The following is a 134,724-nucleotide window of genomic DNA, read 5'->3' on the forward strand; positions in this document are numbered from 1 at the left end:
TGTATTGCATCATCACACAGTTGAATTTGTTTGTTTCCTAAGAAGCGAAAAGAGCGTTCTCATAATTTTAGAAGCCTTGTTATAATCGTTCCAAGGACGTCTGGCTTGCAACCTTGAGACTAAAGCGTTTCGAGGCAGAACGAACAGGATGTGCAGTCGATTGGATGGGGAGACGGCGGGAGACAAGGTAAGGAACGGAGGATGACGCTGCATGGTTGGCTTAAGACTCCAGAGCCCTGAGCCCGGGGGGCCCTGGCGGGTGGGCCTGCGTGGGTTCCGGTCCGGACCTCGTGCATCCGGGCTTGCTGTGGGACAGCACGTGCCGTGGTCGCTGCGCAGTCGGAGAGCGGACTCTGCAGCTGTGCGCGCTGCCGGGTCCCCCCACCCTGCAAAAGCTCGTGGCCTTTCGCCTTGTATTCAGCAACACGTGCTGGGCGTGTGTCTCCCCCTCCCTCCAGGCAGTTTTTTGATCACTTATTTTGTTTCTACCATTTTATTATGAAACATTTCAAGCGTACAGAAAATGGAAAGACTTTTACAGGGGAGAACGGTAGAATGGGAGAGAAGAGACAAATCTATGTAGAAAAATTCCAAATAACAACATAGGTAGGTACTCTCTCTCAAGGAGGCGGAGCCTATCCCGCCCCCTGACTCCTTGAGGGTCGGCTGCACAGAGCGACTCCCTCCTGAGAGGACAGAATTGGAAGAGGGAGATGAAACAGCAGCTTTACAGTGGAGGAACCTGCCAAGACGACCTCAGCCAGGTGCCCAAGGTCCACAGCAACAGGGATCAGTTGCCAAGATACTGTTTGTCCTTGATAGGATGCGGTGACAATGGCATCCTATTATCTGTATGGTCTTCCTCCCTCAGACCCACAATCTCATTCTAATCATGAGAGAAACAACCAACCCCGGCTGCGGGAGCTTCTACAACACGCCTGACCAGAACTCCTCAAAACTGTCCTCCTCAACGGGGGAAGTCTGAGACCCCACAGCCAAGGGGTGCCAAGGAGGGGTGATGACGAAATGTCATTTGGGATCCTAGAGCAGAAAAAGGGCGTGAGGGGAAAGATGAGGAGATGTGAATAAAGTGTGGACATTAGTTGACAGTAATGCATATTGGCCTATTAACCGTGACAAATGTACAGTACTAATTTACGACGTTAATAACAGAAGAAACTGGCTGGGGGCGTGTATATGGGAACTCTGAAATTCCGTAAATCTAAAACTCTTCTAAAAAATAAAGTTTCTTAAAAAACAAAACAAAATAATCCTATATCCACCACCTAAATTCTACCCTTCACGCTTTACTCTTTATCACAAATTTATCTATCCCTCTGTCTCTTGTTTTATCATCTCTCCTGACCACTCCCTCCCTTTTGCTCAGGGAGCCCAGGTAGCCCGCACTCAGCACCCAGGGTGTCCGGGTCCTTCCATTTTTGTCCCGCTGGCTTTGCTCTTGAAATGTCCCAGTCCCGAGGCCCAGCTGCAGCTAAAATGGAGGAGCTCTCCTGCCCCCTAGTGGACCTTTTTTTTTTTAATTAAAGAGTTGCCTGCGGTCCAAGCTGGAGGCTGGGAGGTCTCTGAGCTCAGGACGTGACCGGAGCCCCTTCTCCGCTGATCCCCATCCCACTTCTCACGGAGACCTCGACGCTTCCTAACTCTGGCCCCAAATCCCAACTGTGCAATCACTTTGTAGGGTTATACTATACTTCTCAAAAAAGTCTCTTTTGGAAGGGGGCAGAACCTGAGGGCGTTGGGCGTGTTCCAGTGTTGCTAACATTTTTGGTGACCATCAGGAACAGTTTTGGAGCAGTGGGCGTGGCCTGCTGAGATGCCTGTGAAGGATGCGTCTGGAAGCTCCAGCTGACCTCAGGGGTCTGGGGCCTCAGGCGGCGGCAGCTGTGGTCACCAGCGGCCATGTTGTGCGGGCCACACGGCACCTGGTGTCAGGCTTTGACACACACACCGCGGCACCGTCTCTCCTACCCAGCGAGGCGAGAGGGACAGAAGGGTGCTTCCCGGAGGGCGGGCGGCACTGCTCCGCCGTCCCGCGGCCTCCTGCTCTCAGGGAGGCCCCGCGTGTGGCTGAGCCAGGTGTGGCCGGTCACGCGTCTGCGCCAGAAGAAACATGACAGGCGCGTCTTAGTTTGGGTCTCCCCGGAAGCAGAGCCTGGGGCCAGGGTTCGAACGCTGGTCTTTCATTCGGGACTTCATCCCAGGAAGCCCTGGCACAGAGTGGGACGTGAGCGGGGGGACGGGAGGAATCCGATAAGTGATTGTCATCGAACCATTCGTGGGGTGGCTTCGGAGCTCAGTCGTGCTGGGGAGCGCCTATCCCAGCCGAGGGGCCGGGACGCGGGGGCGAGGATGCTTCTGGGGACATTAACTGACGCGCTTCCGGAGCGGCTTCAGGAGAGCAGAAGCGGGGGCAAGGGGCCGGGTGGGGCACTGCCGGGTCCTCTTAGCGTCGGCACCCACCCCACCCCACCCCACCCCCGTCCTCCGCAGCGGAGGGGCGCACGGCGGGACAGCCCGACGCTGCAGGGAGCACAAGAGCGGCGGAGACGCAGCGGAGCAGGCGGCGCTGTTTGCCCAAGGCGGCGGGGTAGGGGTGGGGGCCGCCGTGACGGGACCCTCGCTGCGTTCCCCACACGGGTGACTCTGTAAGGGGGAGACACCCAAGGTCTCCAGAGTGTGCAGGGAGGGCGTGGGCAGCGCACCGCGGAGGGCGGAGGGCGCGCAGCCGAGGGGCAGCCCTGTCTGGAAGCTTCCACGGCCGACCACCGCGCAGCAGCGCCCGGACCTCCACCCACGGAGGACCCGGCTGCCGGCCACCGCGGCGGGGCCACGTTACTGCCCCGGAACACCAAGTGTTTAGGCGGTAAAAATTTATTAGCAAGGAACGGGCATTCTGATGAGCTAAGCTCATCTTGTGGAGGATGTTGAAAAACATAAATTCCCCGCAAACCTCTGGCGTCTGTCTTCCTGAAGTGCCACCTGGAGAAGCCCATTCCACCAAGCGCGGAGCACGTCAGCCGCTCGGAGACCTGGGTCGCGGCCCTCGGAGGCCTCGACCCCGGGGACGCGCCGGGCACTTGCCCTCCGGTGCGTGTGCTCCGTCGTCCAGCCGCGGCGGGGGCGGGCACGGACGCCCCTGGCTCTCGGCGGACCCCCCGGGTGAGCAAGCGTTAGCAAGGCCTTGGAGGCCCCGTGGGCAGCCTCATCCGGACGCCGCGCACGCTGTGAAGCGCAGGCCGCGTGCACCATGGGCGCTGCCCGGCCAGGGGACCTCCGGGAGGCGGAGTCCCTGCGAGGAGGATCAGGGCTTTGTCCCTGTGAACTGTGTCTGGGGTGCTCAGTGCCGGGCGGAGGAACCCCGCTTGTGGGGACTGAGATGCTGGCGGCCCCCTCCCGGCAGAGGTGAAGGGGGTGCTCAGACTGCCCCTGAGGGCGTCTTTTGCTGGGGTCGGTTTCGGGAAGCCACCAGAGGCTTTGACGTTGCAGTGTGGGGAGTCCTACCTTGTCCTTCGCACCTTCTGGAAACCAGACGGTCAGCGGGTTGGCAGGCTCTGAAGGATGCGGTGAGGACACGGAAGTGGCCGCGGAGAACAGCCCCGGCAGACCCAGGAGGAGATGAGGGGCTGGCGGCCCGTTCCTCTGAGGGGCACTCTTGGCGAATCCTCAGGTGGGAGTGCTCACTGCCTCCGAGTGCTCCGCCCTCCAGAACCAGCCGTCGAACGCTGCCGCCCTCCACGGGCTGTCGCAGCCATCACCCCGTCTCAGGCTTCGAGCAGCCCTAGACTCAAAGTTTTGGGAGTTTCTGGCGGAGCGAGGGGACACCCACTGGTGACCGGGAGGAAGCGGAAGTTGTACTAAAGCATGAATCTGGGCCTCAGTGCGGCCGCTGCTTCCTGTCTGATGTGACTACTGTGTTCACCCTCAGAGGGGCAGTCACGAGTTCTGACCTTAGGGGGCCCGTCCTCTCTGGAGAACCACAACACACAAGCAGACTGAACTACCTAGAAGAGATGATAACAAGATGTTTATTCTTCAGACGAACATTCAGATGTAGCGTTTTTTGTCAAGAGCATGTCCCTTGCCATCACCCCAGAGAACGGAGATCCCATTTACCGACAAGGATTAAAATAAAAATCGACGTCAGGGTTTGTACTACGTGTTCCAAGATGGCCTGCAGGACAGACCTTCTCCGGATGCGGTCTAACATGGTGCTTCCAAATTCTTTCACCTTCATCATAATTTCATTCTAGTAACTGACGAATACTCCTGCCAAGTGCTTAGTTTATCTTAGACTGTTGATAATAAAGGGTCAAAGAACCAAAGAGAAAGGACGTACTCCCCAAATGTTATGGCCTAAAAAGTGATGCTGTTAAAAGGCATACTACTACTTAGCTGTGAAACAAGGCAGGGTGAGGGAGCTATGAGTCCCATAAGCTAAGTGAAAATTGCACGTTTTTTTTTGGTGAGGAAGATTGGCCCTGAGCTACATCTGTTGCCAATCTGCCTCTTTTTTTCCTCCCCAAAGCCCCAGCAGATAGTTGTATATACTAGTTGTAGGTCATTCTAGTTCTGCTATGTGGGATACCACCACAGCATGGCTTGATGAGCGATGTGTAGGTCCACGCCCAGGATCAAAACCAGCAAACTCTGGGCCGCCAAAGCAGAGGGAAATTGCACTTTTGACACCAAGAAAAAAAATCTGAACAGGAAAAAAGACTTAAGAGAGGCATGTATGTTAACTGTCTCCAGTTACAGTTTGTGACAAAATTTGTGCTGGTGTATCTCCTGATGGCGCTGTTCATAGTGACAGAAATGCAACTAGCCATAAGACGTCATAAAAATGGACCATGCTGTTTCTCCAAAGTTTTATTTTAATTTAAATTACAGGGCCAGCCAGATATTCTGATAAGAAATTTACTTTTCCTCGGGAGAAAGGAAATGCTTTCATGGCATTGTTAACAAGTGTATACATCTCATTTTTTTTTTTAAGGGTTAAAAATCACATTGAGTAACTGACTTATGTAAAATTAAACCTTTATAACACAAAAAGAAACCACTTCCAGTATAATAGTTTTGGTAATATGAATATATTAAATGATCATAACTTCAAATGCAACTTTTCAACTTTGAATGTTTTCACATTTTTGTTTAAAAACAAAGTAACCAAAAAAAAGTCTTAACTTTCTCCAGATTCCAATGCGCTAGTAACACACCGATGTTTTCTTTGACACGCTGCACCCCTGAGTGTTCCCCACACAAAGGCCTCTAGTGCTGATGGCACTGCCAGCATGGAAGCTGTTCTGTTGTTTCAAGTTCTAAGACCCAGCTTGGCACGGAAACCTCTCTTCCGCTCGGTGTAACTGATGTGCTCACACCACATCCAGATCACAGCGCTAGACCGCCAGACCCAGAGCGTTTCATCACGGCCACGTCTGCCTTCCTAAACACTGGATGTTTGCATTTCAAAGGAGCTTGGATCACTTTCCCTACTTCCAATAGAAAAACATGAATTATTTTACTCAGATTTTGGTAAAGACAGCCTCAGGAAAACCAATGATAATGTAGACTGTCATCTTAATTAAAGAGAATGAAATACATCTAGATGTTCGGGAGCTATTTTCTAACTGGTGTTCCTAGAAGGAGGTCTTAAAACCTCCTGAAACCTTACTTGGGAGTCTCGTTTTGCTGGCTGATGCATAATTCAGTTAGTAAGAGAGGCTAGCAAAGGATAATTATATAAATTTCTTAATCAGCTACAGCCATGCTGAACTCGAACTGGCAAACTTGGATTTGTAAGTTGTTAGTTGTGATCTTCGCATCACTAAGATGAACAGACACCATTCTAAGAACTTGACACATAGATTCTAGGAGACGTTGTTCTGCTGTGGTCACAGTAACAAAAGAGTGGTGCAAAATCAGTTACTTTATAAATACTGATAATTTGCAGCATTATGGAACAGGACATTAAAAAAAATAAATTTCCCCATAGGACACCTATGACTAGAAACTCTTCTTTTCCTAAGAGAAGCCAAAGTTTTAATTATTCAGTCTCACAACTATTGTACTGGGTTACTTACTCTAAGAAAGAAAAGGTGCTCTACAGAGGTTCCCACACACACAAAGAATCAGCATTAATTTAGCATAATCGGTATCATCCATAGAGCTGGCGAACTCCTGACTCATTTTAAAGGAATAAGGCCAATATTACGCAGGAGAGTGTAGCTGATTGAATTCCAGGTCTGTATCTTAGCCTATTGATGGCACCCCAGCAGATAACTGAATACAAAGGATTGGTTTACTTTTTTTTCTTTTAATGCTGTGATACTTAAACGTTAAATCAGCATTTTCATGTGATCTGAAGTATTTCAATTACATATGAGCATTCATTTTTTGCAAAAACTCAATATTAGGTAATAGTTACATACTAATACAATAACATTCCTCTGCTGTACAAATTAAATCATTTAAAAGAAATGAGCACTCTAAGAATTATATACAAAAGAAACCTGTAAGCATCGTTGAAATGAAATGCGAGGTGTCGCTGCTAGCTCTACTGTTTTAAAATACCTTCAAAAAGTAAAATTAACAAATACCCTTTGACATATCCAGGTTTACAAGTCTCAAGAAAATCAAATGTCAAAAAATTCTAGAAAGCCGTGAAAAGCATATATACATTTTCCTTATGACCTTATGAAGCTTCACACTTTTGAGAAGTTGCTAAGTTTCAGTATCGATTTATTCGCATGTCAACTTTATCCGCCCCAAAAGCTCACATCTTGGATACAGTTCCCCTCGGATTTCAAACAAAGCTCTGCACAATCTTCCTTTAGTGAAGGCAATCATCTTACCAAGGATCTTCGCTCAGACCTTTAACAGAGATAAACGCAAACACGTGGGTGTCATCTGACAACACCAAGGCCCTCCTTCCCTAAACCACTGCCATCCTTGCGTTTGCCTTCATGAACCCAGCCGTGCTCAGAACTCCTACGGCCAACGGAGTCTTTGAATTCTGAAATGACACAAAGATCAAGAGAAAGTCCACGTGTGCTCTAGTGTGCAAGAAAGCAGCAGCTAAGTTCTCCAACTTGGACTAAAATAAACAAAAAAGGTAAAATGAAAAACCGTTCACTTAACAGCAGATTAGCAGTAATGTTCCTCATGAATCGATAAGAGTGCCTGATGCTGAATAGCTAACAGCAAATGCTGAATTTGGATTTAATATTTTAGATGTTTATTGGAAATTAGGCTTCTTGCTGAGCTGGTCTCTTCAAATCCCTGATCTGTTTAACTAAATAGGTCTTCTCATCGTTAAACTGTTCGTCCTCGGTCCTGTCATTCTGAAACTTGCTGAGGAACTCTATGAGTTTGGTCTGGTTCTTGAGGAGGATGTCGAGGATGGGCTGCGTCTTGTTGGGATTGGCCACAAACACCTGCACGGAGAGAAATCAACATCAGTCACAGGGAAGACCGACACCAAGCCACATGCGCTGCAGCGAGCAGGGCATGTGCAGTGCACAATCCGTGCCCCCGGGCCTGTGGTGAGGCCAGGACAATTACTCCAGAGGTTTTTGCTTTAGAAGACCTTATTTTACAATTTGGAAAAAAAAAAAAAAAGAATTGCATATTTTAGCACAAAGAGGATTGACACATTCATTCATGCTCTGAAACTTAGTAGTCGGTCTTATACGTACATATAGACTTTGATTTTAGGATAAAAATGGGCAGAAATTATTTCTGGGTGCAGAAGGTCAGAATGCATTTTAAGAATAAAAACCTCCATGGAAAGCATTAAGAAATGAATTACCCTTTACTTTGTGATTAATAATCTTCCACACCAAAGATAAATAACACTCCTCTATAAACAAACGTTTCTTGTTCCCAAATCCAAGTGGTACACACTGTTTCTGGGTCTATTTTTCTGTTTAAATGTTGTACCACACAAATATGAAAATTAACTGAACTGTATCACTTAGATTACCAAAATGAGGCTAGTAATATTTCAGTAATTTGTAAATGAAATGAGACTAACAACTCCAGAGGGAAATACTGTCTATGATTTTAGTACTATACCTTAAAAACATGAAAGGCCTCAAACTGGATGTTACGACTTTTGTCTCGCAGAAGGTTCATCATTAATTTGAGGTTCTCAGGTTTACTGATGTATTTTGTCATAATTGTGAAGTTGTGTCTGTCTAATAGTAGTTCACCGAGAAGCTGAGAAGACATTTAAACAATTACTCTTAAACTATCATTAAGATTTGAAGTAAAAACCAAGATTTACAAAATAATTCATTTCATAATTATCATTATTAAGCACAGAATACTGGTAGGCACTCAAAAGACAGGTGGACTAAACTGAATTATGACCTAAAGACTACTGAGTGCCCACTCTCTGCCACTTGAACACCCACCTTCCCTTTGGGGTTTAAGCCGATGGTGAGTCGGCACTGCTCTCTGAAGAGGACATTCAAAGCACACCTGGCCCAGAATCTGAGACTGTCAGAGCCTACTTTTGGTGTGTGTGTGAGGAAGATTCACCCTGAGCTAACATCTGAGCCAATCTTCCTCCACTCTGTGTGTGGGATGCCTCCACAGCATGGCTGATGAGTGGACTAGGTCCATGCCCAGGATCTGAACCTGGGCCACCGAAGCTGAGCGTGTGGAACTATAACCACACAGCCACAGGGCCAGCCCCTGTCAGAGCCTACTCTTAACATATGCATTTATGTTATCTCACTAAAAAGAAACTATCCAAGAAAATAGTCAGAAGTCATTGATATTTCTTGTTTAACTAACTACAAACTTTAGCTTAAGTAAAAAGTGTTAATATTTTTTTGATTTATCTGAACTTCACAGGACAAAGGGTTTCATGTCCAAAGTTTTCTATACACTTACCCCTGAACATGCCAAACTTATCATTTTATTATATTTGATTCAGAAAGGTTTATAAAAACAAATACTTTTCTGTTCCTTCTTAAGCAAAGTATCCTGAAGATACTCCAAGTTTTTCTTAGTGACTCCTCCTCGTTAATGATGTTAATTAAAAAAAATGTCTGTGCCTTCAGGGCTTACTGAGTTCTACAAGAGCTGATTATGCCATATCAGCCCTTAATTTTTAAACCGCCACTGCTTGTTCTAGATTTTTCTTTTTCTGAAACCAGCAGTCCCCTCTTCCTGTTGCCAGTGTGCCAGCTTCGAGTGGAGGTTGAGCATGCAGGCGGTGTAACATGCAGCGGGGAGGAGCCAGGCTGTGGTCCTTGTGAACGGAGGCAGCAGCACAGTGGGGCAGAGCCTGGCCTGGCACCCCCTGCCGGGCTTTGAATGCTGGCTCTCCACTCCTTGTGAGCTATGTAACCTTGAGCACATTATTGAACTTCTCTGTGCTTCAGGTTCATCGTCCGTACAATGGGAGTGTATAAACAGTACCTACCTCTCATGAGAGTGTAGTGAGAAGTAAAGCGTGAATCATGTGAAGCAGGTTAGACCTGAGTCTAGAGAGGCCCGGAGTGGGCTCTAAGGGAAGGAAAATGTGCACACAGAGCTACTTTGCCACCGTTTAATTGCTTCTGTTAATTCCCTTATGGGTTCCTGGCTATGTTCTAGATCCCTGAACTTTCCAGATAACTCATCTCTAGGTAAGTAACATGTCATCAAACTAAATAAAAAACAACCGGGTGTGCAGGAAAACAAATCTATTCTAGTTAGGGTTTATAAAGAATTTATAGGAAGAACTCAAAAGCAGAGAGGCTTCACAGCAATCGGAATCACAAAATCTGTAACTTTCAAGGTAAGGACCAACCAGCATTTACTCTGTTGAAGCCTCGAAAGTTAGTATTAAGTATGTGAAGTTTTATGGGTTTATTTGTGTTCATTTTCTGTCACAGAAACCAAAGAAATACTGAAAACGGCTCATTTCAATTTGGTTGTCTGGAGGAGGATGACTGATAATTCTTTACATTTCTTTTGACGTAAAAATAAAAAATTGGAAGTCTTGCACAGGGAATACAAATTTGTCAGTAAAATAAATATAGGAATAAATAAATGCCCACACAGCTGCGGAAAAGAAAGTACTAACTAAAATCCATTTTAAAGCACCACGGGGCCTCCCAGCCGCTCCATGTGCTCCCCAGGTGTTAGGAGCTACAGGGAGCGGCGTGAGTGGGCGACGTGCTCATGCCCCCCACCAAGGTCTCACACATGGCCGCCTCAAGCTTCCTTCTCAGGCTGGTGATTCTGAAGTGGCAGAAAGGTCTCGAAAGCCTTTCTCCTTATCTAAACAGCCCAAGAATTCAGAATATGGTCAAAGTCTACTGATTTGCCAATAAAAAAACATTTTCTCCCCTGTGAGGCGGTCCTAGCCCTGGAAGCTACTATTGCAGGCAATCCCGTCTGGCCTCCTTGGCCTTGGAAGACAATGACTCCTCCCAGCTGCTCTGTGTGACTGCTGGGGAGCGCCGGACGTCTTGGCCCTTGGATAAAAGAAGATCCTGGCATATGTCTACTTCACTTTGAGGATCACAGGGGAGCCTACACTATATTACACTGACGTACCGAGAGGAAAAATTCCTTAAACAGCTGCCAGAAGGATTGCATCCACCCCCGAAACTGAAAAGATTGCTCTTATCAGCCATTAGACTCACCAGCGGTCATCTAGCCAGAAGACCTGGAGATGGGAAATAGATTAAGGATCCCCGACACTGGACTGGGGGTGGCTGGGAGGCTAGGCCCAAGCAATAGCAATGAGTGGAAAGCACCCCAACCTCACTGGACTATTTCAGTAATGACGCATTTCCGGTTGTGGCTATTATTAGCCCCGACTGTGGGAGTTACAGCTTTAAGAGGAAAGAAGGAAGTAACTGGCCAGAAGGAAAGGATTCTTTTGGAAATTCAGATGGTAGAGAGTGTTCTTATCAAAGGACACAAGTTAACAGATGCTGCTGATGTCCTTTAGTCAATTTCCATAGAAAGATAAGGTCTTCTAGGGTGATGGCCCCAGGTAGGAGGGAAGTAGGAATGGAGTCTTGATCCAAATGGATTCAGACACCTCTGAGGGGAAGAACCCTGGGCAGAATAGAATTTAAAGTGGACCTGGCAAAAAATATAAATGGAATTATGATTTTTTTTCAAAATCCTTTCTGATTCCATCTATAATTCCCGTCAGGACCACTTACTGACACAATGAGGGGTACGCATTGATTAACTAAGAATTTTCTAGAGGAGGAGTCAGCATACTTTCTGTAAAGGGATAGAGAGTAAATATTTTAGACTTGGCAGGCCATACTGTCTCTAGGGCAACCATTCAAATCTGCTGTTGTGGCCTGAAACTGCCATAGATAATACATAAATAAATGAATATGTCTGTGTTCCAATAACACTTTATATATACAGAAAAAAAACCCAAACCCTTTATGTATAAAAATAGGCAGTGGGCTAGATTTGGCCCATGGGCTGTAGTTTGCCAACCGCTATTCTAGAGTCTTAAGTCTTAAATTTAAGTTTCCAATGGAACTGTCCATATCCTCTTGTGATACGAAGCAACCGAACCCGTCTATGGTCCCCAGTTTCATCACCCGCACCCATCCCCCACCCCCCTCCCCACGGCAAGCCTGTGCCATTCAGGCAGCATCTGGGGAGTGCACAACTGCACTGCCTTTATCTAGTTGATAGGATTCTAAGTTTAAAAATACACTTCAAAATCTAAAACACTGCACTGCTGAGAGAGAAAGTCCTCTTCAAAATGCTGTGTCCCCCATTTTGGTAACTCTAACTTACAAAGAGGTGGGTAGTGGCCCTGTGGACCACTGCTGAACCCTGTTCCTTTCCAGAGAAATCTTGACCACGGACAAATGTATTCTCCCCCAAAGGTCTAAGAACCATACCAGCATATCTCCCTTTCCCCAAACCCAAAATTCAAACATAGGGTGAAGAGAAATAAACCACATAAAATAAACGATCCATCATACCTTGAGTGACTGTCTTTTTGTCACATAATTTTCCGAATGAAGTAACTTCTCATATTCACTGAAGAACTAAGAGATAAGAAAACATGTTAGGGTTATTTTTTTTTAAAGTTTGGTAGATCACATCATAAAGGCTGAGTACAAACTTCTAACATTGCAAAGTCCAACCGGTGCCCAAGCTCACCTCCTCCCGTCTGTTTCACGCCTTCCTCCGATGTGCTCAGAGACCCCCAGGGGGATGCACGCTGACTACCTCCATGAAGACGGCTCCTGGGACCAATCCCCTCCCAGGGCTAGCCAGGCCCATAGAGAGCTTAAATCTGCTCCTCTTCCATTACCCAAACTCCATATGCACAAACTATCACTCCCCTCCCCTCACTGTTTCCTCACTGAGTCAGCTCTCATTTCTTGGTGTTAAATGAAAAAATTCGTATTTACAGACAAGAACTAAACTAGTCCAAAACACAACCACAAAGAGAAAAGTTACCTGCTCTTTCAATGCATCAAGCAAGGAGAGAAAGTAATTAAAATAGAACAGAGGCGAAATTCAGCGCTGTGTTAAATAGGCAGATGCCCTAGAGAAGGTACGACTTGGGCTCAAACTTGAGTAATGGGAGGAATACCATTTAGAAATGGGGAGGAGAAAAGAAATTCTTTGGGGATAAAAAGGGAAGAACACACAAATGAAGACCTGGAGAATGCAAAATGCTACCGATGTAAGAACTGACAAGGTGCACTAGATGTACGAAACGGTGCTCACTGCCAAGAACCCTGTCACTGGGATTTAAGGGGTAGAAGAAGCTGGATTACAGCAGTGAAGTAGGAAATGGAAATGAGGACGCACAGAGGCCAAGGTCACACTTTCGAGAAGTTAGGAGAGAAGGCTGGTCAGCTTTAAGATTTACATATATAAATACAGATAGACATATATACGTTTTGTTTTAACTCTGAACAGGTTTTGGAGTTCCCAAAGTTTGCAGTACTAGTATGACTGTGTTGGCTGTCAGTGCTTTACTGAGGCTTTCCTTGGTCGTGGTTGGTGGTAAGGAAGCCTGCTCTGCAGTCTGACACGCTGAAACTCGTAGTGCCTATGCTTTATGACGGCTCCTTATCAGGCCAGCAATCATCTGTGGTTAGGGGAGGCTATGGCTCACAGGCCAAATTCAGCCTGTTGTGTGTTTTTTATAAATAAAGTTCTACTGGAACACATGCTCATTCATTTATTGTAAACAAATTCCTTTATGAATTTTATGAAGTTTACGGCTGCTTTTGCAGTACAACAGACAGGAGAACTGACAGAGACCACACGGCCCACAAAGCGTTAAATACTTACTTTCTGGCCCTTTGTGGAAAAGGTTTTCTGACCCTTGGTTTAGAGCTAACCCAGCACTGCCTGTGCATTATTCCTTTTGCTCACCTCTAGGCAGAGGTGAGCAATTTATTTAGTATTTATTTAGTATGCAAGCAAGTTAGACTTCTCTCTTTTCAGAGAAGACTTTTAACCCTACCCTCTCCTCAAATGATCATCAAACTGATGATCAAAACAATTGGATCTGTCTTTAACCAGTAACAGAATATGTACACCCCAAGTTCTTGACAGAAAATGCAAGTTAACATTTTCTGCTCCATAAGTCTTAGTTGTAAGAAATTCTTCTCACGGAGAACTGCCCAAAGAGTATGTCCATAACATTCCTCCAGATGGGTCAGATCCTGTCCTTGACTTAGGAATAAGGATTAGGACAGAGGATGGGCACTGTTTGGGCTCCTCAAGGATTTGCTCTCAGGGAACTGCAACAGTTGAGCATTTGACTGATGGCAGAGTCACCTTGAGGACTGTGTCCACTACGTGACACCGTGATTTAATTCCCCTCTAAGAGTGCCAGTGGGACAAATTTGTTTCAGGTCCCAGGACTAGAAAAGGTGGTTTCCTTTGAGTAACGGGCATCTATTTGGCTTTACAGATACTGCAATCTTTTAATGTATACATTTCTGTTAGTTGCCTCACACGAATTTTTCTAAAATCCTATTAATCAATGTTATCCATTAATAACATGCAGGAAAATATTTTATGGCAAAATTAAACTGATGTCACTGCAGTAAATTTCTTAGAAATTTAGTTTGTATCTTTGGTAGACTTTAAATTAAGGTACTGGTATGTTAGAAAAATTTGAGACCATGTGTTAATAAAAATAATACAGCTAAGTTTACTAGATGCTTACTGTCCCAGGCCCTGGGTCATGCACTTGACACACACATTCTTATTTAATCCTCAAAACAACCCTGGAGTAAGGTACGATCATGAGCCTTCTTTTAGGGCTGAAGATCCTGAAGGCACAGAGGGTGAATGAGAGCAGCTGCCCAAGGTCTGGCAGCACACGGTGTAGGACGTGAAGCCAGACTCCAGGCAGTCTTGTGCCCAAGCCCATGTGTTTTAACTACTATAGAAAGGCACCAACAAGATGACCGTGCTGTCATTTTAAACCAACAAACACATTCACATCCAAACGCACACGGGCAGAAATAACAATAAATGGCCAGCGAGGTTGAAATTCACTTGAGGCTTTTCTGAGGGACTCACTACGCACTCAGCAGTGCGTTACAGTGCTACCGGGAGGGGAGATGGGAAAAAGGAACGCAAAGGAAGCAGAAAGCAGAGGTTTTCACTTTCATAAGATGTTTATAAGACTGAATCTTATAATTTAGTTGAAGAGCAAAGCAAACAATGAAGTATTAACATCTAGGATTTCAAAAATTCAAATCACTAGTAGAAGAATGAAAACCTAAGCCAAATCTTGTGGGAGAAATAGGAATTTTAAGTGGATTGTTCTTATCAAATCTTCTCTAAGAGCACCTCTGAGATCTTGGAAAACGTGTAAGTTAAACTAGCATGGCATTAGGACTTGCTCATGGGCATCATGGAGAGCAGAGCCGGCACGTGGTGGAAGAGAACATCTGACACTGGCCTGCAGGTTGCTTGAGGGTCCAGGGCAATCAGGTTATCAGAGCACTCAGAATCAGTTACAAACCTCTGGCCTTCTATTACCAGGAAGTCTGACATCGACTCAAGCTGGAAGGCCCTTACTGCTGGGCTAGTCCAATGTCCTCATTTTACAAATAAGGACAGACTTCTGAGTCCTCCAGCGGTAATGGCCTTGGTTGTGGCCAGAAGGAGTCGGCAGGAGAGCTGGGGCAGAACTGGGTCCTGCCTCCTCTAGGCTAGCGCTCTTCTCATCCTATCGGCTGCTGCCTCCCTTTCTTGCTATTTGTAAGCAGCAGGAATGTGAACAACTGACGGAAAGGAAGGGAGAGTTAGGAAGTCAGATAATAATTTTCCTTTTATCTTAACTGTATATTATCATTCAGCAGCAAAGTGCTTTATTTTCCTCTCCTAAAGCAAGAAAAGATGCAAAGGGCAGTGTGTCAATCAAAGAAAAAAGTCTGCTTCTGACCAAGGAACACTCTATATAGCTCATTTCAGTACAGCAATGACTTTAGCACTATCTTAAAACATTACACATGCAAAAAGATATTCTGGCACAAAATCTAATCTAAATCTTTCATTTCTGGTAACAAAAATTACAATTTTCTATTTCAGAATAATATTTCATGTACTTACTCTATCATAATGCTGTTCCAAAAATTCTGCACTGAGCAATTTATGTCTTGTAAGTAAATCCTAAAAAAAAGAAAAATATATTTTTATAGTTGTTTTGCATTCAGGTTCTTTTAGAAAAGAGAATCCTAAAACATTCCACGCCATTTTACCTGATAAAAACTGATGTTAAAAATGACTATACTTAAAAACATTTGAGCATGAATCATATTAAAAATGTTGATTCTATATCAGAATAAATACAATCAATAACTTAAAATTGTGATTTTATGATTATGATTAGTCCCATGTCTACAGTTCTTAGAAGGAAAAATTTAAAAAAACAACATATAAGGCAAGGGAAATACCAACTCAAACAAAGGGAATAAAGAATTGAAGTGAAATAAAAGTAAACAGCTGTGGTAAAATGTCAAATAGAGTACTGCTCCTGGTGGGGAAAGAGGAAATTTCCTTTATTAGAAAATGTATTGGAGGTTCCATTTTCTTCCTCCTAAATTCAACTACAGTTTCATATCTAATGCAATCTCTTACAGACATAGAATGTTTTTTAAAAGCCCCATCATATTATAAACATTAACTTCTAAGTAAGCAGAATAATGCTGCAAAAATGTAGAATCAAAAATCAGTATGCCCTAGAGTCCAATTCTGCATAACTATGAAACAGAGCTTATGCCTCACCCCATGGATTTTCCTGGAAGAACTCAAGGATCATTCATTCAGAAAATATCTACCATGTGCCAGGTAAAGTTCTAGGTGCTGGGGTTACAAAGAAAAAAGATGTGGTCCCTGCCTTTGAGGATCTGGAAGTTAGCAATGGACCAGCCTTGGTCTCACCAGGTGGGAATGAGAACGCGGACATGTGACAGCAGGGATGGCCAGTCAATATCTGGTGAATTAATGAGTAACACTTTAGAGCTGCCTACTGGACAGGTTGATGCCAATAATCTCCTTCCTCTGAAGCAACTTTTCCTGACTTGTTTTCTTAAGGTTTATATGTGAAAGTTACCCAGGGTATGGTGAACTGGTGTTTCCTGCAGTGTGTCCGAGGGTTATACTGGTCCTGAGAAGTGCTCTAAGAAATGTCCTATGGTCAAACAGACGTAGAGAGCGCTACAGCTCTGGTTCCCTCATGGGGATCCCTGAAGTCTCGAGAGATTCTGCAGGGAGCTCTTCTGTTGCCTACTTTGTTAACATCCTGCCTCGAAAGGCCTTCTCTGCACAAACTTTGCCCTCAGCCCAGTTACCTACTACCTTCAGACCTCGACTCAAGTATCACTTCGTAGGGATCCCTCCTGACAGGTCACTGGCACGAAAGCATGATCACAGTTGTGACTTCACATCTGTGGGATTATCTGATTAATGTGTCTCTCATGCCAGACTGTAAATTCTATAAATACAAGGGTTATGTCTATTTTTACTAATCTTTGAATCTCCAGCACCTATGCAGTGCCCAGCACATAGTAAGAGCATAGTCTTATTAAATGAATGAACCAACACAATCAGGGAACATGTTTGGGAAAACATCACATTAAGCAGTCCTCAAAGCATGCTTTTAAAACGGCTTCTAACTCCACCCCAAAGACTTACAGGTGTTCAAACTGCTGGGCAGGGTATGTCGTATGTCCAGGAAAGACTTGCCCAACTATTTCCCAATCTCCCTTGGGGATTAAACAGGCAAAATCAGAAATCTGGAGTCTATTTTGAGTATCCTCAAGAATGTGGAAAGAAGTGCCATGAAGCTTCTCTATATGGGGAAGGAGGAGATGGCAAGGATAGGAGATTTATATTATCTTAGTATATTGGTCCACAGGGTCAGATGTAAGGGAGAGAGAAACTTGAGAACTTTAAGGGAACACAGTAAACGTGTGTGTTAAGGAGAACTCCCCTCCTTCTAACACGCAGTGCGGTCTGTTTATGGCGGTCTCCCAGCGTAGGAGCCTCAAGGGCAGGGCTTGTCTATGGTCACTGCCGAACCTCAGCACCTAAAGAACAGTGCCCGACACAGGGCAGGCTCCTAGAGACTTGCGGAAAGAACCGAATGAACTAATGAATAAGCAGATTAAGGGATTTGTGTGTTAGGATCCATGTGAGACTAAGTATCTCTTATACTTTTTTTGTGGCTAAATCACTCTTGAGGCCAATATGAGGAAGGACAGCGAAAGGAACCCACTGCGGCACTCACCACTCTGTCATAATCTGACGGAAGAGAGTGCGAAAGGAGGGTGTCTCAGAGACACTGGCTCTCAACTGGGGTTGGATTCTTAGGAACAGGCAGGTAGAAAGTATTGCTCCAAAAAGCAAAGGTCCTAACCACGTTGTGCAACAGAATTTTACTGAAGGTTTGAGTAAGGTGACTATTTACTCTGAATGATATCTCAAGTAGGAGCAAGAGGCTCCTAGTTTGGCAACACAGGAAAAGGAAAGCCTCCAACATCTCCCCATCTATGGGAGATCCTATTTGTTATCATCTAGTTTAAAGAGACCAGGACACTCAGGAAACCACTGCCAATCTAGGAATCAAATCTTAATGGCCTTGGGGTAGGAGAGACTGAAAAGAGGTGCTCTGACAAGGCTCCAGTGCATGAGAGTATGGAAGTCGTTTGTTAAGAAGGGCCATGCCAGGGCCTGGAGGGAGAATAAAACATTGGTAGGAAACGAACAATTGTGGAGAGCCAGCACCAAGAAAAAGGCTGACACTAAGCTGGGAAAAAGGGAGGTGCGGACTTGGGCAGAGCCTCAATCTACTGAGAGATAAGAAGGAACTTTACTCCAGGGACTAGAGCCAGGAGCTTTGGAGAGCTCAAACCACGGTGTGGGGGACAGAAACCAAAAGAATGGAAGATGAAAGAAAAAGGTCATGCAGTAGCCTCTGGTCAGCCACCTGCAAAGGATACAGGGTACATGTGGTCCCAGACCAGCAGAGCTGTTAGTCTGCCAGAGGCAGGGAGAAGAACAGGACTCCTGATTTCCCGCCTGTCTAAAGTCCAGTACACCCAGGCCCTGGCATAACTTGGAGAAAGGCCAGGGATCATCTCCCAAGTCCAGCAGATTGAGCAGCCAACTTTTAGGGTGGGCTGAATTAAAAAAGATTCCTAAAAATTACGTGAGTTTGAGCCCAAAACATCACGTGACAAGATAGTCCTGGAATCCCTGAAGAAATGCTGCTAATCCAGAAGGCTTCCTTTCACATAGCCTTGGCAAGCTGATTGGCCTAATTTTCCACTTGATGCTTGACTATGTCCAAGGACAAGAAACTCAATTCTTCTAACCGTGTGGTTCACCTTCGGAGCTCTTAGACTTAGAAAGTCCTTCCTGTGCTAGAGTCAAATCCTATCCCCATGTTATTTCCAGAAGCTGTCAGAGCTGACAGAAATAGGTTTCATCCATTTTCTACAGGACCCCACTTCAAATCCAAGTAGTGTTCTCATGGCAAGTCCCTACCGAGTCTTCTCTTCTCCAGGCTAAATACGTCCAGTCCCTTTAACCACTCCTCGAATGACAGGTTCTGAGTCCCCCTCACCATCTACTGTCTTCTGAAAGTCATCTATTTGTCTATGTGCCTCTTAAAGGGTAGTGCCTGGAATGGAACACATTTATGTGTTGTTACCTGATAAGCTTATAGTGGGGTGAGACCATCAACAGCTCCTTAGGTCACACACTATGTGGTCACATGTAGCCTTGTGGCAGCATCATCATACTGTTTAATTTTACTGGATGTATTCAGAATTTTGTTTACTCAGAGTGGGCTCTGTAGTCAGACTGTCTGGGTTCAAATTCTGGATTCCCCATCTACTGTCTGACTTCACTCAACATTTCTAGGCTTCAGTGTCCTTATCTGTAAAGGAGATAATATCAGTACCTCCTTCATAGGGTTGTTTGAGTATCATAAGAAGTTACCTACATTTTAGTAATTATTATACTCAGTAATTATTACATTTAGTGTTAACTGTTATTATTATGCTTTATTCCTCCGGCCCACATTTATACAGTTGGGTCCTCTCAAGTGGAAGACCTCAGTTATCTGTAATTTCATCCTGTTATATTCTGGCCTCTCTGGATCTTTATGAAGCCTTATTGTAGGACCACTGCTATCTGCTATCTTTCCCTTCGTGGCTATCACCTACCCATTTGATAAGTATGCCTTGTCACCCTTCATCTAAGTCATTAATAAAAATGTTCAATTGGACTGAGTGGAGGCAAAGCCCAGTGGATATCCACTGGAAATTTCTCTCAGGGTGATGGCAATCTATTTTGAAGCACTTTATGCATTCAATTAGTTGTGAATCACTATGCTGAAAATTCATCTAGCTCCTCATCGTTTCATTGTTTCCATGAAATAGATCTGTACAATTATCCAACATCTGGCATACCCTCATTGTCACAAACAAATCATTCTAACAGCTACCATTTACTGCACACATACTGTGAGTGGCACAATAACCCTAACATACTAGTATTATTACCCACATTTCAGCTGGTGAAGAGTCAAGTCAAATCAGCAGCAGAGCTGGGCAGCGAACCCCGGCGGCCACGCCGCTGAGCCTCTGACCCACTGGCAGCTAAGAGATGAATGTGACTGAACTTACTCGTAGTGAATCCATGCTGGCTGTGGGTACACGGTTTCCTTTCCAAAGTGCTCAGAAATCATCTCTTTAGAAATACTTTCTAGAACCTTACTCAGGGATAACATCAAGCTCCAAGCTCCACCAGCCTCTCTGGGGAATCTACCTTCTTTTACTCTGGAAAATTGGAAATATATTTGTTGGCCTTCTGATGCCCCTGCCATCTCTGTAATTCCTCAAAAAAAAACCCAAAAAAACAAACCCAAAAAACCACACACACAAAAAACCTCACTAACAAAAGTTTCGCTACTGACGTAACTGTCTCAGTACCCATTCATTTGAGCTATGAATCTTGGACACATTTAGAGCAAGTAGTTTTCATTTCCTTTTAAGACTCAGCACCTGTTCCAGGGGCTTTAAACTCAGGGTTAGGGATGAGCTGCATCTGTTTCAGGTTTTGTGCACAGGGTGCATTTGCTGGTCACGTTCTCAGAGGAAAGCACGAACCATGGATCTGGTCTCCTTTCCCATTATGAAATATTCTCTGCAAAGAGGACAACAGCAAACCAGGAGGGGCAGCTGTCTGCGCCTCCTGGTCAGCGCCTTCAGCGTGAGGCTGTGAGACGGCTCCTGGCCATCTGTCCCCTGCGCAGTGGAGCTTCCTCTAGGGAGGGTGAGGAGGTGGCTCCGGTCTGTTTGCAAGGTCTGGGCCTCTCCATACATTATCTTCGTTTGGGTCTCTCTCTTATTTCTTGGAGAGCTCTCTGTTCAGGGGCCTCTTTAGCTCCCCTCTTTCTATGTGATCAGAAGTGGCTGAGATACAGAAGCTAAGCCAGCTTCTCAATGCTCTCTCTTCTAGAGCTCATCCTTAGAATCCTATGTTGCTTTTTAAAGTTTCCTTGCTTTAGGTAGAGACAACTTGCCTGGCTCTGCCCAGCCTTTCCCTATCTGGCTACCATGACCTGACAGGGCTGCTTAACCCAGTGACGCCATCATTACCGTTTTCTCCTGGGTGAGAAATTAATTCAGACAAGTAACCCTACTGAGAGAAATTATCAGCAAGGCCAGTGAAGACTGTCAGATTCTGCAAGTCACATTTCTGGCATGTAGTTAGCACATCTCTCTCACCTCTTTGTCCTGCCATCTGTGCCAGGAGCACGTCACCCATGTCCTCCACTGGCTGGGCGGTCTGGTGCACTGTCCCGTACACTGCTGCTCCTCTCCTCGTCCCTCACCCTCCTGCTCCAGAGTGCTGCCACTCTCAGGCCCACAGCTTTCTTCCACATGGTGCACTACACTTCCCTTCATTACAGGTCTGCTACTTCTGAGTGGGGCACACCCGTCCCCTAGGTCCTGTCCCACCAAGTGCAGTGATACCCAAGACTTCATATTTACCACTACGTTATAATCTCAAACTCATTTCATTGTGCTTTGTACATGAATACAAGTATCTGAGTTCTCACCTAAGGCTTCGGACATCTTCTTTAATGGTTTCAGGAAAATAAATCCCTGGGCACCTCTCCCACCATTACTACTTTATTCTCACTTAATGTGAAACCCTAATGGCTAGGTCCCCCAGGCTTTCATCCTATTTTAAGGGTGTTCATTTGCTCGGAGGGACACATTTTACCCAGAGACAATGGCATGTACTCATTATCTCAGGAGCTCTTTATAATCATAAAACTGAACCCTCAACAGAAAATTTGCCACTTCTCACTGTAACGGTGTTTACCGTTTCTGAACACAGTAGTCTGCAGGTTAGCATACTAACTCTGATTATTTTAAAATAGCAGTTCTAAATATTCACTTAGAAGGTCAGACATTTTATAAGGGAATGCAACATATAAAGGCTTACTCTCATTGTGAAAAACACTAATAGAGATTATTGCTTTATTTGTATACCTTAAACAGCACAGAACCTTGCAATTCAAAACACAAATGTGCATGTTGTACAGTGGTAACACAACATACGTGTATTTAATTTATACAAATACACAACAGGGAGATAAAGTGTACAGAGATGGGAGGACACATAATGCTTTGACTAGTGCAGATGATTCTGCCCCGACCTCTCACCCTGCCCCACCTATGAGATGGGAGAGGTAAGTCCATTGTTCCCCAGGGATGTCCACAATGTGGAAACCTCTGTCCTAAATGTGGTCCGAGTACTTAAAGATATATGTATTCCAAATTAACATGGTCCTAACAAGAAGCCAACTACTTCATCTGGTGCTTAACCAAAGAAACTGCAGTATGTTCCAACACAGGAGAAAAACCCGGTTGTCAGATTTACTGTATATCTATATATTGTACTTGATGGGTAACCAAAGAGAAAAGTGTATTTTTGACCACACAGGACTTTCGTTTTTTAGACAAATGTTAGAATCTAACTTCTCCACCCTGTTTAAGCTGTGACTCTTCCACACATACCTAAATCACTCACACACATATAAAATATATCTTCTCTTCCCGCTAGAGGGCAGCCGTGTATAGTCAAGGAGGGTAGAGGTGGTTTAGGAAAAACAACACACCTGTTAGTTTGACTTACAAGTATATTCACAAGTCTGTAGTTTTTATGTTACCTTGAATGTGGCAAATGCATCTGAAGCTATGTCAAATGTTGACATTTCCACATATCTGAAGAAATCATAAAACTGTTCTGACCACAAAATGATTTTTGCAAGTGGTTCATGTCTGATGCATTCTCTTAACATTATTCCACAATTTAGAGCTATTTCTGGAGATTCATATCTGCAAAAAGAAAAAACAAATACAACTGCTCTTTTAAAACTCCAACACTGAACAGTTCAAATGTTTAGAACAGGAAGTTTCAGGCATATCCTAAGTGACCAGGGCAGGTTACAAAAGGTGTCTCTCTCACAGTAGAATCTGTGCTCAGGGGGACCACTCTAGAGGACACACGCAACACACACGCAACACACACACACACACACACACACACACACACACACACACGTTGATGACTGCTTGAACCCAAAGAAAGATAGCCACGAGGATGAGCGTGTGAACATTAGTTCATTATTTAAGCTAAAAGATTTCAAGAGAAGTATTTAGGGTCACACCTCCAAATAGGGGTTAGTTTTACATGTGGTGCTTTCAACACTTCAGAAAAACCAGAAGCTGAATCAAAATAGTTTCTCAAATTCGTAGTATCTAAATAAGTCTATCAAAAACACAGCGTTTATATTTTTTTGCTTCAATTCAATACTCCAAATTAGTACTTTCAAGACTCTTGGCAACACATAAACCCTATCAAGTTGAAAGGCTGGCCTTGGGGGCTTCCCAAGCATCTTGTCAAGGAAAGCCCTAGGGGTTCTCCCGGGAGCACTGGGGACTCCTGAGCATCAGCTCTCCACACAGCCTTCCTCTGCACTCATCTCGGCATCTCTCACCTCTCCCTTCCCTGTGAGCAGAAAGAAAACCTCGTTTCTCCTCAGCCATATTCCCTTCTGATATGCACCAACCTCTCAGGGTGGACTCTGCCATTCTGCTCAAACACATCACTCTTTTCCTCCACTGCCTTTCAAGCTGCATGCACTGCTTTAATGTCTTTGCCACTCTCAGTCTCCTACAATCAAATTCCATTTCCCAACATTCTACTAGCAAAGACCTTCTCTTGGCTAAAAGGTCTCTTCTCATAACACAAATTCTACTACTTAGTGTCCCGAGAGTGCTGATCTTTGCATCTCTCTTTAAAAGAAGAAAAAATTCTCCCAGTTCTCCTTTCTACCCCTCAGACTGTGCCTAGTTCTTGCCGGGCTGAGGTCTTTCCTCCGTTGCCTCCGGCCTGCAAGTGACTGCCCACAGCATCTCCTGGTTCCCACCATGAGTCCTAAATTTCCCTCACTCATGTCTACTCCTGAACTATGTTAGGCATCTTCTGTGGCCTCCGGACAACTTCAGGTAAAGATCTACCATAAACTCTGTGTCTAAAATCAAATCTCATCTCCCCCTGCAAACTAGACCCACCCCCCCACCTTCTGCTTCCTTGTTTCTATGATTTGGCATCACTATTTTGTTAAAGATACACAACTCTAAAACAGGTCTAAGAGAACTTTCTTTGATAACGGAAATGTTCTATGTCTGTGCTGGCCATTACGGTAGCTACTAGCCACATGTGGCTACTGAGTACTTGAAATTTGGGAAGTATGACTGAGAGACTGAATTTTAAATGTTATTTAATTTGAAATGAAATAATTACATGTGGTTAGTAGGTACTGTATTGGACAGTGCAGTTCTAAACCTCCCACCTCTTTATCTACTTCCAATCTTCCCATCTTCAGTCTCGCTAGTCCTTTGTAATAGTTCTTTGAAACACCTTAATTTCCTTTCCTTTTATCCATTCCCACTGCTGGATGAACTCACACCTAGAGAACTGCAAGTGTCCCCTAACCTGCATCTTTGTTCAGGCTCTGTCTTAACAAATCTACCCAACACACAAGTGAATCAACAGCATTTCTAGTTTAGGAGCTTAAAACGATTTCTTCTTGCTAATCGAACAAAGACAAACTGCTGGGCTTCGTGTCCTGGCCCTCATCAGCTCTGCCCCTCTGCACAGCACCATCTCCCACTCTGCCATAAAATACTCCCATTATCTCCTTATTGTTGCCAATCACTGTGCTCATTCCTGTCTTGTACCTACTCTCTTTTTTCTGCCTATGCAAACTCTAAACCATCTGGAACTTCCATCCTAAGTCCATCTCTGTTAGCAAGCCTTGCCTTACGAAGCCCATATGTATCCCCTGAAATCCTACAGTACTAACTGCTACCTAGTGGAATTATCCTTTTGTGGTACCTATGCTCATCACAGATCCTCAACAAGATCAAAACGGCATTCCTTTGTATCACCTATGGTCTGGTAGCTAGAATGCTGACTGGCTGTTAGATGACCAAAACCTCTGTTCACAAAACGCCTCATGATACAATTCATTTTTGCTGATCTTTAATAGGCAGAGACTAGGAAGACAAGGATAAGACAGTTTGGTACAACAAGTTGGGCAGGTTTTGATGGCAGTTTGTCAAGTTTGTCTTAAATGATTAAACCATAAACCAATAAGTACACGGCAAACAGTTACGCTGTACAACCTGTTAGCACTAGAGTGGAGAGCACATTAACATTTAAATTGCCAGTGAAAAAATGTCTGCTTCCTGATGCAGTCTAACACTAGCAACAAGATTATTTCCAAATGCATACTAATATTGGTAGCATAACTCCCCCAAATGTCTAACATCAAAGTACTTATAGCCTGAGCAGATAAGCACATAGTATGAAAGGAGTCTAAACTAATTAATCAACAAAATACAAAAATTTTAAAAGGTAGTTCACAGGGCTCCTTGAAGAATGGCTGTTGCCAGTTTTGAGGCAGGAACCCATACAAAATGAGGAAGGGACATCTTGTACCAGAGAGGAAGGAAGCTGTCAAAGACGGATGGGGTCTTGCCAACTGGTCATAGGAGCCATCCTGAAGGAGCTCCCAATGGCCCAAATGGGGCAATTTGGAAATAAAAATTTGGACAAAACAACTGCAATGGATTGAGACACATCAAATGTTTTTTAAAACCCCAAAACTTGAGTTCATAATGATGCTTACAGAATAACACTCACTGCTCTTCTAAGGAATTGACTAGGGCACCACCTAATTATACTAAAAAATGATAAAGTGAAAGAATCAAGCATTTATTCTGTCTTTCCCAGACAGACTGTATTTTGGGATAACGAAGTCTTTGATAAGGAAAGAAACATACTGAATATACTGAGATGGAATAACAGAACTAGGAACTCTCCATTTGAATCCAGGGGATGATCCTCAACGGATACTAAACCATCAGGTGAAGGGTAGATGGAGAACTTCATGATGGACAGATTAGACTGACAACACCTGCATCCACTGATCAATCCAAACGTTACTGAAGAAAGACAACCAGTGTTGCCCAATAGGAAGTACACAGTACCATCCATGAAGAATTCCTGCCACCCAAACAGAATCTGAATCTAATCAAACCTCTAGACTTCATCACTAATTTAAAAGAAGAGAGGATAGAGGCACACATCACCTGTAAAACAAGAGGGATACAAATCCAAAGTATGTGATTCTTTCTACAAAACAAATGACGTAGTTGCTTCAACAAATAAATGGAATTGTATTAAAAGAAAAAGATACGGCAGGAACTATTACAGATTGAAAGAGAGTTAAGAATCCTAATAACCAAATTCAGTTTGTGGATCTTGCTTGGAACTGATTTAAACAAACTAACTGAAAAACGGCATTTTTGGTGAAAATCAAGGAAATCTGAACATATGTGAATTATCTATAGATAACGTTAGGTTTGTAAACGGTATTGTGATTACATTAAAAATCCTTTATGTATTATGTATTGAAGCGATGTTATATGTGAGGAGGGAAAAAAGGAGGCAAGGAACGGATGAAACGACGACAGAATGCTCACCTCTGCTAACTCTAGGGAGGGGTAGGAACGGGTTTGTGTATTATTCCCTCCAGTTTTACATACATTTTCCACAATAAAGGCTAAAAAGAGTGGGAGAGAGCGGTTCTGTTGGATCCCAACACCAAATGTGTTCTCCATGCTTCTCCTCCTAGCTGAGGTTTCTGCTCTGGCCAGATCAGATTAGAGCTTTAAATTGCTTCTTTCAATTGTATCTCAAAAGTCTTACTTTACATGACATTTAACAACGTTCTTATCATACCCCTGGCTACTCTAAAGTGAAAACACAGAGTTAACTAATTTATGAATATTAATAACCACTGCTTTCTATGGAAAAGGGAAATACTGGCTTTAAAAATACACAAAGGCATCTGGAAGCTGCTCTAAGAACGCCAAAATTTCAGACTACTCACTACATGTTTACATACACACTCTGGATTGATACAACAAAAAATCAGATGCCAAAAATTCTGTATGGCAACATCTGAAGAAGCAACATAGATAGTTAGAAATAGAAAGAAGGAAATAGAATGCTGGCATCCAACACACGCACTGACTCACGCTTTGTCTAAACAAGTCTGAACTTGGGGGAAGTGTTAAACCACAGAGATATGAATCAGAGTGAGGCAAGCTATAAAGCCAGGGGCAGGAGAGCGAGCTGATTCACGCCAACAGTCATGCCAGTAAAATGCTCGCCCGCCAATTTAAAAGAACCCCACCAATGCTGGGACAAACAGATGCTCACCATACCCAGAGGCGGCAAAGACTCTGGTGTGAAACGAGAGGAGGTGACCTTGCCAGTCAGGGAGGCTCAGTGATAAGGGAGGAGAAGATTTGTTTTTTCACTTTTTAGACTTATTTGGTTTTTTTTCCCAAACTGACAGACTACCCAAACATAAGTGCCTGCTTAGTCCAACAGTAATTCCAGGAAGATGCACTGTGAATTACTAAATTAAGTGGGTTAGTGAGTAGACACACACAGGTAAAAAGCAAAGTGTTGTACTTCATAAACGTGGACTTTGTTAACTGAAGCTACAGAGCGTCCAGGCTCCGTTTACTAGGCAGCTTTCACTGCCTTACAGTGTGCATCTTGTCCAAAGAAGATGGCTTTAAATACATGATTTAACTGCTAATTCATACAATTAAACCTTCTAAACCCTAGAAAACAGAACTAAGACCACAAAGCACTTACTTTTTTCTTTAGTCATCTGTGATTTGAGAATTTAAAGGCTCACAATTCACCTACCTTTAAACTCCCATGGGCATTTTCAAATTCAATTTAGCTCACAGGTTGAATTTTAAGGAGGGAAATGTGTTCAAGAACTACGGAAATATTAGCTGACTAAACTAGAGAAAATGCTTTCCCACAGTCACCATCCTGTTTTTGCTCAAGACCATTTTTCCTTTTTATTTTTTTAACTGAAAATATAAAGTTTAGTACATCGTACATACCCTTTCAATAACATGAACAAAATATTCTGTTGGGTGCAGATGTATTCAACAGTAGGAGTTCTTGTACCAATTTGTCTTCTGAGAATATTGTTGAAAATTTGAGCCACGTCTTTTTTGCCCTATTAGGAATACAATCATTAAAATATTTACCTGACTAAATATCAAAATTCCCATCCACCCTCCCAAATAAACTTAAATCAAGGCATTGCATATTTCTAATTATGAATGAATATTTGACTTTAAAATGTTCACAGACATCACATTTTCTTACTTTATTTATTCATTTATAATTGCAAATTCTAAGTTTTAATAGTATACTATTTTTAACATGAATAATGCATTGATGAAGTGAAATCCTACTACATATAATTTCCACTATTTCTAACTCTGAAAATCATGCTGACTCAGACATGAACAACAAATCCTTGCTATATGCTTATGATATTCAGGGATTTCATTCCCACCCAAATGAAACAAGCAGCTTCAAACAGGATGCTGTATTGTAAACAACATGTATACTTTCCTTCTACAGTGTTGGAAGGAAAAGAAACTGTACTCTTCTAGGAATATAAAAATGAAGGAATTCTGTAAGAAGCTGAGCTTTAACGGCACTACAGTAGACATACCCTCCTATTAACTAGGTCTATTCAGGAAAGACTTTGTATAGATTAATACTGAAGATACCAAATATCACATGATGCAGCGGCTTAGAGATCAGAACTTAATTATACCACTGCACTCCCCTAAACAAAACAACTGGACATCACTGTCAGACAGTGAACCTTACAATCAGAAAGTTGCACAAGAAATTAACAAATGGAGAACTGCACCCCAAGGGATGTTTCAGAATGGCTACTTGTTACAAGGCTGTCAAGCCTGCAGCAGAATGAGTAAAACACTCGCTTTCCAGCAACAGAGATCATCCTGGGGACCAGGTTAGGTCAGGAGCAGTATGGCAACCTCCAAGAACAAGTCTCAAGGGCATACACTTCTTTTAATTTATGTCTTTAAAGTCCCAAGTGAATATTCAATTCAATGTCCAGGCTGGGGAGTGGGATGGGTGGACAAAGGAGAAAGAACTAGATGTTTCAGTACATTCCCAACTTTGCAGAGGAAATAAAAATTGTTATTGTTGGAATTTGATACACTATTAAAAATACATGAAATCAGCTATATAAATGGAAATATCAGTTCTAACTGGATCTATCTAGGATAGAAATAAATTTTAGTTCTCTTTTATTATCAATATTATATTCAAGTAACATATGAACCACACCCTCCCATCCCTCTCCAAAATTGAACCTGGCTATAAGTCTGTTATTTTGTCCTGTGGTTTTTCAAGCACCTGCACAGATATCCACTCACTCAGGATGATAAACACTGGGGCTTAAAAGAAAGCACACCCATGACAAAGAGTCAAAGAAGAGACCGCTCATGACCATGCCAGAGCCCTTCATTATCAGACACACTTCTCAGACTAGTTTATTCAGTCTGGTATCAATAACCATTATTTTCACTGTTCAATTCACTAAATCTCCAACATGGCATGATCTGACTGTATAAGCTTGGCCAATAATCTCAAATACCTACCAAGGTCAGGCAGGAGATGCAAATGGGTAATGCAGGCCCTGAGACAGAAAAGCAAGCTGTGCCATCTGCAGCACACCCTCGTGGGGCGCCCTGCATCATGGGGTAGCTGCTACTCTGCTCCAGCTCAGGGGCCACAGAGGACTACAGGCCCAATGTTGCCAGAGTCGAATTTTTCAAGAGAAGCCAGAAATTCAAAATTTTGTATAAAATCTCCCACTACTTAAATGTTATCCTAATTTAAACATTTAAAAGCAGTGCCAAGCAAACAAAATACATATGACCTCTGCTATAATGAGTTCTCAACAGGTAAAAAAAAAACAAGACATAACTGGACGTTCTCTAAGATCTCATCGACCTTGAAAATTCTAACATTCTATGGTCTTTTTTAGATTGTTTATTCCTTGAGAGCCAAGGAGGAGTGAATTCTGTAAAACAGTTAACTATTCATTAAATACAACCTAAATGAAAGGGCACAATGAATACCTAAGAAACTTCATATACAATGCAGTGAAACAGGGGGAAGAAAACCTGGCCTGAGCCTGAGACACCTCTGAGTCTCTGCCCTGGCTCCACCAACTAGGCATGCAGCCTGGACATGCTTACAGGTCAGTAACCCCTGAGCCAAGCCGGGCAGGAATCTTAAGATGTTTCAAAGAAGAGAACACACGGAAAAAGACTATGAATAAGGCACTGTTTTCGAAAAACAAGAAATTCATTTCTTACCTCAAAGTCAATGAGCTGTAAGTCAGCTACCAGGGTGCTAAGGAGCCCACTGTTATAGAGTTCTTGAGCGAGTTGTGCCACTGCTTCTGTCTGTGGTTCTTTTTCATTTGTGCCATATAGAATTTCCTTCATGGCAACCAGATTTTTGGAAACTTCTTCTGTAGCCTGATTTTGGGGGAGAGGAGAAAAACAACTCATTTTAACAAACAAATATAACATACCTATATTTGTTAAACACTTTATCTAGCAGGGGTGTGTTCTCATGGGGATGGACATAACGTGCTCAACATGCAAGGCCTGCAAGTGTACGACATGTGCGCTTGAACACTGAAAACAATGTTATTATGGTAGAAACAGAACAGGGAGCAAAGGTTCAATTCCTCCTCAGGTGGGAGGGAAACAACATGGCAGAGGTACCTGAGTTGACCTTAAGAATGGAGAGACACTGATAAGCAAGTAGCAGGGAAAAGGAGATTCAGGGAAAAGGAATGGCTTGAGCGGGATATACAGGAGAGGAAGAAGCATAGGGTCTGTGAGAGAAAAGGTATGGAGGGAATGAGGAAGTGATAGCAGAAAATGAAGCTGAAAGAGGCTTTGAATGTAAAGCTAAAATGTTAGCAATAAATAAAAAGTCACTCAAGAGCTTCTGCTTCCGGCCAAGATGAAGGAACAGGGGCCAGATTTACCTTCCCCCATGAAAAAGACTAAAAATCAGGAGGAAATACATGAAACAATGAATTTTAAACTTTGAACTTCAGGCAGCACAGAAGAGTGATCTCTGAGAGAAGGGAAACGAATGACGTGAACCCCACAATTGCCCTAGCTTCCTGCCCGGAGAGAATTTCCAGGCCACATCACAGGGAGGGGAAAGCCAGGCAGAAGAGGTGGTCTCCATGAGTTGAGGAGACAGAGCTAGAGCTGGGAAGCTGCAGAGGCCAAGGAGACTAAATTCACAGGGCAGAGTACCAGAGAGGAGACAGCTGCACTAAAGAGAGTGTTAGGGATCTGCAAAGACTCACTTCACTTCTTTAGCTGAGAACCGATAAGTACATGCATGTGAGTGTGAGAAAAGAACCCAAGGCCAGGAACAGAACCACAGAGCTCAGACAAGGCTGGAAATAGTTCTTGTTCCCATCTACCTTATGGAAGACCTCCTAGTCACAGGGCATCAACAGAGCACTCAAAGGTTTTTGTCTCAGTTGTTATACAAAATTAGCCTTAGACTAAACTCTGCTTTGGTCTCGCCTCACAAAGTTTAAAAGCAAGCCTGGAAAGGATCAAAACTGGAAATCACGATCAATAACAAGGAAAAAAACCAATCAACAGAAAAAGCCCTGCAAATGACACAGATAAAAAAAATTATTAAACAAGGGCATTAAAAGTTATTATCACTATAGTCAGTACGTTCAGGAAAGAAATGAGCATGTTAAGTAAAGGTATGGAAGATATAAAAAAAGACTCATAAATCAAAAACTCAGAAACAAAAACTACAATGTCTAAAACAACAATTACATCTGATGGGATTAACAGCAGATTAGACACTGCAGAAAAAATGGTCAGTAAACATGAAGACAGAGCATTAAAAAGTATCCAAAATAAAACACACAGAGAGGGGAAAAAGACAGCATAGCAGTGAGTGACAGGATGGCTGCACTCAGACTAGTGTGTGTGACTGCAGGCCCTGCAGGAGGAGAAAGGCAGACAAAGCACTGAAGACACAGTGGCTGCAAATTTGACAAAAAGTATAATCCTATGGATCCAAGAAGTTCAAAAAGTCCTAAGCACAAGAAACAAGAAGAAAACTACACCAAGGCATGAAAGAATCAAATTGGTTAAATTCAATGAAGAGAAAATTTTAAAAGCAACCAGAGGGAAAAAACATTACAGACAAAGAATCAAAGAATGACTATAGACTTCCTGACAGAACTGATGTGAGTGAAGAAGCACGGGAGGAACATCATTAAAGTTCTGGGAAAAAACAAAACCGTCACCTTAAAATCCTATACCTGGCAAAAATGTCATTCAAAACTGAAGGAGGAATAAAGTTTTTGAGAGACAGAAAGGCTGGAAGATTTCATCACCAGCAGATCTGCATTACAGGAAATGCCTAAGGAACTCCTATAGGCAGAAGGAAAATGATTCAAGATGAACATCTGTATAGACACAAAAATCTGTACATACACTATGAGGATAAATATAAAATATTTTTCCCTCTATTATTTTAAAAAATGTTTTTAAAAGATAATTGGCTGCTTAAAGCATAAACAAAAGTATATTCTGGGGTTATGACACATGTAGAACAAAAATATGTGGTAACAATAGCTCAAAGAGGGGTAATGGAGTACAACGTTGTAAGGTTCTTATCTGTGAAGCAGTACAATATCTCTTGAAGACACACTGCAGTACATTAAAGGTATATACTCTGAGTCCTAAAGGAACCACTAAAATTCAAAACAAAGAGTTATAGCTAATTAACCAACAAAGGAGAATATTAAGTAGAATATTAAGGCTATGTGAAAAATATCAAGGCTATACAAACACAAGTATTTATGATCAGAAATATACTTCAAGGAGATTACTTAGCAGATTCATAGGACATCAGCATTTAACGGTACCTAAAGAATCATCTAATCCACAGTACTCCCTTTCACAAGCTTCTAACCTTCTCACCAAATGATCACATTGCTTCGCCTTAAATATTTCCAGTTTCCAGTCATGCAGTACTAGCAGATCTCAGAATCAGATAGCTGTTAGAAAATTTCATAACGAGACAAACAGTGCTTCACCATAGTGTCTGCTGGTCCTGGGTCTGCACTGCAGATCAGGCAGTATCCTAACTTCTCTTCCACATAAAGCTCCTCTTTCAAGGCAGCTTGCTTGTCTTCCCTAAATAGCCTTTTCCAGAAAACCTCCACTCAGCTTCTTGAACTATCCTCCTAAAAAGATAGGGCTAATGTTCCAACACTATGCAGAATGGAACAGCGCAGAAGACACTAGACCACCACTTTCCTACAAATGTTGCAAATTTTAATGTAGTCCAAGGCCACCTTTAAGGATTTTTGCAATTATAGCACATCATTCATTCAAAGCCAGATCTTTGAATGACACTGCAAGGAGAGCTTTACCTTGTCTCACTATTTAATTTAACCTCATTAGCAGCCTATCATTCAACACTGTGGAGGTACTTCTGGATTCTGAAGGACATCCAATACACCAGCTACTGCCCTCATATTTGTATTATTTGAAAATCTGATAGGTATGCCTCCCAAGGCCTGAATCATTAACCAAAATGCTGAAAGGAAATAACTATGAATGGAGCCTATCATGCTTTACTCGTCATGCTCTTTCAGTAATGATCTACTAATCATCTTTGGGCATGGCTGCTCAGCCACTTACGTATGCACCTATTTCCAAATCATATGCAAAAGACTTCTGGTTAAATACTTTGATAAAATAAGAATATACTACTTCTTTCGCATTACCTGAAGATAAGAAAATGAAATAAAGTTAATTTGGTCTGACCTTTTTACTAAGCCTATGCTGATTTCTACTGACTACTACTTTCTTTTCTAAATGCTTATAGATCATCTTCCTAATAATCCCATTAGGAAACCTTAATCACTATCAATGTTAAGCAGAATCTCTTTTCCTTTTCCAGTCTGCTCTTACTCCCCTATTCTGTGAATGCCTCAGATTTCTGATGGCAGTTTGTCATCCCACAAAGAAATTCTAAGTATCTCAGAACGTACTTAATTTTTATTCTTAATTAATTATTATTCTTAAGATGATTCTGACAGGGAAGAATCTGACATTTGGGAAGTTTTCTGTGTGTGTCACCTGTTGCTTTATACCAGCAACCCTAAGTCGTCAGCCTCAGCCCCTTTTGCTTCTCTGGCTCGATCAAAGTTTTGAGGCCCTTAGCAATCCTTCAGATGCCACCGTTCCTACTCTTCTTTGAAATCACGACATGATTTTAAATCCGAATTCAGACCATAATCCATGCTCTCTTCTGACAGCAAAAGATGAATAAGAAGTAGGCGGTGATAGCTAAAGGTATGGGGTCTCTTTTTGAGGTGATGAAAGGTTCTAAAATCGACTGTGGCTATGGTTGCACATTATCTGTGAATAAACTAAAACTCAGCAAATTGTACACTTTAAAAGGGTGGACTGTATGATATGTGAGTTATAGCTCAATAAAACTGTTTAAAGGGGCTGGCCCCGTGGCCGAATGGTTGAGTTCGTGCGCTCCACTGCAAGCGGCCCAGTGTTTCGTCAGTTCGAATCCTGGGCTCAGACATGGCACTGCTCATCAAGCCACGCTGAGGCGGCATCCCACATGCCACAACTAGAAGGACCCACAACTAAGAATATACAACCATGTACCGGGGCGCTTTGGGGAGAAAAAGGAAAAAATAAAATCTTTAAAAAAAACTGTTTAAAAAAAAAACAAGGAGGAGAAAAGCAAGGAAATGGACAGTGTGGTACTTCTGAGATGAAAGGGAACCTGGATTCACAGGTAAAGCCTTCCTCTTTCAGAAGATGATGCTGTCACCTACATTACAGGCGGGGAGGAGACACTGATGGAATTCTTTCATCTGTTAACCATACTCTCCTGCGTTCTCAGGAACTTACCATCTGTTAGCTCATCTCCTTCCCATATAGTCAACTCCCCTCACACTTGTTTCCCCCTTCAATCAGTTTTAGTATGATCAAGACTCCCATTCACAAAATCAAATCAGCTCTCCCTTGACTCCACAACCCCCTCCTAGCTACTGCCCACCCATAATTAAACCTCTCAAAAGATCCACTTCTGTTTGCTCTTCATTCTTCAGCGCAATCCCATGTACTTTACAGCTCTTAGCCAGTCACCAATGAGCTGCCTGCCAGTGAATACAATTTTCAGTCTTCATCACACGCGAGCTTTTGGCAGCATCTGATTACACCCCCTTTAACCGCTCTTCCCTTGTCCTCTGTGACTCACTGCCACCCTCATGTTTTCCTTCCTGTCTCCCTGGTTGCTCCCTCTGTCTCCTTTTCGGCTCATCCTCCTTGCTTAGGCCATTTAAATATTGAGAATTCCTCAAGGCAGGGTACAAGGTCCCCTTCTTCTCTATCATCTCTCCCTAAGTGATCTCATCAACACCCACAGCTTTAATTAACAGCTAAATGCAGATGCCTCACAGATTCCTATCTCTAATCCAGTTCTCTTACTAGTACACTCAGCAGCCTACTGGAAATGTCTCCACTTAGATGTCTCAAGGCACCTGAAACTTAATGCATCTAAGACAGAACTTGGGATCCTGCCCCATGTCTGCTATTCTGCCCTCGTTCCCTATTTCAGGGGATGATTCTACTACTGATGCTCTTACACGTGTCAGAAACTTAGGAGTCATCCTCACCTCTTCCCTCCATCTCACCCCACCCCAATATCTAATTCATCACCCAGTCTCTCAAATCTATCCACGTATCCCTCCCCACCCTCTAAATCACCACCCAAGACAGAATCCCCAGAACTCTTGCTTGAGTTAGCCCACTGACTGGTTTCCTTGAATCTCCTACAGTCCATTCTTCACCTCACAGGGTCCTTGCACAAGTGGTTTCCTACGCCTGGAATGCTCTTTGTGCCCACACTCTGCCCCACCTCCTGGCCAACTCCCACTCTTCTTTCATTGCTGTGCTCAGTGATCACTTCCTCAGAGAAGTCTTTCTGGGTAAATTCTATCATACCTTCTCCTACTACCATGTACTTCTTCTGAGTGTTTCTCACAGTTGTATATAATTCTGCTTTTCCTTGTAATTTGTAACTCATGTCTGTTTCCTTCGGCTCCATTAGAAGCCCAGTGCTTGCAGGTACTCCACACATGGTTGATGAATGGTTGAACATCAGCACACTTGATCACTGGGATACAAAAGCCAGACCAACACTGGATGTAGGGAAATGCGTGAAACCATAAAGTCAAGGAATCCCTAAAACTGTAGTGCAGGGACCTGAAGGAAGAACGCCCTGCAACACTTCACCAAGAAACAAGAAAGTGAAGTGGATCTACCTGACAGTTACTATAGTGAGCAAGGAATCTAACTCCCTGCGGCCTCAAAGAGAAGAGTCTGGAAGAGCACCCCGCAAATGAGCACAGGCTGCCATGGGGAGGAGCACTGGCTCCAGTTCAGATTTGCATGAATTTTTATGACTCACATTTTACTTATTTTTTTTTAAAAGAGCAAAATAATAAACAGAATGAGATAAATAGATCCAAGTGTTCACTATGTTGGTACTAATTGATTTATCTTCTTATTTCTGATTCCGTTTTACCTTTCTACTCCTCCCCACAAGACACTCCCCCTAAATTTTTAAGATTTATTTCTAATAAATAATTAACTATATAGGTTTACATATGTAAGTAGGTCTACCAACCGTATCTTGAAAAACAGTGCCACAAACAAAGCCAGATAAAAGGCTAACGCCTAGACTGGGGCTTAACAGATAAAAGGCTGTCTTCAGCTATTTAGATGTAGAGAACGGCACTGGGGATAAGAGACTTCAAACCCGGGCATTCCCATGGTTAGTTACCATTTACATATGATAATCAGCAGCATGATATAAAGAAAAGCTAAAATTCATCAACTTTATTATTTATTAGCAATCCTGATGAGAGGTTAAGTTCGTATTTCAATTGATGACTTTTAATTTCATGCATATTTCAACTATTTGTTTGATTTCTGTTCCCCATTACATGGACAATTACAAGTCAATTAAACAAAAGCTTTTATTTTATTTTTTTGAGGAAGATTAGCCCTGAACTAACTACTGCCAGTCTTCCTCTTTTTTGCTGAGGAAACCTGGCCCTGAGCTAACATCTGTGCCCATCTTCCTCTACCTTTTTCTTTTTCTTTTTTTTTTTAACATGTGGGACGCCTACCACAGCATGGCATGCCAAGTGATGCCATGTCTACACCCGGGATTCGAACCAGCGAACCCCGGGCCGCCGAGAAGCAGAACGTGTGAACTCAACCACTGCGCCACCAGGCCGGCCCCTAAACAAAAGCTTTTAAAGAAAAAAAGAAGAAATATGTTCAAATATTACTAAAAGATGATCAGAAGAGCTTATGAAGTCAAGTATTTCACCAGAAAAGGCAATGCAAGTATTTATTGAATGAAGATGTCACACAGAAAAATAAACTCGGCCACTCTTGTTTAGATTTGACTTGGTTCCATTTATCAGCCTTCACATTAGTGACCATGCCCAGTTCCTCATTTCTGGCCTGCCTGCATTATGTCAGTATGTTCTCTGCCTCTCTGACCACATCCTCCTTATCTGCCACCTCCCTGTCTGTCCCCTCACACCTCCTGAGTAAGGTATTCACACATATAGCTCCTCCTAACGCTGTACCCTTTTCAAGTTGCTGAGATCATCATGTCACCTAATCCACTGGGCTCCCTAATGACCATGTCACCTATCCTGCGAAAGACTGCATGTGTGAGTGCTGCCCATGCTTGAAGCTCCAGGTCTCCTGCTCCCCTAACAATGTTGGATGTCCTTTACTGAAAACTTCCTCTACTTCAGCTCCCAGGGTTCTGAGCACTGTAGAAAAAGTGAGGGAACCTATGCACTGGTGCAGGCTTGGTGTACGCAAAACTCATGCTGTTCAACTGCCTTCAATCCAGTCAGAAACATTCCTTCAAACTGGGTTGATCTCCAACCAGTAACTACTAGAAGCAAATATTTCAAAACTGCTCTACTTCCCTCAAAAGCCTTTAGTCTCTCTCTTTCTCTGCTCCACATCTGAGCACCTGGCTTCACTCCTTTCATACTGAGATAAGACTTTCTGATGAAAATATCCTCAACTTCTCAATCCACCTTGATGCATTTCTGCCATCCTCCTCTGTGTCAACCCTGGAGGCACACCAGAATCACTTGGGGGACTTAAAAGGAAGATGCCCACTCTCCCAAAAGATATGCAAATGAAAAAAGGAAAAATAGTAGTTTCACATGCAGACACCACCCTAACCATGTGATCAAAGTGAACAGTAATGACACCATTGACCCCATGTGCCCCCTGACAGGACACACTGCAAAGGTCACAACATTACTTCGGTGGTTTTCTCACCAAAAAGGAATGCAAAAAAACCCTGCATTGAATCACGAGGAAATATCAGCCAAACACAAATTAAGGGACAGTCTACAAAATAAATGGCCAGTACTTTTCAAAAGTGTCAAGGTCATGAAAGTCAAAAACAGGCTGAGAAATTATTCTAGATTAAAGCGGACTAAGGAAATGTTACGACTAAATGCAATGTGTGATCCTGAATTGGATCCTGGTCCAGAAAAAGGATATTAATGGGACAACTGATGAGATCTGAAAAAGGTCTGTGGATTAGTTAACAGTATTATCATCAATGTTAGTTTCCTGATTTTGATCACTGTACTGTGGTTATGTGAAATGTCAACATTTGGAAAAGCTGGGTGAAGGGTACTCTCTTTGAACCATTTTATGAGTCTAAAAAGTTCATCATTTCTCCTTACGTTGCTTTTGCCTCACAGGTAAGAGGCATTCCTCCTTAGTTCCAAGACTGATGGCTCTACGTATGTGTGCTGGAGAAAGGGCCCCAAGCAAGAAGAAGGCTGGCCCGCCTCAAGTCCCCTGTGCAATTTTGCCAGGCGTGTGGCCTCATGGAAGCTTGCTAGGCCAGATACTGCTGAGATCCATTCCATTTCTTAGGATCTCAGACTCCAAATAGAGGTCTCCCAATTCTTTCTTGTCCCGTCATCTACTCTCACTCTCTCACCCTGGACATCTTTGTCTCTGCTCAGGCGACCCTGAAAGCCTGGATACTTACACTCTTCCTCTCTGCTCTGGAGCCCGCGCATCCGTGAACCCTTCCCTCAGTCCCGCGCTCTCCTCCTCTATGCCACAGACGTTGTTACCTTGTCTCAGCCCTGGCCTGGTAGTGTGTTATCTTCTCATCTGTCTCTCTCATTTCCCTCAGTGTACTCAAGGGCTTTGGAAAGGGCTCGCTTACCTTCTTCATACTCCCCCCACCCCTTACCTACGACAGTGATTTACACACAGTCTGACTTCATGATTTTGTTAACTGACTGAATTGTCTAGGATGCTTCGTCAGTTGAACATGGTGTTCTGAGACACAGATGCTATACTCGTGTGGCCAGTGTGCCTCATATTACGTTTCATGGGCACAGACTGCTTTACTAACAGTAGCCAACTGTGTTATAAATACATGGTCCTGAAGAGAGGCATGTGAGCAAACAGCCCCCACACAACAGCCCACTCACTTGACTGGAAAGTGACGTGGGTCGTACCTCACTCACTCACTCTCCGCTGACTTGTCTAGCTGAGAGGCACAGAATTTTAAGTTCTTAGTTGTCGTCTTGCGGCTTCTGAGAGTGTTTTATTCTGTGTGATTCTACTAAACAGCCATACACAGTGGGAGTTAGGGGCAACCTGGCAGAGCAGAGTCACAGAGGAAAGAGTCTGGGGCTTGGCAGAGCTTCTCAGAGTCAAGGCTCTGAGTTGAGAAGCGCTGTCCCTAACTGCCAGGGGGGCGAGGCATATTAATCCTGCGCCATGCGTGCCTGGAGTGCTCACAGCCCTTGTCACCCACTCCACCTCTGGACCCAACAAAGCTCAACTACTCAGTAGATCCCAAAGCAGCCTCATGGCAGGAAGTGAAAGGTGACAAGGTGGCTACTCAAAGATGGAGGTACAAGGTTCTATCTGGTGGGGTACAAGTCTGGGTCGGCCCTCTCCCTCACCCCCCAATTTTTAATAGACAGTTTACTAGTTAAGCCCAACCTTAATATATAAAGCACACATAAAGATAAACATAGCAGGAGCAAAATGGCTAAAGTATTGAAATGGCTAATTCACAAATTAAAAGGTAAATAACCTTAAAAAAAGGTATTCTACTTCATAATAAGAATAATAAATTTAAAACAATAAAATATTTTTTCCCTCCTATCACAGGCAAAGACTTCTAGAAGACACACTGGTGGTAGAAAAACAAATTGGTACAATTTTATTGTAGGGCAATTTGGCAAGATGTATCAAAAAGCTTTAAAAGGTGCAATTCCTCTGAATCACCCATTACACTTCTAGGTCTTGAGCCAGGGATATAAAGGCAACATTTCTTAACCCAGTCAATCTAGAAGAGACAGACCAATTCTGGGGAAGAGAAAATGAATTCTGAGTTGAAATGTTAAGTCTGAAGTGATGCCGCAGATGGAATCCCAGCATCTTAGTGTTGAAAGAGACGTCAGAGGTCATCCAAATCAGTGGTTTTTAAATGCTTTTGGAGCCAGTGATACCCTTAGTTCTGCCTGCCACCACTTATCAAAATAAAAACTTACGTAGAACCCCAAAATACAAATTAGGATAAAGTAAAACTAAAAAAGTGGATGAATGGAGAAAGAGCACCTGAAACCAGGGCCTACGTGCTTCTCCAGAGCACGCTTTGCACATATGTGGAACACTGAGTTCACAAGTAAACAAACACACACATAAAACACACACTTGCCCTGCTCCTCTCCCCATTTCTAAACAAAATAAGAATCCCTGCTATAATCCATCTCATCACAGGTATCTATCGACTTCCTCTAGATAAGTAGGTAGCAAACTTTTTGTGGGTCACATGGCCTTTGTCACAACTACTCAACTCTGCCACTGCAGCCGGAAAGCAGCCAGAGATCATATGTCAACGAATGAGCATGGCTGCATTCCAATAAAACTTTATTTATAAAACAGGTAATGGGTCAACCCAGGCCGCAGTTTATTGACTCATGCTCTAGAAAATACTTGGTGGGTAAAAGACAGGCCAGGGGGTATGTGAACCTGGAGTTAACTGTAGGTTAACATACTCTTAAGTCTCCCTCAGAAATTTAGCCTGGGGCCAGCCCGGTGGCGCAAGGGTTAAGTTCACTCGTTTGGCTTCTCGGTGGCCCGGGATTTGCTGGTTCGGATCCTGGGTGCGGACATGGCACCGCTTGGCAAAAGCCATGCTGTGGTAGGCGTCCCATGTATAAAGCAGAGGAAGATGGGCATGGATGTTAGCTCAGGGCCAGGCTTCCTCAGCAAAAAGAGGAGGATTGGCAGTAGTTAGCTCAGGGCTAATCTTCCTCAAAAAAAAAAAATGTAGCCTTATGTCTTGCTTCTCCTCCTTACCCTTAAGCTTTTCTTATCACCAGAGTTCTCTTACCAAGTTCATCTTCTGCTATTATGTCCGTATTCCCAAACACACTTCCAATCTCACCCAATCTCTGACTATGAAACATTGCTAGCGAGAATGTAAAATGATACAGTGATTGTGGAAGAGAGCTTGATGATTTCTTATAAAACTAAACATGCACTTAGCATATGACCCAAGAACTGTACTCTTGGACATTCATCCCAGAGGAAGGAAAACTTACGTTTACACAAAACCTGTACACAACTGTACGTAGTAGCCTTAACTGTAACAACCAAAAATGGAAACGGACTAGATGTCCTTCAATGTGTGAATGGTTAAACACACTGTGGTACGTTCACAGAATGGAATACTACTCAGCAACCAAAAGGAATTATTGATACTCACTACCACTTGCATGGATCTCATGGGAATTAAGCTGAGTGAAAAAAAGCCAATCTCAAAAGGTTACATACTGTATGATTCTATTTATAAAACATTCTTGAAATAAAATTATAGATTTGGAGAGCAGATTAGTGGTTGCCAGCAAGGGTTAAGGATGGGGGAGAGGAGATGGATGTGGCAATAAAGAGATAGCAAGAGGAGGCCTTGTGGTGATGGAACAGTTCTGTATCTTGATTGTGGTGGTGGTGGTTACTAAGAAACCACATGGCTACACAAGTGATAAAACTGCATAGAGCCGCACACACATACACACACAGTTGTAAAACTGGTGAATTGTGGATAAGGCCTGTGGACTGCACCAGTGTCAATTTCCTGATCCTGATATTGCATATAGTCCTGTGAGATGTTAACACTGGGGGACACTGGATGAAAGGTACAGGGGATCTCCCTGTATACTTTTTTGCAACTTCCTATGAATTAATAATTATTTAAAAATGAAGATTTAAACCAAAACAACAACAACAACAACAACAAAAGATGTCTTTGGCTCCCTCAATGTATTTTTAGGTTGTATACAAGGCCCTTTTCAATCTACCACAACCTACATCTCTAGCCTCACTTCTCACAATTCCCTTCTATCTCCATCCTTATAAAGGCACCCTGAACTTGTCACAGTTTTCTGAACATGCCATACTTTAGGTCATTTCACATTCCATTCCCTCTCACTCTTTGCCTGCCAAACACCTTAAAAACCAGTTCAAATGTCACTTCAAACCTAATGCTATCTCTGTACCTGTCTCTGACAGAGATAGTAACTGCTTTATCCTCTTGGTTCCTAAGGAATTTCATTAATATCCCCAAGTATCTCTATAGTACATTATTTACATACCTATTTCCTCTACCAGACTATAAACTCCTTAAGAACAGGGACAAATCTGATCCATATGTGTGTCTATCTGTCTACACATATGAAGGCACTAACATGTCTGTGGATTCAATCAAGTTGGGAAACTTTTGCAAAATATGACAACAGAAATAATGCCAGTAATTACTTCTGCTGTCATCTTTTGCAAAAGATTGTCCTGCCAACTATTGTGCACATGAAATACAGAATAAAAAAAATGTAATTCAGATGGGAATCATTGTTTATAAAGTCATTTTTTCTAGAAACAATTTTTTTTATTTTTATTTTTATTTTTTAAAGATCGGCACCTGAGCTAACAACCGTTGCCAATCTTCTTTTTTTTTTTTTTTCTACTTTATCTCCCCAAACCCCTCCGTACATAGTTGTATATCCTAGCTGCAGGTCCTTCTAGTTGTGGGATGTGGGACGCCATCTCAACTTGGCCTGACGAGTGGTGCCATGTCTGCGCCCAGGATCCGAACCCTGGGCCGCTGCAGCGGAGCATGCAAACTTAACCACTCGGCCACGGAGCCGGCCCCTAGAAACAATTTTAAAATGATCTATTAAGCAGAATTTTCCATGCTTCTTTCTGTTCACCATTAAGTTACATAATTGAGTTTATTGTAACTTATACATAAGTAACTAGTTATCAGTATTAAGAAATGCCTCAAAAAGCCCAGGGTTTCTTTGGTGGGGGGGGGGAGGATTGTATCATTTATTACTTTGTCTTACATTTTTCTTTTTTGAGTTTCTTTAGACCCACTCTTCAGCAAACAAATAATTTCAAACAAGAGTCCTCTAAATATATACCAACCTATATTTACTGCCTTAAATATCAATTCATTCTCAAAAAGGGATTAAATGACCTCACAGAAAAAAGTAAACATAAATCAAAGTAAACTAGGATAAAGGATGTGAGATGGAATCTAAAAGTAAACTGACAAATACTGTTGTGCCAAATATTTGATAATAACCTATTATCACATTAATTCCTGTATTAAATTAAAAAAAAAAAATCCTACACACACACACACCCCTCTCCTCTAAAGAAAATGCCTGAGTCTTCTAAACTGAAAGATCACAGACTAAGAAAAACCTATTAATAACCTCCTCGTGTCAAAGATTACTCTAAACAAGTTTAGTAACCATGAGTCACTGTTAAATGGCTATGCTATGAAAAGGCTATCCATTCCCCCCTCTTAAATACGCCAGCAAACTTATTCCTCTCATGAAATGAGTGAATATAGCTATTCAACACTGTGAACACATGCATTCACAGCAATGAAGGGAACCAAGTATAAGTGGAGCGAGGCAGCCATGCCTTCTTTATATAGCTTGCAGCGGGCACAGAGTGTGTAAACAGTCATTAGGTACACCAGATCTGTGTGGCTGTTAGCAACGAAAGAACAAATTCCACCCCACCCCACTCCACCCCCATGCCCCAGTTACTTAAAAATAAGGATGCGAAGAGAAACCACTTTTTTCTAAAGATATAAGGAAGTAGTTTTCAAATTCTTTCTAAGAGGTGTTGCATAGCTCCTAACAGACTCATCTATTTGTATTATACACAATTCTTAATATGGCAACTGTGTACCAGATAAAACAAGTAAAACCACCAACACATTACAAATAAAGGAATAAACATTTAAATGTTGTTTTTATGATTTTGTCTATAAGATCACAAGAAACAAGTGAGAAAATGCCCATGGATATAAGGAATAAGGCAGAAACAGGCATAATTTTACCATGGGTTTGGCAGTGCTAGGAGTGAATTTCATCTCTGACTCTACATAATAGATTACTTAGGAAACAATAGCTTTTTCATGTGGATCATGAGAATAACACCAGGAAACTATTCTACCTAAAAATAAGGTGGAGGCCTATTCCAAGGCACCATGCAAAATATGGTGTGTCAATGTAAGAATGTATCAACTATACAAAGCTTGAGTTCCTTCTACAATACCTAAGTGGTCACCTAGCCTATGCCAATATGTACCCAGTGACGGGAACCTTGCTATCTCCTAAAAAACCCAACTTTTGCTTTTTTTTTTTTTTTTTTTTGCTGAGGAAGACTGGCCCTGAGTTAACATCTGTTGCCAATCTTCTGCTTTTTGCTTGAGGAAGATCTGCCCTGAGCTAACATCTGTGCCAATCTTCCTCTATTTCGTATGTGAGTCACCACCACAGCATGGCTGCTGACAAGCGGTGTAGGTCTGTGCCCAGGAAGTGAACCTGGGCCGCCGAAGTGGAATGCACCAAACTTAACCACTAATACGGGGCTGGCTCCCAACTTCCACTTATTATTTTTCCTAACATCAAGACGAAACTGGACTCCCTGTTGTACTTCCACTCATAGGTCTTAACTTTATCTCCTGCCACTGTCTGGAACTTTTCCTTTCCTCGTATTAGATGATCCCCTAAAAACATTCTACTCAGAGATCTAGGGCTTCCCTTCATCCTACAAAGTTACACTGCTCAAATTTTATTCTTTCTATATCTTCAGTCCATTCGATTATTCCTCATGGCAGAGTTTTGAATTTCTGTGCCAGCCTAGTCACTTCTCTCTCAACACACTCTAGTTCTTCTACAACCTCAAGTATGGACTTGTCTACACAGAGCAGAAGATGGTCACTTAGAATTTAATTAGTGTATTTCTATCACTTCAACTTCGGCTTTCAATAGTCTTTTTGGGTGTTTTATTAAATAGTTATTCTCAGGGCATACACACGTGGTTTCTAAGCTGCTTCTATCTCAGTTGTACATACTCTTTTCTGACTCTCTTTATTGAGTTAAAATTGACACACAACAAACCACATATATTTAAAGCACACAATTTGATTGAATTTGTACTTCTGTATACACCCATGAAGCCATCGAGATAGTGAACATGTCCATTACCATCAGAATTCCTCAGGCCCCTCTGTAGTTCCTGTACTTCACCAGCCCCACTCTAACCCTCTACATTCCCACCAATCCCAAAGCAACCACTGATTTGTTTTCTGTCATTACGGATTAGTTTCATTTTCTAGAGCTTTGTATAAATAGAATCATACACTATGTACTCTTTATAGTCTGGCTTCTTTCACTCAACATAATTATTTTGAGATTCATTCATTGTTGTGTATAACAATAGTTCATCCTTTTTATTGCTGAGTAGTATTCCATTCTACGGATGTACCACAACTGGTTTATCCATGTACCTGGGCTACTTCCTGTTTTGGACTATTACAAATAAAGCTGCTACGAACATTTAGGAACAAGTCTTTGTATGGACATATATTTCTTGTTCTCTTGGGTAAATACCTAGCCCCAATTTGTAGTTATTTATTCTTCCAGAACTTCAGAATCATTTTTTGTCAAGTTACAAGAAGATCCTGCAGTGATTTAAATGGAATTGCATTAAGCTTAAAAATTAATTTGAGAAGAAATGACATCTTAACTATATTCTATCCAATAACATGGGCCAAGTATTCTTTTGCGCCTCTGAGCAAGGTATTATGGTTTTCTTCATATAGGTTCTGCATACTTCCTGATGAGGGTATTTCCAGACATCTTATACGTTTTTTTGTTGCTACTGTAAATGAAATATTTTTTAAAAGTTACAATGTCTAGATAGCTCTGATTGGTATTTAGGGAAGCTATGAATTTTCTATTTATTTAGCTGCCCTAGTGAACTCTCATTTTCGCATTGATGCTCTTGAGTTTTGTAAAGATTTATGACCATCTCAACACTGTAATTTTCCCTCTTGATTTGCAATAGCTACATTTTTAATTTCTAAACCATTTCTTTATGCATTGGCCAGAATTTCCAGGACAATGCCAAATAATGTCACAGCAAGCACTCTGGTTTTAATGGGATGACCTTCAAGTTTTAAGTCTCAAGTATGTCAGAATTGTTTTCCATGGTTTTTAATTTAGTGATTAGATTTTCATCTTTCCATTGTTTTCAGGTCTCAGTTTCCTCTTCTTTACCATGTGTATTAGTTGCTACTTCCTTTTAAATCTTGATAAGAAAGTGAATCAGAAATTTCAAGGTTTTTCTCCCTATTCTTGATCTATTTCAGAATAAGTAGTTTGCGTGGATTGCTCTTTAGAGTTGTTCCCTTCCTTTGAAATGAAAGTTATTTTTCATAAACTCAACTATCTTTCTTTGCTTTGTTTATCCTAATAGCAGGAGGTCGATTCTTGCTAAGTGTAAAGTGGGAGTTCTCAACCTCAGTGTTCTGGATATTTTGGGTCAGATAATTCTTTGCTGTAGGGGGCTGTCTCTTGTTTAGCAGCATGTATGGCTTCTACTAACTAGATGCCTGCAGTAGCCCTCCCCCCAGTGTTAGAACCAACAAAGTCTGCAGACATTGCTAAATGTCTCCTTGGAGGGCAAAACTGTCCTTGGTTGAAAACTACTGATTTAATCAAGTGGATGATATGGATTCCATCAGAGACTAAACTAGTGTTCTATCATAGGATTCCAATGCCACCTCTTCAATAAGACTTCCCCATATAACCCATCTAAATTAGGATACTCCTCCTACCTGACACCACCCATACATACATCTTCCATTAGCTATCACAGTAGAGATCAAAGTGCGGACCCCTGGGGGTCTCTTGAGACCCTTTCAGGGGATCCCTGAGGTCAAAGCTGTTTTCATATTAATACTAACACATTAACTGCCTTTTTCCACTGTATTGCCATTTGCACTGATGGTGCTGACCCCTTGGCATGAGTCAACAAAGTGACACCAAATGTACTAGCCATTGTTGTAATCTTCATTATCATAAACTCAGTTAAAAAAAAAAAGCAAGCAAGCCAGTTTCACTTAAGAATGTCATGAGGAAGCATTAAAAAATATTCATTTTATTAAATCTTGACCTTTAAAATGCTAAAAAGATGACACACATCTTTTTAACATTTGGTGTGATAAACAGGAAGTATGCATAAAACACCTTCTGCCCCTTACTGAAATATGACTGACTGTCTTAAGGAAAAGTACTTGTATGATTGGGCTATGAGCTCAACAAGTTGGTTTTTTATGGAACGTCATTTTTACTGGAAAGAAAAACTGACATATTATTCAGGCTTGTATAGTTGGCAGATATTTTCTCAAAAATGAAGGAAGTGAACCTGTCACTTTAAGGGAAACAACTAACAGTATTTGCTGCCAAATTTGAATTTTGAAATTTAAATACAAAATGAAAAGTTTGACCACTTGCCAATACTTAAGATTTTTCTGATGAGATCAGTGGTAATATTTAAAGATGTGAATTTTCAATACTGTATCATGTGTCAACACTTGGAAGATGTGTACAAATCAGTGATGCGATACTTTCTAAATGACCAATGCACACTGCAAAATCATACACGGAGAAAAGATCCTTTTAAAGGGCAGAGTATGAACAGTTCATTCATATAGTTTCAAACCCTATTACAACCAAGAAACTATCAACTGTCACATTTTTGTGTGGTATCAAAAAATATTCAAATTATCTGAAAGGCTATTAAAATACTCCTCTCTTTTCCAACTAGATAGCTGTATGAGGTCAGATTTTCTTTACATACTTTACCCAAAATAACATACGACTGCAGATTAAATACAAACACAGATATGAAAATCCAGCTGTCTTCTCTTAAGCTAGACATTTTTAAAAGAAGTTTCATCATAGTAACATTTATCCACATCTCTTACTATAGGTATGCAAGACACCGTCTAAAGTTTCCATGGAAGATCTAAAGTAAAGTTGACTTACAGAAAATTTTACTAACTGTAGACTGCTTCCAATGACAGAAAGATATAAGAACTCAATAGCCTCTAATTACGAATCTTAATCCCACTGAGGGTGAACTTTTCCTTGTAAGAACACAGGTAAACCACAGTCTTAGACTTAAAAATACGGTAGCAGTTAAGCAGTCTAACCTTCAACCCAAAATAGAAAAGAACCTTCTCAAAGAAAAGATAAGGTGGAAAATGTCATTCTAATCAAACACTCATTCAATAAATAGCCGGCATCCAGCCTACAGGAGTCAGGTACTGTGGAGGACATAGGTGAGCCAGAAATGATACATGGGTCAAAGAGCTCATAGTCTAGTAAGGGAGACTAAAATACAACATGAACAAAATCAGGTTGAAGATGGGGGCAGTCCTGGCATTTCCAAGAGAGGTGACCAAATGGCAGAGAACTGCTTTAAGGGACAAGGGAGGGGCAGGAGAGAGAATATTCTGGGAAGCCATCTAGGAAAAATAAAGGTATAGGGTGTTTCTGAAAGATAAATGGGGACTAAAGTGGAATTGGAGTGGGGAAGAATGATACAAAGGCATTAAGAACAGTACATATAGCTGATTCTTTGCTTTAGTTGCTTTCAATGAATAGAGGCAGGTTGAGATTACTAGAGCATATAGAATAAGGGAGAGAGGGGTTGAAATTCACCTACAGAAGCAGAGACCAGGTCACAAAGGGTCTTCTGTGCCACGTGAGGAGTCTGCACTGAAGGTTGAAAGCAGGGGCAGTGTTTTAGAAAGAGCACTAAGGAGGCTGCTGCCTAAGAAAGGTCATGAGGATCTTTGTCAAGTAGGAATGGAAGTCAGGGTCAATTCACAAACCCCTTAGGAAGTAGAGGTTCATACTATTTAGTGAAAGATAGTGTTACAGAGAAGAGGGAGGAGACAGACTGGGATGAAAGACAGGCTTTGGACGGTGGTGACTGGATAGAGAGATGCTCATCATGGATACACGGAACACAGAAAGAAAACCAGGAGAGGTATATATCCTCAGGAAGACTATCGGTGGAAATACTGTTTCCAGGAATCAGACAAACCACTTCAACAATGGAAAAAACCCAAAATTTAAATAAACCTGAAAACCTCAAATGAAAAACTGAGAAAAAAGTTAGAAACATATTTGTTAGACAGTTGTACAGAAGACAACTCTATTTAGGTAGCAGCAAATGCCACTAAGATTGGCAACAGATGTTAGTGCCAAATACATACCTTTTCTACTTTCTTGTCAGAAATGTCTTGCTTTTCCAGAAGGGCCATGCTCTCCTTCAGGTTCTTCACAATGTCTGCTGGAGATTTGTGAGACTTCCCGAACGGGAACGGCATGGCGGCAGCGACAGACGCCTCACTGCACTCCGCCTGCTTCACCTGGGGACACAGCACAAGGCATGAGTGAGAAAAAGTGGGGTCAACAGAAGACATACTTTCTAACTCTTAATTTGGGAAGAAAACTAGTGTTTGAGAAAGTCATTTTACATGACTTTCAAAATCAGGAGGAACAGGCAAACCCACAAATACATGAGAAATGATAATACAGAGATATATCTTAGAATTACAGAACACTTTATCCTTTTCGAAACGTCTTTTTTATCACCTGCTCTCCTAACCACCCATTTGAGGAGGAACATGCTGGTGCTGAAGAGGCAGGTGGCAGCAGCTACTACTCACAGGCAACCAATAGTGCCAGGCCCCATGCTAAGCATCACCTCATGGGATCTTTTCAAACAATTCCCTGAGGGACATTATTACTCTCACTTACAGGAGAAGTTTAACAAGGTTAAGAAACTGGCTCAAGGTACTAAGTGGTAAAATCAGCTTAGGTCTGTCTCGATCCAAACTGTCCTTCATCACCACACTGCACCTCCAATTAAGAGATATCTCTATTTCACAGTCAAGGAAACTGACGCAAAAAGTAGGCCAGGAGCTTAGCTAAACAGCACTAGCAATAAGCCCACTATCTAGGCCTCTCCAGATGCTCCTTTTCAAAACAGTGTCATGCTGTGTACTCCTAAGTACCCTGGTGGGCACACACTTCCTTAGCACACCCATGCTTCTCTTCAGTCAGTCAGAGGGTCTTGGAGCAGGAGAGAATCCTGGGCGGAGTCTTGGACAAATCTCCCATCAGATCCTCCAATCCCTCTAGCGACAGTTTCACTGTGCGCTCTTTCTGCCTGGATGTGACTATCTCCTATGAAGGAGCTCACTGGATAAAACCCTGGCGATAACGAACTTCTGGAAGTTCTTAATTTTTTGTGGGTAGCAGAAGACATTTCAACCACAGAAACCACAATCTTACACCACGCAAAAAAGGAGGACATCAACTATTCCAAGAAGTCACCATGAAAAAACAAAGTTAACAAGACAAACAACAGAAGTAACTTGGGAACATGTCGGAAGTTACAATTTCCTTCACTAAATAAACTAAAAGAAGTTATACTTGTAGGCACTAAACAACTTCATATGATACCAAAAGATACCACTTTTGAGAAGAACCTTACGATCACTTAGATCAGTGGTTGTGACTTCCAAACTCTTCTATTTAACTGCCCCTGCGTCTACTCCCCACCTCTGCCAAAGCAGGGAGAGAAGTCTCAGATAACTCAACCCTACTTTGTCATCTTCCCCACTCAACATAAAATATCTCCACTGCAGAGCATCGTTAACACTTCTCTTGAACTTTGCCTAAGACTTCATTTGAAAAATTCGAACGTTTTCTCCTCTAAAGTTTGAGATACAGTGATCTGCGTACCTCTTCACAAATAAACAATTAGGGGAAAAGAGCGTGCAAATGAAGGCTAATGCTAAGCCTACAACTAAATCATGAACAGATATATTATTTCTTGACATGTTTTAATATGGTCAGTTCTGACCAATCTCTGTACCCAAGTATCACCTATATAGCTCACCTCCTGTCAGCCTGAAATCCTTTTTTGATCAAATTAAAACCAGATCTTCATCAACCAAAGGAAAATTCCTCAAACACAGGTTGGAAAAATTCAAAAATGCATATATTTACTTCTAAATATCTTTTCTATGACGAGAAGTTTGGATCAACTATAGGCGAGTGACTCCCAAGTAGCTGTTACATCATCTCTCTGACTACCTAGCTAGATGGAACACAAATAGTGGACCATTCTTTTCCATTACTTTTTTCTTTTTAACCTATTCTTTTGAGGGACGTGGAGAGCAATGCAGGTTGCTTCTCCATAAACAGAGTGGACTCACACTCACAATAAATCCTCTGAAATATAATCCTTCCTATTCGTACTCTGCAAATAACGGCAGTGATGCTCCAAGTCACTGCTGGGTGGAGGGTGGGAATGTTTAACGGTATTTTGCAGGAAGTGTTACAGTGCTATGCAACGGAGATATTTTCAGCTCTGGCTCTACGGTGGAAGAAGTGACTCTTCAGGGCAAAGGGGGTTTAAAAAAGTCCTACCACACACCAAATACTGGTCATAGCAGAAAGAGCACAGCTGTTGAAGAGGACACATACACAAAATGCTTCTGCGAAGGAAAGGGGAAGCATGACACCATCCTTCCTCTTCATTAGTACACTAGGCAGCCAAGATTCTGCAGAACATATAAACTAATAAGACTGTACTTTGAGGAAATACAGTTAGTAACAAGTACCCCCAAACAAGAAGTGGACACTCCTCAGCAGGATCCGATCACAGTGGCGAAGCAATTCACGACATGCTCATATTTTCTCCCGCCCTCTCTCTCTCATACACACACTTTATGCATTCTTTCATGATGTATTGTTTTAATATGCAGAGTATAATCATTAAATAAAAGAATAAAAAAGTATATAACTTTATTATATTATAAAATATAGACAAGAACTGTATAGATATTTTAACATATGAGTGCAGCAATTAAACAAATTCTTCTATTTCTTTCATGTACATCCTCAAATTCACCAATTCTTATGCGACACAACTGTCTAACATTTTGAGGGGCAAAAATAAAGAAATAACACCCCTTGAAACTTCTGCATTAGAATTTCTGTTTCTATGTCTTATGTCTTTGCTATGTATTAAGCTTAAATATCATATACCAATGTTGTATGCCACTCAGTGATCCACTTTTTAAGTAATTAATTGAAAATATAGGAAAAAAAGAAAGTTCTTAATAAACACGTTAAATTAATATGCATAGAGCTACTAAGTATTTATTGTGTTACTGAATTTACAATGAGCACAATAAAGAAAAAAGCAGCTACTGAGGCAAATGTTACAAGTAGCGTGGTGAAATCATGGATGTGTCATATAAGTATGTTCATTAAAGATGTGGAGAAAGATTTTAAAACAATGGGCCAAAAGAATTGAAAGGTGTTACCTCTGGAGAGCAGAAAAAGGGTAAAGGGATAGTATTTTTTCTTACAAGCCCTTTTTGTAACTATTTGCTTCCTTCAATTATATACATGTATAATCTGTTGTTGTTGAGGAAGATTTGTCTTGAGCTAACATCTGTGTCAGTCTTCCTCTATCTTGTATGTGGGTTGCCACCACAGCATGGCTGCTGACAAGTGGTGTAGGTCTCCACCAGGGAACCAAATCCAGGCTGCCAAAGTAGAGTGGGCCAAACTTAACCACTAGGCCACAGGGCCAGCTCCCACACACGTATAACTTTGATAAACACAAAAACTGAGTTTAAAGAAATCAATGGATGATATAAAACAATCTATGCTTAATACACAAAGAGTACTATCCATAAAACATTTGAATGGAAGGCTGAACGACAGAGAAAAGTAAGACTGCCAATTTATTAATTTTACTTTGAAAATTAGAGCCCATAGAACCAGCAGTGTTTTCAAACTTTGATCAAGATCTATAAGCAACAACTTAATGTTACATACACGTGCATACACACAAAGGTAAAAATTTCTATTTTATTCCTTTTTTTTAAACAATCAAACAGCCTTTTTCCAAGAATGCTAGAGTTGCTTACTATCAAGAAACTTAAACATTTTATACCTTAAATCTATAGGAAACTAGGAAAAATATGGTCATCTCAACAGAACTGATGATTGTGTTCAGGATCTATTTTTTAAAAAATACAGTGACTGAACAGATTTTATGAATCATTAATCGATTTTAGTGATAACAAAGAGGAACAAGAAGATTTGGAACCAAATACAAACTACATTTTAAAGAGTTGAGTTTCATGCTTCAACTCTTGCTTTAGTCCCCTTACGTTAATCCTTACTCACAAAAAACAAGTTAAGGGACAGCACCGGTGGCCTAGTGATTAAACACGGTGCACTCTGCTTCAGCAGCCAGGTTTGGTTCCTGGGCATGGACCTACACTACTCATCTGTCAGTGGCCATGCTATGGTGGCAGCTCACATACAAAAAGAGGACGATTGGCAGCAGATGCTAGCTCAGAGCAAATTTTCAGCAAAACAAAAAACAAAAAACCCACAGAAGTTAATCCCTTCACAGAGCAACATATGACCTTCCAACAAGGCTCAAATGCTGACGGCAAAGGAACCACTAAGAGTGGACTTTTCAGCCCTCACTGCTTTCTCCCAGGCATGGAGACAGTGCTTTCAAAAGGGCCTGGTCCGCTCTGTGATCCTGAAGGATGTGAAACACGTAGGTATATATCTGAGTTTTGGAAATGACAATCCCAAGAATATGGAGATGTCCAAGCTGGAGGAAGCAATGGTTAAGCACAGATTAAGATGGTTAAAAGACACCTTTCACCATAACAATCTGCTTGCCTTTCTCTTTTTCCCCTTTCCTCCTTTACTACCAGCAGTATTTAGTTAGAAGTATTTGGGGGAATTTTCGGGAACAAGAAGAATTCACTGACTAAAGCCCTTTGGTAACTTCTCATCGCCCTTATAATAAAATCCAAACTCCTTACCATGGTGCTCTAGGCTTTACTCACTTCCAACTTACAGCCCAGGGCTCTGGCCTTTATCACAGAGGTCCAGTCACACCAATGTCCTTTCCGTTTCCTGAATATGCCAAGGACTTCTAAGGCAGAGTACCACATTTGCAAATATGGTAAAAATCTTACTGTGTAAATCTAGATGGTGTGTATATGGGTTTTCATTGTTACTCAACTTCTCTGTATTTTCAAAATTTTTCTTAATCATGTTTCAAAACTGCCTAATCTATGTTTTGGACATAACTGGAGTTCATGAAGGAAATGGACAAAGATACATATTACAATTGAAAAAATTCATTTAGCATTCAAATACAACTAATTTCCCCCTGTCCCTTCAAAAAAAAAAGAAATTTGGTTCATAATAAACCTCAGCAGGATTCCTTGGGCTGAGCCAAAATTATTAATGCAATTGGGATAAAGCCAGCCATGGTCAAGATTCTAAAGAGGGCTGTGGAAACCCATACCTCATCTCTCAAACTAGGGGTAAACTTGCTCCTGATGGTAATCAGTGATGTATGCTTAAATCCAAAAGATAAAGAAGCCTTGGAGGGAAACTTAACTTGAAAATTTGGGGGGTTGGGAAAGGACAATGCAGGGAATAATTTAATATCCTACTTTTTATTAAAATTAACATTTATGGAATTGCATGCTAAATTTGCACGAACATTTAGCACTCTACACCCCCTTAGCTTTCATGCATTGCTCTCCCCTAATTATTTTCTTCTCTCTCCAAATGCCCTTCTTTCTGCATTTAATTCAATGACTCATCTTTACTCCAATGTTGAGTCCTTTAAGGTTCCATCCTTGGCTGTGTTCTTACCCTATATTCTGTCTGAGTGATCTCATCTACCTGCAATTTCAACAACCTGAAATCTATCTCCTGCCCCAACCATTTGGCCTACATGTCAACTGCTGCTCCCTATAGATATCCTCCAGGCAACTCAGACCTCATCCCCAAGTCCTGCTTCTTTTTCTAAGTTCCCCTTCACGATGAATGGATCCATTGTTCACCCAATCACAAAACCTGGTCATCATACCAGACTCTTTCTACTCCTTAACTCTTCCATATATCATCAGTTCACAGTTTCAGTCAATTCTACGTTCTGAATCTCTCTATCCCTACAGACATCAAGTGAAGACCTTCACTATTCTCCACACAGGGCAGTTGTTGTCAATGGGGCCAATATCACCCCTAGGGGATATTCTAGAAAATTTAGTTGTTGCAATGAGTGGGACATTTATTAACTGTTGAAATCATTTTAAAAAAAAGCATTGCTTTTTGTGCTCTTGTTTACTTAAGCATAGCCTTCTGCTGGCTTCTATATCCTTGTGGCTGGGAGGGATTGAAGGGTCAGAATAATGAAAGTCTATCTACTATTGCATCTAAGTCTGTCACTGAGAATTAAACTTCTGGCTCTTAAAAAATGATTATGTTGTTCATTGTGCAAAATCCAAACTTTAATGGACTACATAAGGTAGAAAGTGAAAATCACCTGTAAAGCTTGTAGAGACAGCTGGTATTAACAGTTTGGTATATATTCTCCTTTTTATTACATGCTCTATATTTGTGGTCTTTCGCACAGGGAGCCTACTCTCTTCTCTGAAACAGATGGAGACCAAGAGATACTAGAAATGATCACATCCATCTTACAAAGCACAAAAACTTCAAATCACTGCTCTGTTATGTCATTAGAGTCAGGACTGTTGGTACTACCCTTCTTAGACAATCCAAGTGCTTTTGGCTTGTGCGACACACTCCTAATGGTAACTAACTATTCATTTATGTATTGACAAATACTGAAAAGTAGTCAAATGGTCCATAAGCCAGTCATTACGACTTTTAGTCACTCAAATACCAACGGTGGGCTCACTATATGCCACAAACTTAAGGCATCAAGAGCGCCTGCTCTCAAGAAGACAACATTCTGGTGTGTATGGATGTGGGTGTATGTGTTTAAAGACAATAATGAAAAGCTGCTGAATGACAACACATTCCTAGACAGTTGAGTTCATGAGACTCTACACTAACATACCTGTTAGAGTTGACTCATAAACTTGGTGGTCAAGTGCGCAAACTGCAAACAAACAAAAAACCCCACATACAATAATAAGACTTGCACACAAGGACTATTAAGGTACTTAATTAAGCAATTGTGGGAAGGGTGAAATGCAGTACACACTTGAACACATTTTTTAGATACTCCGGCTCTGAGACCTAATCTCCTGCTTCTAGGGTTAATGTTACTTAATTAAAATAAATACTGAATATCTACAATATGCCAGATACTGCATTAAGTGCTAGACTATCGATTTAACAGTGCAGGGCAATTATATAAAGCACAGCAGTTAATTACATGGGCTTTAAAAATAGCCTGGGTTCAAATCCTGGCTTCACCATGCCTTAGCTCTAAAATGGGAAAAATGATAGCTACCTCACAACGTAGTCTAAGAATTAAATTACATGTGTTTAAAGTGCTTAGCACAGTATCTGCATAGGGTAAAATCCCAAGAAATAGTAGTAAAGGGTAGTTTTGTGGGGGTTTTTTTGCTTCTAAAATCTGATGCATGACTACTATTTCCACAACCAAGATGGGAAAAACAGTATCTAAACAGACTGGACAGCAATATAAAATGAGTGATCTTATTCTTCTTTTAAATCTCTATCTAAAAGTCTTGATTCAGCTTTTGAATGGACAGGATACATGCCCTTCTTAGCCACAAATAAGATGCAATCACTCAGCTCCAGTAAAGTAAACCACGAGGAGTTTGAAGCAGCAGCTGAGTATCTGGTCAATTACCAAAGCTACCAAATACACAGCTCCTCACCAACCACGGCAAAACCAAAAGCTAAGGTTTAAGTGCATACCAGACTTTGCAGTGTGTTTTGCAATTAATAAATCTTGACTAGACTTTCAGGGGCCAGTGATATTCCACACTGGATATTATGCAGGAGTCATACTAAAATTCTTTTATAGCCTAGATGGTGAACCAGATGGTTGGAGTGGTGTAATACTAGTAGCAGTGTTTAAAAAAACGTAAGGTCTCTCAAGTAGAACTACCCTTTACAGTTTACAAAGCACTGTCACTTCTCTGTTCATTTCCTCCCCCAGTGACTTCCCAGTTCACTGAGAATAAAATCCAAACTCCTGACCGTGGCCTACAAGGCTCCTTGGGACCTACTCCTCTCTGGTGTCATCTCTTCTACTCTAGGCTTCAGCCACACTTCCTGGACTCAACAGTCCAGGGCCAGGCCTAAGTACCTTCCCCACACTGTTCACAGACAGCTCGCAGCTCAAAGCACCATGGCTCCTTCCTCATTTTACTCACACTTCTACTCAAGTGACACCTTGTCAATAGGGCCTTCCCAGACCACTGTTCCCAAAACAGCACCTCCCCCTACTCTCTCCTTATCCTGCTTCACTGCTCCTCCAGTACTTATCGCCACACCCTGACATACGTTTATCTGCTCCCTTCTCTATTGATACAAGTTCCATGAAGACAAGGACTTCGTTGGTTTCACTCATTCAGTGCTGTATACCCAGAATCTGGAACAGCGCGTGCCACATCTAGAATATTTCTAGAATGAGTGAACTATTTCTTTTGATCTTCAAAGAAACAGTAGAAGTCTTCTGATCCTTCATTCCTAGAGAAGTTTTAGTTTTTTCTTTTCTATAGATGAGTAAACTAAGGCTCAAAAGTATTGGACAATTTGTTCAAATACCATGAAGCTAGTTAGTAAAGTGGAAGAGCTGGGACTCCAAGCAAGGTTTTGACTCCAAATCTACTATCTATTAGGTTACCTAGTATCTTCCATGTTACAATGAATATGTTCCTTATGTATCAGCCGGTTTAAACTTGCTTCTCTACCATTTATGTATCAAGATGGCAAGTGAACAGTTACTCAAAACGGTGGAAAAAAGGGAAAACAGCAAAATCCTCAGACAATATACCTGAACATGGTGAAGTCATTTAAAATCAATGCTTCTGAAGATTTCTGACATGAAAAAATGCCCACAATTCCTAAGTGAAAACACGTTAGATACAAAGGTGCATAAATATATATTATAATCTCATGTGTGATCTATATATGCAGATACATATGCTGATCAAGAAAAAAAATATCAAAGGTTAGGGGCCAGCCCAGTGGTGTAGTGGTTAAGTTCGCACGCTCTACTTCGGTGGCCTGTCATTCGTGGGTTCAGATCCCGGGTGCAGACCTACACACTGCTCGTCAAGCCATGCTGTGGTGGCATCCCACATACAAAACAGAGGAAGAGTGGCACAGATGTTGACTCAGGGACACTCTTCCTTACCAAAAAGAAAAAATATATATCAAAAGTTAATAATGGATAGTGAGAATGTGAAATGTATATTAAATTTTTCTTAAGGTTAAGTATTTACAATGTGTGTGTAATACTGTTTTTTCCTGCTTATGAAAGTGCTATTTAAAAAATTACCACAAGATCATTCCCACTATAAAGAACCAGGGCTCCATGAAGGAGCAGGAAATATACAAGATGAGCCTGGGACATCTTACCTCACAGCAAAGATGAATGTGGTCATGCCAAGAAAGACAAAAGGAGACAATCTGAAAGGCTCCCACAGGCCTAAGATGGTACAATTTGGACACAATAAGGAAAATGATCACAAGAAACTGACATGCAAATTAAATATGTGCATATATATGATATACAAATTATTATGTATAGTTACTAACAATAAGTATATATCATATAGTTAATATAAGTAAAACATTAAAATCCATGAAAAAATTATAATACTAAAATAAATTTCATTGGTCATCTTGGACTATACAGGAACAGCTCAATATCCTAAAAACTGGTAAATAAACGGAAAGGAAGGCACATTTATCCTGTTTTTTCTGTATAGCCTGTATTTGAGGGTAATCAAACAGATAAGGGAAAGTTCTTTATAGAAGATTCACATAGCTAGTAAATGTAGAAAGAAAAATAGAAAATTACCATTTTGTAATCCTTCGTGAAACAATCACCAACAGCCACTAAAACCAGTAGGTGTAATGTTGATGGAGAACTTCATAGTGGATACACTGGAGCTGACAACTTGGAACACACTGATCTATCACTAAAAATAGGACAACCAGACATCAATGTGTCTCATGACATGATCCAATAGGAAGTACAAAGCTCCATCCATAAAAATATTTGACCTCCTTTCTCTCATTAAAAAAGAAAGAAAAAAAATTCTGAATCTAATCAAGCTTCTAGATCTATCGATCTACAGGAAACACAGGGGATGGAGAAACAAGTTAAACAACATCACAAGGAAGCAGTGAGTCAAACCTAGAACAAGGGACACTTGACTAGACAAATAGTGCATTTCTCCAACAAGTCAAATAGCACAAGAAGAGGGAAAAAGGCAGCAAAGAACGTTCCATGGTAAGAGACTCACTAGACAGTCAAATATATGGGCCTCTCAGGACCTGATTCAAATAAACCACAATAAAAAAGATACGTTGGAAATTGTACACTAGGTATGATAATTAAGGAATTACTGTTAATTTTGTTGGGTATTATAACAGAAGTAGTAGATATGTAACAACGTCCTGATCAGTTAGACACACATACTAAAGTAGAGTGATGTGGAATTTGCTATAAAATATTCTAGTATGACCCCTCCCTAAGAGTAAGGTCGGGGGGGATAGATGAAACAAGGCTAGCAAAATATGAATAAATGTTAAAGCTGGAAATTCACTATATTAGAGTCTATCTGTACATGCTTGAGTATTTTCATAATTTTTAAAAATTAGTAATAAAGTTTCAATTCTGAAGAATTGGTATGTTTCTTTTAATCGGTATGTCCACTGTGTTTCTGCTTTGCTTTTTTCCCTCATTTGCCCAAACGTTCAAAGTTAAATGTATCTGTAACTGCAAAATGACCACCTTAATCCAGGTTTCTGACTTAAAACCCTTCCTCTGCTACAGTGTGTCGCTCTTTTTCTTAACTGTTCCAATCTACATATATTTTCATTTTGTCTAGTACAATTCAATAAACAAACTTATCTGTTGATGGCAAAGAAGATAAAGAATATCTATAGAGGAAATAGGTATATGGGCAATGCCTCCTACAGCTGACTTGTCATGCCCTCTCTGAAATAATTCTTGGAAAACTTTGGCAATGCCAACATGGGTAGCCCCTGCTCTACCTGTCCAAAGTCTTGCCCATCTCTAGCTCTGCTTTTAAATACCAGCTCTGCCACGAAGACCCCCACAGTAAAAGAAATCCCCCTCCTCACACTCCCAAGCTTTTAAAATCTTGTTTATTGTGTGCTATTATTATTTATATATGTTATCACCCCCAACTAGTCAGGAAGCCCCTTGGTAGCGGCTTCCTGAATATTCGCCATCATGTTAGATGCTCTTAACATTTGGCATGCTGCTTTGCATAAGACTCCAGACACATCTATTGACTGGAAGTAAAAAAGACTTCTCAAAACAAAAACAAACAAACAAGGCCACAGAAATGACTGATACATAAATAACCAGGAGTTAACTAGAAAGTTTTCACCTGAAACCAGGTAGAAATCAGGGGCCCCTACCTAGATGGTCTGGGAGGGTAGGTGAACAGGAAATCTAGAAAGCACCTACAGAGCCAGACTCATACTTGTTGAGCAACTCTAATTTGTCCACCAGTAGGCTGTTTGTGCCATGAATATAAACATAGCAAAATTCTGGCTACAGTGTGATGGATTCGTGTAATTAACCAAGATGGAATACTGAAAGGGTTGATCTGGGTTCCCAAGACTGTGGCACAACGTGAAGAATCATCCTGTTTTGGATTTTTTTTTCAAATTGACTGTTTTTATTAATGTTAAGTTAGAATGCACTTAATAGCACCAATGATGTGGGCATTATATTGTGATGTGTATTCTCTAATTCAATGTCTATGAACACTTTCTATCCATGAAACTACCCCTGCTCACTTTCTCCAACTCCTATGGTAAATACTTCCTGTATGGATTCACATAAAAGGCTGGCCTTGAGATCTCATGTTGAATATATGCATCAGGATTCAAGGCAAATCTCTTGACTCCAAATTCTACTCTCTGTATTTATTTGTCCTGTCACCTTATATACAGATCAAGCATTACAAAAATGTACAAACATAAAAGTATGATTCAATTAGCAAACATAGTAACCAGAAATAAATGTTCAGACTTTTTTTTTTTTTTTTGCTGAGGAAAATTTGCCTTGAACTAACATCCGTGCCAATCTTCCTCTATTTTTTTAGTATGTGGGCCACCAACACAGCATGGCAGCTAACAGAGTGGTGTAGGTCCATGCCTGGGAACTGAACCCAGGGCTGCCGAAGCAGAGCACCCTTAGTTTAACCACTAGGCCACCAGGGCTGGCCCCTGAGTGACTTCCTAAGAACACTGATTTTTAAATTCTCATCAAATAGGCAAAAGGCAATTTCTAAGATTATGAGTTAAATAAATAGGAAAAAGACACCCTTGAATGCTCCTTTACCCCCTCAAAAAAAACCCCCAAACTGGCCTACACCTCTGTTTCATAGCTTTTAAGAGGATTCTTACTTTATTGCTCATGGTTGACAACTCAAGTTCCTTCTCTGTTAAATCTCAGAAATGCGCTGCATGGAGAGCTGGGCTACGAATAGTGTCTACTACTTTCCAGTTCCAACCAAGTGTCCCAAACACAGGCACAGGCCTGAGGGACGATCAGCTTCTCCATCCGCTCATCCTTTGGGAAAACGTGGTCTCATCTAAAACAAAACTCTTTTAGGCATATTCCTACATTTTTTCAGAACATTTTTTAAAAAGAGATTTTCAGAGACTTCACATCTTCTTAACATTTTCAGAATTTAAAGGTGTAGGTCAGGGTAGACTACTGTTAGCGGAACATTCTCCACTAGATCCTAATGCCAAAGGTAACTGTTATATATGTCATACGGACCGTAAATTCCATTTTTGTCATCTGAAGTATTAAATAATGCTTATGTGAATCTATCTTTAATAGTATTCTCACAAGTTTAAATTTTTAGAACAAAAAATCCTATCTTAATAGCTTTTATTCTGAATGAATTACAGAACAAGTACTTAATGAAATGAGCTTAGTAAACATGATGTTTAGAAATAACTTCACTTGGTGGTGTTCTAAAACAGGCCTTCTGTTAATCCTTCAAAGTTTCTTTTACTCACACTAAACATGAGAGTATCAAATTATGAATGCTTATGAAATATGCTCTAATGGTATAGTTCATTCTTTATTCAAGCAACAAAGCAAGAGACACCTGCTTATAGGACAGGGCTCTGCTTTAGTAGCTGATTTTTAGACAAAAGTAACTTTACCAGGATTTTTTAAAGCACCAGCTCTGGTAAAAACAAAGCTGTGTGTTAATTTTACAAACAGGAAGCTCATGTTAAACCACAACACTAATTGAAAGAATCATACTACTAGTGTCAAGTTTTACTGTGGTAATTTCAGCATACCAAGCAGTCATTATGGATTTTTAAGACTAAAGTTATGATAACTAAGTACATCAGAATATTTCAAGCTGCCTTAAATCCTCTCTGGAACAAGGTGGGGCATGTATACACAACCACTTAAACAGTTTTAGAATTCACTTAAAGATATGATCGGAAGTATTTTAACCACACTGAACACAGCTAAGAAACTCTCAGGAGTTAAGAATGTATCATGTATCAGAGCTCTATTACTTCATTCTTTTAAGTTTAAATAATCTTGACAAACATATATATACACACACATACTAACTTGATTTCTGACTTCTGCATAAAAAAGTTTGCTCTTTATATATTTGTTATTTGTTCCAGTTGAGTAGTGGCCCCAGTAGAAGTTTTCAAATGTCTTTTCTTGTTTCAAAGAAAGGTAGTTTGCTCAGGACTGAAGTAAGTTGCCATGAATGGGAGTATTCTTCTAAATGTTTTTCTTCTAGTTGTGACTAAATAAATATCAAGTTCTAAATCAGGTTAATAATACTACAAATAAAGTGTTAAAAATTAAGGTCCACGTCCTTAGGTTTCAATTTTCTGTATGAACATAGCTTGGCAAAACTTTTAATTTTGTATCCATAATTCCACATAAAATATGCCTTTAACAATGTTTTTCAAATTCATTATAAAAGTAAATTAAAGACACACTTTCTTCATAGCTGAAATTGTTGGACCAACACAGCTCTTTTCTGAGTCAGCAGGGGGTCACTGCAGCATTTCTCCAAAGGACAGGCTGTTGTGTAACTATATCAGCAAAAATACTCAGGTCATAGGCTTTGGGTCTTATTTCTAATGTGTTACTACACGTCCCTTCCCTTCTGTGCAGGACCTGCCCTGCTTTATTTTGCCTTAAGGATCAGCCCAGCTGTCCCTTATCTTTCTCTCTACTAGCCAGACCTATCTGACTCAGGACAGTCACTGAACATAAGTGTCAGCTCTTCATCTTTATAAAAACTGAAGAAATGATCCCTGACCTGCCCACCAAATAAAGCAATTTTTCATCATAAAGGGCTGCGCTGGCCACAAAAAGAGCACACAATGTTCTGTATACCAGATACCAGAGCAAAAAAAGCCAAGGAAATTCTGAGTGACTCAGGTAAGGTAGCAATCTGGGAGTCAAAACCTGAAGATTCTTAACTTGTACCAAAGCTTATGCCAATTTACACCACCACCAACAGCACATGAAGGCAGCCATTTCCTCATTAGCTAAGCAACACTAAACCCGATTAATCCTTTTGATTTTTACCAATCTGTCGAATTAAAAATGCTATTTTCTTGGCCTCTTCCTCTTCCCATCCCTCATCAACTTAATTCTTTTGATTTGAATTGTTGATCATTAATGACAAGAATATATCTTCATGTCTATTATCCATTTATATTTCCTTAGTAAAACTGTTGGTACATCTCTACTGCCCATTAGTCTACTGGGCTCAGAGTCTACCTTTTTCTTATTGACTTGAAGGACATTATAGAATTACGAATATTTATCCCTTTGGCTCATATTTTTTGCAAATATGTTCTTCTAGTTTGCCATTTGACTTTCAACTTTGTCACTTAATGTACAAAGTTTTCATTTTCTCATAGCTTTGCCTATCATCTTTTTCTTTGTGAATTCTGGATTTCCTATCAGGCTTGTAACTGGATGTTGAATACGAATGTAAGATTTCTTATTTATAGATATCAGACATTATTTACAATTAAACAAAGGTATCCTTTTCTGAAATAAGTTTGAGTAAAATCGATTTTAACAAACCTCACTACATTATCCAATTTGACAAAGTGTAGCAACTTTCACACCAGCAGTGCTTAGTTGTGGAAAAAAGTTAATCAAAAAACCCACTGTAACATGAATTCATGACCTTTCTTCAGTTAATCAACTAATTAAATTATTTTGGGGGGCAGAATATACTCTTTATATATGGTAACTATATTTAAATACATATTAAATAAGTATGACATTAAATAAATTTATGTAAATTTGGTATTTTCCAAAGTTATAGGTCTATGATTTGAGGATATTTTAAAAAATTAATTTATAGACACACCTTTTAGAAATGGATTCAACCGATACCATGACAGACTTCTCATTCCTAGACTTCATCTCAGTCTAAGCCATGCCAGAGGCAAATACTAGGATTTAGAAGTAAATTGACAGAACATACCATACAACCTAGGCAGCAATTTCAGTGGGCATCAGATAGGAAAATTTTGTGATAGATCTGTATCCTCACGTCCTAAGCAGTGAGGCCTCCACGACTGGAGTACAGCCATGCGTTGCTTAACAACAGGGACACGTTCTGAGAAGTGTGTCATTAGGCGACTTCTTTCTGGTGTGAACATCACAGAGTGCACTTACACGAACCTAGATGGTATAGCCTACTACACACCCAGGCTACACGTTAATAATCTTCCGGGACCACCATCGTATATGTGGACCGTTGTTGACTGAAACATTGTTATGCGGCGCAGGATCATAAATTGAAGTGAGAGACGTCATGCAGAGAGAGCTCAAAGCATTTTGAACAGTCCAATCAGATACATTAACATATAAATTACCATCACTACAGTAGCCTGTGATCTGTCTGGGAGCAAGAGCCATAAATTCACATTCAATCTGCACTACATTTAGCCTTGTTAGCAACCAAATTCCTATAAAATGTATCCAGTTGTGGTTTTGTTATAGGTAAAGCTGAATCTTGGGGGAGCTGACTCAGTAAGAGAACCCCCTCAATTATTCTCCAGGCATTCAGCTTGTCACCATCCCTTTCAAGAGTGTGGGGTTTCAGGGCCAGCCCTGGTGGCCTACTGGTTAAGTTCAGAGTGCTGCCCTTCACTTCGGCAGCCCAGGTTTGGATCCCAGGCATGGACGTACACCACTTGTCTGTTAGTGGCCACACTGTGGAAGCAGCTTACATAAAAGGGGAAAATGAGGAATACTGGTAACAGATGCTAGCTCTGGGCAAATCTTCCTCAACACCAAAAAAAAAAAAAGGTATGGTGTTTCAAACTGGACTCCATACCATATGTAACCTGATCAGCCAAGACTACCTATCCATATATTTCATAAATGTAGTCTTAAACTCCATTAGTAGTTTTGATAGTGTCATTACATGGCTGCTTTCTAGTGAGCAATTTAATTGATCTACATCTTCTCTACATATATGAGCCACATTTTCACCCATCGTTTACCATTGCATTTTGGGACAGACCTGCAGAACTGAACAATCATTCCTATTAAATTGCTTCTGATTTAGATTCAGCATAGAGTATGACATTTAAAATTTTTTCTTGGATCTTGATTCTCTCATTCAGTGAATTATTAGCTTTCCCTACCAGATTCCTGTAACTATAAAGCTGATCAAGTCACAGAGGTCTTCCTTTACTCCCTGTTAAAAGTACAAATACTGGAGCTTCCCAATTAAAGCCTGTCATAAATATGCACTGTGGGTACAGTCATTTAAACAACCATAAGGCCACCAGGCCACCTAAGTGCACTACCACTAGCAGCGATGGTGTACAGATTTCTCTGACTTCATGACACACATATATTTATATATAAGAAATGAGTATCACACACACAAAAAGTATCACCAAACAGCACTTAACTTTACTATGTAAAATTACACCAATATTCTCTATTCTATTTCCTTCTATCCAAGTCCACTGATCCCTTCCTTCCCTCCTGTTTAAAATGCTATTCACAGCCCACTAAGCTGATTTCACAGCCAAGTGATAGCATGGGACCTGTAGTTTGTAAAACACATTTATAATCAATCTGAGTAACTCTTTTACTTATGATAGTATCTTATTCACAATGCTAAACTTCTCAAATTATCACAAGGCAAAAAGATTTCACCACTTGGTCTAAGATTTGTAATCAGTTACATATTACAAATCATTATTTAGAAACATCTTTAATACACGACTTACTAGCTGATTTCCACGAAAATGTGAAAGGTCTTATATCAATATGGTTCTGCCATCTCTAATTTTATCCACCCTTATTCTAAGGAATTAAGAGTTACATTATCATAATTTTAGAATCAGTTTCAGAAAATGTGAATTTCAACCATTTCTTTACAAATTAGAACTGTATTTTAATAATACGAAAGGTTAATCAGTGTCCACATCTGAAAATGTGAAACCATCAAAGGATGAAATTATAAATCCATTTTTCTTCTGGATAAACTTGCTCCTCACTTTACCACAAGATTGTGTAAACACAGTCCATATGATCATGGACAAAGATCACAGCCTCACCCACGTTTTGGTAAATAAGGAAAGCAAATAGTCAATCTCACTCTTTTAAAAAGATAATTCCTTCAAATCAATGTGTGATTCAAAACTTGAACTGTAAACAAGTGGGAAAATTTTTAAAAAGTTCAACTTTAAAGAAACCCTTTTCAGAAAATTATTTTCGTGTGAAAGAATTAAGATAGATTGAAAAAGTAAGAAAATGCTGTGGTTCTAAAAAGTTACACCTATGAACAGTGAAATGATCTTCATCTTTTCTTTTCAGTCATTCCAACGAAGAACTATTATTTTGAAGCGACAATTTCCTTTTTTAAATTTACAACATTAAAACTTATTTCTAGAGGATCAGATGTAAACCTGGAAAATCACTCTCCTTCAAGGTCCAAGTATTGCTATTTCTGTTCTGGCCAAAGGCCCACAAAAGCACAAACACGCCACAAAACCAGCCTGAGCCGAAGCACCATAGTTGGAGATTTGAAGGTTTGTTTTCTTTTTAAACTGCTCAAAGACCATTGTATGGTGGTATTTAGTGTAAATAGACTTTTTCCAGCAGAAGTATTTAGAGTCACAGAACGCACAATTACATGGCCCTTTAGAGGATCTCGTAGAACTTTTAACCCAAGGATGACTGAGAATTCTAACCAGTCAACATATCCTTTCCACCCTTCCATACGAGTACCCTAACTGGCACATGGAGGCCTGATGCTGGGTTGAGAGAAAAATTCTAGATGAAATAATGAAGGTAAAAAACATTTCATCTCAGAGGAAGTCACTGAAGTTTATTTGTCAAGTGATTGGCATGATCCAATGTAAAAGCTCTTGCTTGCGCTTTTGGAGGAAAAAAGTTCCCAATCATACATCCAAAACTCAGCTCGTGGACAAAAGATGTGGTCTCATCTTGCAGTACACATACACTGGGAGTTGTTCCAGGACTTAGAACACAGCTGGGAGACAAGGCACACACACACAGCAAGACTGAAATCAATGGGAGACTAACATCTGCCACCAGATCCTGTATGAAAAACCCAAATGAGTGATATGAGTGGCAAGTTCAGAGGGTCAGCACTGTGTGCTGAAGGCCTCAGACTTCAACCGAGGAGATGCTTCTTGAGCTGCGTGGTGTCGACAGGAAAAATTTGGCTAAGAGTCAGAAAATGTATTACAATTGACTGGAGAGCTTTATGCAACAATCTGAACTATGATAAAGAAACAAAAATTATTTTGTAATTCCACCAAGCTCTGGTGGGTAATAAAGTATCGAGTGAAAAGGAAGGCAGAAGGTGAAAAACTCACTGTAAACCCACGTGCTGTTTACAGAATAATCACATGCCTTCTTTTACTGCTCAAAGAACATTCCATGCCTCATGGAGTGTTGCCTTCCAGGTGAGTGCTGACATCACAATATAGTCACCATGGAAAACTTGCCTTTTAATCTGAAAGCTGTGTGTAAAATGTACAGCAAAAGCAGCTTATAACCAAGGGAACATACAAAGCTTTAGGTAGAGGCCCCAAAACATTCAGAGGAGCTACAATGGATACACTTACTTACATTAAAAACTTCTTTCCTTCTATACAAATTCTAAACATAGGATTTCATTTTTCCTTTATTTCAGCAGAAGAATGCTACTAACACAAGTGAATGTGACAGCTAAACAAAATATATGTGAAAGTGTTCTGTAATCTGCAAAATGGCATACAAACAGAGACTATCATTTCTGTGCAGGTCTCAAAAATCTACCTTCCTGGTTTTTAACTTGATCTCCCAAATGTTGGAGTTACTGCTAATCAACTGCCAAACTGTCAGAATCTTAGTGGTTCAAAAAGGAAATTAATGTTAATTAAAGTTAGGTTTTCTCCACGTGTTCTTGGGAGCAGCGGGTGCAGAGGTGGAGCTCATTCCATAAAAGTGATGCAGGCTTTGAAGTTTTTCCAGACTAGGATGACTGATTCTCACAGTGGCTTTAAAATCATGCTCTGAAGTCTAGAGCAGGTGGGGGTCCACCTCCTCTCCAGCCCGAACACCTCCCTCCTATCAGGTTTTTATATTGGGCTTCTGTGTCAGCAATTTAACAAATTTTTTTAAACGACTACTTTATGACATAATACAAGGTCCATTAAACATGTCTGCATGTTGAACACAGGATTATTTTCTGAGGAAAACACTGACCTGGGCTCCAAGTCAATTTATACAACTAGATTTAAAAATCAAGCCCTACAGAGCAAACTAGTTTTGTTTGCTGTTTTTTGTCCTAACTACTATTAAATAGCTTTGCCCTAATTATTAAATTAAAAAAATCAAGGGGCTGGTCTGGTGGCATAGTCGTCGGGTTCGGGAGCTCCGCTTTAGCAGCACAGGGTTCACGGGTTCAGATCCCAGGTGCAGACTTACACATCATCATCAAGCTCACAGAGCCATGCTGAGGCAGCATTCCACATGCAAAATAGAGGAAGATTGGCAGAGATGTTCACTCAGGGCCAATCTTCCTCACCAAAAATAATAATAATAAAAATAAAAATAAAAAATAAATGAAATAAAATCAAGTCCCAGTTAAGCTTTTCACTTTTCAAAGGCAGGTATTAGTGCTGCCCACCAGCCCAGCTAACTGTTAAAGCAGAGGGGTTATGAGAAACTCTAACCTTGGACTTCTCTGGTACCCAATTTTAATAGAAAGTTCAGTGGTACGAATAATTACAGAGGGCGGCTTCCAAAGCTCCAGAGCACCAGGAAAGCACTGACTTAATTCAACTGCACTCCAGCCTAACATCACGCCTTATGTCTTGTACTAAGACGTCTTAAACTTGAACTCAAGTACTTCACCATTACAGACACTACAGAGAATTCAGAGCATTGTACTAAGGACCCCCGAGTCCACACTAATAAAGAATCCACCGGGTCTCACCTCCTGGAAAAATTATGCTTCTCCTAAGTAGCTCGTTTGTTTTCCACCTCATGAACACAGTCTTGGAATTCATCTTGTTTTCTTCTTTGTTCTGGCTACTCCAAACCAAATGTGTGGTCCCCATCGAGCTAGTATAAAAGACGTGCATTGGGCCAGTCCTGTGGCGGCAGCAGTTAAGTGCACGTTCCGCTTCAGTGGCCTGGGGTTCGCCAGTTCGGATCCCTGGTGCGGACATGGCACTGCTTGGCACGCCATGCTGTGGTAGGCGTCCCATATATAAAGTAGAGGAGGATATGCATGGATGTTAGCTCAGGGCCAGGCTTCCTCAGCAAAAAAAGGAGGATTGGCAGTAGATGTTAGCTCAGGGCTAATCTTCCTCAAAAAAAAAAAAAAAAAAAAAAAAGGCATGCATTTACTTGTGTACTAAACCTGCCCCCAAAATCACTTCTCTTTATTTTTCCTTTGCTCCTTATCTAATTCTTTGGAGTGAGGGGAAGGATGCGACAGAAAAGGGAAGAACAGAGAAGGAAAGATATCCCCAATTTTTTCCATTTCTCTAAAATAGAAGGCAAGGAACACAAAAAAATAATTAGCTAATTTTAGCATGAGAGTATGGCTTTTAACCTTACCACCCTGATACATCTGTTAAACACTGTAAGATCCAGTGTGTCGATCTTCTTGCTTGGGTGGAAGTAGGTAACACTGCTAAGGAGACATCCTGTCTGGACAGAGAATACTAAATAAAGGCAAACAGGGAAAGTGTATCAACACAATCAACATGTATGGTGTATGGCAAAATACGCTATTTCCACGGCAAAATACGCTATTACCATCTTCTTTTTTCAGAGTCAAATGATTTCTGTCTATGAATACCAATGGCCCAACCTCCTCTGTAATGTGAGAGATGGTCACCACGGCCCTCCATCTCTCAAAGAGGGCCTACCCCAGCGGGCAGTGCCTGTTTAATCCCTGTTATTCTCCTTTCTGCTAAGAAAGGATAAACAAAAATATTTCAAGTTTATAGAACATATTTTTCAAGTCCCTATTATGTGGGAGGCATTACAGACATTAAGGTCTAAATGGCTGCTCTTATAGAAAAATATTTTTAACCAGTTATACAAAACGTATTCTATTCGACTAGTGTAAAAAATATCATTCATAAATTAATAGCTGAGCTGTACTTCCAAACCTCTATTCTATACTCTACTCCAGTTTCTTCTGGGAAATTAGGGAAAACAACTGAAGATGCCTGGGGGTGAGGGGGGTGGGGGAGGCAATGGGGGAAGGGCACCTCATTAATGTAAATGAGAACGAGGAGATAAACCAAAATGCTAGCCAATCAACAAATGCTGGCAGTTTAGACTAAAGGCATGCTGACAAAGCAGAACAATGTTCCACCTGAGGGTAGCAAACACTCAGTCCCTCCTTCTGTATTTCCGGGATTGTTGAGTGAATTTAGGTGCAGTGACTTTTTAGACAGGGATGGAATTCCTTGGGGATCTTCTGGGCTAGTCCTTTACACACTCCTCTGGGCCTTGAGGATATCTATGGCCAAAGGAGCTAAAACGGAGCCTACTTTTAAGGCTAAAATGAGAGACAAAGGACACAATAAGAAGGAATATATGGCCTCAGGGCAGGAAAAAAAACCAAGAAGATCGTTAGAACTTATATCTTGGACAACTAAACAAATCAGACAAGAGGGTAAGAACCCCAACAATCCTCATAGTCGGGAAGATCATAGGTCACTCTCTATCCCAGAACCATCTCCTTCCCCCAACATACACCATTACCACAGCTCCAATGGGAGGCACTATAGTCCTACAGGAACCATACCTCTGCTGGCCCCAGCAAAGTAACCTACAGGGACAGGGAGACCTCTCAAGGGGCTGAAGTGTGAAAGAACACTCACGAAATGCAAGTGGCCAGGCTCTCTCTCAGGTGGAGAAACCGGTCTGCAGAGAGGACTGGGGGAGGAAGCAGAGAATCAGAGCAGCAAATAGACAGTCATAATGGAGTCTGGTTCCTGGTTCTGGCTGTTGGTGAGGCCCAGGTGCATCTCTGCCTTTTCCCACACCTTGAGTGACTGACTCTTCCCTGGGATAAACTCTCACTAAAGCCCTGCCTTGTTGGAAGAAACAGGAGAGTTCCAGGTAAACCAGGGGCTACTTTCTGGCCGTCACTGTTCCCGTGCTCTGCCCCAGAAAGGCAGCTCTGCAGGGCAGGGCTCAGACACTTCCCCTCTTAATCTTGCAGAGGGCCCACTCTGGCCTCGTGGAGACTGAGTGGCACCACCTTTTATTCTTCCACGTACTCTGAAAACCTAATTTTGGGGCTGGAGATCTGAAATATGTCATTAAATGACAAAGGAAGAAACATAAAAAAAAAAATGAAAATGTGAAAACAGGTAACTCGGCTTATTCTCACAAATTGAGAATAAAGTTCAAGATTATATAAACAAGGGCAAGTTAAATAGTTTTTTCCTGGCCATCGTAAACTGAACTCCCAAGACAATCTTGTGAAAGTCCTGATCTTTCCCTTGGATACAGTTGCTCTAAAACTTGGAAGAAATATGCAAAAGTAAGTATTAAGAATTAAAGACTACATAAATATACTGTGTAAGTGTATGAATATTGGTATATCATCTCCCTAGACAGTCCTAAGAGTTATACGGCATCCAACAACCATTTAAAAACTAGAATTCCCCAACTTCTCTTTCTTGAGTAGTTCCTCAGAAGCTACAAATCAAAGAGGGAATTCAGGTGAAAACAAGGTGTTTACATTTAGAATCTCTCCTTTCAAGAGTGTGAGTTGAGACAAAGCAGAACATTTTAAAGTTAGAGCATCACAGTTCCCATTCAGAGAGAAAAGTCATGGCAACCTACTGAAAACTCTTTCGGTTCCAAATGACCAGTAGCTGCCAGAATTAGCACCTCAAAATCAAGTTACCTTAGGGGAAGACACCCAAGGATCTCACAGACAGCCTTGCACCCTAAGCATCAAAAAAAATGAGAGGAAGCGGTCAAGAAACAGCTGGCTCTGCAATTACTAAATGTTACATGATATAACTCATCATCCAAACAAGGACAATTTGAGGAGTGAAGGCAGACACACTAACAATGGGCATAAACCCAGACTTTCCCTGGCAAACCAGGACACCTGGTCACCTCTCCTAAACTGTGGCTTACCTCGCCTCCCCGATGAACAACCAACTTTTCTGTGCATGTAAACTCTTTCATTTCGCCCGACCTGGCAAGGGCAAAGCCCCTCCACTTACAGCAGGGCCTAGCAGGGTCACCTGCACATAAGTATTTGTTAGTGGTGATGAAAATAAGTCTCTCTTGGCAATATCTGGTATTTCAAATCAATAAACATCTACAATTTACTAGGTTTATGCAGGAACATGCCCACATCATGGAATAACTGTAACTCTCCAACCCCCTACCAACTACTCTTTCCTCCAGGCCAGGTGGTCAATGAGCTGCCAGGTCCCCTAGAGGCGTACCCTTAAATGTTATCCTGACTCATCTCACCCTGCTCATTGCTGTCAGGATCAGAACGGGCTGAGCTAACTGATCTAATTTCCCCAACAGACCAATATCTCAGTGTGAGCTTTTTTCCTCCTACTGAACCTCTGAACTATTTTACGTTGGCTTATGCACTCTTGTTTCTGAAAATGATAAAAAATACATTTCACGCATGGCCCTGGAGAGCAAGAGTCATCTTCATACACTCCTCACAAGGTGGGACACTAAAGGAAAACCAGCAGGGAGATTGTGTTTGTGTGCATATCTGAGTTCTAAAAGAAGGTGAGGTATAAGGTGTCTCCTCAAACCCAAGTATGGGGTTTTAAGACTGACTGTGATAAACCTTGAAACTCTAACACTTCCGAGCTCTCTGCTAAGAGATGACCTCACTGGGCTACCAACTCTCTCCTTTGACCACTAGGATATTCTCAGCACTAACTCCACCTTCTTTAGGCTTACGATGCTGCATCAAGTAGGCTGTACCAATAAAATCAGTGTGACGTCAATTGGAAGAATCTAATGTGTCTGAATATCTTTAACAACTCAAAGATTCAGAGAAGCAAACTCTACCCTCTTCTATCCAATAGCTAAAACAGCTAGATATTTTAAAATAGCTTTATTCACATTTAATTCATATACCATACAATTCACCTATTTAAAGCACACAATTCAATAGTTTTTAGTATATTCACCAAGTTGCACAGCCATCACCACAATCAATAAAGTAGCTAGGTTTTTTTTTCTTTTGAAGACACTGGAGATGTCTTACAGTAAGGACAAAAAAAATAAATACATATTATTTTTCCCTGGCTTATATGAAATGAACATTTTAGACTCTGGATATATATATCGGACGAAACTATTTCCCAGAAAGGCCCAATGGGCAGTATATGAAATGCCTTTTCTTGTGTCTTAAGGCATCCCTTTGAGCACAAGCACTACCACTTTTAAAAATCTCTATTTAACAGTCCTCCCTCATTGTTTATTTGCATTTCTTTTATTTAGCCACTATCTGAACTGACTATTCACTTACCCAGTGTTTAAGCCTTTAACCTGTTTGAAAAACAGCATGCTTTAAGGGTTGAGAGCACCAGCTCTTTTCAGACTCAGGTCTGAATCTGCCCAGTTTATTTAGTAGAGGTGTGGACCGACACCCTTGGGCAAAACATTTACCTTCTGAGTCTCAATTACTGATAAAATGATGGATGATTGTTAAAATTTTAACATGAATAAAATGCCCAGAGTAGCATTTAAAGCCTAGGAGGAACTTACTAATAAATGGCAGTTACCGGTTTGTCTGAGTTTTTACTATATGGAGGTAAATATTAACCCTTTGTCCACCACCATGGAAAATTTTTTCACACATTTATCTTAAGGTTTTTTTCTTTCCATCACTTGACAGGGATGGAAATAAGCCTGCTTCCTCATGCAAAGGTCTGATAAATATTCATATAAATGTTCTTCTAAGTGATGCTTTTAATTCATTCTTCCATCAGATTTACTTTCATAAAGGGTAGCTTAATTATCAAAATTGTCTTCCCAAAAAATAGATGATGAATTGTCTAAAAATCTCTTGGTAAATAATCGTTCCTCCTTCCCCACTGATGTGATGTCACTCACATAGTAGGTGCATGTAAGGCTTTTACTGAGCTCCCTAAGTTGACTTTTTACAATTATGACATATTCTCTGGCCAACACTATGGTAATTTAACTTGGGGAATTATCTTGCTTCATAACCATCAGTCTTCACATTGAAGAACATGGTAACTCTCCATTCTTAACTATTTTTTCACGCAATTAAGTTCATAGTTTTCTTCATAGATATCCCAAAAATTTCATATAGATCCTCCTTCACTTTAGGCATTTCATTTTTTGTTGTGATAATGAGATTTTTCTCCTAATATTTTTTTTTTAAAGATTTTATTTTATTTTATTTTCCTTTTTCTCCCCAAAGCTCCCCAGTACATAGTTGTATATTCTTTGTTGTGGGTCCTTCTAGTTGTGGCATGTGGGACGCTGCCTCAGCGTGGTTTGATGAGCAGTGCCATGTCCGCGCCCAGGATTCGAACCAACGAAACACTGGGCTGCCTGCAGTGGAGTGCGCGAATTTAACCACTCAGCCACGGGACCAGCCCCTCTCCTAATATATATATATTTTTTAAAGATTTTATTTTTTCCTTTTTCTCCCCAAAGCCCCCCAGTACATAGTTGTATATTCTTAGTTTTGGATCCTTCTAGTTGTGGCATTTGGGATGCCGCCTCAGCGTGGCTTGATGAGCGGTGCCATGTCCACGCCCAGGATACGAACCAACGAAACACTGGGCCGCCTGCAGTGGAGTGCGCGAACTTAACCACTCAGCCACGGGGCCGGCCCCCCCTCTCCTAATATTTTGATAATTAGATATTGCTGGCAAGAAAAACACTACCAATTTTTAAATATCTTTATGTGGTATATAGCTATCTTATTGAACTCTTATTTTTAGTTTTTCAATTGATTCTGTTGGTTTTCCTAGGCTTAAGATTGTCACACCTGCAAATATTGCTATTTCTACCATTTTTTCCTAACAGGGCTATCTTTTACAGGATGTATTCTTGCAATGGCCAGGATAGCATCAAACATTGGAAGTGTTACTGGGCGTGTTGTTCCATTTTCCGATTTCAAGGGGAATTCCACCCGTGTTTTCCCATTAGTCGACTGTTTGCTGTTGATTTAAGACAGATATTCTTGTATCTCCTACCAGCTTTTAAAGAGTTCATAATCAGGAAGAATTGGTGAATTAACGTTATCTTGGCACATACTGGGAAGATACAGCATGAGGTTCAACATATGCTGGTGCCAGACTCCATGGGTTCAAAACCAGGATCAGCGACTGACTAGCAATTTGTCCTTGGGCAGGCTATTTAACTTCTTGGCCTAAATTTCTCAATCCTTAAAGTGAGGGTAATAATAATAATAATAAAATCTCTTTCTTAGGGTTGTTGTGAGGATTAACTGAGATAATGTATTACAACAATGCCTGGCACAGAATAAATACCAAGTATTACTTGTTATTTGCCCTCTTTAATTAAGAGAATTTCTTATTTAAATTTGTCGGTGTTTTACTTAGGATTTTCATGGCTACTTCCATAAGTGAAATTTGAAGTTTTCTCCCTTTGCACTGCCTTACCAGGTTGCCTCATATTTTGTTAGGGTTCTAAGAGTTTATGGTAGTTTCAGAACACGTATTTGTTCTCTTTTGGTGTTTTTACAGGATCTAGGATAAGTAAGATAGTTTATTGATAAGTTTTTTCAAATTTTTAAAAAGAACATACAGGGGCTGGCCTTGCAGCCTAGTAGTCAAGCTCGGCATGCTCTGCTTCAGCAGCACAGGTTCAGTTCCCGGGAGCAGATCTACACCACTCATTGGTGGCCATGCTGTGGCGGCGACCTACATACAAAATAGAGGAAGACTGGCACAGATGTTAGCTCAGAGCGAATCTTCCTCAAACAAAAAGAGGAAGACTGGCAATAGACGTTAGCTCAGGGCAAATCTTCCTCAGCAAAAAAAAAAAAAAAGAACATCTAATTTCTATGCTATGTAGGTCTGCAGCTCTTCTCCCTTTTTTGGTTGGGAGGCCATGGCTTTTAATATACATTTAATGTATTCCACGATTAACAATTTATTCAAGTGCTCTACTTCTTAAGACTATTCTGAAAAGCAATCAGTTCCACTTTCATCATTAGATCTTTCAAAGTTGTACATGACATATAAATTTAGACCCAGTGTCTCTCTCGTCACTTTCTTCTGCATGTACTCCTGTCTTGTTCCTCCTGCCTATTTCTTATTCTTTCCTCCTCTCAACAACAACAAAATCCTCTGTAAAAGATAGTTTTGCCCTTTCCAAACACCTATGGGGCACCTGTATCCAATCCTATGCTAAACATACTCATCCCTCTGTCTTCCTTTTACTACATTTAATTTTAAAGGTGGGAGAGCTTTCATAAGATAAAAAAGAAAAAGCTAACATTCTCCACCCTCGTCACCCTCCTCAAGTCTGTAGCTTCTGTGAGGAAGGAGTGCCCTCTCCTACTCTCTGGCCTTCTTCCCAAGAACTCAGCTTCTACTCACCCACTGCGGAGTCTTCAAGAACAAGAGCAAGATCAGCTCTGGAGTAAACAAATGGGTTATGACGAATCTTAAAGGACAGGGATGAAGGATTTTAACAATCTAAAAGTAGGAAGTATTTGCTTTGCTGTGTGCAATACAGGAAGATGTTACCAGTTCTAGTTCCTTCTTGCCTACTTGAGAAGGCAGGGCACAGGGATGTGGGCCACTGTACCTGTGACTAGTTTGTCATATACAGCTTAGGAAAAGCACATTATCTAGCTATGTTCTAATACAACGAACATAAGTGAAATGACCTTGTAAAAACATCAAAATGACTTTTAAGTCCTAGAAAATATTCCAACTTAAATTATGATTTAACATTTTCATATAATCTCAAATATTAAAGAGACTGAAACCTTCCAGATATCCGTATCCTACCTCTTATCCAATACACTTAAGAGAATCCTAATAGGAAAGGAAATAGTTAATAAATGGATGGTAGCTTCTAGAAATCAATACTTTGCAAAAGGACTCACTCCCTTTTGGAATTTGTCCAGCAATCAATGTCAAGTTCAGTCTCTATGATTTGTGGATTCTACCTTTTCCTTTTTTGGAAAAACAGTACATTAGCTTCTCTAATTCTTCCTGCAAGGCTCCCTCTCTTCACAGCTCCTCAGACCACTGCCAGTAACTCAGCAACACGAAAGTTCTCTCAGCGTCCTAGGATACCACACGTCCTGACCAGGAGACTTGAACTCATCTGTCTCTGTAAGAGAAATCTCCTCTGTTCCAGGATGAGTCCACACCCCTCCAGTATCTTGCGGTGGAGGCAACAGAGTATGGTGGGTTACAAGAGCACGCTCTGGGATGAGGGTGTCAAATCTCAGGAATCTTTCTAGGTGTATGACTTCAAACCAATTACTTAGCTTCTTTTTCTTCGTTTACTCACGTGAAAATATGGGGATGAAGACAGGGTTATTATAGGATTAAATGAGGTAAATACATATAGAAGCCTTAAACTTTATACCAGCAGGTAACATATAGGTGCCATATTAGCAATTATTTATTCTTTTTACCTCATTCTTTTTTGCTCACACAAGAAGGGAATCTTTATGCTACTTTCATACTGAACAGGTAAGTCCCAGTGATGCTGACCAGAACCTCTCATTTCAGCAACTTCAGGCCACACCGAGGACAAATGGACAATAGTAAAAGAAACAGAGAAAAATTTAATCAGAGCAAGACAGCGCAGCCGCCTCCATAGGTAGCATAAACACGTGGGGTAGCCAGCTACGTTCAGGATAACAGGACGCAGACTGCATATGGACCCCACCATTGTTAATCTCCTCTAAATGTCCCTTTTCTTAGGTCAGGACACAAAATCAAACTCCTAATAACAATATAAAATACTGAGGATGGGGAATTTTAAAAAACTGCAGAAACAGGGATAAAACAGAAAAGAGTAACTTTTACCTTGTTCTTCTTTTACTGAATTAAAACTAAAGAAAGCCAAATTAATCACTGATGTAGGTACATATCTGCATTTAATTACATGCTATAATGAAAGATTATTCTAAATTTAAGATATTGTTAGAAATAGTTTCAAAAATAGACAATAATATAGCACAAAGCTCAGCAACCATGAGTCCATTTGCAACTATGAGGCAAATCAACTTTAAGTGGGTCTTTTTGGCTATTTTAAAACTTAGTATTCCAGAGGGCTGATATCACAACAAATGACACATTCAGCCACAGATCAAGAGTCCAGCTTCACTTGAAGGCTGCTTCAATACTTTCAAAGTCTTAAAATATTTTTGAAAGTGCGTACAGCGCAGCAGGAAGTCTCAGAGCTTCAGTTATCATGAAAGCTAAAATGCATGGGGCACTTAGAGCGTATCAGGCACACTGGGCAAAGCACTTCTCAGCGCACCCTCACAACTACTCTTGCCCTTTCACAGATGAGAAAGCTGAGGCAGAAGTGGCAGTAAACACCCCGCCCAGGAAAACACAACCAGAAGCTAAACCCAGGAATTCCAAGGCCAGAGCCCTTCCTCTTCTCTACGCTGAGCTGTGGTTTTCTCACTTGTAGCGATGCCTAAGTATTGTTTCATGAAGCTTCTTTTTCAGTTTTGACAGTGTATTTATGCATGTACTGGGTCACTGATCAAAAATGTAATTTCTCACTGTAGGCTGGGGTTAAAAAAAGGCGGAGGGAGGGTTGGGGGTGCTTAAAAAGCCACTTACTTAAAGTGTTCATTCTTTTACTTAAAAAATCTGAAAATAAATGATTCCAACCTTAGTTGAATTTCAAACCTGATATAAGGAATTATCCCAATCAAAAAGTCAATGCTTTGACTTCTACACTAATTCCAGACTAATAGGCATGTAAAAAAGAGGGTTTCCCAAATACTGTTCCAGTAGAGCCCTCCTTCAAGATGTCTGTGGGTGGGGCCGGCCCAGTGGTGCAGCAGTTAAGTTCGTACATTCCGCTTCTTGGCGGCCCGGGGTTCACCAGTTCGGATCCTGGGTGCGGACATGGCACCCCTTGGCAAAAGTTATGCTGTGGCAGGCGTCCCACGTATAAAGTAGAGGAAGATGGGCACGGGTGTTAGCTCACGGCCAGTCTTCCTCAGCAAAAAGAGGAGGATTGGCAGTAGTTGGCTCAGGGCTAATCTTCCTCAAAAAAAAAAGATGTCTGTGGGTATTTCCTGGAGGAAGGGGTGTTCTTGTGACCAAATAAGCTTGGCAAAATGGGAAATACTGCACATTAGATTTCCTTCCTGGACACATGACACAATGCACAGTATTAAAAACATTGACAAGCTCTGCAGAAAAGCAGTAATATAACCACCATCAAAAATTAAAATCTGGGGGCCAGCCCTCCAGCCAAGTGGTTAAGTTCATGTGCTCTGCCTTCGGCGGCCCAGGGTTTCACCGGTTTGGATCCTGGGCGTGGACATGGCAGCGCTCATCAGGCCAAGTTGAGACGGCATCCCACATGCCACAACTAGAAAGACCTACAACTAAAAATATACAACTATGTACTGGGGGGATTGGGGAAGAAAATATGGGGGATGGGGGCGGGGAGAAGAAGATTGGTAACAGTTGTTAGCTCAGGTGCCATTACCAATCTTTAAAAAAATTTTTTTTAAAAATCTGATTAACTGTTTTTAACCCAGTGTGTTCCCAAACTTAAAGTTCATTCCGGAACCTCTCCCACCAACAACTATTAATCTCTCATAAGACTAGTATTCTGCAAAACACAATTTGGGAAACACTGCTTTTTGCAAACTTATCCAGAAAAGGGAGATCCTAATAAGCACCAGCTGTTATAGTATATAAACCTCATTCAAATAAGCACAAACATAGCAAAGACAAATAAAATACACCAAAAATTCTATTCTGGTTAAGTATTTCATCTCTGCTGAGCGGTTTTATCCAAATATTAAATAGCTGTATCATTTAATAAATACTTAGCAGAAACAATGTATTATATTGTGATAACAAGAGGTGGGGAAGAGGGGAGAGAAGAGATAGGAAAAAAGGAAAAAAATTTTAAAAATCTGCAATTCAAATAAATTACAACCTACTGTACAATGCTTACATACAGAGGAAATCTACTGAGACAAAAACTTACGTACACAGGAAAAACTTACAACTCACAATCAAAGGCTGAAGAGAGAATGAAACCATACTGTAAAGAGAGAGCCAAAAGATCTACAAGAATCATGTTAGTGGCCTGAGTTTGTGTCCCCCTGCTGAAGAATCCAGAAGTAAATGAAGTGGCTGATAACATGCCATCAAAGAGGGCAAGAGTTGTTTACTTAGACCAGGAACCCTTTGAGACCAGCATAAAGAACAGTACCCCGTGTAATGGGCAATAAAACTGTGGAACAAATTAATTCATAACAGATGGCTGAGGAACAGGGATGCTCAGGGGTGGTGAATCGCACCGTCATCTCTTATCGGTGACAGAATCCTTGGCTTTTTGGTAGCAATTCCTACAATCAAGGCCAGCATACCACCTTTATGTAGGTAGAGAATTAGTACCAAATATAGCCAAAGAATACTATCTTAAGCATATTCTTCACATCCTCAAATTTGATTCTACATTTTTGGTTCTTTCTTGTCCACTCCCATTGCCTTTGGTTAATGTTTTTCCTTCCCCCAAAACAAAGAGCTCATAGACCTCACAACATTCAGTACTTAGAAGCTGACAATGAACTTGGTGTGAGGCTTGAGGATTTGTTAATCAACAACTTGACTTATTAAGGTTGTACTTTACAACACATAACATTTACTTCTTAACCATTTATTCATGAGTACAAAAGCAAAAATTTGAAAATACACATTTTGATGTTACTCACATTATGTGAAGTAGAGAACTACTGTATTGTGAAATTACACCAGGCACCTAACCAACCAGGAGAAAAAATGGGAAAAAACGGTTACATGCCATAAAGCTCTCATAAATAAACTGACTTCAAGACCACAGGCAAAAGGAGAGGTACCAGTACAGGACAAAAAGGCAAGTCAGAAAGCCTACACCTAGGATCACGGAAAGTAAGAGCAGAAGAGACTGAAGAGTTTTTCAATCTGGTCCCCTTGGTATAATCCTGGGACGACTGAAGCCCAGAGAGGAGTGACTTAACCAGCATGACACGATTAGTCATCGAGTCAGGACCCAGCCCAGACCTTCCAATACCCAGGCTTCTGCACTTCCTACTGCAACACAAGGTCTCCTATCTTCTCTACAAGACTAACATGGAAAAGAAACACTCTGGCCTAACTAAAACTATAAACCACTAATCAAATTATGACTCTGTACAACTAGAGCATTTAGGATAAACCACCTCGTTTTGTATTATAACATGTGGTCACTGTCTGGAAACCTGTTAAAATCCTCATTAGGCTATATTTATAAATCTTCACTCTAAAGTACTAAGTAAAAAGTGGTTAGCAAAAAAACCAAGACCCTATAGAGGAAAATAAAACTATTTCATATGAGAAAGTCACACACTATTCCAGGGTGCACACATTTCGAAGTGAGATCTGGGTTCAAATCCTAGCTCAACCGTACAATTTCTGCATGACCTTGGACACGCTCCTCACTTTGATTTCCCATCTGTAACGATGCTGGGGGGCAGAACTACCTACCTCAGAGGTTTGCCCAACATTTAATGGTACTCAAAGAGTAATTCTCTCCCCTAGTCTATTTTTGTCCATCTCCCTTGATTCTCTCTTTCAACTTTTAGCTTCATACAACCAGCCTCCAAAAATCTTGCCCGCTACATCACAATTATAAATATTAGTACACTAAACACCTTTAAAAAAAAGGAAAAAGGGATTATATGCCAAAGAGCACTTAATATGTGAATACAATCTTTGTAAATGTTAGCGAAAAGGTTCAAAAAGACATTACTGCATAAAGTATAAAAATTTCTTTCAAACAAACTGGACAAAGAATGAAGATAACTAGGCTCTAGACCAGTCCTGCGGCGGATAAGGCACAGGACCCTAAGCAAGCAACTCTACTTCACAGGAACTTCCACCAGTCACGGCTCAAAGTCAGCCACTCACTGCTCTGGTTACCGTGAGCCTCAGTGTTCCCATCTTCAGAGAACCACTCCGACCAGAAGGTTTCTAAAGTTCTCACATTTCTTCCACCCGAAAGTCTATCATCAGCATCAGCATCATCATAAAACTTATTATGTCCGGCACTTGTTATGTGCCAGGCCCTGTTCTAAGCACTTTACACAGAGTGACTCATTTCATCCCCCTACATTATTCTCGGAAATGGTCTATATCACTCCCATCCAAGGAATCTAAGCTAGGGAGAAGGGAAGGAACTTGCCTAAAGCTGCAGAGCCCACAGGAGGGGTGAGGATTCAACAATCCAGGGAGACGGTCTGGCTGCACCTGTGCTTTTAATCACAAGCAATACAGCCTCTCAGAATTCCCTAAAGCCCAGAGTGGGCCTTATCTATAGACACGTAAACAGAAATCTGTTCATGCTATTTTATTCCTGTGCCTAAATATGGCTGATCCATAATCTACTGTGGAGGGAAAGAATGGTGACTAACATGTTAACAGTACCTGTAAAAGAGCAAGACAGTTTACAACACAAAGTTATAAAGTAGCAAGTTAATTAAGACCAAGCTAGAAAATGTATATTTTGTTTCTCGGACAAACATTTTATCACAATAATCAAGGTGCTGTGATGTTTTAACATTATCATACTTCCTTCATCATCAAATTTATCTGCTAGATAATGCTCCCAAGGAATAATTATCATGTAAAATCAGACTGCCACAAATATCGGTTAAGTAGATTTTCTCAGTCTTTGTAACCATGCATATGAAAATGCATACATACATATAAATAAGCAAACACAGATCTACAACTTAAACACTGTACTGTGAAGTTAGTGTGTCAAGTTAGACACAATGAATTAAGGGTTGTGCAAATAGGTATGTGCTGGACACTGCCAACAGAAACAGCTGGGGCAGGCTCTACCTCGCTCCTTTGAGGCCACTTCACACCTGACTGACCTCTTGCAATTCTCTGAATGCCATTCTTCCTTCCTCTGCCAGTTTAACATCGAAGTAGCTAATAAAACACAATTCTGCCATCCTCTCACCCCTTCTATCTCAAGTGAAAAGTTATAAGCACAATGGGGGTAGGAAGCTCAGTGAGGTAGAAATGGCATGTCAGAGGACAACACACACACATGCGCACACACACTGCAAGACAAAATTCTGATGGCAACCAGCTGTTAACCTTAATTTCATCACCATCAGTCTATCATCCGCCACCCAGTCCTGCATTAACTCTTCTCACATCCTTGGAAGGCCTGAGAAACAGAAGAACAAACATTTAGTGTTTACTCCCAGACTGGTAGAAATATTGCCTCACTCTGTTCTGCCCCTATCCTCCGGACTACTCAAGGTAGTGGCTAGGGTCCAGGTGGACAGTCCTCAGAGCGGTGAGACACCCAAAGTAAGAACTCTCATACAGCTCAATTCCTTCTTTAATTAAGGATGGCTCCAGTACTAGTCTTCTCTCCAATAAAAACCAAAATATAGACTAATCACTAAATTGTTAGGTTACTTGGCTTGATCTGCATTCAAATACAAGATCTTTACACCTCAATAACTAAACAACAAAACAAGTCACAAGCAATGTAACCCAGAGGTTCAGAGATTTGATCTTCTTTCACACAATTTCATCACACAACCAAGTTTTACCAACCTTTTGCCAATATCCATACTAACGCACCCATCACATTTCTATTTCTATAACACCAGACAACATACATAACATCAAATACCTAATTACAAGGAGCTTTGGAAAAAAGGAAAATGGATTTTTAAAATAGAAACACCACCAGAAAGGTAACCAGAAGACAGTACCTGAAGTGAAATTTTGCCCTATTGGATTTTATTTTTGCATGCTGGTGGGGCGGGGAGGGGGGCACGATCTGGATTTGTGTCTGTATTTTTATGGCAGGTGGCAAAACTGAGAATGCTCAGTGGTCAACCCCTCCTGGAAAAAAGGCAGTAATGACAGAAATCTATAACCTACAAAAGTTGATCAAAACGAAAAACTTCAGTAAATATTCAAAATTAATAAAGGATGCTTTGTGGTATACACGTGCAAATACAAATAAAGATTCAAATAAAATCAAATTATAAAACCAAACCCCGTTCTTAAACTGGACTTTCTTAGCTATTCTTTTATATTAACTTTATGAAAATTTATAAGTCTATCTCAGGTTCTCACTTTATACGCCATTAGAAACAGAAACAGAGACCTCATTAATACATTTTAGAATGTAAAGCACAGGGGAAAAAACTAACTGGTTTAAACAAGAACCTGCAATCTGAAGTGCCAAAGAACTAAAGTAAACTGCCTTGAAATCAAAAACCAGAAAGTCCCTTTTGTTATAGCAGCAAATTATTTCATGACAAATATCTATATTTCACTAAAGAAAGACCAAGAGAAAAACTAAATACATCTAGCCTGAATCTCTGTGATGTCATGATCAAAAAGTAATTCACCTATACAGATGGCCCTAGTATAAAGACTATTTTTTAGGGGAGGAGTTGGGGTGAAATGGGAAGGGGAGGTGCACCACAGTGTATGGGAGATATTACACCAGCTTTGAAAGTAATCTTTTTATAGTGTTTTTAAAAGTACATCCACACATACAGTAGAGATGTGAGATGCTTCCATATCTGATGACAACACGCATCCCAAGTAATAAAACCTTTCTTTATTCAACAAACAAGAGGATCCAAATCTTACAGGGAAATTAATAAATACACTTCAAACAAGAAGCCTTTATCAAAAGTTCTGTCCACATAAGTTATTAAGCATGACTACTGCATTTTATCTGATGTAAATAATGCAACCTTGTGCAAAAAGTAATACATTTAAGACTTGCTTTACTTGGGTAAAAATATTTTTATATGATTATATTTAATGACCAAAAAAGAAAAGCTTAATAAAAATTATATATATATGCATGCAGCTTATTTCATTATGTAAAGAAAAAAAAAGACTTAAAAGGAAACCAGCAAAGATTCTAAGCTGCTCCCATAGATCATATACTCTAGACTGCAAACACAGCTAATTACTTGCTACTAGTTTGAAAAAATGTACGAAACAAAGCTAAAGACTTTCACTTCTGGTTCTCCTATAAAGATTTTCATAACTAAAAATTCATAAGAAATTTTTACCTTTCTACAAAAACGTTCTATATCCAACTTCCTATCCCAGAATATCAGTAACAACCTGATTTCTTAAAATCATCAATTTAGATTGCTTTACACAAATGCCATCTGAAAAAAGTCATGTTCAGCTCAGTAATTCCCAAGTGTAGACACCTAATACCCGGCACAAGAACTTTTGCTGCATTTTAGTGAACTGCATCAACAGAAACGCCTTCTGCGCAGACGACCTTATTTTATACAAATCTTTCCATTAACTCTTAAGAGCCTAACATCTAAGGAAGCTTTTTGCAAAACGTACTTTGCTTAAGCTGGACATAGATTTACTTGAATATCCGGGAAGCTGTCAAAATCGATCTCAAACTGCATCATATTCAAGGCACAGAATGGCAACTCTTTACTGGGCCTCCTCTCCTTTCTTTCACAAGAGCGCCTTTAACATCCCCTAGCTTACATTTCCGGGCTCATGAGTCACTGAGCAATGAGCTCTAAGTTTCCCTTAGAACGCCACTCAAACAGCTCCTCTACAGCATTCAAGGATCTGGCCCCCAAATATCTCCTTAGCCCACCCCCACGACCCACCACGGCCCCAGGGAACAAACTGAATTATCCACTATTGCTAGACTACGTCTTTTTACCTTTGTCCTCTAGCTTTGCTGCCCCTCCACACACCGTCTCTTCTGCAACCCTCCTCTCCCAAATCCCATTGGGCCTTCAAGGCCCTGCTTGGCACCGCCTCGCCCAGGGAGCCTTCCAGATTTCTGCCGGGCGGAAGTGATCGATGGGTCGGGTCTTCCCTGGGTGCCTTGCTAGCACCTTGCAGTTCTTTCCCAGGACTTATCACCTCCTTCCTGGTATGGTATTATTTGTGTAGTACTCGTCTTATCTCCCACACCAGAGCGTTAGCTCCTTGGGGGAGGGGACCGCGGGCCCCGCTTCACCTCTGAATCCCTCGGGCGCGGACCGCTCGGTAGGGGAGGGGGCGCCCAACCGAACTCGGGGAGGCTCCAGCCGCGCCGCTCCCGACCGGAAATCGGTTGGACATTTTTCCGAAATGAAGATCTCAGAGATGCGACCGTGCCTCCCGCGAACAGGAAGTTCACCCGCGGCCGGGAGCGGGGCGGCGGGAGTGACAGCTGGCCCGGCCCGCACCTCCCCGCCCTCCCGACGCCGGCCGGGGACGCCCCCGCGCCGCCGAGCCCCGGCCGCAGGCCCCCGGCGCCGCGCCGGCGACGGGAGGGGAGGCTCCGGAGGGGCCCGGGCCGGGGGGCGGCCAGGCCCCGCCACCACCGCCCGAGAAAATGGAGGCAGCCCCGGGGCCCGCGGACCGGCCGGGCCGGGCAGGCGGAAGCCGGGCAGCGTCCGCGCCGCGAGCAGGGCCGGGCCGGGGTCACTCACGGGGCTGGGCCGGGCGGCTCCCTCTCCGCCTCAGCGTCGTCGCCGTCCCCGTCCTCGGCCGCCGCCGCCGCCTCGGGCTGCTCGCTCGGTCCCCGCGGCGCGGCTCGGGCGCTCGGCCCCTCCGTTGTCTTCCGCCCGCTCCTGCTCCCGGCGACGGGCTCCCGCGGCGGCGGCGGCGGCTGCGCGGGCGGACGGCGGCCCAGGGGCTCCCGCGGCGGCCGCCGCACTGCTGCGCTCGCTCGCGCGCTCGGGCTGCGGCTGCGGCTGTGCTGCGGGGCCCGGCGCCGCCTTCGCCCTCGCCCTCGCCTTCCCCGGCTCCTGGAGGCTCGCTCTCTCCCAGGCCGCGCCGCTCCCCGCTCCCGGCCCGAGCCCGGCTTTGACGTGCGCACTGCGCAGCCGCCGAGGGTGCGACGTCGGGCGGCGCCGCAACGCCCCCCTCGGCCTCGGGCGCCCCCGGGCGGCCGGGCGGACTCAGCGCTGGAATCCGCGCCCAGGCCGAGGAGAGAGTGGACGCGGGGAAAAGCAGAAGTCAGTACCGGAGTTCCTCTTCTGTCGTCTGCCGCTTAAATGTCAGTGCTCAGCCCCTTCTCGTCTGTCTAAGCACTCTTCCTGGAGGAGTCTCACGCCCACTTTCTACGACCACTTCCTCGACTCTTAACAAAGCTTTGTTTCTGCTAAAGGCCAGCAGCTGACTTTGTGTAGACCGATCGTGTCGTACTTTCGAGGGAACTAACTCTCATTTTAGCATCCTCTGTGAGAGAGCGTGGAAAGTGATGGAATGATCCAGATTAATAGGACTCAACAGCTTGGATTTAAATCCTAGCTCCATCATTTCGTATCCACGGGCTGTTTCGTGGCCTGGGTTTCTTCACACGCACGCAACTATAATAATCACAGAGCACCATAGGCTTATGAGGATGAAGGAGATGATGCATTGCAAGGCTCTGACAACAGAGTCTGGTGCAGAAAAATGCCATACATGTATATTTTTGTTTCTTGGTTTTGCTTTGTTTTTAATTTGTAAGTGAACAGGTATTCTGAGCATCTGCTGTGTGTCAGGCACTTTTCTAGGTGGTAGGGCAGCGAAGGAAACAGTCTCTGCTCCTGAGATAAACCATAAACAAATAAACCAACGCATATTAGATGGTCTTAAGTGCTATGGAGAAAAAACCAACACAGGCTAAAGAGGGGAGAGAGTGCAGGGTACTGCTATTTATAGCACTCCTACAGGGAGCACCTACAAGAAGAAAGAGCATGCTGTGAGCTATGTGCGTGGAAAGGCAGAGGGAACAGCAAGGACCAAGGCCTTGAGGTGAGATTGTGCTCTGGAAGCTTGAGTGACGCAGTGGAGCCCAGCAAGAGAGCCCTGAGGGAGGGGAAAGGGTAGAGATGAGGTGAGAATGGGGGCCCTGAAGACCCAAGTGAGGACTTTGGTTTTTACTCTGAACAGGGATGGGAAGCTCTTTGGAGGGTTTTGAGCAGAGAAAGGATGTGATCTGACATTTCAAAAGGATCACTCTGGTTCGGGCGTGAAGACCAGCCTGGAGGGCCTGAGGGCTTCAGCCCAGAGACCAATTAGAAGGCTTTTGAAATAATCCTGTCGAGAGAAGACAGGCTTGGTCCAGGGTGGTCATGGTGGAGGAGTAAAGAAGTGGTTGAGTTCTAGACACGTTTAATAGGTCGAGCTGACAGGATTTTGCTGATTTCTAAGTTTTTGTGTTTTGGGGTTTTTTTTCGCCAAGCAACTTGGAAGATACAATTTGGTGAAGTGGGGAAGACAAAAAGAAACAGATGTGAAGGGAGGATCGGGGGAGTTCATTTGGGGGCATATGAAGTTTGAGCTGCCTGTTAGATACCCAAGTAAGAAGCCAGATATAGAAGGCTGGGGTTTAGGGAGAGGTCCAGGCTGGAGAGAGAACTTGGGGAGTCCTCAGAGAAGGGAAAATCGCAGAACTCAATGAGGTCATTTAAGGGAGTGAGTGTTAATACAGGGCAAGGCCAAGGACAAGCCCGAAGCCCCCATCACTGAGAGGCCAGGGAGATGACAAGGAACCAGCAAAGGATTCTGAGGAACAGGTGGCAGGAGGAGACCCATGAGAGCCTCATGTGCTGGACAACCAGGAGGATGGATCCATGCCACCGATTTTGGCTGTAGTTCAAGGAAGGTTGGTGTTGGTGTCAGCACCGTAGAGGTAACTAGTGGCCTTCGGAAGAACTGCTTCAGCAGAGGTGGATGGGAAAGCCTGGTTGAAGTGATCTCTAGGAAGAATGAGACCTAGAAAGATCTCTAGAAAGAACGGGGCTCTAGAAAGAGAGATCGCGAATGTAGACAACTTTTTCATGAAGTTTTGCTCTAAAGGGAAGCACAGAAATGAGATGGTAGCTGGAGGGAAATGTGGGGTCAAAGCTGATTTTTTGGTTTTGTTTCATTTTGTTTTGCGTTTAGGATGGGAGCTGTTACAGCCGGCTTAAGTGCTGATGGGAACGATTCAGTAGTGAGGGAAAATTTGATGATGCGTGTGGCACAGGGGGATGACATTTTCTGGAGAGCTGTCCTTGAGTGAGCAAGAAGAGAAGGTTGCAGTGCACAGCGGAGGGTCTGGCCTTGGGTTCCAGCTGGGCGCCATCCTTGCACAGTAACAGAGGGCAGGCAGAGTATGGACAGAGAGGCAGGGGGCCTGCTGGACAAGGTGCCAGGGCATGTGGATGTTCCCTTCTGAGGGCTTCTGTCTCCTTGGGGAAGCAGAGAGCAAGATCATCAGCTCAGGGTGTGGAGGGGGAGGAGGTGTTGGAAGTTTGAGGGGAGGGGAGAAGGCGTAAAGAAGGACCAGTCAGCAGGGTTATTCTCTGTTTCTTGTCAGCCACGTTTTGCTGGGAAAGTGCAGGCACAGAAAGGTGAGGAGTTGGATGCAACCAGGGTTATTTCTGCTAGACAGCTCAATGGAGAGAGAAAGGGGAATGGAAGGCGAGGGTATATATACGGAAGCAATAACAATAATAATGGCTGACTGTTGAGTCCAAGCCAGACGAGGAGGCAGTGAGAAAATGCAGGTGGGTATGGAGGCAGTAGACCCTGTAAAAGAGGTAGGATCAAGGGGATGAACATGAAAGGATTGTTGCACTCAGCACTGTAGGGGGAATGAGCTCAAAAGAAGAAGGTGCTAGTTGGAGAGCCACGTTGCTTACACTGAGATTACGGAAGGAGCCGTTTTCAGTAAAAAGTAAGACCTGGGGCATCTTCTCAAACTGTAATGTCCATGTGCATTACCAGGCGATCTTGTTGAGATGCAGATATCCATTCCGTTGGTCTAGGATCCTGGCCCACGATTCTGCATTTCTAACAAGTTGAGGGTGGATGGGATGCTGATAATTCTTATTCTTGTTATTGCCATGATACCAAAACCTCAGTAAATACAACGCACACACAAAAGAAAGCTAGACTAATCTTGCTAGAGAATATATATGAAAAACCTAAATAAAACATATGAAATAGAAGTAAAATAAAAGTGTGTTAAAAGTAAAGTCCATGGGGCCGGCCCCGTGGCCGAGTGGTTAAGTTCTCGCGCTTCGCTTTGGCGGCCCAGGATTTTGCCAGTTTGGATCCTGGGCGCCGACATAGCACTGCTCATCAGGCCACGTGAGGTGGCATCCCACATACCACGACTAGAGGGACCCACAACTAAAATATACAACTATGTACTGGGGTGGGGGGCTTGGGGAGAAAAGCAGAAAATAAAATTGAAAAAGTCCATTCCAATTGAGGACAATTTATCTCAAGCAGAAGCTGTTAGAAAAACCATAGCTGTCCAGGGACTGTTTAGGCTTACAGAGAAATGGGTCGAAAAATCCCGAGCAGGCTGGTTGGTGGAACTTTTTGCTCCTCTCTAGCAACCATGGGAGGGAGGTGTCTGGCCCTCTCCAGTGAGCCGACTGCAAGTTTTATCTAATTTTGACACTTTGTTCAATAAGAGTTTTTACTCCCACAGCTTTTTCTTGTTGTTGAAAAGACCAACGGTCTTTTTAATTATAGTCCCAAAGGGAGGCCTTTATTGTCCTGACATTCCACAAAAACAAGTCAGGGCCCAATTTCTCACGGAATAAAAGAATGCACGGGGGTGGATTATCCCATATGCAGGGGTTTGCTTAAAGGGTCAGAGCAGGATTCCAGGTTAATCTCTTAACTGGGATAAGCCCACTACAGCTGAGAATTGTAGCAGCCAATTTCTGGAGCAGGGGTTTGTAACAAGTTCTGAAGCCAAAGTAGAAGGAGCCACATCATTAGCCTACTTGAATTTACACTGGGGAGACCCCTTCTCCATCCTCCCACTGGGCTTTCTGGAAAGCCCTTTCTATTAATATATTTCTTTGTAGGAACAACCTCTTCCTGGGAAATCCCTCCCCCTCTTCATCTTGAAACCCTCTCCACAGAAGCCCCTCGCTCTCCTGTGCAGCCTCTGCAGATCTCAGGTTCATAAAGCAGGGTCGTTAGAGTCCTGGAGTCAGTGTTGGTCCTGTAAATCCCGTAAATCTTACACCACTTTCATTTCCTCTCCTCTCCTCCGATGAAGCTGGGACATCAGTGAAGGCACCTCCCTGCCTTAATCACACCATCTATGAAAGGACTTCGGAGCCTGACTCATGGCTTCCTTCTGCACCCCACCCCATATCTGACTTCTCCCAGGCAATATAGGTGCCACTCATCCAATATGTTGGGTCATAGTTCCCTCGTATTCTCTGCCCCAGTGACCTTCACTTCCACTCCACTTCAACCGCCACTTGGTGAGCCCTTTGAAGCCTGAACTTTGCGACTCTTCTGTTCCACTGCTCCTCCCATCCACCCACCCTTCCCACACACTCACACCCACCAAACCTGCTCTAAATCCTATTGAAACTTTGTTTATTCAGCAAATACTTCTTGAGAGCACATAATGACTGGGCACAAGCAGTGGAAAGGAGACATTCAACAATGCATGGACCCTGCTCTCAATGAGCTTGTAGTTCAGGAGAGACACACCAGTCAACAGGCAGTTACGGAAGAGTGAGACGTGAAGCCTGAATAAGATTTAGCCAGTTGAAGATGGGGGTAAATGTTCAAGAAAAATCATGTGAACAGCACCAAAAACAGAAAGCACAGTGAATTGGGAGAAGTGCATATGAGTGGCTCAGTATATAGAGCTTAGAGTTTGGGGAGGGGGAATTATTTTTTATTGCTATTTTTTCCAGCTTTATTGAGATCTTATTGACATATAACATAAGGAAGTTTAAAGTGTGCAATGTGATGCTCAGATCCGTGTACATATTGCAAAATGACTACCACAATAAGGTTAGTTAACACTTTCATCCCCTGACATAAATTAATGATTTGTGTGTGTGGTGATAACGTTTAAGACCTACTCTCTTAATAACTTTCAAATATACAATACAGTATTGTTAATTATAGTCACCATGCTGTGCATAAGATCCCCAGGTCTTATTTATCTTATAGCTGAGAGTTGGTACCCTTTGACCAAGATCTTCCCATTTCTCCTACCCAAAGCCCCTGGCAACCACCATTCTACTCTCTATTTCTATGTGTTCAGCTTTTTCTGCATATAAATGAGAACATACAGTATTTGTCTTTCTCTTTCTGACTTATTTTACTTAGCAGAATGCCCTCAAGTTTCATCCATGTTGTCACCAATGGCAAGATTTGAGGAAGGGAGTTGGCACCAGATAACGCCGGAGAGATACGCAAAGGTCCAATCATGAAGAGCCATGTCATCCAGGTTAAGAAGACAGGGTTTCAATATGAAGTCAGTGGTGATAGATTGTGTGGAGTGGGCATTGAAACTTTAGACCATGAAGTGACAAGCTGAGATGTGTACTTTAGATCTAGAAACAGCACTCTGATCCTGTGTGCACTGCGGATGGGAAGCAGGTCAGATTAGGGGAAGTGAGACCAGCTGGAGGTTGTTCTCAGTCCGGCAAGAGATAATGGGGCCTGAGCTAGGACTGTGGCAGCAGGCATGGAGAAAGGGGAATCAGTTAGAAAAAAAAATATTTAGAAGGTAGTACTTGGTGACTTGATGGATATAGACGGTAGTGGAGAATGAGGAATAGAGGTTGAAAACTGGGCTTTTGACGTGGGTAACTGGCTGGATAGTAGGGCTATTTGCTTAGATGGACACCATTTAGGAGCAATCAGAAGATAGGAGGAAAACCAGGAGAGCATTATGTCCCACGGGCACATTTCAAGAGAAAGAATAGTCAACAGTCTAGTGCTGCAGTAGGATCAAATAATACAGGGTTGGAAGTTATCAGCTGGATGTGGCAGTAGGAGGATTTTGGTGACCTTGGAGAGAGCTGTACCAGTGGAGTGATGGGAGAAGTAGCACTTGGGGGGCAGTGGGTTTAAGGTGTGAATGGAAGATATTGAAGTGGAAATAGTGATGCTAGGTGGCACTTTCTAGACAGGAAGGTGGAGAGGAAGGTCTGGAAGATAGAGACTTGAGCATGCTTACAGGCTGCTGGAAAGGAACAATTAAAGAGGAAGTTGAAGATACAGGAAAGAGAAGGGGTCACAGGTGCCTAGAGGTCTGTAAGGTGGTAGGAGCCTTCGTGGGATCGCAGGAGAAGGGGAGGGCTCCCTCTTTGTGATAGAGAAAGAAAAGGATAGAGGTCCAGGGAGGGGGTGACCAAGTGAAATAGTGGGGAAGTTCCTGGGAGTCGAGGTGTAAGCAGGATGTGTTTTGTTAAAAAAGAGAGTAGTTTTATCCCAAAGTAAAATGGCTGGTTGTTCCAGAGTGAGAAAGAGGAAAGTGTAAGACACAACATAAATGGATATAGAAAATTATAGAAGGTTCTAGAAAAGGGAATTATATTTGTTATGGTCAATGCTGGCTAAGGTTTGATAGATTTACTTACAAGATTTTCTAAAAGAGCTTTAGTATCAAATATACTGATGCAAAACTAGAAACTGGTTTTCTGTCTGTTAAAATGACAAAATTATTGGTTGGTCCTTCATAAAAGGTTTGTGGTAGACTGAATAATGGCCCTCTAAAGAGGGCCATAGCCCAATCCTTGGAATCTGTGGATATGTTACCTTACATGGTAAAAGGAATTTTGCAGATTGAGTTAAGGACCTTGAGATGGGAGAGATTATCCTGGATTATCTGGTGGGCTCAATGTCATCACAAGGGTCCTTATAAGAGGGAGGTAAGAGGGTCAGAATGAGAAAAAGGTGATATGACAACAGAAGTAGAAAGAGTTTGGAAGCTAGTTCACTGGAGGCTTTGAAGATGGAGGAAGGGGCCATGAGCCAGCAATGAAAAGGGCTGGAAAAGGCAAAGAAATGGATTCTCTCCTGAAACCTCCAGAAGGAACCAGTTTTGCTGACCCCTTAACTTTGGCTGAATGAGGCTGAATTTGGACTTAAGCTCTCCAGTACCAAATGGTAATAGATTTGCGTTATTTTAGGCTCTTACATTTGTGGTAATTTGTTAGAACAGCAATAGGAAATGAATACAATGTTGTAAAATGTTGTTCTTTACCTTCTGTGTGGTTTGCCTAGATAACAAAGATGCTGTATTTTACCAGAACAACCTTCTATGATTTATGCTGACTTTCTTGTGTCTTGGTTATTTAAGAGAACAAAATTTTATCACTTAGGAAAGAGCTAAGATTCTTTACAATCATGTTACCTCCTATGTTTATTTTTGTAAAAATCCTTTATTATCACTTGAAGTAAGTAGCTGAGTATTGTTTCTCAGGACCTCATGATCCTATCTTAATCAGCTATTCAAATCTCTTGACGACTTTTGATTTTCTGCCTTCCCCAAACTGATCCTAAATGATACCTTTGGCACCTAAAACTGTCTTTGAGATTTCCCTGGGGAAAAATCACGAAGGATTTGTTCTTTCATCTTGTTAAAAGAGGAATGCTAGGAAATAATTAGGTTTATTTTATGGTTACTATTGATGAGTTTCATGGGGAGAATTGTTAAATCAGAAGAGACGTTGCTTAGTCTTCCCTGGGTTCAATCAGCTGGCATGGTAAAATGTAATTAAATTCAGATTTCTGGGACTGTATGCTTTGTGGGAAATTTCTAGAGCTTTGTCAATGCTCTCACTGGCCCTGATGTTTTTTGGTGCTGCTGTACCTGACAGTAGACAACCACAGTAGGTGTTGTCAGTCATAATTTCAGCTATTTCTTTTCTTTTCTTTTCTTTTGGTGAGGAAGATTGGCCCTGAGCTAATATCATGTGTGCCAATCTTCCTGCATTTTTTTTTGTATATGGGATGCCACCACATAATGGCTTGATGAGCCGTTTGTAGATCCATGCCCGGGATCCAAACCTGTGAACCCCGGGCCACCGAAGCAGAGCACAAGAATTTAACCACTATGCTACTGGGCCAGCCCTTCAGCTATTTCTTAAAATGGTAACTCAGTCACAACTTCTTTAATTTGAATCTAGCATCTACTAGGGTGGCAGTTTTCAGCTGGAAACTCACATCCCTTAACCATGGAGTTATATGAATATGCAAATATTTAGGACCTATTCCAGATTTCCAGTCTCTTTACTTAATATTCTTTATATATTCTTAGTGTATTCTAAGATATATTCAATAAATTCATGGAATATTATATCAGGATTACTATATGTTATACCTGAAGATTTTTTCTCTGTAAAGATTGTATTCCTCCACTTTTATAAATTAGATATAATGTCCAGTCTTCTTTGAAAATACAGTTACTCTGTTAGATATTTTGTCTAAAACATTTTCTGGATTGACTGTATTATTTTGGTTTGGATGCCACAGAAACAACCAAATTTCCGTGTCAAATGTACTATTCTTGTTAGGAACTCCCAGCAGATCTTTCACTGTTGAAAATTGACAGTAACAGGCTTACCACAGCCATTTTATTTTGTCATCTGCAGATAGTTTTTGTTTTTCTCTGATGCTTCCCTGAGAGCACTCGCAATCGGCTGCAGACTAGAGTGAGTGCCTTTGACAAAGAAGACCGGTCTCAGAGCCCTTTGGAAGAGGACTGCATTAGGTATTTTTGGGTGCAGGCTTCCGATGGCCTCATTTGAACAACTCTGAGACCATACCAATGGACTGAATCAGGATTTCTAGAATTCTAATCAAGACACAGATGAGTTCATGAGAGTGCTAACCCCAAATCCAGTGGACCAAGAATTAATTACCTAAGACTGAATGAATGGATCGGGGATGACGGTGGCTTTTATTTGGAATGTTATTGATGTTGTTTCAGTGCTCTGTTTTCTGGATATATAAGGAACCTCATTCTCTTTTCTCTTAAGCTATCTGTACCTCATAACAATTTGGTTGACACTGCTTTGCTAACCATAAATGAACCATTTATGACTATTTCATTCTCCCTCCTTGACTCCTCCAAAATTCAGAAACTCTCATGAGTATTCTTAATTTCATAGCAATATAATTATTTGCATAGGTTCAGTAAGAATTTGTCTTCCTTATTAACAGAACAGAATTGGAAACATTGGTTATGCACTCAAGGCTTTGCCTGGGTTATCACATTTGAAAATGACTCTCATTTAATCAGAAATGATCTGACACTTTTAAGGAACTAAGGTTGATTTTATGGAGCCAATGGTTACCAAGCCCTATTGGGAAAACTGTCCTGGTACCTGTCTTACAAAGTTCCCAGTCTTACAGGTGAGTAGAAAACAGGCCCCTAAACCTTGTGATATTTGGAGGACCTCGAGAAGAGAGGAATTTGCTCAAATTTATAAGAGAGGAATTTGCAGGTGAATTTGACAGTAAGTTCTTAGCTCGGCTTCCTAGCCTCAAGAGGCTTTCAAAAATCCAATCTGAGATTCCTTATTAAAGCTTCCAGCAAAGCGAACTTAAGAAGGCCTCCATGGTAAATTGCCTTTCTTGCTGCACCTAGGTAAAGAGTCAGGCCAAATCCGAATAGTCAGGTCAAAATCAGACCAGCCTTATTTTGTGATCAACAAAAATCTTTCTTCGAGATTATCTTTGTCAAAAGAGGGGTGACTAAAAAGGAATTTTGTGTTTTCAGATATAGTGCACCCTTCTAGCTTCTTAGACTCCCACCCTATACATTGCCTTGGAGCTTCTTGCACCTCCTTGTAAACTGCAGGTACCTGGTGACTGAGCAGACTGTCTTGTCTGATGAGATTTCATTGACTTTCTTCCCTCTCCCCTCATGGAAAAAACAGTTTTGGTACCTACCTTTAAACTGGACTGGATCCTGTTGCCTTGTTTGATTGTCAATCCTTACCGGATTTTCAATTCTTGCAGTTCTGACTGCAATCCTCCGAACTGACTTTCAAATTTTCTTCCTCCTGCCTGCCCCAGCATCACCAAGAACTGAAACTTGACTGCTCAGATCCCTATCAGCACTCCTGCTTACCTTGCAGCTGGCCTTTCCCCCCCAAGAATCTGAAGAAGCTCTGGAGGCTGAAGCCCGGTGACTTGGCGTTAACCTCGAAGGAGCCAGCACTGCAGCAGACCGTGCACGGGCTGGAATTCTCCCCGGACAAGCCACTGCCGGACCACTGAGGAAGTCCAGCAAAATGTTCAGGTCATGCATGCCCTTGTATGAGAGAGAGCCAAGACTGTGGACAACGCCACCAAGAGCAGGGACATCTTAGCTTCAGGAAACTCCAAGAGTGGTGCTGCAAGACTTTCTTCAGCTGACCTCTGGAACCCACTGGACCAGTTAATTCTCCACATTCAACTCCTAGCTCTTTACTTCAATACAACTTTTGTAGTATTATTTCTCTGTTTTAGGCATCCCTCTTTTAAGATGTCTGATCTCCAGGACCCTAAAACAACTGACCTTAGCCACCACCTCTCAACAGATGGTTCAACTGGTTTTATAGAAACAACCAGCAAGAATCCTAGAGAAATTATTTCTTAGGCCCTGCTTCATCCCACTCGAGAGGTTTGTGATTGCCTCTGAGTTGTTCAACGATGAACGATATTCATCTTGAACAAAAGGGGTGCAACCTCAGCACTGATGATTAAGAAATCTACCCTCCTTTTGTGTTTCAGAAATGACAAACCAGCTAACCACGAAGGACCGCACTGCCCTCAGAGTTTCTAAGAGAAGTCTGATCTACATCTTTCCCCTCATGACTCCCAGAAGATGACTCCCTTGTTTACCTGCCTCTATAAACCCCCAGGTCCCCTTCTTTTTTTTTGAGACGTTCCTCATTAATGAATGTCCTCCCTATTGCAATAGTCTGAATAAAATTATCTCCTTAATTATGTGGTGAGTTTTGTCTGTCACAGCTTCAGTGAGGACCTCTCTTTGATGGCAGCTGACACATCACTCCTGACTGTCCTGCTAGAGTGACAGTCACCTGTGCCCTGAGGCTCTGTGATGCCCTCCTGTGACTTAACCTTGTGGACAGCCACCCTTTCCACAGCTCAAGACGTAAGTCAACTGAGACAAGGATGGCACGGCCCTAGGTACCTCAGGCAGTGGTGGAGTTGGGGAAGGGAAACTCCCACATCCTATCTTGACTGGGACAGAAAGAAATCAGTCTGAGACGCTTCTGAGCTGAGCTGGAGGTAAACACACCCAGTTATGCCTTTAAAGGAAAGAGGAAATGATATCAGGGCAGGCAGCTGATGTCCCAGCTTGCACAAGTGCTGGGCAGAGGGCAGGCTGAGGCAGAGCTGGACCAGAGCTGGTACCGCTCAGGTCAGGGAGCTGACAGAGTGACCAGTATGAAGGCCAAGGGTGAACCTAGAAGTCAGAAATGCCAGAGGATAGCCTAAAAGCTGGGGGAAGGGGAGGCCCCAAAGAGGGAAAGTTCAGGGGATAAAATGCCAAAAAATAAAAGGTGTGTAAGCCTTTAACCAGCCCTGGCCTGTCTCCTTCCCCTTCTTGGCAGGGCGGCAGGGGCAGGCAGGGAGGGCTCCACTGGGTAGAGTGTGCACAGTCAAGGGTGTTTGAAGGCAGCACATGACAGGATTAACCACCCCTGCATCTTTACAGGATCAGAAAATGGCCTTCCCAATTTCAGCAAGGGCATGTTGCCGAGAAGGATGAGGAGTCCAGATGATGTCTCCATTCTGGAATTGTCTCTCTGTAGCCTAAGGGCTCTAGCCATCCATCGTAGGTTTTTCTCTGATGTGTCAGATATGTGATCCCACTTGGTAAAGCAAGCATATCTGGGGCCAGGTCCTAGAGGCCAATGGTAATCAAGGAGCCCCTGAGAATTCTTAGGGCCCTTAGATAGTCCCTGTGTGTCCCCAGGCCTAGCACAGTGCCAGGGACTGAGGAGGCATTTCCTGCTGTTGGAGAATCTATACTTACTGTGCAGAGTGTGTGCTGGGTCATATAAAGATTGACAAAGCCAGAAAACTCATCAGACGCAGGGTAAAGGAATGAGTCATGCTGACTGTATGACACGTAGCCAGGGGTGATATTAAAAATATTTAATAGTCAGAACTACACAGGCACATACTAAGCAGAATGGATTCTGGCTGAAAATCAGTTCTGTGTATAGCAGTGATAGGATCTCTCTGGGGTCTGGCTTACTCATTCTTTTAACAAAAAAGAGGGATAGAGAGATGGATTGGCACACATTTGGCTTTGAATTGTGTCTCCAGAATTGGGGTGCAAACTGAGGCCACTGGGTAGTCAATGGATTAGAACCCAACCTTGAGGAGTAGGACTATGATGACTGGAAATGGGGTTCTGGTCCAGGAGATCATGTGCATTATCTTGATAACATCATCCATAACACCTACAATTCAAGAGGCCAAGACTTCATCAATGGGGATAAAGACCACATAGTCCAGTTTTTCAGGGGCCTCTGGCAACAGAGATGAATAAAGGAGTTTTTGGAGTCTTCCTTGGCTTTATCTTGACCTGAGCATGTCCTGCCAGAAGACCTGATAGCTGGATCTATGATTCTGGTCACCAATTCCAATGTATGGTTTTTTTCCCCACACCACCAAGAAATTCTCTGACACCAGTTGGATGTCCTGATTCAACTTGATTCTGACACTATCTACCTAGAAATAGTGTCAGATCCCATGGGTTAAGGAGTCAGTCCTACAAGACTGCCCGGCTGTACCGACTTCAGATGCCAGTCGAAAACCCAGGTTGTCACCTGTGCTTCTGACTGACTGGCTGTGGATTGGAGGTTTCCATGACCCACTCCTTGGGTTCTCAAGCTGCCAGAGCGACTCACAAAACTCAGAAATGTTTTACTTACTGGATTACTGGTTTATTACGAAAAGATAGAACCCAGAAACAGCTGAGTGGAAGAGACCACAGGGCAAGGTATGGGGAAGGGGTGCAGAGCTTCCCTGCCCTTTCCACGTGTGCCATTCTCCCAAATCTCCATGTGTTCACCAACCCTGGAAGCTCTCCAAACCCCATCCTTTGGCGTCTTTATGGAAGCTTCATCACACAGGCACAATTGTTTAAATCATTAGCCATTGGTGATTGATTCAACTTCCAGCCACTCTCCTCTTCCCAAAGGTCAGGGGGTGGAACTGAAACTTCCAATCCTCCAATCATGTGGTTGGTTCCCCTGGCATTAAGACTCCATCCTTTGGAGCTTTCCAGAAGTCATCTCGTTAATAGAAACTTGGCTGTGAAGGAAAGGGGTTTATTGTGAATATTAAGATATATCATTGCTCTTGTCACTTAGGAGATTCCAAGGGTTTTAGGAGCTCTGTGCAAGAAATGGGGATGAAGACCACATATATATTTAATTACAGTATCACAAGGTTCTGGATTAGGTGCCCTGGCAGCAATACACACCTGTGTTCTGACTTTTCCCCAAGGAACACGCTTGAAGGATCATATGGCAGAGCAAGCCTTCCTTGTCCTCTGCACCCTGGAAGTCCCTGCAGAATGGTGCAGGACCTTGTCCAGGGTCTGCTGAATGCAGCTCCCTCGTCTGTTGCTGGTGTCCTATCATGCTTGTGGTTCTAAGAGTGCTTGGCTACAATATTTTTCAGAATGGAGCATCTTCCTCAAGTTAGCACGGCCTTGGCTGGCTCTTGTTATTTGGGCTTGTATGACAAAGGTTTAGCCAAGTGGTTGCCTAGGCTAGTTGTTTGAAAACTCTCATCAAAGTCAAGTGCACACTCTGAGTGACCAGGGCTAAGTTCTCCTATCTCTTAGAGTTGTTTCAAGCCACAGCAGTCAGCCTTCAAGGCCTACTGCTGCCGGTTTCCATTGAATTCATCTCTCCAAGCCTTAAAGCTTCTTTTAATGTCGCTTGTGTCCTGGCAGTTGGCTTCGGACAGAACTAGATTCTTCAAAAAACAGGCACAAGAGCAGAAGTCCCTCTAGCAACATGGTGGTCCCATATATGTGATTGGAAGCTGCCAAGCCAAGAGGACATAGGTGGGCTGAGTTAGGATAGGCTTGGATGAGAGCAAGTCTGTGGTTTCCTGGGAAATTTTTGCTCACTTTGGGGTGCGAAGAGTATTCCTTTTATTTTGAGGAAGTCCACTGATAAGGTGGTGATGGAAAAGTGACTTTTTGAATACCTAGGATAACCAGAGAATTTTAATTATGCTTGAAGAATTATTATTCTGCTTAACTGCAGAAACCCGGTCAAGTCAACCTCAAGTATTTTGAATACATATTTGGGGGAGGGGACACTGGCCCACACGTGTCACAGAGACAGTGTCCAGGAAATAACTGTGGGTCAGGACACCATCAAGCAGGGCTTCACCCATGGCCAGGAGGCCTTGGAAGACCACCCCTTCAGTCCTCAGAATCCTTGTGGGTGGCTCAGGACTCAGAGTATCACCAAGTACCTGGACTGGTCCAAGCATGTCCAAAGGTCTTCTCTGCTAGCCCACAGGCCCACACCTAAACTGTTCATCCTCGGAAGGTCCAGCTTTATGAATGGACTGGCTCCTCTGAGTCGGCTTCATGAGTTGAAAATGATCAGAAGAGAGTAATGTTCTGTTATTATGGTGATCCTGATTAGGGCCACCAAGACTGGATCTGGGCCCTGGTAAGAAAACATAGAGGTGAAGATCTGATGGCTAAAGGTATTTACATGGGATGTTTATGAATATGCAATGTAGTTAGATCCTAGTTTCCCTTCTAGACTGACTTCTCCTGTCTTCGTGGCCCCAGCCCTGATTCTGGACAGTCCTGTTTCAGCTGGAGCTCCCAGTTTTCCTTCTTTACAGACATCAGTCCTTGCTGGGTGTGGGCAAGGATTTGCTAACTCCCTGTAGTAAGTTTCTTCTCGATTGTCCTGGATGGAACACCTGAGCTTCAAAAAATGAACATACACATTTAGCTATGCTTCTGGTGTGATCTGGATGGAGGACGCCTGCCTAGGAGAGTGCTGGTTGCAGGAACTAGATGAGACTCCATGCCCAAGTATCCAGGTGAGGCTGAGACCACAGGTTTCCAGGTAGGTGGGGCCAGAAGCAGTGGGGCTTCCACCAGGGGCTACAGATAGCAGTTGAGGAGCTTGTGGGCATGCTTTTGGCATCAGTGGGGCACCCCAGTAGCAGGGACTTATCTGTGCTGCCTGTGAGTCTGTCCATATTGGTGTAAGTCAGAAGGCTCTTTGACACCCTGTAATCTGCCATGACAAAGATCATAGTTACCTGCAATTCCACAGGTGTAGCCAGATCCTTTCTGCCCGGGGTTTTAGGGTGGAGGATTGAGTCTTGATTCCTGGTGAATGATATCATTCTTGGGAGCTGGGAGGGGATAGCTGGAAAGAAGCATCTATTAAGCTGAGGAATGTGCCATGGTTCCCTTGCGTGGTTTGCCCATTTGGCTGGAGGGAGTGTGTCTGTATGTGTGAGGTAAATACAGGTGAGTGAGTGTGTGTGAGAGTGAGCATGAATGTGTATAAATGTGAGGGAGGTACAGAAGGAGGTGGCCTGTAACACTTATATAGGAGGCCCACTGACTCACACCAGGCGGTGCATGCTGGGCTGGTCAGGAAATCAAGAAGCTGAAAAGCTCTATTAACCTGGCATCTCCACCCAGTCCATTCTGTACCAAAAAAAGAGAGTTGAGTCTGCTGAGTGGGACAAACCCCAGTACAGGCATTCCTGACCTCCCACTGAAGGGCAACCAGTGACCTCTGCCAGCATGAGCAATTGCTTACCTTCTGGAAGAAGAAGATGGATCCAGGGGTCAGGGCCATCCAGGAAACAGGACAGAGGCACCAGGCCCACACTCAAGCAGCAGCCTTAGCTAGAATCCAGCCTTCTCAAGATTCTGCTACAGTGGAAGAGAGCCCGGGGATGCTGCCAGCCACTGTGGCTTAGTCCTGCTGCTTCCAGAAAGGATTGTTCAGACCTAGAATGGTGGAGAAGATGGGCTCTCTCCAGCCCAAGCAGGTCTGGGTGACAGCACACCATGGTATATGCCTGGATTAGTGCAGCTAGGATGCAGCTAATGGACTTGGCACCTGGCCTGCACTTGCCAGCAGGGCCCCCTAGAAGGAGCTGCAATATCTCCAGCTATTTTAGGATCAACGCAGAAGATTTTTTTTTTTTTTTTGAGGAAGTTTAGCCCTGAGCTAACATCTGCTGCCAATCCTCCTCCTTTTTGCTGAGGAAGACTGGCCCTGAGCTAACATCCGTGCCCATCTTCCTCTACTTTATATGTAGGCCACCTGCCACAGCATGGCTTGACAAGTGGTGCATAGGTCGGCACCCGGGATCCAAACCTGCAAACCCTGGGCTGCCGAAGCGGAACGTGCAAACTTAACCACTGCACCACTGGGCTGGCCCCCAGAAGGTGTTATTTGTATTGCCATATTTCTTGAGGAACAGTACGTAACAGTACATAAGGTACATAAAGTGTGCTGGAGATGGCCCAGATTAACTCCATCAAACTTATACTTGATTTCTTCCAGGCTGAGGATCCACGTGTATAGTAACAATCTCAGTGCAGCTTCTGCAAACCCCCAGTGCGTCCAGCCATCCCAATTCCACATTCACTGCACACTCTACTAGCCACTCCCAGGAGTGCAAATAAATTTCCAGCCCTGTCTGGAACCAGCCCAGGGACAGGACTGACTATGTAGTAAACAAATTTTAAATTAAAAGAGATAAAAATTATTTTCAAAATATATAAGGTATCAACACTGTAACATCTTCATTAAAAGTGTCTGTAGGGACTGGCCCGGTGGCGCAGCAGTTAAGTGCGCAGGTTCCGCTTCAGCGGCCCGGGGTTTGCCAGTTTGGATCCTGGGTGCAGACATGGCACCGCTTAGCACGCCAAGCTGCGGTAGGCGTCCCACATATAAAGTAGAGGAAAATGGGCATGGATGTTAGCTCAGGGCCAGTCTTCCTCAGCGAAAAGAGGAGGATTGGCAGCAGTTAGCTCAGGGCTAATCTTCCTCAAAAAAAAAAAAAGTGTCTGTAGTCTGTTTGTAGGTCTGAGTTGATCTCTAGTGTTCAGAGCTCCAGGCCAATTTTATGGTGATTACACCACAAATCACCCCAGAGCACAGGCCAGGTTATGGGTGGATGAGATATCTCTCAAAACATAAAGTCCTCCTGAGTTCACCAATAACCACTGCATGCCCTCATTAAAATTACCAAGCAAATTAACCCTAACACTGTGAAATGTTTTTAATTAAAATTGCATTAAAACAACCCAATTTTTATCTCAGCATTTCAAATGTAAGTTCCGCCACTGACTGTCTTAACCAAAATTATCTCTAAAGAAAAGTCATCTTGATTAAATTAAAGGACAGAACGTCATAGAAAATATTTGTAAACATGTTGCTATTTGCCAAGCTATCTTATGATCGAAAACTCAGTTCTGCATTTTTGTGTGATCTGTATTTTCTAAATATAAATCTGATAACAACTTTATACTTTCATTAGCAGAATTGGCCACTTACATAATCGTATGCTGAATTATATACAAAACTGAGCATCTTCACATTTGCTTTATTTGGCTGTAAAGTTAACATAACAATTGGCGATTCTACCCCAAAAGTAATTCATTAATAATTCCCTTCCCCTACAATAATGAATGTCCTGAGTCACTACTTACACAAATTTTTTCGCAAGTTCGTTTATCTTGATGTTTTCATGTCCTTCCCTGATTCTTATAATTGGGACCGGCAAAACCATAAACCGTTGACATCCTGCAGAACTTCGCCAGATCAATATGGATCAAACCCTGATATTTCCTTAAATACCGCCCCACTCCATTAAATAATGAAATCCTTTTATAAAAAGCATTTCAAAAATCAAACTAAACTTTCAAATATTAAACTTAAGTACAAATACCCGGATAGTCACACACTAACAGAATTCTAACAAAATTCATACAGTTAATACGGAATTAATCACTTGTGATGGGGGAGGGGATCACAAACAGGGGGAAGGAGCTGGATTCTAAGCCAAAGGTGAATTTAGGCATTCTTTCCAGATCTTCTCAGGTACCTAACAGTGTGCCTTCATTTCTTTAAAAGTCCGTAGGAAGCTTGGCACCAAACAATGGTCACTATCTTTCCAATTAAAAAGGAAAAAGAAAAGAAACATTTATATTCATCTTTGCAGCTTCCAGCTTTATAATAACCAAAGTTCATGGCTTCTCAATTCCCTCAGGCCTCTGGTTCTGAGGCTAAGGATTATTTGTTCTTCTGGATGTTCCTTGCTCATTGCTGAATCATTCATGAGGCTCCATCACTTCCTCCTGGCTCAGTTGCCTTTCCCAGGGTTGGAATGGCATCTCTTTCATTTCAATTGCCATTGTAAAGTTCCAGTGAGGTGATCAACTATTATTTCACCTTTAATTTTTCCCGCTGAAAATCCTTCTGTGTTTTTTTTTTTCTCTCTCTCTCCCTTCCATCTTCTAGCCTTTATTCCACTATTCCAGTCCCACCTGCAAAGTCAGAGCACTTCACCCAACATGTCTTGCAAGGGCACCTCCTAAGGCCCATAATAACAGTTGTACAGAGTCTGAGGGTAAAAATCCAACAATTCACAAAGACTTTGAAGACCGTTTTTTAATATCTTAAAATAACAGTTAAAATAGCGATCTTTTTTGAGACTCTACTATGCACAAGCCCTGTACTAGAGTCTTTGCCTAGAGGCTTGCTGATCCTAAAGCAACAGGGAAATACTGTATTTCATGGAATCTAAGACACCTTGGTTGTAAGACTCACCAGTCACTTTGTGTAATGTTAAGGAAAAAAGAACACCCTATCAATGATATTGTAACCTGCCATTGATTGCAAATTGCATCCTAACTTCAGAGACATTAAAATGTGAAAAAAAAGAGATGCATCTTAGAATTGATGACGAGGAATTTTGCAGAGAAGGAAGCTGAAGCTCAGAAAAGCTGGGTCCTGTGGCCAGAACCACAGAGCTGATAAGAGGCACAGCTAGGTTTAGATGGGTCCAGAGTCCACTGCCTCTCAAGAGGTTTGAAGCCTTTTCTTTCCAGAGTAGTTTCTTTTTCCTCACCTGCTGTTCTCAGAAACCAGTTTCTAAGCCACTTGTCCTGGAAAACCGGTCCTCCCCTTTAAGTTACCCGGACTGCTAACAGAGCAAAAACAACTGCCTTTTTGAGACTGTTTCCCCTCTTCATGGCGCCTAATTATAGGCGCTCATTCTGCTGTTGCTACATTATTTTTGGCGGCGGTGGGTCGGAGGGGAAGGAGTGGGTGTTGGCGATGGCTCTGCATCCTTCCTCTCCTCCCCCACAGCGCCTGTCTTCTCTCCTTCTTGCCCCGGGGCAGCCCGGGTGGACCACAGCCCTTGCAAGTGGCTTAATAAAAGCTGATTTAGGGAGCTAGAAGCTACTGGGGAAATCCGCCCCGCGTCTCCTGTCTGATCTTCGGGCTCTTCTCTGTCCAAATGAGCTGCACTTCTTTTTCTTTTCTTTTTTTTCTCTCCAAAGCCCCGGTACAGAGCTGCATGCTCTAGCTGTAGGTCTTTCTGTGTCTCCTGGGATGAACTCTCGATTGCTGAGCCCACCGGTTACTCAATTTATTCATTTGGTGATTTAGTGAGCACCCACTGCATACAAGTACTCTGAAGATCAATGATAAGCCAACACACACACAGCTTCTGGCCTCCTGGGCTTCACAGCCTATCAAGAGAGACAGACGTCATCAAAGAAGCCTGTAAATTGTTGTAAAATGGCCACTGTAATAGAAAAAAGATCTCAGGAGAAGCTGCTGCAGAGAGAGGTAACGCTCCCCAAATATTCTGTGGTCTCCCTCACATTTCCCACCCCCTCCTTGCAGTTTAGGTTGGGGCCATATGATTAATTCTGGACGTGATTGTGTCACCTCTGGGGAAAGGCTTCAAGGGCTGGCGTGTCTCTTTCAGTCCTGTTTGCTCTGCTTTGATGACCTTGGGCACCATGCGTTCCTGGTGGTGTAGCTACAAGACGAGGAAGGGCTCCCCAGCCCAGACTGAACTTTACGTGGAGGGGAAATAAACTATTGTGCTTGCTCACTGAGACCTCAAGTTTGTCTTGGTAGTTGGTGGTAATTACCTTAAGGAATACAGAATCATATCCTCCTATGAGGGAAAAGAGAGAACTAGTCAGGCAAAGGGCAAGGAAAGGCATCCTTAGGGAAGTGATATTTAGGTCAGGGTCCAAAGGAAGAGTAGGAGTTAACTCGGAGAACAATGTGGGGAGGAGCATTCTGGGCAGCCTGACAGCTTGTGCAAAGGCCCTGTGGTTAGAGGTGCAGGACACGTTTGACGAAACGGACAAAGGGCAGAGGGATAGGAGGAGCTCAGTCTGAGGGGCTCATCCACTCACTTTCTGGATGATCTGAGACAAAATCTGACATCAGGCCACACACTGGGATGCCACTGTTGCCCAAGTCCCCTGGACTGCCATGGGCAGTAGGATGGATCACCCAGGCTTGAAATGGGGATTCGACGTTGCCCTCACACCCTCCTCAGGCCATCACAGTCAGTTAGTAGCCACCTGGGCAATGTCTGGCCCACGGCCTGCCCCTCTGTGTTGCCCTGTCTAGTTCTGCTTATCTGACCAGAGGGCCCTGGGGAAGGGGTAGAGGCAGGAGTCCTGGGAAGCTCTTGCTCAGCTTTGCTGGGGGATGGAACCAGAATACTGCGGCAGGAGACTGAGGGTACCTGGTCAAGAGGACCAGCATCAGGTGAGAGGACCATGGTGAGGACCACAGGGCATGGGGAAGAGGCTTGGGGGTGGGAGCTCTGAGGCTGTGGAAGCCATTCTGACCTGAGCTCACCTCTCATGGGGTGCCACGGGGCCACGCCTTCCTCTCCTGATGATGTAGTAGGCTGGGTTACCCAGTTCACGTTTCTGGGGTTCCCAGAGGCCTAGAGGGGGGCCTGAGGCTGGGCAGCCGCTGCTCCCACCCAAACTGGTGCCATCGTCCTCTCCTGGCCCAGCTTCATCTGACCAGCGCTGTGTCTTCCACTGTCCTGCATGCAGCTTTGCCTGTCGCAGCTGCTCAAAACCTGCTAAGAGCTCCCCTTTGAGCACAAAGTAAACTGGGGCCTGGAGTCCCAGGACCCCTAAACTCTGGCCTCTGTCCACCTTCCCAATCTTTCTCTCATCTGGACCTAACAACTGTCCTGTCCTTCACTGGCTCAAGTCCCCACCCTCTGGGGCTGGACAAGATTGCTTTCATCACGCAGAGGACCTACTGCGGGAGATCTCATCTTTGCCTAACCAATATCCAGTTCCCTTTCTTTCTTGAATTTAGTTTCATGCAGCAGTGTGCCCAGCTTCAGGACTTAAATCTGTCATGGCAGTCTCATTGCCAGTCCTCGCAGTTCTGTTGCAGTCAGGGAAGGCCATATGACTTAGTTCTTTAAAGGAGACCAAAGTAAGAATCTGCTGGGAGTAAGGAAGTGGTTTCTGGAAAAGATTTTGCTTTCCTGATAACAGGGGATTTATACAGCTGGTACCACCTTTCCTCCTTCTTCCTTCCTAGACTGCAGATGTGATGGCTGGAGCAGGGACAGCCATCTTTGAACCCTGAGGAAATGGATGACATGAGACCACCCTGTCATCTAAAGGCTATTGAACCATAAGCAACAGTTGTCTATTTCTGAACTTCTTCTTATGTATACATCTTACTCATTAAAGCTTCTGTAGCCATGTTTCTGTTCCTTGCAGCTGAATGTCATTCCTGCCTGATACACCTATCCAGGATCCTAGCCTCAGATTTCTGTGATTTCCTCAATTCCAGTGACTCTCACCTCCATTCCACTTCAGGACCTTGTTATCACCTAGGACTATTCTATGCCTGAAATATCTGATACCAACTGCTCGTTTTCTGACCCAAACTCTGATCCTCCCTTATTCCTGGGGTGACTGTAAAAGAGTGCTATTCCTTTGGAATTGGAAAGTTATTCTGGGCTCCCTTTCGGAAGGGTCAGGATCTGCAGGTAAGCTCTCATCGGCATTTCTTTCCAAGGTTCACTCTAGACTGAGCGCTGCCTACGCTTGTGTTTCACACAGACCAGCCCCTTGTCTCTAAGGATTAGGCATCTCTCCTCATGATCACGTCAGCCCTTCCGCAAGGGCTCTTGACTCTGTTCTCCAGGTGCCTCCAGGACTCGCTCCATCTACTCCTATCTCCCTCTGACCTCTTCAACCTCTGCCTGCTTACCCTCCACCGGGAAACATGCTCAAGCTTCCCCACTCTCAAAACCTTCCTTTGACCCTGAACTCCTTCTTTCCTTTCCTTTTGCCCTAAGCTTAGTACAAGAACCGTCTTCACTGAGTGATTCCATCCCTCCTCACTCAATCTCTCTCCAGCCCTTGGCACTCTGGTTCTGTCCCTACCACTCCCTGTAACTATTTACCAAAGTTTCCAGTGACTTCCAGATTATCAAGCCCACTACATACATTTCGGTCCTTATCTTTTTGGACCGTTTTGTTGATCTGACATGATGGCCACACTCTCATTCTTGAGACTTTCCACCTCCTTGGCTTCCAAGACACCCTCTCACCTGGTGTTCCTTCTACTCCCCAACCAATTCTTCTGAGACTCCTTGATGGGAACTTGGGGTCTTGAGACCCGAGTCTTGCTCCTTGGGGTTCTGTGCCCAGCGCAGAGCTCTTTTCTTTTACCCTCTGCCTCCTTTCTCATCCACCTTAGCGTTCCCACCATCTCTATGCTGCCAATGCTCTGATACACATCTGCAGCCCTGATACTGCTTCCAAGGTTTAAACAATTATTCTGTCGCCTATGGATTGAGTCTCTAGCTGCACCACGGACATCGCCACATGGTTGGCCAGCAAGTCCAAGTTCCTCACGATGACATGTGTCATATGTGCCCTCGGGTCTCAGCTCCTGCTTTTTCTTCAGTCTTACTCCCTGTCCAGTCATTCCAGACTCACAGGACTTCCCAGTACACGCCATCATGCCTCAGACCTCTGTGTTTTGATACATGCAGCCTGAAATTCCTTTCCCGCTCCTTTCTTCTCTGCCTCATTCTTACTCATCCTTAGTGCTCATCTTGGGCATCACCTCTCTCTGCCAGGAAGCTTTACCTGCCTGGTGCCCTCAGGCAGAGCCACATGCCCCTCTGCTACCATGGCACGTATGGCAGCGCGGTAACTCAAATGGCCAGACCCAGTCTCTGTCTGTCTCTCTCTGTCTCTCCATCTCTCTGTTTCTGTCTCTCTCACACAGCTCCCACCCCTCTGCATGCTTGCCCCACTCTCCAGTTGACAGCTGGGGGAGCTCTGCCTTGCATGTGGCACAGACACCAACTCTATGTCACCTCCCAGCTGCAGTGCCCACGAGCCAGCTTCCAAGCAGCAGCAGCACCTCTGGGATTCTGGACTCACTTCTGCATCCCTGAGAGAAAGTGACTGGGCCAGTTTGCGTCAGGGATGATCCATGGGCAAACTGGAGGTAGGGGTAAGAGAGAGATCTCCTGGTACACAGAACCGACTATCCGAGCTGTGACCAAGAAGGAAACGATGCTCATCTCTAGTAAAACTGATTTTAACAAAACATGAAAAGATACTTCTAGAAAGCAGCACTAAAGCTGGTCCCTCTTACATGCCCAGAGCCAGCCACTCTGAGCAGAGTGGAGTATGGTTCCTATGAACCTATCCGAGCAGGGTTGTCTTCCAGGACATCTGGCTGCTGAGGATGCATCGTGAATCACGTTTGTTGAAAATCAGCATGTCCATTGATTCTTTGCCCGAGGTCCTCTTCTTTAAGGCTCACAGAAGCAGTATTGGCTCCATCCCCAGGTTGGTTTCCAGAGGCCCTGAGCTGGGGAGGGTTGCTTGGGCGGGGCTGGAATCCTGTCGAAACCTGCCTTGCTTTCTGGGGCCCTCACTCCTTGGGGACTGGCTGAGCTCCAAGGTGATTGGGTGATCTGGGGAGAGGGAAGCAGGGGTTCATACACCCAAAGGATCTCTGGGCCCCCAAGGGGCAAGTGGCCTTGCATGTGCCAGCCCTAGTGGAGAGGACCACTCTGTAGGGAGCCCGGCTAGGCCGGGGGCCTGAAGAGAAACAACCGAATGCATGGCCTCTGGAGCATGCAGTGTGAGAGACACACACATCGATGGTCTCCCCACCACCCGACTCGCCTCATCCCCTTGGCTTTTTTGTCTATCTTCACAGAACTTTGAATTTGACATGCCATGCAGTTTACTTATTATTTTATTTCTTTCTTTCTCCCTCCAATACACTCTAGAATATAGATTCCATACAGGCAGCAATTTTCTCGTCTCTTTTGTTCATGCTGCACCCCTAGGACCTAGGACAGGTGCGTAGTAGGTACTTAAGTATTTGTTGAAGGAATGAATGAATGAATGAAATACTAGGAGCAAGGACTGTGCAGGGTGCTGAAGAAGTTTAGGGCAAACTAGGGATTCAGAGATGGCTTTCTGCAGCCAGCGTGCCTAAGCAGCATCCCTGAGTGTTAGCCAGGTGAATCTGGGCAGGAAGAGGAAAGAGGACATCACCAGCAGAGCCTCAGAAGGAGGGAACAGCCTGGTGTGTGCTCAGCCTGGCTGCCCTCAGGGCAGAAAGACTTCTGGATGTGGGCACAGCTGCAGGGGCAGCGGGGCAGGGGCCCAGGCGGATACTGACTATCAGGATGAAAGTAGAGAGGAAGTGACAGGTGTCCCTCTTTAGGGTGGGTAAGGCTGGGTGACACACAGGCCCTCACCCTGGTGTTGGGACTCAGTGTAGGAGCAGGAGGGGGGCCGTGGCGTGTGGTGGGCCCTTCCCATAAGGAGGGGACAGCCAAACCCCTCTGCGGTCAACCACACTGGACCACAGAGTCCTGGGGGCACTTCAGGACTCAGCCTGTAATAAGAGAGAGGCTTAGGATCTGGATCAGCAGAGGGACAGAAAGGGCTAGGACCTGGAGATAAGCACCCCAAATGACACAGGATTCCACTGTCAGGGGGACAGTGAATGGATGGGGACTGCAATTTGGCTGTCGTTGCTCCTGCCCCCGCCACGTAGAGCTGCTGCCGGGACAGGGTCCGGTGCAGAAGAAGGCTTCCTTGTTTCTGCTTGGGATGGTGCCCTTGTTCCGCTTTTAGCCCAGATGGCAGAGGAGCCCCACCCTTGGCTTCCCGAGGTATGAATGTTCAGTTGACAGTCTCACGCTCTGCTTCGGTCTCTGGAGGAAGCCAGGTCAGTTCGCAGGCTGAGCCCCACATTCCAAGCCTTCCTGTTGAACCTGGACCCCAAGTCACCATCCATCCTCATGATGAGCTTCCCTCTGAGGTCCTTCCTGCCACCAGTCCTCGTTTGGGACAGTCTCAGTTCATCAGAGATGCTCTTACGATGCTGAAGTTCAGAGGCCTGGGGTCAGGGCCTGGGTAGCTTTTGTTCTGGGAGGCTCCTTGGCCTCTATGCAAATGTGCCCACCTGGTCCCAGGCCAGCTCTGCAGAGCAAGCGGACAGGGTGGTGGCCCTGAACAGTGTGACCAATGCATCCTCGGAGACCGTTCTGTGGCACCGCGATGCTCCCAGCGTCGCTGCACCACTGACTTGCCCCACCCAGCTCCCGTAGCCTGGGAGTGTAGGAGGCCTGCCTGGAGCTTGTACTTGGTTCTGCTGTCAGCAGTCCACTTACACCCTAATTCTTCTGCTGTGATAGCTCCCTCTGGGATGCTCCCCATCTAGACTCGCAGCTCCTTCCAAGTCCAGCCCCTGGCCCAGGTTCCAAGGGTGGCTCGGCAGAGCTCAAATGTGGGGTGGGCCTCAGCTAACCAAATGCCTCCTCAGGTTGGCACGATGTGGCTGCAGCCCAGGCAGGCACAGGCAGCCTCTCCCTAGAGGCCTGAGTAGGGAGTAGGGATGGGGGGGAGGGGAGGAGACGAACAGTCCCCTCTACACTCCACCTCGTCTCCTGTCCTCCCACTGCCGGGGACATGCATTTCTCCTCCTCTCTCTGCCTTGGCTGCTCACTATTTCCTGGGCTGCAGGGGCCAGCTCCTCCCTTGCTTCCACACAGGATGGGGAGAACACATTTTGTTAAAAGCTAATTTGGAGGCTAGTTGTTGTGGGGGAGGGCTGGGAGATGAAATAGTTTAGAATATCTTTCTCAAGGCTATAGTGACTTGCAAAGCTTTTTTTCCCCCTTATCGAAGTTGAACGGCACCTAGATTTTTTTCTTTTTCTTTTCTTTTTTTTTGAGGAAGATTAGCCCTGAGCTAACTACTGCCAGTCCTCGTCTTTTTGCTGAGGAAGCCTGGCCCTGAGATAACATCGTGCCCACCTTCCTCTACTTTATATGTGGGACGCCTACCACAGCATGGCGTGCCAAGCGGTGCCATGTCTGCACCCAGGATCTGAACTGGCGAACCCTGGCCCTCCGAGAAGCAGAAAGTGCAAACTTTAACCGCTGCATCACTGGGCCGGCCCCCAGATTTTTTTTCTTAATTTAACTTCTGTAACAAATCGTAAAATTTCCCCAGACAGTAGATAGAGCACAGACTAAGGTGGAAGTTCAAGGTCTCATTACTATTTTTTAGACCCATTGCATGCTTTCTACTCATCCGTTCCTCTCATACAAAGACAAAGTTCTTGCCCCTCCCCCCACAAAAGGTTTTATTTGACTGAGGAAAAGAACTGAGATCTCCTCTTTGTTTCCTTCTTCATATTTTCTGGATAATGTATGAGTCAAACAATGAGGGACGCTACTCGTCTCAAGTTCCACCATCTCCACTCCATTTCTGGCCACAGCTGTCCTGCAGATTACAGAAGAATGTGGGGTATCTACCTCTGGTTGTCTGCTGTGGAAAAACCGTTCCCTGGGGTGATGATGCCAGGATCTTAGGGCACAACCTGAACAGTGGAGGACACGTTCCCTGCAGTTGTCAAGGGGCCACAAATGGGTGGGTCAGGGCATTCCCCTGCACTCTGCCATCTGGACATGTCCTGGGGGCATGATAAAGGTGAAATAAGTCACATTTCTTCATACCTGCCGTATTCACTGAGTATTTATGGAGCATCTGTTGTGTGACCTCCAAAGAGAGGACTAGGAGAGACAACGTCATCTCTTGCTCTGTGGGACTCCCTCTGTAAGAGGATGCAAAGCTCGCACTGGGAAAAGAGAACCACAGCGATGCTGACATAGTGGCTCCATCCTGGGAGCCTCAGTCGTCTTCTTCGTCATCCCCACTCACCCCAATCTGCATGGGAACCCCCGCAGGCCCCTTTGCCCGACATCCCATCTCTGGCGCCGAGTGTTTAAAAACCTGGGACTTGGCTCCTGAGTGACCAGTTCAGATCCTGCTGCTGCTACTTACTAGTTGTGTGACTTCTGTTAATCTCTGAGCCTCAGTTTCCTCGTCTGTACATTGGGGATGATACTAGGACTTACGTCACGGGGTTTTGTGAAGATTAAATGAGATCGTGCTGGGACGGGGCGCAGCTCAGTCCCTGGGGCACCAAGAGTCAGGGTTCTGTGATCAGAGTCATCTGAGCATCACCTGCCCGGAACCCATGACAAACTTCATCTGTGAGTTTCAAGCTGCAACAGAAGGAAGCGGAGGGTCTTCGGCTCCGGTTGGGAAAACAAGACTAACCCACTGGGAGGAAATAGAGGACAAATTAAGAGCTAAATTGTGAAACTGGCGCAAATAAATTAAGGATTTATATAAGAAGAAAAAGGAGGGTTTGTGTGGCAAAGGAGGTCTCGGAGCAGCTAGAGCTGGCGTGCGAGGGGATCAGAGGGGTCGTTTTTGGTTAAGTGAAGGCCATTCTTGCGAGGCAGAGCTAGGGCTGGTTCAGGCTGAGCCAGCCTCCTGTGGGCCCAGATGGTGGGCTTTGAAGACCCTCGACTGCCCCAAGGCAGTTTACACTTGGATCTGATAAAGCACCTACTATGTGATAAGCTTACACTTCTACAGCAGCTCAGTTTCACAAAGCATTATTTTGGGGAGTATAAATATATGACTCGGAGACATACTGTTAAATATATACCTAGAGGCTTCCTGGGTAGCTGTTTGGCAGAGCTGAAAAGCTCACTTGTTTTTCTGTGATGAGAACCCAATTTAGAAGGTTTTTCAGAATAAATCTAGGCTTGGTTTGGTACAATTCTACTCTATAATCCCTGACCCTCCCTTATTTTTCTGGTCATGCAAAGCTTCTTTATTTAGAAAAATATTAGTTACAAATTGTTGGTTTTTTTAAATTGAAATGCTCATTACCCTTGGTTTTGTGGTCGAGGAGGAGAATGGACGACTGAGGAGGTGCAGATGAAGCATTTAGGGCTGATGTGTCATGATGTCTAAGCTCACTCCCGAATGTTTCAAATACAGATAGATAAATAGAGAATAGAGCAAATATTAGCAATTTAAAAAAATTTTTCTTTTTTTTTGAGCAAGATTAGCCCTGAGCTAACATCTGCTGCCAATCCTCCTCTTTTTCTGCTGAGGAAGACTGTCCCTGAGCTAACATCCGTGCCCATCTCCTTCTACTTCATATGTGGGACGCCTGCCACAGCATGGCTTGCCAAGCGGTGTGTAGGTCCCTACCTGAGATCCGAACCAGCAAACCCCAGGCTGCCAAAGCAGGACGTGCAAACTTAACTGCTGCACCACAGGGCCGGCCCTGAGCAACTGTTGAGTCTAGATGGAAGGTTCATGAGTGTTTCTTGTCCTATTCTTTCCATTTTTCTCTGTTTGGAAATTGTCAAATAAGAAGGTGGGGGCGGGAGATGCCGGCCTGGTGGTGCAGCGGTTAAGTGCGCATGTTCTGCTTCGGCAGCCAGGGATTCGCCCAGTCAGATCCGGGCATGGCACCGCTCATCAAGCCATGCTGTGGCAGGTGTCCCACATACAAAGTAGAGGAAGATGGGCATGAATTTTAGCTCAGGGCTAGTCTTCCTCAGCAAAAAGAGCAGGATTGGCAGCAGATGTTAGCTCAGGGCTAATCTTCCTCAAAAAAAAAAAAACAAAAAAGAAGGTGGGGAAAACCCACTGAACTACAGGGGAAAAAATGAGGTAAGAGGAATCCTGTGCCCTCGTGGCTGGTTGTTTTAGGATCTGGTTTAGGGCACTTCCCTTTTTGCGACTGGCCCTGGAGAATGTTTCCCATATGCTTCAGGGTTCTTCAAAACTCGGGTGCTCCGGCTGTTCACCACAGGCCTCCAATTTCTGCTCTCTGAGGTCACCTCTGCCTCTCGCTGCTTTCATCCTCAGCCTGCTGGACTTTCTGAGGATCCCCCCACCCTGTCCCGGCTGCCATGGCAACAGATGAGCAGCCCTAGAGGAGGCTGGGAGAGGATAGAGAGCCTCTTTTAAGATCTCTAGATGTGGGTTCTTTCGGGGACATGTTGCATAAACCTCTAGAAGCCCTGAACAAGCACCTGTCAGCCTCAAGTCTTGGGCAGAGGGCTGGGGGTGGGGGCAGAGGACCAGGTCCCTCTCTTTTGCTTGGGGGGTTCTGAGAAGGCAGGTCTTACGGAGGAAATATGGTTGCACCAGACTTATTGAGAGATTTATGCCTTCCTGATAGTTTTGAGGGTGATTTGAACTCCAAGGTCTTTTGACCTTCTTTGCTAACTTTAGATCTGACCTCCATGTAGCATGCGATGCACTCTGTAATAAAGTGCTCATTCATTCATTCATTCCACCCATACTGACCGAGTGCTTATTTTGGGCCCAGCACTGTGCCAGCTCTGGGGACACAGGGCTCCGCTGTGCCTTCAGCCTGCAGTTGCCCCAGGCGCTGGGGGAGGAGGGCTCTCTGGGAGGGGGTGGCCAGGGCAGGTTTCCTTGGAGGGGTGGGACTGGGGCAGGTAAAAGAGGGGCTGAAATTAGACAGAGGGAGGTACTATCTTGGGGGATGGGTATGGGGCCCCCATGAGTGAAGGCACCATCTGATCAATGTGCATTCTCTGGGTGGATGGAGATTAGTGGGCCTCAGTCAGGCTGGGAAAAACCTAAAATTAGCCTGACCAGCTGGGCCTGGCCTGTGTGGGACTCCCTCTTACCCCCCTGGCCTCCTCGGGTTTCAGAAAGCACGAGTGTGTACAGGAACAGTGTGCTTTGCCCAGGTCACTGGCGGCAGAACAGGGCACCCGGGGCCGGGCCGGGCATGGGGTGCAGCTCCCGGCAGGGATGTGGCCTCCCAGGGGGGCTCCCCAATCCTGCAGGGCCTGGCAAGAGGGAAGGGGGAGGCCCCCCCTTCTCTTTTCCTTCTTGACACGGCTTCCCCTTTCACTTCTTCGTTCTCCTTCCAAATCTGCAGGCCCTGGCCGAGTGGCCAGGGGCAGGTCAGAGCCCTGCCTGTGCCAGCAAACCAGAGACTGCGGCGGGGCCAAGCCCAACCAGGGTGCAGAGGCCTGGACAGGCAACTTCCTGGGGCGCAGGGGGAGGAGCCACCCGGAAACCTCATCCTCACCCGCTGTACCCTGTGCCAGCTCCTTTCTGACCTTGCCTGAAATTCCCTCCATTAGTCACCACCAGCAAAGAGAGGGGCTGTCAGCAAGCCTTAGAAGTTGTTTGAGAAGCTAAGCTTGCCTTAGAAGGTGCTGAAACTGGTCTGAGTGGGTAAGGAGCAATGTGTAGCATGGTGTGAGTGGGTGGGTGGAGAGGTGGGAAGCAGACAGCCCAGCCTAGTGGTGGTGGCGAAAGTGGGGGCTGGGTAGCTGCCAGCCCCTTCAGTGTTCCCCACCAGCTTCTGAGGTGGTGCCCATCCCCCCATCAGACATCCACACGTGGTTCCTGTAATGGGCTGGATTGTGTCATCTCCCCCAAATTCATATGTTGAAATTCTAACCCCTGGTACCTTGGAATGTGACTGTGTTTGGAGATAGGGCCTTTAAAGAGGTAATTATGTTAAAATAAGGCTGGGTCCTAACCCAATATGACTGGTGTGCTTATAAGAAGAGGAGTTTAGGGCACACGTACTCATAGACGGAAGAACATGGGAAGACACGGGGGGAGGCAGTCATCTGCAAGCCAAGAAAGGACGCCTCCGAAGAAACCAACCCTGCCGACTTGATCTTGGGCTTCCAGCTTCCAGGATTGCGAGGGAAGAAATTTCCGTGGTTTAATCCACTCAGTCTGTGGTGCTCATTATGGGGCCCTGGCAGACTAACAAGGTCCCTCTCGTGGGACGCCCTGTCTGGTGCCCTCTTTCTTCTCATCTTCCTCCAGTCTGGGATCTTTTCTCCTGGGTCATCAGCTCTAGCTTTCAAATGGCTCAAAGGCAATTTGCAAATGCCGCCTCTGGTCGTGAAGTCTCCTTGTCTGCAGCTGTGCTAGAAGCTTCTGGAGAATGAAGCATTGGACAGGAGGGCCCAGGAAGGCTTCCTATGAGAGTGAGCCTCTAATGCCCCATCATGAACTGCTCAGCCTGAGCTAACAGCAACAAGAGCCATTCTTTACAGTCTTTGGAAGCTTACGGTATTCCTGCACTTTGCTAGGCAACCACATGGCCGACAGACTAATTCACTGAAATATCCTCTCCTTACACACCTGCCTTGCCCCCTTGTCCCCACAAAGCACCAACACCAAGCTTTGTACATCCTGTCCTCGAGAATTGGTGGAGCCTAGAATGGTCTGTCTACCACAGAGTTCAGTGCGTGGCAAATTGGCCCCATGCGGGCTACAGACGCATTCGGTTGGGGCCCCACAGGATTTTTCAATTCCTTGAATTAGTTGCCACCATTTAAAATTGGGAGATTTCACATAAAATCAGAATTTCTGACCTCTCTTGAAATAGTATGGGGCCTCCGTTTAGGGTGACCAACCATCCTGGCTGGGCACTGACAGTCCCGTGTTCCAGAAAACCCTGGACAAGTACAAGAGTCCTATAAGGCAACGCTGGGCTGCCGCAGGTGGGGGCTGTTCCTCTAACCAGGCTTTCTCTCACCCTCTCTCTCACCCGCTCTCTCCAGGTCTATCGGCCCTGTTGTGGGTTGAATTGTGTCTCCCCCAAATCCTACATTGAAGTCTCAACCCCTAGCACCTTAGAATGTGACCTTATTTGGAAATGGGATCGTTGCAGATGTAACTAGTTCAGATGAAGTCAAAGAGGGTGGGGTGGGTTCCTAACCTGGTATGACTGGTGTCCTTACAAAAAGGGGAAATTTGGACACAGAGGGATGCAGGCAGGGAGAAGGCTGTGTGAAGATGAAGGCAGAGGTCGGGGTGACGCTTCCGCAAGCCAAGGAATGCCACAGATTGTTAGCAAACTACCCGAAGCCAGAAGAGAGGCCTGGGGCAGACCCTTCCCAGTGTTGTCAGAGAGAGCATGGCCTTGCTGACACCTTCATTTTGGACTTCTGGACTCCAGAACTGTAAGACAATAGATTTCTGCTCTTCTAATCCACCCGGTTTGTGGAGCTTTGTTATGGCAGCCGCAGCCAACGGATACAGCCCCATCACTCCTGTGGTTTGGCGGCTTATACACCCAACTGCCCTGGCCTGGCCCCGGGAGGCATTTGGGTTTTCACCTGCAGTAAGTTACCCATAAATTAAGCCAGATGTTGATGCGATCATTCTAGGTGTCCAGGAAGGACAGGAGGGAAAGTGGCCTGGAGAGCAGCACAGAGCCCAGCCCTCAGGGGACATAGTGTCAGGGGTCCCTGAGCAGCAAGGACCCCAGTACCCCACAGCAGCCAGAGGAAGTGGCCATACCTGGGGGGGGCACTAGATGGGGCATTTGGGGGGGCACTAGATGGGGCATTTGGGCTGGTACCCAGGGTTGCCTGATATCTCCAACCTTCAGGGCCCTGGGCACTGGGGAGCCACACCCGTTGAGCTTGGACAGCAAAGAAGCCAGAGGTGACCTCAATGTGCAAAAGACAACGGGCCTTTGTCACGTGTTCAGGGACCCACAAGGCCTCCTGGGTTCTGGTGGGAGGAAAGGAGGTCCCAGTGTGGATGGAAAGGGAAACCTAGGCCAGCCGTTCAAAGCAGGGTCAGCCTCAGAAATCAGTTGATCTAAAGGCAATAGAGTGTGTGAGTTATCCCCATTATACAGATGAGGAAACTGAGGCTTGGAGCAGTTCAGTCTCCCAAGCTCTCGCTTCTAGGAAGTAGTGGAGCCAAATCTCCTGCAGCCTTGGCCACTGGAGCGGCCAGTCTCCACGAGGCTGCCCCCAACTGCAGCCCCCTGGGAGCCCTATCGCCGTTCTCTGTCAGCGCTCACTGCCCCCGGCTCCACCCTCCTCTTTCTCAGCCTATGTTGAAGATTTCACTCTGAGTCTCTCCACGTTTCCCTGGATGATTTTGAGAAGGGAAGTCTGAGGGACGTGCCAAGGCAGCCAATGTAAGATCATGTTCGCGACACCTGTTTCGGAGGCCTCGGTTTCATTCATTCATTCTTTCACTCATTTGTTCAGCACGTACTGGTTGAGCACTTGGGGCACAGTTCTAGGCATGGGGCTATGGCAGTGCACAAAATAGATCTGGTCCCTCCCTCAGGGAGCTTGTAACTCTGTCTGGTGGTGACCATGCGGTGGGAAAAAGAAAGCAGGCCAGGGGTTAGGCTGTACACCAGGCTGGGGAGCAGCTGCTATTAACACACGAGGTCAGAGAGCCTCTCAGGCAGATGTTAGCCAGGGCCCAAAGGAGAGAGGCAGTCAGCCTCGTGCTCTAGGGGGAAGGTTTCACAGGCAGAAGGTCCGGTAGGTGCAAAGGCCTTGAGGCAGGAGCACACTTCCCGAGCGGCTGGAGTGGTCCTGAGGTTGGACAGGAATCACGTGGGACCCTGTGAGCCACCAGGAAGAGCTAGGAAACACCGAGGACTTTCAGCCGAGGAGGAGCTGGGGCGGCTATGTTGAGGGTTGAGGGCGATGGCTAAGCCAGCAGAGGATGCCCGTTAGGAGGCTCCTGCGTGATCCCCGTGAGTCAGGATGAGGTCTGGACCAGGGGGGTAGCCGTGCAGCGGGAGGAGCCTTCAGACTCCAGATGCATGTCTAAGGAAGATGATGGATCGGATGTGAAGGGGAAGCAGGAGAGGAAGAGGCCTCGAGGAGGACTCCTAGGTTTGTGGTTTGAGCACTGTGCAGAATGGACGTGCTGCTGACTGAGACAGGAAGACTGGGAGGGCAGGCTCCCCTGGGGGAGAATCAAGCGTTTGGTTTGCATGTGTTAAACTAGACATGTAGGCGGAAGCTCCGATGAGGACCAAGGAGGACACCCCCCCTCCAGGCCTCGTCTTTGCGCTCATCCCACAGTGTCTCTGCAACAGGGAGGGCAGGCTTTTGTCCTCATGTTCTGCTTTTTGCTTTAATCATCGCATTTACTTGCTTTAGCCCACAGACTCTGGACTTGAGAGCCCTTAGGATGCTCCATAGCCCCTACCCTGTGAGGTGGTGGGGAGGTCTTGGGAGCTGGAAGGAAGCTTAGCATGCAGCCCCCACTCCCCAACTTCACATCCCTTCTTTGGCAGAGTCGGGGGGGGAACCTCCAAGAAGAAGCCACGAGGGGCAATTGCCATCCCTGCCCCCATGGGCACCATGCTCCTAGGGTCAAGGAGAAGGGAGGACCAGTGTCTGAGAGAGACAAGAGAGCAGTAGCCTCTGTAGAACGGGTGCTGGTGCTCATGGGCCTCCTGTGTGTGAATGAAACCAGAGGGTCCGTTGTTAGAAAAGGAAAAAAATCTACTGACTATCGGCCTGCTCACACCACGCAGGCCATCCAGACCTTCAGCCCAGGCTCTGCCCCACCTCAGCTATGGACTCTCCTGCCAGTCCTGGGGCCATTGCTGCTGCTGGGGGTGGTCCTGGGCCAGGCTCTTGGCTCCAGAGCTGACCTCACTAGGGGTCCGATGCACCACCCACCCTCGCTGTACTGAGGTCTGCTGAGAGCAGTGTGCTGGGTACCTGTCCAATGCCGTGTTTCCCCTTCTTCCTACTGGCAGGCCCCTGATTTTGGGGGTAGCAATGTGCTCAGCTAAAATACTTCCTAGGATCCTTTGTAGCTAGCGGCGGCCATGTTCCGCCCAATGGAATAAGAGGAAGTCAGTGGGTAGATATTGAAAAAGAAACAGAATCAACTGGCGTGTTCATCAGCCCTTTATCTCCGATCACCAACTGCACCCTGTCCCCTTCTACCTTCCTGGCAGAGAGTCTGGATGCCTGAGGTGCAACAGCCATCTTTCAATCGTGTGGATAAAGCCAGGAGCTAAGCTTGGTGGAGGAGGAAAGTAGAAGGCGTCTGGATCTTGCCTGACACCCTTGAGCAGTGGTACCAGCCCTTAACAGCCAACTCTGAACCAAATTTTTCTGCACAAGATGAAAAAAAATCCCTTCTTTGTTTAAGCTCCCATCCCTCCAGATTTCAGTTACTTGCAGGTGAACGTAGTCCTAGCTGATACACAACCCATCCTGCACAAAATCTGCGAGCGCCTTCTGAAATCTCAGCACCTACCCCAGCCAGCCCTGGAGCAGCCCAGCCCGTGGATGGCCCTGCCTCTACCTCGACCCCACCACACAGAGGCGGTGGCCCAGAGGAGTGCAGGATGTGGGGGCGCAGCTCAGAGAGGTTAGAGATTTGCCCCACATCACACAGCTAGTAAAGAGCAGAGTCAAATGTCAAAGTCAGATCTTCTGTCTCAGGGGCACCATTTCATCTCCAATACTAAGTGGGTGGGGGTGGGCAGAGATGTGGGGGTTCACAGCCCAACGAATCTGATGTGATTCTCTAGGAATATAATAATAATAATAATAATAATAATAATAATAATAATGGTAAATAATAGGTCACCTCTTTGAAGTCTTTGTCAAATTTTGCCTCAGTGAGGCCTCCCCGACCAGTCTATTCAAAATCTGGACCCTGATCCCCTGTTCTCTCTTATCTTGTTCTATTTTATTTCCCGCATAGAGCTGACCACCTTTGAACACACGCATAATTTCCTTTCATTTTGTTATTGTATGATGTCTGTCTCCCCTCCCCCTACCGCCAGGATTAAACCCCACGTGGACAAGGGTCTTGGTCTGCTTTGTTCACTCATTCTAAGGCCTAGAATAATGCTGCCACGAAGAAGGTCCGTATTTGTTGAACTGCATTAAATAGCGATGTTCCCTGAGCACCGACTGTCACAGACTGAGTTGTGTCCTCCCAAATTCATATGCTGCAGTCCTAACTCCCAGAACCTCAGCACTGGATGTGGAGATGGGGTCTTTGAAGAGGCAATCATGTTAAAATGAGGTCATTGCGGTGGGCCCTAATCCAATAGGACTCACATCCTTATAAGAAGAGATGAAGACAACGACACACACAGAGGAAAGACCTTGTGAAGACGGTGTGAAGATAGGTGGCCAACCAGAAGCCAAGGAGAGACGCCTCAGAAGAAATCTACTCTGCCAACACCTTGACCTCAGACTTCTAGTCTCCGGAATGGTGAGAAAATACATTTCTGTAGTTTCAGCCCCCTCGTCTGCGGTCCCAACAAATGAATACAGCAACCACGCCTGGTTCTGAAGGGTTTTGTACGGGTTGTCTCATTTGATCTTAACCACAAACCTGAGATAAGTACATACTTCTCAGATGCGGAAACTGAGACCCAGGAAGTCATGATAGGGGCCTGGGGCAGCTACATCTTGGGATGCTAGGCCTCACAGGGCTGGGGGGAGGGAGCCCCTTCCTTATCTGGAGTTCTTCAGGCAATCAGGCCTATTCTCCACCCGTCCCACGCCCAACCCCACCCTTAAACAGTCCTGTGCTGGGCTCCTCACACCCACCCTGCTGTACCAGCCACTTCTGCAGAGCTGGGGCATCTGAGACGCTGCCGGGCGCTATGCAACGGGATGAATCTCTGTGATGCAAGCTCAGACCCTGAGGCCAATGGGCAGAGGAGAAGCAAGACAGCCTTGGGCAGGAAACATTTCTTCAGTGTCCCTCAAAGCAGCTAGTCCTCGTGCACTGACCCGCAGGCCTGCCCAGGGAGGCAGATTCTCCCAGACAAGGGCGTGAGGAGCCCACTGGTTCTTCAGCTGCTACTCCTAGACAGGACGCCAGTAGTGGTATTTATTTTTGAATACCTCCATCTTTATGGAGGCCCTAAGTGCATTGTTGAGAGTTTCCTATTTAATCCTCTGTGCAGCCCTAAGAGATGGTCACTGGTATTATCACGATTTTACAGATGAGGAAACTGAGGCTTAGAGAGCTCAAGTGACTTGACCTCTTGGCCAGTAAGTGGTGGGACTGGGATCCTGTCTGACTCCAGTGCTGGTTCTATTCCCCATGAACTGACACCGGCTGTATACCTGCCCCGTGCTGCCTTAGGCTATGGTTGGTTGGGTATGTTCCCCAAATCCCTTGTGCTGGGCAGAGAATTAGGAAAGCAGCTCGTGGAGAAGGGAACAGAAACTCTGCCAACCAGCGTGACAAAGATCTGAACTCCTGAGCACGTGGTCAGTAACCTCTCCTGCCTGTTCTCCCTCCCCCCACACCGCCTGTACCTGGGAGCTGAGATGGCCCCCCTCCGTCTGACTCTTTCCCCTTCAAGGACACCCTGTGTTCATCTCAGCCAGGTTGAGGGGAGGCAGAGGTGGCCCCTCCCACCGGCGCTCTCTGTCATCAGCAGCTGGTTGTGAAAACCCCTGGTCAGTCCGCAGCAAGGGACGGGGAGGGAATTTCCCTGGCACTAGAATTGTCCAGGCCCTTCCTGGAGGAACGAGGACAGGCTGGAGACAGTCTGAAGCGAGGCCCGTGGCTACTGGGTGGTGACCTGCCTGTGCTCTGTTCTCAAGACCGCTTCCCTCTGGCCACCAGGGCCCTGACCAGCCACAGTGTGGAGTCGTTTTCCTTTTGTGCTGAAAGAGCTCCGAGGAGGGGCCTCCTGACCATTCGCCATGTAGCTTGGCTTCTGGAGTCTGGCTGGGAGCCTCTGCCTGCCTCTGCTGGCTTCACAGCCTGGAGTCTCTGTAGGTCAGAATCTGGGTGAAGGTGAACCAGGGCAGGCCCTTCTCTACTCCCTCCCCAGGGCCAGAGGGCAGCTGCCTGTGACCCAGCCACCTCTTCCTGGTGTGAGTGTGGCAGGATCTGGTGTGGGGGGCTGTGCCCACCTTATCTGATGTGCCTTCTGTGTGTGTGGGTGGGAGGGGGGGCATGGAGTGGTGTGCACGTGTTCAGGGGCACAGCCTGTGTCTGTTAGCGGGACTGCCTCCTGTCGCCAGTGCCCAGGCGGTAGACAGGAAGGTGCCTGGCATAGGAAGGGGCCAGCGGTGTCAAGGGGCCGGGACACAGAGGCAGGAGGACCAGATGGCCTTGGGGGAAAGCCAGAGGGCATGACGAGGCTGCACAAGGCCATGCCTACTTGCCCAAGTCTGAGGAAGCGGCAGGGCCCAGCTCCGGGTGCCTGCCAGCTGCGGCTGGGCAGAGGCCTTTGGCTGCTCATTCAGGGCCTCTCAAGCTGCAGCCTCCAGGGCCAGGCTTGGCACCATCTCATGGAGGAGGGCCACAACGGAGGGGGTGCTACTGTGCATCCTGGTGGGCTCTCCTGGCAGAGCCCTCACCTCCCAACCACTCTTATCCTACTTTGTGGGCTGGTTTCTGGGCTCTTCCTTAGAAAAATTAGTGTAACTGTTTTCCCTTCTGAAGCCCCCCATAGCCTGCAACCCCTCTAAACCCCTATCTTCACTTATCAGACACCCAACAGCCTCTTTCTCATTTTCTGGATGACTCTGTGGTTCTAGAAATGAGAATCTGCTATGTTCTGAGAAAATACTTTCTGTTGCCCCTGGGAAGTGGGTGACACATACCCGGTGATGCCACAGGACACCTCTGGCTAGTTACAGCTGAAAGGGGTAGAATGAGAAGACCCAGGACCTGAACTAGACTCGGTAGGCAGGTTGGGGTTCCTGGGACAACTGCGGGGGCTGGGAGGAAAGCTGGGCAGGCACGGGGGGAAATGGGAGGCATCTGGGTGGGGAGCACTGGTGTGTTCCTCACTAGGGGTGGGAGGTGGTAGAAGAGAGATGGGACACCAGGAGTGGGTGGGCGAGGGGAATCCAGGCTCGCAGCAGAGGCCTCGCTAAGGATGCTAGTGATGCACCAGGCTGGCAGGGCTGTTCTCAGTGGAGCTGGAGCGTGGTGTGTGGTTTCAAGGTGGGGGCTGTCCCAGGGCATGTGCTCACCAGGACTATGGCCAAGGGCTCCGGGGACATACCTGCTATGGCTTATGAAAGGCCTGCTCAGAGCAGGTGCTATTTGCTTCTTGTTAAGATTATTGAGGGATCCCTGGAGGCCTAGGAGGAAGCGGGTGGCCTGAGCGTCAGTCAGCGGGGCAGGTGTGCAGGTTGGGGCAGGGTCAGAGACAGGAGGACCACACACTTCCTTTCGGAGGAGCCTGAAGTGGGCATTGCTGCTGCCCATGCCCCGAGGCTGTGATGGGCACTACACCTGGAGAGAAGCTGGTGGCCGGGGGAGGGATGTCCAGCACGTCCAGCAAAGGGGCTTTTTGGGGCATCCTGCCGTTGGGTCACCGCAGGGCTGTGGCAGAGGTCCGTAGTTGGGACACAACAGCCACTGAGAGGACAGCTGCCCCAGTTTGGGGAGCAGAGGCTATCACTTCCCCACCTCTCCCTTTTGGGGCCCTCTACCCAGGGGAGGGCTGGCTTATTCCCTTTATTCCAGATGCCCACAAAAGGCCTGACATGTGCAGGGCACCGTGGGAGAGAAAGGCGAACAAGGCAGAGTCCTGTTTTCCATCCAAGCATGAAGCAGACAGGCTCATGCATCTGAAGAAGCAAAGACTCAGAATGTGGGCTCCGGAGGAGGGACCTTTACGGTGGTCCGGGCCTGGAGCAAGTGGCCGTGAACTGGGTCTTGAGGCCTGTGTGGGCCACAGACAGGGAAACCAGAGGGCAAGGATCATTGGGGGGCTGGGGGTGCGGACGGGTGTGTGAGAGTGGGCTGAGGAGTCACAATAAAAATGACAGCAGCTAACAGTAATTAGGCATTAGTAATTGTACCCCCAGTCGCTATAGGCACAAACTCAAGATGTTCGGAAGTACCGGCTCCGTGCGAGCACTGAGTCCATGGGAGCTTGGCCTGAGTTTTGAGTGTCAGCCTATTTTTGGGGCCAAACTGGGTGCCCTTGGGCACCCTCTCTGCCCCTCAACCCCTTCCCTGCCACAGGCACGGCTGGACCCGGCCCTCCAGAGCCGGGTCGGTCAGAGCTGAGACCCTGCGTGATGGTGAAGCAGACCCACTGCCTTGTGTGGCTCCATCCTCCGTTCCCCGGAGTTGGCCCACCCCACAGTGGATTAAGACGGTCTTTCACCTTCACCTGTCCATTTCCACAGGGGGTGATAGCAGGAAGGGGTGTCAGGGACAGGTTCCTGGAAGCTTGGGGGCTGCCTAGGCCTCTAAAGAGATGCCTGCACTGCCCTGGAGCAGGATCCTGGGTGTCTTTCATTTACTACGAGGGTGACCCCTAGGCACTTTGGGGAGTGTTCAAGAATCCCCACCCCAACCCCAACCCAGAGAAGCCAGGGCATTATTCAAATGACCATCTGTGCCTCACTACCTGCTCCCTATCTGGAGATGTGGCTGTGTCACTCAGCCAGTTGTTAATCTTCTTCTCACCTGCTTCGTGCATGACTCCCACACACGTTCAACTGACCACGAATCACCCAGACACTCCCTAAATACCACCCCTCTGCTCCACACCCCCCCCCCCCCCCCCGCACCCCATCTTCTCCTGCCTGTTATTACATTAGCCTCTCAATGTCTGGCTCCTCTCCAGGCACTCCTCTCCTGGGTCATTCTCCAAAGAGCTAAATAAGAATCTTTTAGAAAAGCAAACCCCGCCGCTGAGTTCCCCTTAATGGCTTTCAATTACCTTCAAGATAAAGCCAAATTCCTTAGCAAACAAGGCCCTCCTCCTTCTCATTCCTACCTGTCCGCTTCTCAGGAACTTGAGGTCCAGGTCCATTGAAGTCTCCTCCTGAAAGTGTGGACCTTGCTTTCTGGGAACCCCCACACCTTTCTACCTGCTCCTTCTGCCTGGAACACCTTCTCACCACAAACTCTTTTTTTTCTTCCCTAATTTCTACTCACCCTGAATTTTATTTTCAATGTTTATATCACTATCTTCCAGTTTTTTTGGATTTTTTAAGTGGAAATGTCTATGGTGTTTGCTGGCTACAGGAGGAGTGCATGACCACTCCGCTCAGGGATCACTGCCTTGGGATCCCTTCCTCGTCTACTGTCTGGGTGCCCCTCATGAGTGCTCCCTGGCGCCTCGGATGAGCACACAGGTAGCCTGCATGTAATTGTCTGTTCATTCTGCCCGTTTCAGTGTTTCGTCCTTGGTTCCCAGCAGTTCCTGAATTATATGAGGTGCCTAATACAGACATTAATTATCTTCAGTTCGTATAGTAGCAAGTTCTATTTCAAAGCTGTAGATCCAAGTGTGCAAATCAAAAAAGAGTTTCATTATTCTACAACTCAACTTAATCTCTGTCTTGAGCCCCCTTTTTGCCCCTGGCAGATACGTTAGCCAATTCCAGGAAATGCTCCCCTTCTAGGGCCCCTCTCCCCCACAGTCCAACGTATGCTCGATTTATTCCGTTTTCCTCCTCCTCACTTCTGCGGCAGGATGCAAATTGGAGTACCTCTCTGAAGTGTCCAGACACTGCAGGGGAAGGGGTGGGTCCTTGGGGGGCGTTCTGAAGCCTTGTTGGCATCAACCCTGTCCTTTGTCTTGCAGTCAGCATGGGTCCCATGCAGATGATAGTTGCCAAGCCTTCTTAGAAGATGGTGATGATCAAATGAGATAAGGATTAGATGGGAACATCCTTGGAAAAGTAGAAGGCAGCTTGCAAGTCAGTGATTATTACTATCATCTTCTGATTCAGAGATGCGTTCTCAGCATGTGGCAGAAGATGGAAGGGGACAACCCACTGAGTGTGGGCCTGGTGGCTTCATTCATGTCAAAGAGCCCCTTCCCCCTTGCAAATCCCAAACCTCAAGATGCTACTTAGAGAAACAGGGCCTTAGAGGAGGGGTGGATATGCAGTAATGTAGCCACTGACCTCCCACCTTCTTCCTCAAAAGTGGGAGGAGCCGGAAGAGAGGGTGGGACTTGGAGAAGATGTCCCATTATCTGGAAGAACACAGTAATGAGTCTTTGAATATGCAAAAAGCCCTTTGGGGCCCAGGTTGGTAGTAGGAAGTAATGAGCATAGAATTGCTCTGCATAATAAAGTGGGAGTATTTTTAGAGTTGGGGGTGGGGGTGAGGCATCAACAAAGAGGATGGGGGTGGGAGGGTGGAGGTGTAGGGGACGTGGCGGGTGGTGAAGGGTGTAGAGTGACTGCTGGCCAATCAGCCAAGGAACTTTGTAAGAATAGAAACACCTACTTTGTCACTGTGGTGAGGTGGGCCCTGCTTGTCTCCCCCAACCTTCAATAAAGCAGGCTGCACCCAAATTGGAGTGTTCACCCTGGAAACAGAAGGGAAGGTCTTTCCATCCCACATCCAAACTCCCACCCTCTCACCCTCAGGAGGCCCTGGGGGAGGGAGCCATACTTCCTCTGAGCCTGTAATCCTGGTGTGACCAGCAGCCCCACTGGAGCAGAAGGTTCTGCGAAGGGGTTACCTTTGAGGAGCGAGGTCACTTGGACAAACCTGGGGTATGGTGGGGTCAACTCCCCACCCTCCTCTATGAACACATTGGCCCTTCAATCAGCACCTTGGGTGATTTTTATGTATGTCTACATTCTGTAAAAGAAAAATTGTCCCCAAACTGGTCTTGGACAGAACTTTTTGTGTGTGATGCAATTAACAATTTCCTTCTGGGACGAAATCATCTATTCCAAATGAAATGTGTAAGCGAATTTCTGATGAGCTTTAATGGAATTCAGACTGGTGGGAAACCAATGCCCAGCCCCCCCAGATGACTTGAAGAAGGAAGGGGCAGCATATACACAGAACTCAGGCAGAAATGGTCTTATGGTGACCTGTGTGGTCACATGGGTCTTGAGGGGGACCGCCACACTGTGAGGGATGAGGGAGCTGGACACCAGGAACCTGACCCCGTGGTTTCCTTCTCCATGCAGATGATAGTTGCCAAGCCTTCTTGGAAGATGGTGATGATCAAATGAGATAAGGATTAGATGGGAACATAACTTGGAAAAGTAGAAGGCAGCTTGCAAGTCAACGATTGTTATTGCCATCTTCTGATTCAGAGATAATCTGTCTCTTGCCAGAAAATCTCAGGATGCAGGTTCCATGCTGGTCCCCCTAAAACAGGCTTTCTTTTCAATGGCACGCAATTCCCCAGTCACCCACCTTCAAAAGGCATCTCACCCTCTGCGTTTTCTCTAGCTATGATTGCTCAGCCTCTGAAGCCCTCTGAAAGACATGGCTTCCTTCCTCTCTGCAATAGCTTCCTGACTCTCCTCCTTGTGGGGCCTCCCAGCCAGGCTCCCCAACATTCAGACCAGCACAGGCCTTCCCTAGCTGGACACCATTCGTTTTCAGCAAAGCCAAGGCCACCGGAGCGGGTATTGGGGGAAAAGGATTAGTCACCCTTCCAGTCGGTGGCTGTCCCTACCCAGCCTCTCCCCCCGCTCTCCCCACCCCCAGCACAGGCACAAGGATGTCTGTCTCTCTGCTGATTATGAGATAGCTCACGGCTGTTAGGTCTGCTTGAATAAGCTCTTTTGTCCCAGAGAATTTTCCCATGTCAAACATTTAGTCTGTCGTGTGATGGGTCAGTGAGCAAGGAGATAAGTGGGCATTCTTAAACAACCTTGTGAATGCAAGACATCTGTCTGAAAGGCAATCGAACATCTGTCACACTGTCCCCAACTCTCAAGACCCTTTCTTAAAAAACAAATCATTATTTTATGTTTTAGATCCCAAAGAAATATATTTTCTTTTAAAAATTAAAATATTATGGAAATATATACTTTGGAAGATGAAAGTCCTGCATAAACCTGCACCACCCTTTCCCCTCCTTCAATGCCAGAAAACCATTGTTAATACTTTGGTGTGTATTGCTCAGACTTTTTTCTCTGCACCTAACTAACACAGATAGTGGGATTATCATCATCGCTGTTACCATAGATATTTTTTTGCAACTTGCTTTTTGACTTAACATATTTTGAACTTCTTTCAGTATCAAGATCTCATTTTTTAAAGAGTTGTATTCTGTTGTGTCTATGAGCAATCATTTCTTTAATGAGTTTCCTATTGGCAAATATTTGGAATTCAGCCTCTTCCAACACCGTTTTTCCTTTCTATAAACAATACTGCAATGGATATCCTTGCACATATGTTTTTGTACACTTGTGAGAGTGTTTTTATGAATATAGGGTACATTTCTAAAAGCAGAAATGCTGAGTCAAAGATATAAACCCTTAAAATTTAGTAGGCATTGCCAAATTGAATGATTCAGTTTGTGGATTTCTTGAATGTAGAGAATGCCACTGAGAACCTAGGGGGCCAGTGCCAGCAACAAGAAGTGGCGGTTCATTTTGTGTACACCAGCATTTCCTCAGTTGCAACACTTGCAGCATCTTTGCTTGGGAGGACTAACCCAGGAGAGGACAGAGGCCTAAACTACAGGTCTGGAAAGGACAAAAGTGATTGGTTGAGTGAATTCCAGGAAAGGTGGGGCCTGAATGACACGGCCATTTATGAAATTGTCTGTCTAGTACCCATCTATCTTTTGGAAATAGCCCACCCCTTTGGGAGAGACCTTTTTCTGCTTCCCAACTCCAGCCATTGGGTTCTAGTAGATGTCACCTGTGCTGTGTTTGCCAGCCTGGCTAGGGGTCAGTAAATATAATCTCGGGCTATTTAGAAGCCTTCCCTAGCATTTTTTGAATGAGAAATAAGGGAGGAGAAGTCTTGTTCCAGGTAAGGGCATTGGAAACGTGTGTGTCCAGAGTCAGCCAGGGGCCATGGTTTCTGCACTGCAGAGAAAGACATTGGGAGGGTGTGAAGCTGACTTCTACATAGAAGCTGAGACAAGAGGCAAAGAAAGCTTCCGAGTCCAGGTAATGATTGAGGTCCTGATTCTTACCATCCCCAAGGCCCATGGGCTTCCAGTCCCTTCCATACTTTTGATATGGACCAAAAAATTAGTTTTGCCCATTTTTGACCTTTGTATAAATGCAAGCATACAATTTGTGCTCCTTTGTCCTGATTTCTTTGACGCAACAGTAGGTTGGTGAGATCCGTCCACGTTGTTGTACATAACAGTAGTTTTTTTTGCTTTAACTGCTTTATAGTATTCCAGTGATCTTGAGTACATACCCATGAGTAGAATCGTTGGGCCACATGGTAACTCTATGTTAACTTCTTGAGGAACTGCCAAGCTGTTTTCCAAAGTGATTCTACCATTTTAAGTTCCCACCAGCAAAGTATGAGAATTTCAATTTCTCCATATCCACGCCAATACGTGTTATTGTCTGCCTTTGTGATTATAGTCCTCCCAGTGGGTGTGAAGTGGTATCTCATTGCGGTTTTGATTTGCTTTTCCCTGACGGCCATTGTGATTGAGCATCTTTTCATGTGCTTATTGGTCATTGGCATATCCTCTTTGGAGACAAGTCTATTCAAATTCTTTGCCCATTTTTAAATTGAGTTGTCATTTTTATTGATGAGTTGTGAGAATTCTTTTAATATTCTGGATACTAGACATTTATCACAGATATGATTTGTAGATATTTTCCCCCATTCTGGGGCCGACTTGTGTTTTCAAAACACTACTCTAGTTATTATTTTGACAGTAGATTGTGGGGAGGGGGCAAAGCTGGAAGCTGGGAGAACAGATAGGAGGCTAATGCAATCATCCAGACAAGAGATGATGGTGGTCAAAATAAATTCTGGCTCAGGTACAAGGCAGAGCCTTGGGTCTGCTCTAAAATCAGTGGGTCTGGCCCTGGCACTACCTTTGGCTCTCCCTGGTTCTGATCTGTTTTTCTGCCTACGGTTTTGCTCACCCCTGCCTGATTTCAGTGTATGTCCATGTCCCCATTTTCCCTTCAATTTCTTTATATATTAATTTCATCTTGCCAAATTGTAGGCAGTTTTGTGAGTTACCTCCTATCCTGTTTGTAATGAGCACAAAGCATGGGAAAGTAAAGAGGTGGTAGGTAGGGAGACGGGTGGGTGGACTCCTGGCTTCCCTGGACTCACAGAAGCTGGACCCCTGTTCCAACTCCTGTGCTTGTCCTTCCCAGCCATCTGGCTCTGATTTCTGGTTCCACTTCCTGGAATCCCAGTTGCCCATGATGCACTGGGAGCCTGGTGAGTGATTCAGAAGGGGAAGGACGCAATAGAGAACTTTGGGGGATAGCCCAAAGACCCCTGGAAACACACTTCTGAATATGCCTGTCACTGAGCTTGAACAGGCATGAGTCAAGCCATG

At 43.9% G+C, this 134,724-nt stretch overlaps 1 protein-coding gene across 5 annotated transcripts; it reads right to left on the bottom strand.

Moving 5' to 3' along the window:
- Nucleotides 1–4,872: 4,872 nt before the first annotated feature.
- CAB39 (calcium binding protein 39) lies at nucleotides 4,873–88,089 on the bottom strand. Of its 5 annotated transcripts, XM_070489432.1 has the most exons (10): nucleotides 59,526–59,637; nucleotides 59,081–59,150; nucleotides 49,855–50,010; nucleotides 30,387–30,551; nucleotides 28,074–28,192; nucleotides 22,739–22,907; nucleotides 15,598–15,657; nucleotides 11,985–12,050; nucleotides 8,092–8,235; nucleotides 4,873–7,451 (listed from the first exon to the last, which is right to left on the bottom strand). In XM_070489432.1, the coding sequence occupies exons 3-10, from the start codon at nucleotides 49,966–49,968 to the stop codon at nucleotides 7,263–7,265; spliced, it is 1,026 nt and encodes a 341-aa protein (XP_070345533.1). In that variant the 5' UTR covers nucleotides 49,969–50,010; nucleotides 59,081–59,150; nucleotides 59,526–59,637; the 3' UTR covers nucleotides 4,873–7,262. The 5 variants fall into 5 exon arrangements, with proteins under 5 accessions (XP_070345533.1, XP_044607495.1, XP_014691531.1 ...); XM_044751560.2 differs by lacking the exons at nucleotides 59,081–59,150; nucleotides 59,526–59,637 and adding an exon at nucleotides 87,952–88,089; XM_014836045.3 differs by lacking the exons at nucleotides 59,081–59,150; nucleotides 59,526–59,637 and adding an exon at nucleotides 87,192–87,885.
- Between the last annotated feature and the right edge of the window lie 46,635 nt (nucleotides 88,090–134,724).

The sequence above is a fragment of the Equus asinus genome, chromosome 19 (assembly GCF_041296235.1).
Source record: "Equus asinus isolate D_3611 breed Donkey chromosome 19, EquAss-T2T_v2, whole genome shotgun sequence".
Lineage (NCBI taxonomy): Eukaryota > Metazoa > Chordata > Mammalia > Perissodactyla > Equidae > Equus > Equus asinus.

What these genes read in the sequence shown, in the direction of transcription:
- CAB39 (XM_070489431.1), bottom strand. An exon ending in TACAGCTCATTGACTTTGAG is followed by an intron (nt 28,193 to 30,386) that starts GTAAGAAATGAA and finishes TATTCCTAATAG; the next exon opens with GGCAAAAAAGACGTGGCTCA. An exon ending in AGGCCTTTCATGTTTTTAAG is followed by an intron (nt 7,452 to 8,091) that starts GTATAGTACTAA and finishes CTCTCCGTGCAG; the next exon opens with GTGTTTGTGGCCAATCCCAA.